This window comes from Mauremys mutica, chromosome 2 (genome assembly GCF_020497125.1).
Source record: "Mauremys mutica isolate MM-2020 ecotype Southern chromosome 2, ASM2049712v1, whole genome shotgun sequence".
In the NCBI taxonomy this organism is placed as follows: domain Eukaryota; kingdom Metazoa; phylum Chordata; order Testudines; family Geoemydidae; genus Mauremys; species Mauremys mutica.
Window position 1 is genome coordinate 48,633,593 of NC_059073.1, and position 144,179 is coordinate 48,777,771.

A 144,179-nucleotide genomic window follows, 5' to 3' on the forward strand; every position below is an offset into this window, starting at 1 on the left:
TTTCTTCCAGGAGTTCCCTAGCAGCTCTGTTTGAAAAGGGCCTAGCATAATGGTGCCTCAACCTTGACTGTAGCCTCTAGACATTACAGAGTACAAAGACACTATTATTAGGTCGTTAAGGATCCCTTTGGGGTGTTTTTTGGGGAGTCGGAGGGGGAAAAGCTAGCTAGGTAACGTAAGTGAACTTGCTCTTCTAGTTCTGCAGTGCAACTCCACTTGGGGCTTGCAGGATATTACAGACATTTCATCCCTGACTTTGCTACAATTGCTGCCTCTTTAACAGTTCTGCCTCACCAACGAGGATCCACTGAACTGAAGCCCATGCCAAAACCTGCTAGGTATTAAAGCCTTCTAGGTGACTGATTCAGGAACCTGTTTTGTTTCACCCTGACTTTCTGAGGCCTTGTATTTTGCCTCTGATCCTGGCTTTGAAACCACACTGTCACAAGAAGTGCAGGGAAAGGAATATCCTGTCCTTTATCTTATCAGGCAGTTGTTCCCCCAGGAATCAGCCTATTTGGTGATCAAGAAGGAGGCCCAAGCAGTAAAGTGGGCTGTAGATGCCCTATGCTCCTACCTATGGGGTCACCTGGTCTGGCTGGTGACTGACCAAACACCCCTACCATGGCTACAGTCCATGGAAAAACACAACACTGAACCTACACTGAGCTGGCAGAGATCATAAAAATGACTGGGGGTGGGGTCTGTTAACACAAGTCCACTTAGTGACTCTGGAGCTCAAGGGGAGGATGTGTGATGTGGTTTTCAGACCCAACACTAAACCAGAGCAAGGCATGGAACAGTACTGGGCCAGGGGGGCCCCATAACAGCTGCAGGGCATGCTCCACAGGGAGGGACAGTTTAAAAGGGCAATGGTAGCCCAGTCAGAAGGGGGAAGGAGTTAGAGGCTGCACCAAAGAGCCAGGCATCAGCCTCAAACTGTGGGCAGAGCAACTGCGGTAAAGCCACCCCAGGAGCAGTGATTCATATTTTCCACATACACCTAGTCCCACTTTGGAGCTGAGAACCCACAAGAGTCCCCAGAGAAGGGGACATTGTGCCCTGGAAGACATAACAGATTCAAATAAGACTGTGACCATGTTCCAAATGGAGGAGCCAAAGCCTGGTAGGAAATGACCCATGAGAGAGTGTAACTTGGGGTGGAACATTGTGCTGTCCACACACTGCAACTCCCCTTTAGGGCCCTGGTTGGAACCTGATGGAGGAGGGGGGCCTGGATCCCCCTCTTCTGCTCCACTCTGTCATGACAGAATCCTGAAGCAGTAAAGAGGGGACACAAAGGGGAGATTGAGGCCTGACATATACAACCTGACAGGATGTGCAGATTGAAAAGAACAGTGAAGCCAGGTTCACCTGCTGGCCCTGTTCATACAAGCCTCAATCCAACAGTTTCTGCTGTCATCCTGGGCAGAAAATTAAATAGCCCTTTCCCCACCAGGGTCTGCCCACTTCTCTTCTCTGTTGCTGCATGGGCTGAAGGGATGCTTCCTCCCTCCCTCTTCAGAAGCTCCAGTCAGGGATTCTAAACAAGAACCACTACCAACACTGGGCCTCCAGCCCACAGTATTGTACTGCCCCAAGCCTTTTCCTTCCATCCTGCCTCTTGACAGACCTTTTCATAGCACCCCGGGCTCAATGCTTTCCAGGTTCACTTGACAGAGAGCCATCACAACAGATCTAAGCTTTCTGAAGAGCTTCCCCTAAAAAGTAGCTGCTACCTCCAGAGCATCTTACAGAATGATGAAAGACTGCGTTATATGCTATTTCATCTCCCATCATGCATTGCAGCCTTGCCTAAAATTTCCAGAAGGATTTGCAATCCCCAAATCCTTGGCCTTAAAGGGCCTTGAAAAAGGAATGGGTAAGGCCCAGCCATGCCCTGAAGGGGGCAGACTTGCATTACATGAAGAAGTTGTGAAAACTGAAGACTTTCACTGTAGTTAGTGATATCTCTTGAAATGCTAGAGGATAATGAGAGCTGAAGTTAAGTTGTGCATCCCTAGAATTGCCATTTACTACACCTTTGAGCAATGCTATACATGTCAGTCTCTCTTACTGTTCAGCCACTGATGTGGCATGTGAGACTGGGTGTCAAGTATCCTACTTCACATTTTTGTGTGAAAAAGCAAATGGTGCTTGTTGTCTTCCACCCCAGGACTTTTTCTGAAAAACTGAATGTGTTTGGGAGCCTAAGTGCTACAGGGAAATGTGATTTTATGTAGCATGAGGAAGTATTCAGAAAGTGGAATGCTCATTACTGAACTGAGAAAGGGCTTTAATCTGAAGCAGGTACAATCTTCTATCCCATAAATTCTCATTTTGTCAAGTTGTAAAAAACAGAGACGTGTCAGGGTAGTATAAAAACGCAAATTTGGCTTGCAATGCTCTGACCCTATTCTGTTCTAGATAGGTTCTTGTACTGTGCTCATCGCCACACTATCCAAGCACCTAGTAGTACATAAGCAAAATGACTAATATATTTCATGTGTTGTTTGTTCTCTTCTGGGGGAGACACATGTGCAGTGGAATGTTTTGTTTTTATATTTAAAAAATATATATATACATGTTGCAATGTATTCATGTTAGAGAAGGAAGGGTCAAAAAAGAGCACCTTACACTGGGAGTGGAAGGTGGTGCAATTTATCTGTTGTGCATATAGATTAAACATACACATAACTCCCTTGCACTTTCCAAAGATCAAATATTATTTATTTAGACAGTTATGCTTAGCTCTAGGTTCTTTACAATAAGTAAAATATACACATTTCAAGGAATAATATCCACAAAGTACATATTAACAAAATAGAGTCAACCGTCCATAGATCTCAGTAATATTGCCTGTCCTCATAACTTCATATCTTATCGCTTACATCCCTCAACCCAGCTCCTGCCAAATATCCTCAAAGAAAAGATAAGCTTCTTTGCAGAATGTCCAGAAATTTAACAAATTCAGGCTCTTACCAGACAATGGGAGGGAAGCAAGTTTTGTAGTTAAGGATCCTTTGCAGGAATCATCCTGCCAAGATGATTTTGCCATCTCCATTGATGAGGTGGTATCTCAGGTATCCAAGTCTCAAACCATGTAGTGCTTCCTTGTGTTTGTATTCCCATAGGGAAACAGTTTATAGGAATCTGCCAGGTAACCACCTCAGACTGCAAATCACTGGTGAAATGTGTTCCGCAAGACATACAGCTTAACGTCAAACATGACATAGCACTCTGTATAGGCAGGGCCTGTCATAATTACAAATGTACCTATTGGTTGTGGCTAAGCCTAGGGTCCAGCTCGAAATGTCTGGGGACTTGGGCTCTCTGTAGGTTACAGATGACCTGTTATAGATGAAGTTAGAGGCACGAACATCATCCTGATGTGTGATAGCAGAGCAGGCCTTTGAGGACACATATTCTAGACTTTGTTTGTGTCATCGTCTACATATCTGGAGATGTTGGGGCACTCTGGGCTGGCTGGACCAAATGATCGAAAAAGGTGTTTACTTCTATTATTATATTTAAATGAATTTAGTAATGTGCAGACTTTAATGCTGCATCTGCTAGGCAGATCAGTATCCACTTCTAACATGTTCTTATTTACCTAAATGTAGTGTATTTTTATTGTCACACCTCTCTGCCCACAGAGAATCAGAGGAGAAAGGAGACTCAGTCACAGATGAAGGCAGGCAGCATTATCGCTGTTGCTCTCCCCTGGAGTTTCAGCTGGGCAAGTGCAGCATTAGCCTCTGCCCTAGGCTCATAGGAGCCCTGTCAGCAAAGGCTGCCAAGGAGTTGCACTAATCAGAATCTACCTGTGGCCTCGGCATAGTGGGGGAGGGTAGAAGTTGAGTGGAATAAGCCACCAGTCACTCCCTTTACACCCTGTGACAGGGTGTTCACAGCACACCAGTCTTGAAAGGGTTAATGAAGTGGGGAAGGGGGCCAATTAACTTGATAGGCCACACCTGAAGGGAATTATGCCGGATAAGCAACCTCTGATTAGGAATAGAGCCCAGCTGAGAAGGAACGGGCAGTGCTATGATAAAGCCCAGAAGTTGGCAGCAGAGGGGGCCTGGGATGGCTGGAGGATTTTCTGGTCCCCAGTGAAATCACTCTGGAAACTGAAGAAGCGCCTGTTAGAGAGGAAGAATGGATACAAAGTAGAGGGAAAAAGAGCAGAAGCAGATGATGATGATGATGATTTCAGCAAAAAAGCAAAGCCAAGGAAGGAAATAAACCAAAATGTTATAATTGTAAGATCCCTAGCCAAAGAAATAAGAGTAGGTGACGTTAACCCTATGAAAATAGCTCACTGGATTAACCACCCCCCACCACCATAGGGGTTATTGTAAGAGTTAGGAGACTGTACGATGGTGGTCTTTTAATTCACTGTAAAAACAAGCTGATAAACTGCTAAAAACTGAAATGCTAGGGAAAGTTAAAATAAGTTGCCAGCTACCCAAGTATTTGACTGAAATAAAGGGGGTAATATGTGCAGTGCCATTGGAGATGCCCAATGGTAAGATAACCAATAGCATAGAAGAAGATCAATTGTTAGTAAGTAAGCCACTAATTAGTAAATGAGGAGGAGAAAACAAGCCATTAACAGCTGTACTGATTACATTTAAGGGACAGACTCTACCTGAGAAAGTAATACTAGGGTCCCACATATTCAGAACCAAGTCATATAGCTCCCTCTCCCCTCAGGTGTAGTGAGTGTGGTGGTAATCACAGTCTGGCATATAGAGGGTGAACTGTGGCTAGGCAAGCTAAAGAGATACAAAAAGACAAAAATTGTTAATAACATATCTTATGTGTAACGAGACTCTCAAAACATCAGGTGGAGAAGGAAGAGACAATCAGCACAGAAAAAGGGAAACTTCGGACAGTCTCATTCTATAATAATATGATAAACATTGTGGAAGGAATAGCCAATGATATACTAGTAATGAAAAAAAGAAAGGCTTGTTTCATGTATGATGATACATTTTACACCACAAACTGGGAAAAAAAATCAGAAACAATGAAAATTATAACAAGGGCAGTGGGGAACTACCTTTATATCAGCAACTTGGCAATGGACCATATTCATACAATTTTGAATGAAATTAATGCTGAAATATGACTAGTGTGGGGATCTCAATATTTTGTTGGAATGCATACAGTCTGATAGCACATAGTCAAGAACTAAAAGAAAACAGTTTGAAAATGTCATATGTATCCAGGACACTTGGTTGGTTGAAAAGCTTACTTTTAAAATTCCAGGGTGTATTGCCTCTTGGCAAAACTGAAAACTAGGAAGAGGAGGAGACATTTATAATTTCATAAGGAAAAAATTTGAACTACACAGCAGTAGAGAATGAAGAAATGAATGAAGAAGTAAGCCTAGAATATAATGCTGGTGAGATCCCAATGCAGAAGAGTAATACTTCTTTAAGGATTTATGATAGCTATAACCCATGTGGGAAACTTGAAAGTCCAGAGTGACAAGAAATAGTGAAGAAAGCTAAACTACCATATATCATATGTGATGACCTAATTAGTCATAATAAATTATGGGGAAGTAAGACAGCTGATAAAAATGGTGCATGTTTAGAAAAGTTCACTGATGAAAACAATCTAGTGGTTTTAAACAATGGCACCCAACTAAATTAAATACAGCAGATGGTAGTTTTTCCTGCTTAGAGCTGGGAATTATAATATATATAGCAGCTATTGCAAAGAAATGCAACTGGGAAATATATAAGGAAGAAGGAATGGGCATTAATCATTTCCCTATACACCTCTACCCTGATATAATGCTGTCCTCAGGAGCCAAAAAAATCTTACCACGTTATAGGTGAAACCGTGTTATATCGAACTTGCTTTGATTCACAGGAATGCGCAACCCTGCCCCCCTGCTCCTCCTCCCCCCCGAGTGCTGCTTTACCGCATTATATCCAAATTCATGTTATATCGGGTCGCGTTATATTGGGGTAGAGGTGTACTTATTACTAAGGCTCTACCTCATTCGTGATATTGCGAAATTGTGGATCCCACAGTATTAGGCTTCCTCTGCAATTTTGATTTAAATTGGCTTACTTTGCACAGTCCACAATTTTGCATACATTTTGAGTATGCAGTTAGTACTGCACTAATATTCAATGCCTGTAAGATGTAAAAGGCTAAAGCGACTGGACTCGATTTCTACAGCAGTTGTGTTAAGACTTTTAGTCTTCTGAATTTTATATTGTACCACTCACTTTTTTTGTTTTAGTGAATAGTTGCAGCAAAAATGTCTGGCTGTATATTAAAAAAATTAGCAAGCATAACATAATATTTGAATGTTTATATTGTTCCAGCAAATGTTTCTTAAACAAATAGGTCTACTTTGGCTTTTCCAAATTACCGCTATTAATAAAGTCCATTATTACTTTTTCCTTGTCTTGTCTGCAACTCAGCACAATTATTTGAAGATCATCCTGCAATTCAAGTAGGGCCTTACTTATTACTTTTCGAGAGCAAGATAACGTTGAAGGTAATGGAAAATTACCTCCTGGAATTTTAAGAAAGCTAACTGGGAGCTGTTTACATGTAAATGTACTGAATTTGTGAGTGATGACATAGACAATTTCAATGGTAATATAATAAAGGGATTAATAGCTACTGCCATATCTAGGATATTGAAGTATCCCAAAACTAAAAACTCATTTCCAGGTGGAATGAGGAGTGCAAAATGTCATTTAAAGGAAGGAACAAAGCCTATTAAAAAAAACCAACAAAAATACAATGAATAGTGAAGATCTAATGAAGTATAAAAGAAGTAAGGCAATAGTACAAATAATTATATATATATCTATAAAAAGAAAGAGTGCAGAAGGAAGTACTGTGGGTAGATAAACAAAGATACCAAGACATCAGAAGTATACAGGCAAATTACAATGAGTGGAATTCAGACTGAGAGTAGCCACATCCCAGGTGTTATGGGGAGTGACAACATAGTTAGAAGTTTTGATAATGGGAAAACAGAAATTCTAACGGAAACTTTCTAAGGGGTGAGTAATGATGAAAACCAAAGTGAAGTTTTCCTCCAGATTAAAAGACAATTCACTGAAGAGAGTCATGATCTATTATGTAAGATAATATTCACATATCTCTCTGAAATCACTTTGAGTGCTATCTTGGAACCAATTATCTCGGAAAAAGGAGTGATACTGGGAGGGTGGAAACATGCAGTAGTAATTCCAATATGAAAACTAGGCAAACTATCCACAAAAGAAAGAGTGCTGAAGGAAGTACTGTGGGTAGATAAACAAAGATACCAAGACATCAGAAGTAGGAGCAGCCCAGGGAAACAGTCGCAGGGTTTGGGACTGTGATGACACAGCAAGTGTGAAAAATTGGGACAAGGGGTTGGGGGGTAATAGGCACCTATATAAGAAAAAGCCCCAAATATAGGGACTATCCCTATAAAACCAGGACATGTGATCACCATACTAGTGACTGATAGGGGAACCTGGGCCCTCCCACTATTCTGGTTTCCAGCCCTACAATCAGCAGCCAAGGTCTTGGCTTTTCTTATATAGGTGCCTACTATCCCCCATCCCCATCCTGATTTTTCACACTTGCTATCCGGTCACCCTAGCCACTGGGGAAGTGGCCCAGCCCAGGCCAGGCACTGGAGCAGAAGACTACATAGAACTGTCATCCAGTGGGTCTTTCGTCCCTGGAAGGGTGAAAGGACTATAGTGACATGGCTGGAGGGCCAAGTCAGGAAGAGAGAGCATCCTGAATTGCAGGGAGAGAGAGATGGCAGGGTATGTAAATGATGACAGAAGAGGATGCCAGACGGGGTGAGAGCTGATCCCCCCAGGGCAGCCACAAAGAGGTGGCACCTGCTGTGAGTAACCCTGCCCCATTACAATCCTATTGCCCCCCCTCCCCACAGCTCTCTCCAAGTAGGCGATAATGAAGGATAATGTAGTACCCCCCCGCAAGCTAAAAGCAAGAGATCAGTTTAGGATCAGACGTCTTAGATTAATTGGAGCTACTGAAAGGAGCACTGATGACACTACAGACAGAATATTATATATATTCCAGTAGCATTATGGAAAGTAAGTGTAACACATCCTACAGGATGACAAAGTATCGTGTATATCAAGAAAGGCTAGAGGAATTGCCTCTGGGGCCTAAGTCCCAGATAGTTCTTTCTGGATGTTTATTTTCTCTTCTACGTTTTCAGGAGATAGATGCTTAGTTCCTTCCTAAATGAAAGTCAGTCAGGATATCTACTATGGTTTATGAGGCCACAATTTTTGATGTTTGTAGGCGAACACAGGCCCACTATAGAAAGGTGATGTGCTTACCCCTGAATGCACATATACGGAAGTAGAACTTGCAGCCTTTTTATCCTATTCCACGGCAAGCTGATCTGCAAGAGATCTAGCATACCTGTGACAACAACTATGTGAACTAATTTGTCATCTGAAATGCCTCTACTGCAAAAAGATGACAATTGTTGTATGTCCTCACATAAGGTTTAGCACAGAGCTTTTATTTTTCTTGTAACTGAATTAAATGTGTCTGCTGGGATCTGCTTAGGGGAAGATGGATTAGATTTTTTTTTGTTCTAGTGATGCATTTGTACCTTGAAAATGTTTGCTTGCCTACTTAAACCTTTTTGCTGAGAAACACATTTTCTAATTGCAATACAATTCTTAAATTTATATTGTGACTTTCTTCTCCCTCTGTATCTTTAGAAATGTGAATCTAATAAGTGGCTGATTTGCATTGTATTCTTTCATTTCTCAAGATTCTGCTTTGCACTGGCTAGATTTATTCCAAAAGGCTTGCAAAAACTAACACTTATGTAACATGAAGACAGGGCCGCCCAAGGGTTCAGGGGGCCTGGAGTTTTCTGTGGTGGGGGTCCCCCGCTGCCGAATTGCTGCCGAAGAACTGGCACTTCGGCGGCGGGTCCCGGAGCGGAAGGACCCCCTGCTGCCGAATTGCTGCTGAAGATGCTCCCGGGGCCTGGGCCCCGCGAGAGTTTTCCGGGGCCCCCAGAGCAAGTGAAGGACCCTGCTCCAGGGGCCCCAAAAAACTCTCGTGGGGGCCCCTGCGGAGCCCGGGGCAAATTGCCCCACTTGCTCCCCACTCTGAGCGGCCCTGCATGAAGAGCTTATTCATACAGTGCTTTATATTTTCAAAGCACTTCCCAATCACCAGCTCATCAATCAGCATTAATAAACAAAATTAGAAAAAAATCCTGTAGAACAGGGATTGGTAAATACCCTTGGCAGTGAAGGGGCTAATAAAATAAGCACAAAAATAATTAACATCAAACTGATGCACAGTGTAATTGTTGGTACTTTCGTGCAACCAACCCTACACAAAGAATTTCAGACACTAAAAATGCTTCAAGTATGCAAATGTCCAGACAACCCTATTCGGCTTTAGCTTCTGTCTGATCCACTTCAGTGTCCAAGTCTGTCAGACAACAGTAGAACAACATCTGAACATATTTTGTGGTTGTGGCTGCAAAATAAAAAAAACACATAGATGAGACAAAGTTACAATAGAACTTTGGTCTTTTATAAACTTTGCATCCAAGGATCTCAAAGCACTTTGCAAACTTTACTTAAGCTTTGCAACATCTCTGTGAGGGGGATTAAATCCATGTTTCCAACAAGTAAATCATTCACAGAGACATCAAAGCCCAGCTTTGAAATTCTTAATTTTTAATCAGCCCTTCACTGATGGAAATGTGTAAGAGCTGGGATCAAACTGAACAAGTTGCTCAGGATTGAGCCTTTCAAGACTAGCCTGTGAGTCAGTAGCAGAGAGATGCATAATCCTCTGCAGCTACTAGTTTCTGAACCTGAGTCCACTAAATTAATGATTTAATAATTTAGAAAACTTTCTGCTGATGTTTACATCAGCTCACATCAGTTTATTTATACAAGTTATGGCATCTGTCCCATCCTACACACAAACACATCCACTTTTTCAATTGTTTTTGGAAGAGAGCATCCAGAAATAAGCATGTGTACAGCCCTACAGGACCACCAATTTTTTCCCCAATGCAAATGTTAGCCCCTTACCAATCTCAAATATCCAACATTATAGCAGAATTCACATTTAAACTGAGTACCAAAATAGGTGGTCTCCTCTAACTCAGACACTACACTAATTGGTCAGTCAGCGAAACAATACAGTGATGTGGTACTTTCAGTCCTCCAGACCAAAAATGAGTGAGTTTAGTCTTTAGAGAAACAAGTTGGGTGAGGTAATATCTTGTTGGACCAACTTCTGTTGGTGGGAGACACAAGCTTTTGAGATTACACAGAGCTCTTCTTCAGTCTTCAACACTAGGAGGACTTTTGACAGAGCCAATGTAAATTATTCCTCCATAATGACTTATAGTTAAGTCATTATAATTAATGTACTGTAGGGTGACCAGACTGCAAGTGTGAAAAATCGGGATGGGGGTGCGGTAATAGGAGCCCATATTAAAAAAAAGCCCCAATATCGGGACTGTCCCTATACAATCGGGACATCTGGTCACCCTGATGTACTGTAATATTTTTACTGAATCTACATGCAGGAAAATTCTGTAAAGTTGCGTAGTTCAGGTTATTTTTTCCTCTAAAACATATAACAAAACACAGCAAATCTTCCTAGACATGTACTGTATTATACATTAAAAATTTCTGAGGGAACAAATTTTACAAAAAATCCAGAAAAAATAGCTATTTTTTTTTATGTTTTCTGAGAAGGTTCTCACAATTTATATTTACAGGTGCCTGCGTGTAGAGGTGTACATAATCACATACTAATGTAAAACTACATTGCTTACCAGAGAGCCACTGAAGACATTTAGGTTTCTTTTCAGATGGTAAATAAACTCCCAAATAATATGCAGGAATTCCAGAGAGGGCTATGCCAATTCCAATGAGGGTATTGATTGTATCGCTGTAGAGAGGAACCATGACCAGGAAAATGGAACATAAACAGTATACTACAGGAAAGAAGAGGCTGAGCTGCAGATACAAAAAGATCAACATGAATTAAAAGAAACAATGAAACATACTGTTGAAAAATGTGAGGCCTTACAAAGTGAAGCACTAATGAGGCCTGCCTGTAAGGCTTGCTCTGCCTGGACGAGGGAGAGGAGCTAAAATAGGGAAAGCTGCTACAGAAAGGAGTGGTGAAGAAGAGGTGGGTTGCTTCACCTCAGAGACTGCTGACAACAGAGACACATCAGCCAAGAGGGAAACACTGTCGTTAACGCCATATTGACCAGCTGTGAAGCAAGATGCCTCAAGATGAGAGGCTGGAGTTAGATCCTAATAAAAGACCATAGACCTATTAATAGGCCAAGTCCAAAGAGCTGAATCTAGAAAGATGGCCTGAGAGACAGGCCACCTTTCCCTTCACTGGAAAGAACCTTTCTTTTGTCTCTTTTCTGGTATAACTTGAGGACCCTTCATATGCTACAAAGTGGGGGGAAGGGCATTATAAATGACTTGAAGAGTCTGGAGGAGAACTGGGGGATTTCCCTCTGCCCCCCAGGTGTAAATACATGTGTGTGTCTGTATCTGTCCATCCTGTTTCCAGGACTGCACAAACTCAGCTCCAACTGACACTTATGGGAGATCCACAAATGCAATAAGAGCAAAGCACTGAAGCTGACCACTACCATGTAGGGAATTTTTTCGCTAAGCTTCTAGTGCAGAATTTTTATCATTTGTATGTCAGAAATTGAATGAACCCAGCTTGACTTTCAAGAGTCTAGCTAAGTGTGCAGAGATGGCAGTTAGAAACACACCATTTTACTTGTAAAATCAGCAAATCTGATATGGAAATAATTGGAAAACAAGTAGGGAAGCCCATAATAAACTTTTTTACAGATTCATTTCTTAAAGTAGAACCACACTTTGATACCTAGCCACTGTTCTCAAGAATGGCCTTTCAAAATGTCATGACATTTTAAGAGCTAGCTGTAACTTATAACAGAGAAAGAGTTTTTGTATAAATATTATTTTTATGTAAGTAAAATATAAATTAAGGAAAACAATCCACTGTGTGTGCACAAAACTCCATGTAAAAATGTGAGGTCAGCTAAGCAGGCAAAGAGTAATAGAAATTCATAAATTGGCACCCACAGACAGCTTATATAAACTCTCTAGGTGCAATCTTGGGTGTACTGAAGTCTATGGCAAAATTCCCATTGATTTTAATAAGGCCAGGATTTCACCCTCTCTCCTCTCTTCTGCCTATTATCTGGAGAGTTTGTAAATGAAGTGTGAAGACAGTAAGTTTTATCAAGGCTATTTGTTGTCAAGCAGGGCTGCATATGGTAAAGCGCGGAATCCAATAGTTCATTTTTACAACTTCAAGATTTGTGGGCTGCAGCAGACCCCTGAACAGCTTGTGTTTCATCGGTCTGATGTCCAACAGAAAGCGGAACTGGCTGGTCAAAAAACAGGAAAAAGATTGAGCAAAATTTCCCTTGTTGGTTGTTGTGATGTGGGTTTTTTGTGGTCTTTTTACATTCAAAATGTGAATGAAAGATCTTGTCAAACTTGAAATTAAAAAAAAATTGATTAGCTTTGGAGAATTAGAAAGTTTACTGGCTTTAGAGAATGTACTTCAATGCTGATTGTACACAGGAGTTCTATTTTTGTGGTAGATGCTGGATAGGAATCAAAACATTTCGCTCTTTAATAACACACAAACAAAAACCGATGCTGGTAAGGATGGTGCAGGAGACTGTGACAAGACAGAGTCAAAAATAAAAAGGTCTTTGGAAAAGCTCATGAAGGGGTATTAATTTATATTTTAAATTCACTTGGCTGACTGAATGTTACTGGGTAACACTCCTTTATTCTTGAAGTGTGTATAGGGTATCATTTCTTGGAGGACCCAAGTAGCATTAATACACGTCACTCTCCCACTACCATGTGTGTCTTGGATGGCAAAATATATATGGATGAAGGGAAGAGGAAGTAAGGTACTAGTCCTACAAACAAAGGAGAGGTGGAACTATTGTCTGGCAGCTCAGAATTTCCCAAACTATAAGAGGTGTAATCACACCTGAATACCAAACTGTGCCAGAGCCCTAGGCACCCTGTAACTATGGCAATGTAAAGATCCACTATGAGAAAAAATGACTAAACAAAAATAAGGGCCTATCCAGCTACACACTATGGACTAAGGAGCCTAGACAATTTCATTTTAAGAACGAAGAGGGTTTTAAGTTGAACAGAAGCAAAAATGAGTCACAAAAATCAATAAATGTCAATTTTCATACTATATATAACAAAAATGCCATAATAGATATCCTTCTGAGAGCTGGGATACATTTGGCTCCTTAACTTGTGACAGTGTGTGTTAAAAGGACTTTCGTGGCTAAAAGAGTAGCATATAAGGGAAGTTCTGACACATCCTTAGTACCAATACTCAGGGCTGGCTCCAGGCACCAGCGAAGGAAGCAGGTGCCTGGGGCAGCCAATAGCAAGGGGCGGCACTCTATACGTTACTGGGGCAGCACATCTTGGCCTGCGGTGGCAATTCGGCGGCGGGTCCTTTGGGTCCCTCTCTTCTTCTTCGGCGGCACTTTGGCAGCAACTCAATCGCTCCACTTGTAGTCAATCGGCTTTTTTATTTTTTTTTCTGCCACTTGGGACGGCAAAAAAGCTGGAGCTGGCCCTGCCAATACTGTAATGTATATACAAACAGATGCATTGACTGTATATTACATTTTATTTCCTTCTGTAATGTACTTACTTTAATAGGCCGTGGCCTATCAGGCTGAGTACGTCTCAGGTATATTAATCCTGCAACAGACAGCCCAACATACAGCCAGTAGTTGAAGCTGTAGTAATTAATGAGGAGAAAGACATCTTCCACAAGGAGGTAGAGCAAAGTCATTAAACCCTACAGACATAAAAGGGGGGGGGGAAGCCTTTTTAAGTAACAGAATAGTTTTCTTATGAAACAAAAACATACTATATATTAAGTACTATATATCAAAGGCCTGATTTTAGTGGTGCCGAGCTCCTAAGTTCCAACCGAAATCACTGTGAGCTGTGTTCTCAGAATCGCTAAGAAATCTGTAAGTGCACTGGTGGACAGTGCTCAGGGAATGGGCAGCTGTTCTATATTTTGTTTTCTCCTCACTGCGCAATGTGTGGCCCCATGCCGTTTTTACCTCACACCAGTCAAATCCTGGTCTGAAGACAGAACCTCATGGGCTTGTCTATGGTGCTCATTAGCATAGTATCTGATTGCTTCACAAACATTAGTTTATCATCACAACACCCATGGGAGGTGAGGGTGTCATATCCCCATCAGGGCCGGCTCCAGGCACCAGCCGACCAAGCACGTGCTTGGGGCGGCACCTTGGGGCAGGTCGGCGCTCGGTTTTTGGTTTTTTTTGGTTCGTCGAGGCAGCACTGGAGGGTTTTTTTTGTTTCAGTGGCGGAGCGCTCGGAGGGGCTGGGCTTCAGGCGGTGCGGTGCTTGGGTGGTGCGGGGCTTGGTGTGGCGCTGGGGGAGCGGGGGCTGGCGCGGCACTCGGAGGGGGGCGGGGGCTTGGGGCAGCGCGGCACTCAGAGGGGGGGGCGCAGCACGGTGCTCAGGGAGGGTGGGGCGTTGGCGCAGTGCTCTGAGGGGGGCGGGGCTTCGGGTGGTGCTCGGGGGGTTGGGCTTTGGGCAGCGTGGCGCTCGGGGGCAGGGCTTCAGGCAGCGTGGTGCTCGCAGGGGGGTATGGCGGGCGGTGCTCTTCTTTTTTGCTTGGGGCAGCAAAAAAGTTAGAGCCGGCCCTGATCCCAATTTTACATATGGGAAACTGAGGCATAGAGGAAATAAGGTCCAAAAATTTCCACCTATGTGGTGTCTAACTTGAGACACCTAGAACCTGTGTTGTCAGAGTTCTGAACATTATATAGCGCTCTCTATAAAGCACAGCTCTCATTGACTTCAGTTGCAGCGGTGAGTGCTCAACACTCCTGCAAATCAGATCCAGGGTCTCAAGTCAGGAACACAGAGCAAGAAGAACAGATAATTAGTGACCACCTGTGGGAAGTGTGGTTTAGGGACTTGCCTAGCATCACAGTGAAAACTCTGGCACAGGCAGGGATAGAATCCAGTTCTCCAGGGTGACATTCAGCTGCCTTAACCATGAGGCCATCTGTTCTCTTCCTGAAATCCCCCGGCTCATTCACAACTCCCCTTCCAACTTCTAAATTAGGCAAGGGCCCAACAAACAACCACCTCATTCAGAACACAGCCCTGATCTATCCCCAGAACAGATCCACTGTGGGCACTGAATGAGGTAGTAGTCCAGTAGTTAAAAATAGTATGTGATCATGCAATTAAAGACTGTATCGTAATGCATACAAAGGGGCACAGGCAGTTTTTCTGGCTTGCCCTAGCTTTTGAATGCTTGACTATGCAACCTTAATAATGTTCTTTTGATGTACTTTGTGTCTAATTTCCTCATTTTTAAAGAAGAAAACTGAAAAAAAATTCCATCATGTGGCATTATACTGACACCCACATGGTTCATCAGCCACATTGGAACCTTTGGACCCATTTCACAGACCTCTGCCACTTGAACTAGCAAAGTAACTGGTAGCAACAGTAGTTTGCCATCTGCTCTGTAGACCAGCACTAGAGGGGGATGAGACATCCACTTTGCCAGTGGATTTTACAGATATGCTGACAGCAGAGGAATGGCGAGACTCAGGAATCTTGGGTTCCATTCTAGGTGATGGAAGGGAGTGTTCTCTAGTGGTCACAGAGCCTTCTGCCTGCCCTCTCCTGCACCGCCAAGCTTGACTCCTGTTTCCCCAGCCCCTCCAATCTGTACCTATTCCAATCCTTGTCTTTCGCTCCTTCTCTTTGCCTACCAAGTCCCAGTCTCCACGCCTCAGACTTCTCGTCCCAGTCTCTCCTTGGCTCCAGCCTCCCCACCCCACTGGCTCACAGTCCAAGTCTCCTGGCCTAGCTAATCCTATTTTCTCTTCCCTCTCCCCTCCTCCACTCTCCAGTCCCAGTCTCATCAGACTCCTTATCCAATCTATTCCTTTCCCCCACCTGCCCTGCTCACAGGCCCACTCCTTGTCCTCTCTGCATTTGAGTCTGGAAGCTTATACCTCCATTCTGCCTGGGTGCCAGCAGGGTGGGGAGGTGGGGTGTCTTTGAGGCAATGTCTACACTGGGATAAAAGATGCTTGGCCTCGGGCTGCAAGAGTGGAGTGTCCTGGAGCTCAGGCTCCAGCCTGACCCTGAACATCTATGCAGCAATTTTGTTTTTTAGCCCCACAGTCTGAGTCCCACAAGCCCAGGTCAGCTGACCAGACAGCCACAGCCATGCCATGGGTCTTTTATCCCTGTGTACATGTACCCTACAAACATAAGAAAGACACTCCCTGCTCTCTGTTCTAGTGCCCAGCCCAGCCACAGCCCAAAACAGCCGGGAGCAGCCACTACAGGGAAAGTTCTGCTTCATCCCTGTTGCTCTGGGCTGGTGGAAGCATGGTCAATTGCTCTATGGGGATGGTCAGTCTGACTAACAGTAGGAGCTGTCTCTCTAAGCATGTATTAATGGAGACTCTGAAAAGGCTTATATCTTGGCCAAATTTGGGCAGATTTTCACATGGTCAGCAAAAGGCACATCCCTGACACAAAGGCCACTCCTCTACCAAATTTCATTTAATTGCTCCAAAGCACGCGAGCACTAGAGCTGTTCAAAATAAAAGTTTTAAAAAGGCACCAGGATTTTTTAAATTGGGCAAAACATTATCATTCCTTAGCCTCAATCTCAGAAATTGCTGGACTGTTTTGATGGAAATTTTCCAAAATATTGATGCCTGAGGCAGACATCTGGCATGTAAAATTTCAACCCAAATGGTTAAATTTTGGCAAAGTTATAAGCAACACTAACCAGAGCCTCATAATGGGGACCGTTAGGCAACCGCAGTAACAGTCGGTGCTACTGGCCCTGGATATATTTTAAGAGCATATTAAAATAGGGTACTCAGGCCTATACAACTTCCTACAATATCTCTCTGTCATGCTCCTTGCTCCCCTTAATGAATGCTTCTCCGAGGAATAGTCTGGGCTTTAAGTGTACCCTAAAGGTCACCAAATCTCTTGGTGAACCAAGAGAGGATGCAGTTCTGCAGACAATATATATATTTGACTAAAACATTAAGTAATTTACCTTTCATTTGTTTTCAAATCTATTAATATTTAAAGAGAAATTCTCTCCCTTGAATCCTATTTTTCTTCTCCTCATCATGCAATGATGTCATAATGATGAATTTGTAACATCACAATCATTTCCATGTTAACTGGCTGATGTCACAAATCCAAGACTATGACAACTTCAGTACAGGACCAAGAAGAAAACACAACATGGAGTTATGAAACAAAAAACCTAACTCTTATTAAGACATAAATATCAGAGAAAGTCACTGGCATAGTAACATGCTTCTTCTATCCAGTAAAATCTGTGTTAGTCACAGGGCTGGCTCCAGGCACCAGCGTTCCAAGCAGGTGCTTGGGGCGGCAATCTGCAAGGGGTGCCGAATTGCCGCCATGGAAGGCGGGGGCCGTCCATGTGCCATTAGGGCAGCACGTGCGTTTCCGCAGGGGCACCAATTTGGCAGCAGCTTCTATGTTCAGCTGCCCGTGGTGGCAATTCGGTGGCTTCTGTCTTCTGGCTGAAGCTGCCCCTGAATTGCCGCCGTCGTGGAAACACGCATGCCGCCCTAACGGCACACGGACTACCCCTGCTGTCTGCGGCGGCAATTCGGCGCGCTGCTTGGGGCAGCAAAAACAGTAGAGCCAGCCCTGGTTAGTGTCCACATTTTACAAGGAAACATCTGACTAAGGGACTACCTTAAAGTATCCCCCAAAATTTTCAAATGCAAACTTACCTTTACCAGGTGAGCAACTCACTAACATTACCAGGAACTGCCTATGTTTAGTCCTAGTCACAGCCAAATCCTCTTCTACAGCAGCGACTGCATTGTCACTAAAGCTCTGTGTGGGGCTAAGGAAGACACCTCACATGCTCATGAAATTAGAGATGTCAAAAAGGGATATTTCCTCCCATCTCCTTTTTAATTTTGAAAAATTTCAACCAGCTCGATATTCCCCATTTGTTTTGAATTTGGAAATTTGATCTGCGGCAAACAGTATCTGTGAACGACAAGTCGCACAAGCTGAACCATCCCATACTAGCCTATTTATATTCAGCATTTAAGAGTCCCAGGAGCTTTGTCATGGAATTGTTCAAGTAAACTGTAAGGCGACCTTTATGAAAAAACGTAGTCAGTCCTCTGGGTGATTACTTACCACAGGGTTCAATGTCATCACTCATTCTTTCTTTCTTTCTTTTTTCTATGGACTGCTAGATTTGTCAACTTTTCAAACTACTCATTTTATCTAATGTACTTTACTGATGTAGGGCTTGATCTTGTCCCACTGAAGTCAATGGGAGTTATGACATGAGCTTCTAGGGATGCAGGCCCTTAAATTTAATAGTAACAATAACAACAAAATATTTATATAATTATTTTGTATTCAAAGCACTTTACAAATATTAATCAGTCTTCACATCTCTCTGGTAAGGTAGGCAAATATGTATGGTTTTCCTCCTTTACAGAGGAGGAAACAGAGGCAGAGATGTTCAAGTGACTTGCCCAAAGCTAGAAGAAGAATCAATATCAGACCCATAATTAGAACTGAGGTGCTCCTAGCTCACAATCCACTGGACAATACTGGACAAGTCCCCTGGACAACACAATACAAGATTTTAACTTTTAAATATCTGCCTTCAAACAAACACTGTACAGTACATTGTATTCCTGTGCACTGAGAACAATTAAGCAAAGATTTCTCCCTCTAGAATTGTAATAGAATGTTCCTCTTTTTGAGCTTTCTACAAACAATTGGACTTCAATGAGAATTATGGTATTTGGCCCCAAAGACTGCAGAACTGAGTCCATATGTGAATGAGCCCTGAAATCTCTGAATCTTAACCACTGATTTATTAAAGAGCACAACTGAAGGAGTGCATTCTTCCCTCAATAAACACAGAAAACTTCTATTCTGATAAATGGGAATTCTGTTCAGATGTTAAGAGAACAAACCCTTCCCACTGATACACGTGTAATTCCCACTAGTGGGAATATTCAGACTCAAATGACTCATTCCTAGATTCCTACATTAAGGCAAAACAGGCTATAGAATTTCACCAAGTGAAATGAATAGTTTAATAATGCTTTATGATGGATTTTCCCCCTTCACTTTAATCTATTTGATTTCTGGATTAATACTTGCAATCATTTGTTCTAATTTTGTATTTTACAGCTCCCTGTCCCTGTGTCCCACAATCTCATTTACAATGAAACGTCACTCTCACTCCATAATATCTCATTTTAATTTGTAAATAAGATTTAAAAAATACCTATAAGTGCCCATCACAAAGAAGATTCCTTTGTGCAATTAGAGAACAAAGTAAATATGGATGTAAAAGTCTAACTTTAGGAACCCAATTTTAAATACTTAGATTCAAGTATTTTAAGTGCTGTGACAAATGTGTGTATATATTGTTTTAACATTCTTATATACTTTAGCACATGACTACATAAAGCATTCTTCATTGGGAAGCTGGTAGTATTTCATTGTGAGTCAATCTTCCTCTTACCCAAAACCAACTAAACTAATTCTCTTTTTAGTGTGTGGTATTCACCTGAGAATTTCAGTATGCGGCTTTGTGAATATGGAAACCCACACAAAGACTTAGGCTCAGGGCCGGCTCCAGACCCCAGCGTGCCAAGCGCGCGCTTGGGGTGGCATTTTGCCGGCAGGGCGGCAGGCAGCTCCGGCGGACGTTCTGCAGTCATGCCTGCGGATGCTCCACTGGAGCCGCGGGACCAGCGGACCTCCCGCAGGCATGACTGCGGAGGGTGTGCTGGTCCCGCGGCTCGGGTGGACCTCCCGCAGGCATGCCTGCGGATGCTCCACTGGAGCCGCGGGACCAGCGCACCCTCCACAGGCATGTCTGCAACAGGTCCCCCAGAGCCGCGGGACCGGCGACCGGCAGCGCACCCCCTGCAGCGTGCCACCCTGCTTGAGGCAGCCAAATTCCTAGAGCCGCCCCTGCTTAGGCTATGTATGCACTACATCTTACGTCGGTATCAGTTTAGTCAGGGGTGTGAATAAGCCACCTCCCTCAGTGGTGTAAGTAACACCGACCTAAGCACTGGTGTGGACAGTGCTATGTCGGCGGAAGAGTTTCTCTCGTCAACATAGCTACCACTGCTTGCGGGGACTGGAGTAATTAAGTTGATGGGAAAGATCTCTCGTGTCGGCATAGAGTGTCTGCACTAGCAGCTGCATTGGTACAGCTGTGCTGCTGTAAACTCCGTGGTTATGCATTTTAAACCTTCTCTTTTTTCTAACCTAGATCAGAACACAGAGACTAATTAATGTTAAATCCTGGCTAAACTGAGAATTTTTGTTGCAATATCCCATAAACCCCTACTGGTGATTTTATAACTAGTTTGGGCTGATTAACCCTACCCTCTGGGCCTGCTTCTCATTCACACTAAGATCACTTTACCTGGGTGCAGGGGCGGCTCTAGAAATTACACCGCCCCAAGCAGGGCGGCGCGCTCGCCGCCCTTCCCCGGTCCCGTGGCCGGGACAGAAGTGTCTGCGGCGGATGCGCTGGTCCCGCGGCTCCAGTGGAGCATCCGCAGGCATGCCTGCGGGAGCTCCGTCCAAGCCGCGGGACCAGCGCAGCCGCCGCAGTCATGCCTGCGGGAGCTCAAGCGGAGCCGCGGGAAGAGTGGACCCTCCGCAGTCATGCCTGCGGGAGGTCCGCTCGTCCCGGGGCTCCGGTGGACCTCCTGCAGGCATGACTGCGGAAGGTCCGCCAGAGCCAAATGCCGCCCTCCCGGGACAATGCCGCCCCACACGCCTGCTTGGCGCACTGGGGTCTGGAGCCGGCCCTGCCTGGGTGGCCTTAGTGTAAATGAGAATCAGGCCGTGTGGCTCCAACTGTTTTAAAAAACAATTTAGTTCAACTAGCCCTTTTGGGGAAACTTCCCCAGTGCAGACAGGCCTGGAGAAATTGAGTGTAAAGGGGATTCATAATACATTACCATTTGCAGATTCCTAAAATAGGGAGGAAAGAAGTGAAGAAGTACTGTTACTTACATTAAAGAAAAGAGCAGGGATTGGTGTGAAACACTTTATATGAATCAAACTCAAACTGTCAGGAAGGTGTCCTTCTCTGGCTCCAACATAAAAAAGCCTAACACAAAAGGAAAGAAAAAAGTCTAATTAGCCAAGCAGAGTCCTTCTGCTTTTCCACAAAGGCAGAACCAATTATATTTGTTGTTGTAGTAAACGTTTACGGAGAAAAATGCTTTTTTGTTGTAAGTACCATTCTTTTGTCCACCTTTGCCTTTCACTGGATAATAGACAGTGCTAGTGTACATGCCAGGGCACAAAAAGTCTCCATCAGTAAGGAATGATTTGACTTAATGTGACAAATGTAGATCAGACTGCTAGGTACTCAGAAGACTGCACTCGCCCCATTTTAAGTAGTCCTTCGTTTGAGAGTTCCTATAATAAAATCTGTGCTACTGAAAATAGTACTTCACTGCAAGCATATGATTATTGTAGAAACATTGCACATTGCATTAAATATTCTTGAAAGAACTTCCTGTAGCCTGAAATATACTGAATACTATTTGCTCATATAATGTCAAAAGTCCTACCGGGACTATCAAAAGCCACCACAATGCTTAGAGAGGGGCAATTTGACAGCAAAAAAGTATATAGTCCAGTCCAATCCTCTGTGCTGAGCATGCTTTCTTTTTAGAGGGGAGCCATATCTGCACCTTTGCATAGGTGAACAAGCTCCATGCAGTCCTTTAGATTGTAAGCTCTTTGGGACAGGGATAGTCATTTACTATATGTTGGCACAGCCCTAGCACAAAGGGGCTTTGACCTGGTTTGCCTCTAGTCACTAGCACAATGTTTAACTAACTAACTAATTAACTAAATAATGCACTGTGAATAGCAGTGGGAGGGAGAATATAAGTTTCAAACAAACAGCATTGGAATGTTCTGGACTGTCTCCTGAATTTGGTTCTTTCATATTTATAGCTGTAGACACAGAAGATAAGACCTACAGTATTATAGCTGCATCTTGGTTTTAAGTGTTTTGGTTTTTTCCAAGTGTCTCAAGTATACACCTGTCCACAGACAATATGCAATTATGCTAAATACTTAGCTATAAAGCATTAAATATTTATTTCAACGCTAATAGTTATTAATCCAAAATATTAAAAACTTAATTTAGATTCAGATTAACTTGCAGCTATATACAGCAAATTCACCACATCTGTTAGGCCAAGGGCAGTGCTGCTCCCCACAAATGAATGATATCTCCACACTAAATTTGCATATTCTGAATTATTTTGCTTTGGCATTACAGAAAGATGACCATGGAACTACATGATATTATTGGACAAAGATGGTGCTAAATGATGTCCCTATATCCTTGGATTGTGGCATTCCTTCAGGTTTGGTACTTCTAATGTATTCATGCACATGGCAACATTAGCAGAATTTCAATTCTGTTGAATAGGATCCGTGTCAAATTTATGAGATTGATGGTAGATATCTATGAAAGTTCAATTCTGGTTTGACTGAAAGGAATTTTTTTTCCTTAGGTGGTCCTTGTTTTTCTGTTTAAAGCAGTTCCAATACTGTTTATTATTTATGAATTATCAGCAGGAACTATTATTGGATCAGTTTCAAATATCACAATATAGCAATATCCAGCATGACAAATGTCTTTGACAGATGAAAAAGGAAGAATACAAATGTTCTTCAATGTAATGCAAATAAATTTGGACTATTAATTGACTCTAAAATAACACCTCTACTCAGTCATGCTATTTCTCACTGGAATCTGGAGGTGTGCTCAGAGACCTTTGATTTATTTATTCAGATTTTACCCCACAAGCTCTCTGAGCCACAGAGATTTGCACCAGACTTTACATATAAATAAAAGAAGAGAGGCGCATGCCCTGAGCGGCTTACAATCATAGGGCCACGCTATGGCAGCTAATTACTGCTTGGCAAAGGAGGCTGTGCTGAGCTGTTCTGCTGCAGCCAGGGCACCTGGAAACATTATGCCAAGACATGAGTGTACCTCATACAATGCTTCCCAAAGGACCCCACCACGGAGGGGTAGTGAATCTGCTGTGTCACTAACTAGAAGGGGCAGTATACACAGAAGGACAATTTTACAAGGCCTTCTCCCTACCATTCCTCATTTCTTATGGGATGGTTCACTCCCCAGTTGGCACTAATAGGGAACATTCTTTGTGCACCAGGAATGCAACTGGTGTCAGCCATGCATGGGAGTCTTACACCCTCCCTCCCTAGACCTGCCCCATCTTTACCCTAAATTTCTTGTAGCAAGTCTGCCAGTCAAGTTAGACCAAAGTGATAGAAAGAAACTCAACAGTCACTCCTGTTAACATTCTACTGCTACCTTTAGACTGCATCCTTAAGATTATAGAGTGCATTACTTTTATCCTACAATACTAAACACCTGAAATGGAGATAGTCACAGATTCTTAACTTCAGCAGGTCCCACTGCAATGTATTGTTAAATGATGCCACTTACTACAAAGTGCTATTGATTGCCCTTTGAGTACTGCCTGCCTTTTATGTGTCTGATGTTTCATACCTGGAAGCTGCAATAGTTGATGAGTTTAATCCACCATAACAGGACATGGCCACTGCAATAGGAATTATCCACTTAGCATAACCAAGGGTTTCATTACCAAATGTCTGCAATAGAAAAGAAAGAGCATGAGGCTAATTACATTAAATATGCAATGACAGCCTTGCAAAACTGTCAGGAAAATTTATCCATCCAAGCACAGAGTCTCCTAGCCCATTCTTTACCATGATGATAATGAAAACTGCTCCTGCTGAGTGGGTGATGGGAGTTTTGAAAGGCTGATCAATGCTAAGATAAATCCTACATTTGCATTAAAACAAAATTGGATTTTTGTTAATTTCTGTGAATTGGATTTGAAACAGTGATTTTCATGCAGATTAGGATGTATAAATCAATTGTTGAATTGTGTGTTAATAACTATAGACTTTCCATAGTGTATAATATGTTGGCTATATTTGTTTGTATTTTGGGGGTGTGAAATGCTAATAAAAGTTTGAGCAGCGCTTAGCAACAATTTGTCTCAAAACTATTTCTGTCAGTGTAGAGTGTTCAGTGACAATATTGGACATCATTGTGGAAGCAGGGAAAGAATTAATAAGGATTTGAAGGGGATCTTAATACATGTCAGTCAGTTAGCAAGAGTTAGCCCAGCTGTAACCCTAATGACGTGAGACTTCTAGAAGCAAGGATAGCGTGAGACATAGGGAAAGAACTGTGTACAACGTTATTACGACCTTGTAACTGATAACCAAATATGCAGGCTTGCTTTTCTTAGGAGTGAGACAAACAAGATAGCAGAATGGCTTATGTATAAACAAAATGTAGTTGTTGCTCTCTATTGTCTGTATTATTGCTAGTTATTGTCTGTAACAAAAGTATAAAGGCTTGCTGTAATTGTTTACCAGTTGAGAGACCTGTCCAGGACTGGGGCGACCCTGTGTCCTATGGCACTTTCTCCCTCCATTGTAATTACTGGAGAAATAATAAAGTATTTGATTTTGCTGCACCCAAACAAAAAAGCGAGAACTGAGTTTTTCTCCGACATCATGAAGTAGAACTATAGTAAAATTGGTTTATTTAAAACAACCGCTACAGCTAGGTCATTGTTAGGATCAGGATTTACAGAGATTATAAAATGGTTTAACAAGCATCAGTTCACAAAGAGATATGCACTATGTCTGAGTCATCACAGTGTACTGGTGTTATTACACAGGAACAAGTAGTTATAGCTATTAAACACACACACATGAAACACCTTAATTGACAGGGTAAGAAATCTGTATAGGGGACCAAATGAGAATCTTCCACAGCATTATACATATTATAAACATTTGCCTTAATAAACTGCACACAACTTACCACTGCCACTGCATCACTTGTTAGGAGAGCTGGCATGTCCAAAACTACATAGTATGCTATGTTAGTCAGCAAGTAAATAATGGTCACAATAGGCATTGAAATTGCAATTGAGAGGGGTAGATTCCTACAAAGAGAGAGAGAAAATGGTATTGCATCATATTAAAATGAGAAATGCTCCTCCCAAATACAAGTGGGTGAGGTAATATCTTTCATTGGCCCAGCTTTTGTTGGTGAGGGGGACAAGCTTTCGTGCTTACACAGAACTTTTCTGCAGGTGTGGGAAACATATTCAGGCTTGCTCCACAGGTTGATATAAGCTGCCAACCTAGCTGCGGAAGTGTCTTCACTTAAATTTGGCTGCTGTCAATGTATGTGCCTTTCCATGCTGATTTAGGCTATGTCTACACTTTCCAAAGTAATCTAGTATCGAATATTACCCCTAAGAATTTGAACCTTTTAACCTTTAGGCGTAGACCAGGCCTTGGAAATGAATGTTTCCAGAACACTAGTATAACTCTTTTGTTGCCCCCGTTTATTATTACAATTGATTTTGGCTCATTTCCTCAAAAGTAAAATACAGCACTGGCTGACCAAAAAAAAGTGGGAATTTCAAAGGGCCTGTGGAAATTAGGCACCCAGATCTTATTCATTTTCAGTGGAAGCTGGGTGCCCTAATTCCTTAGGTGCCTTTGAAAATCCCATCCTAAAAAGTAAAGAAAATAATGTCACATATGGAGCTATTGACTTTTTGATATAATACATCTGAAGAGATGAAGGGAAATCACATAGTGGTATGGTGCTTAGTAGGTCTTTTCAAAAGCTAAGAATTTTTTTATAGATAGTTGTCATAAACAGATAGTTAAGGGTTAAGGTCTCTTTTACCTGTAAAGGGTTAACATGCAGTACCTGATAACCACCTGACCAGAGGACCAATCAGAGACAAGATAATTTCAAATCTCTGTGGAGGGAAGCCTTTGTCTGTGTTCTTTGTTAGAGTTCTCTTTTTGGATCTAAGAGAGGCCAGACATGTCTCCAAGTTCTCCTGGAGTAGTTCCTACTATTCAATAGTGAGTATTAATTAGAAAGGCGGATTAGTCTTATAATTTGATTTCTACATTTGCAATTGTGTGGTTGCTGAAGGAAATTCTTTATTTCTGTTTGCTGTTACTTTGCTTTTACTGAGAAAGAAAGGAGGGGGGATTCTCTCCAGAGATTGATAAGTTTAGACCCTGTAATTTTTGCATCTTGGGTTACAGAGACAAGTTACTTTCTTTTTATTCTTTAATAAATCTTTTCTGTTAAGAACTTGGTTGACCTTTCCTTGGGTGGATTCTCAGAGAAAGGGGAGGAGGGAAGCATCCCTCTGTAGTGGATCCCGGTATCTCTCCTAGAAAAAGGGAGGGGGGAGGAAGCAGGGGAGAATGGTTTATTTCTCCTGGGTGTAAGAACTCCATGGATTTGGGGCTCTTGGGATCCCCAAGGATTTTGGGGAAGGACTGTGTCCCAATCCACGTACCTGATTGGGTGGTGGCAGCTTTTACCAGATCTAAACTAGGATTTTTAGTTTAGAGGGAAACCAGTGCAGGTCCCCATTTTGGAACCCAACAGCTCCAAGTGGGGGTGAGACCTATGACAATAGTAGTTTGATTAATTTCAAAATTAGGACCTCCACCCCACAAAATACACACTGAACTCATCCATTGAGTTATTGAACAATTTATCTTGTCATGGTTTCATAATCTTTGTAACACTCTTTGGGGGATTTGAGAGTATGCACAAACCTTTCAGGATTCCTCATCTCCTCAGTGACATAATTCAGGGTATCCCATCCAGAGTAGGAAAAGAGGGCTGAATACAGGGCAAGTGCTATACATCCTACATCAGTTGTTGAACCTTCAAATGGAGCTTTAAGATTTTCTGTTTCTCCTATGTAAATATTATAAAGCAGTTATAGGTTATGTTTAAATGTTTTTCTATGCTATCTACTTTAAGTATATACACTTCAGCTAAACAAAATAAAACAAAAGCTACTGTTCTCAGACCATAATAAAACCTTTTTAAAATATATAGGAGAGTGTCACCAGTGGATTGGATGGGAATCAGGAGGCTACAGTTCTATTCCTGGCCCCTTCTCTGACTTGCTGTGCGACTCACGTCATGTCACATCTGGGCCTCAATTTCCCCATCTATAAAATGGGGATAATTATAGTTACTTTCTTTTTTAAAGCACTTTGAATTCTATGGATAAAATTGCTATATAAAAGCATAATATCATTTTTAAAAGTTAATTTCTGTAATGCATTTATTAATGTGAAATCTGATATGATGTAATTTTAATTATCTACAGATATCTTTGTAGATTTATCTAAGCATCCAGCAGGGGAAAAACTCCTGGGGTCCAGGTTTTCATTAGCATGCTAAAGAAACTGGTTTGAATAAAAATGTTTACCTCAAATACCCAGGAAAAGTGGAAGTGGAGGAAAAACTTAAAATTACCAAATATGCAGAAGGAAATTGAAAAATCACTTATGAATAGAAATGGAATTATGTATTATGGGTGAGACGAGCATTCAGACACTTTACTCAGTTAGGAGCAAAGGGAAGCCTTCTTTATAAAGTCACCCTGGACACTAAGAAGGTAGTTAAATATGTGGAATTCATGGGTTACACACAAGCAGTAAGCTATGGAGACTGACAGCGTAAAGTTTGCAGCTACTACTGTTTCACCTTTGTAACAAAATCTCATATACAGTTACTGTTAGAATTGGGATAGGTGGGGTTAAATCATAGGATCCATCTACACTCCATGGAGAGGGACTGCAGATGGGGGATCTGTGCTGACAGAGAGACACCTCTGACTTTAGTGGTATCAAAACAGAGTGACAGGGCCAAGAAATTTACCTTCTAAAAACAGCATGGTTTCAAAATCATAAACATTCATGATGTCCAAAAAATAAACACATTTGACTATATCAGGAATACGGAAGCTAGGGAAAAACATAACTGTTCTCAGTAAAATAACTGCTGAGTGAAAGAATGTTGACCTGATCACAAATTCCTCTGAGTTTCCTTCATTGTTCTCCCCAACTTCCTTTTGCTTCCCCATTTGAATAACCTGAATCTATTTAGATATAATATAGATTAGGTTATGCTCATCCCCTACTAGTTTAGGGCTTGTCTACACTTACAACACTGCAGCAGCTGTAGCGATTAGTGAAGATGGACAGTGTCTCCTGTTGGTGTAGGTAATCCACCTCCCTGAGAGGCGGTAGCTATGTCGACAGGAGAAGCTCTCCCATCGACGCCGTGCTGTCTACACTGGGAGTTTGGTCACTATAAAGCATCACTCAGGTGTGTAGATTTTCCATACCCCTGAGCAACGTAGTTATACAGACATAAGTTCATAGCGTAGACTAGGGCTTATCACAAGGATCGGCAACCTTTGGCATGCGGCCCATCAGGGAAATCTACTGGCAGACCGGGATGGTTTATTTACCTACAGCATCCGCAGGTTTGGCCGATTGCAGCTTCCACTGGCCACGGTTCGCCGTTCCAGGCCAATGGGGGCTGTGGGAAGCAGCATGGGCTGAGGGATGTGCTGGCCGCTGCTTCCCACAGCCCCCATTGGCCTGGAACGGTGAACCGCAGCCAGTGGGAGCTGCGATCGGCCAAACCTGCAGACGCTGCAGGTAAACCATCCTGGCCCGCCAGTGGATTTCCCTGATGGGCCATTTGCCAAAGGTTGCCGATCCCTGGCTTATCAGATGACTTGACTCCCACTGAACGCTCTTAGCATTCTTCATTCACAACAATAACATTTGCTACCCTTCCATCTCTGTTTTCCTAGCCAGATTAGAAAATATAGCAGAGAATGACTGTCAGCAATATTCTCCTCCCCCATTCTCACTCCTTGTCCTTAGAGCTATGTTCAGCAGTTTGCTTCTGATCAGAGCTGACAGGTCAGAGACATCTCACATATTCTGACCTACTAAGGCCTGTTTACACACAAAAGCTATACTACTTTTCCTGTGCCGGTATAAATAGTTCAGCTCCCTGAGCATGGAGACAGTAATATCGGTATAAAAGTGTTTGTGCCAGTGTAGCTTATTTCTGAACAGGGACAACAAATTACTTATTTGTTGCTTATCTATTTCTATTAGTCTGTCTTGTCTTTTAGAGTGCTAGCTCTTCAAGAGGTATGTGGTAATACGGTGATGAGCACAATGGAGTTTATAATCCTGGTTGGACCCTGGTTCTCCCAGAATACAGATAATAAAATATCCTAAACCCTGTCTTTATTATAGGCCTCGGTCCAATAACATTTTCTCTTCTATTAAACTGAAACTCCTCAGTCCTATCTACATTATGGTAAAAAAAGTGACCACATAAAATGGTCCCTACATATGCCACAGGACTGCTCCCTGTACGTATTGACTAGGGCTGTCGATTAATCACAGTTAACTCACACAATTAACTCAAAAAAATGAATCACAATTAATTGCCGTTTTAATTGCACTGTTAAACAATAGAATACCAATTGAAATTTATTAAATATTTTGGATGTTTTTCTACATTTTCATATATATTGTATTCTGTGTTGTAATTGAAATCAAAGTGTATATTATTTTTATTACAAATATTTGCATTGTAAAAATGATAAAAGAAATAGTATTTTTCAATTCACCTCATACAAGTACTGTAGTTCACTCTCTTTGTCGTGAAAGTGCAACTTACAAATGTAGATTTTTTTGTTACATAATTGCACTCAAAAACAAAACAATGTAAAACTTCAGAGCCTACAAGTCCACTCAGTCCTACTTCTTGTTCAGCCAATCTCTAAGACAAACAAGTGTGTTTACATTTACAGGAGATAATGTTGCCTGCTTCTTATTTACAATGTCACTTGAAAGTGAGAACAGACATTCACATGGCACTTTTGTAGCCAGCACTGCAAGGTATTTATGTGCCAGATATGCTAAACATTCATATGCCCCTTCATGCTTCGGTCACCATTCCAGAGAACATGCTTCCATGCTGATTATGCTTGTTAATAATATAATGCTAAAAAAAGAATGCATTAATTAAATTTGTGACTGAACTCCTTGGGGGAGAACTGTATGCTCCCTGCTTTTTTACCTGCATCCCGCCATATATTTAATGTTATAGCAGTCTTGGATGATAACCCAGCACCTGTCGTTCATTTTAAGAACACTTTCACTGCAGATTTGACAAAAGAAGGTACCAGTGTGAGATTTCTAAAGATAGCTACAACACTTGATCCAAGGTTTAAGAATGTGAAGTGCCTTCCAAAATCAGAGGGATGAGGTGTGGAGCATTCTTTCAGAAGTGTTAGAAGAGAAACATTCCGATGCGGAAACTACAGAACCCGAACCACCGAAAAAGAAAACCAACCTTCTGCTGGTGGCATCTGACTCAGATAATGAAAGTGAACACATGTCAGTCTGCACTGCTTTGGATTGTTATTGAGCAGAACCCATCATCAGCATGGATGCATGTCCCCTGGAATGGTGGTGGAAACATGAAGGGACATATGAATTTTTAGCGCATCTGGCATGTAACTATCTTGTGACTCTGGCTACAACAGTGCTATGAGAATGCCTGTTCTCACTTTCAGGTGACATTGTAAAAAAGAAGCAGACAGCATTAACTCCTGAAAATGTAAACAAACTTATTTGTCTGAGTGATTGGCTGAACAAGAAGTAGGACTGAGTGAACTTGCAGACACTAAAATTTTACATTGTTTTATTTTTTAATGTATTTTTTGTACACAATTCTAGATTTGTAAGTTCAACTTTCATAATAAAGAGACTGCACTACAGTACTTGTATTAGGTGAATTGAAAAATACTATTTCTTTTGGTTTTTTTACAGTGCAAATACTTGTAATAAAAAATAAATATAAAGTGAGCACTATACACTTTGTATTCTGTGCTGTAATTGAAATAAATATATTTGGAAAATGTAGAAAACATCCAAAATATTTAAATAAATGGTATTCTATTATTGTTTAAAAGTGAGATTAATCACACGATTAATTGCGATTAATTTTTTAAATCACTTGACAGCCCTAATATTGACACATTTATGGCTGCTTACTTTTCTGACAAAAATAATTTTTTACTATTTTTTTTTACATTTGTTAGCATTGCAGAGTTTTATCTGTGTGAGAGCAAGTCTGCAAAATGAACCTGGGATCTGAAATTTGAGCAATCCTCTTTCTGATTCACACATCATCACTAGCAATAAAGATTCTGCAAATGGAATTTAGTTAGCAATTCTGCTGATGATGCACAAGCCAGAAAGCACGTAGTTTGCATTTCATATCCCAGGTTAAGTTTGCAGAGCTGGCATTTATTTTAAAAAAATCTAGTAGTTGGAACCTGAGGAAAATTTGATCTGGAACCATTGACAGCCAACAAATATGCTCTAGAAAGCAGAATAATGTATTAGATTATAACCATGTTGTAATCCCTATTCATCCTCTACAACTAAAAATGGACCAAGGGTAGACCAAGGCAATTTAGGCTAAAGTGTGGTTTCAAGGTTGTATGAAGACTAGGGTTCAGATTTGCTGGCTCTGAAAACTTGTCCTGTTCTCGTGAAAATATTTGGCCCCATATTGCAATCTATTGAGTCACTGGGTCTGAGCCTGGGTTAGCGTGATTTGTGTGTAGATGGAAGGGGGCTAGCCTTGAACCTGAGTTTGAACCCCGGCTTTACATTTTGGTGACCCAAATGTCTACATTGAAATTTTATAGCCCTGCAGACCAAGCCCTGTGAGCCCAGGTGCTGTGGGTCTTTTATCGCAGTGTAGATGGAGCTTAAAGCGTCCTACAGAGCAATATAGCTGTCACCTCTTTTTCAGGAGATTAACAGCTATTTCCCAGTGCATAACATTTTATATTAAAGTGTGGATTCTGATACTACTGTATAGATTTTGACTCTCAGATACTGTTCAGTTTTTTTTAAAAAATGTCTAAAATGAAATATATTCTTACCTTTACTAATTTTATAAAGACCCACCGAGATGATCATGATAAGGGCCATAACTTTTGCATATGTGAACAGATCTTGTACTCTGGTTCCCCACTTTACGTTGACACAGTTAATAAATGTTAAGGTGCCTATTGAGAAAAGGAATACAAATGAGATAGGTGCTTTCTTAAATAATAGACCTTTCAAGAAAATGAAAGTTACAAGTACAGAAAAACTGTTTCAACACTTCAGAATTATCTAGACTTTTACTGAAAGCAATAGAAATTGACAATAATTAATTTTTAAGTCAGTTTTTATTTCTGATTTTTTAAAAAGAAGTAAAACTTACTGCATGGAGGCTGCCATTTCCTGATAATAGGTTGGAAGAAAGAGAAATTAGGAGAGGAAGGAAGACATTCTGCATTGAAATCAGTGGGAAAGCACTGGGTTTTGAATTCTGATTTTAGGACCAACCACTGTTTACTTTATTTGAGTCATCTCATTGATTTCAGTGGGGCTACTCACATGAAGCAGGCAGGATTCTTCTTATTATTTATTTGGATTACAGTAGTGCCTAAAGTCCACGATGGAGATTAAGGCTCCATTGTGTTAGGTTCTGAGAGGACTCAAGGACTTTGCAGTCTAAATAGACAAAGAATGCAAGAAAGGAATCTACATTTCACACCAGGATAACTGAAACTATGTTGCTTTTCCATGGTCACACAGGAAAGTCTGTAGCAGCATTGGGATTTGAATCGACATTATCTGAGTCCCTTCCTTAATCACAAGTCCAATTTTCTTCTCTTGGGCCCTCACTTTGTATTTCTTTGTTGCTAACCAGTAGAGCTGGTTTGAACATTTTCACCCAAATAGACTGTTTTGTCAAAGCCAAAACATTCCTGGGTCCGGGTTTAGGCTGAGCAAAGAGAGAGACTCTGTAGCCTGTTGGTTAGGGTATTAGCCTCGAAAGACGGGGGTTTAAGTCTTTACTCTACCTGTTTGGAGTGATCTGGGATGAAAAACTCTGCTCTAAACAGTGAGTTTGGTCTCCCAGAACAGGGCCTTAACCACCAGCCTACACGTGTAGGTTTTTGTGAAAACATTCAGAAGGTTTTGTTTTCATTCTAATGCAGAACAAAAACAAATTTTTCAAATCTTAAATCTTGCCTGGAAATGGAATTGTCCTCCTGTCAGCTCTACTAGCCAATGCCGAGGAATTCCAAATGGAGAGTGAATGTGCACACACCTCTTTGGGAAACGTCCCCTTGTCCTGCCCTGACAATCCTTCCTCCGACGCTCCAGCTTGACCTCAACACTATGGCCAACCTACCATCTGGGGCAATGATCTAGGAAGGAGGCAGAGATGAGACACACACTATTTGTGAGGTAGGTGGGTGGATGTGCAGTTACCTATTAGGTCACCCATTTAGCTCATCTGCTCAGTGCTTGTCAATGTAGAATTTTCCATTGCAATATGTTCTCCAATTCTTTGCTTGAGACATTTAAAATTAGCTGAACAATGGGACTTCGCTCACTTCCTTTGAGAGAGACTTTCATAATATAACAGATCACACTGTTAGGATGCTTTTCCTAAAGCTCACCTTACATTTACAGAGGGAAGAAAAAAAGAAACTACAACACAGAAATGCTTCTCCTTTGGGGTCAGATTCTATACTGAAATACTTTAGCAACCATGTGGACTGTGCGGGGAGTCTCTGAAGTTGCAAGTCAGCAAAGCCTTTGGCCCTTAGAACTTCAGACTCGATCTCAGGAAGGAGCAACCTGCTGTAGCAATATCCAAAGATCATTTAGAAGCTATTAGCGGCCACGTCCTATTGGAAACTTAGTAACTTACTCCCTTCTCAGAACAAGAAACAGTGTGTGACTCCTTGTGTAACACTTTGTTCCCTGGTCTATTCCTATCCCTGACCCAGTGTAAAGTCACTTTATTGCTAAACCAGATCTCCACCGAGCCCTGTGCTGATGGAAATAGCCATTCAGTTTAGTCAGAAAAGTTAAAACCTAATGAGGTGACAGAATAGTCTATCAGTTGCTACATGTCAGCAGCACTAGAAGCTCAGGTAGTGGAGGGGCACTCTGCCATCATATCCTACACCCAGGCCCCAAGAGAACACACAGACATAGAGGAGGTGACACCGTACAACTCAGCACTGCAAAATGGAGATGAGTAGGGGATGTGGGCACATAGCATGAATCAGCAAAGTTAGAGACGAGCAGCAGGGCTAACTGACTCTTCCCTCAACTCAACAGCAGCTGGCTATGAGGTGTAGAGTACTTTGGAGCACTGGCTAGGGACAAGGATTCCTTTTTCTGTAGCCTTTAGTAGGCCTTTTTTGACACAATTTTCTTTCAGAAAATCTCTCTCATTTGGGCTTTGCTCCAGGGTTTTACCCTTTCATCCACACCTCACTTTTCTTTAGTTTTAAATGGGGGAAAAAAGCTATTACAGCCAATTAAATTATATTGCAACTTAAAAATTATTCTTTACAATGGTGAAAATAGTATCCAATATATAAGACTCCAATCCTGTAAACACGTACACACATGCTTACCTTTATTACTGTGAGTAGTCCCGTTGATTTCAGTGGGACTACTGTGCCCTTTGAGGCTTGATACACCATGGCATTTCTCTTTTTTATACCACTGTGATGCCAATGAAATCAGTGGTGTTACACATTGGCACACAACTGGAGTAATGCAGTGGTAACAGGCTCTTGGTCTAAAAAATATTAGATTTTACAGTGAATTGTTCTAAGACAAACACCTTTTTAATGTCAGAGTAGGGTCTAATTTGAAACATACCTATCGGAGTGATTTTATAAAGCCCACTCTATTAATAAATGTGGTGTGCACATTAAAATAGGATTCTATTCACTATAATCTAAAATCACCATCTAGGCACTGGTAACTTACAGTATTCCTTATTCCTAGAAGGGAACATTTGCTTTGACAGAGTTGTTAGCTAAGACCATGACAATGCCAAGCGTCAAATTATATATTTCAACTGCCAAACCAAACATCTCTTTCAGCTGGCCCATATTTTAGATCCAAATCTAACTCTTTCCCACCTTATGTTCCCCCTCTTTTTATGTCTGTAAAAGGGTATAATCAGGAACTCTACTTGAACAGGGTATGAAAATTTTCATAGGAAGGAACTGAACCCCCAAAGTTTTGCTATTTTAAAAAATGAATTCCTCCTTTCGATCTGATCCAACGTTGAATGAAGTGAATGGATGAACTCCCATTGACTTCAATGGGCATTGCAACGAGGCCTTAGCATCTGGGACATAATTGAAATTCCAGGGTCCTATATTTGCATATGGACAGATGCTGTGAAAAGTCACCTACTCTAACACATCTGTTTTGGGAAAGATCTAGAAAATAAATTTTATTCTTTTACCATCTCCCTTTGTTTCAGCAGAGAAAGCAATTAGAGCAGGGGTGGGCAAACTTTTTGCCCTGAGGGCCACATTGGGTTTCCAAAATTGTACGGAGGGCCGGTTAGCAGAGGCTGTGCCTCCCCATACAGCCAGGTGTGGGCCAGCTCCCACCCCCTATTAGCCCCCCCCTGCTTCTTGCCCCCTGAAACTCCCCGGGACACCTGCCCGATCCAGCCCCCCCCATTCCCCAATCACCACACCCCCTGATCACCACTCCGAACTCCACTGCCCTCTATCCAACCTCCCTCCCACTCCCTGCCCCCTTACTGCACTGCCTGGAGCACTGGTGGTGCTACAGGCAGCCGCGCCACCCAGAGCACCAGGACAGGCAGCTGCGCTGCCCGGCTGGAGCCAGCCATGCCACCATGCAGCACAGAGCACCAGGTCAGGCTGTGGCTCTGCAGCCCTGCCGCCCAGAGCATTGCACCAGCAGCACAGTGAGCTGAGGCCATGGGGGTGGAGGGATAGCGGGGGAGGGACCAGGGGCTAGCCTCCTGGGCCAGGAGCTCAGGAGCCAGGCAGGAGAGTCCCACGGGCCACAGTTTGCCCACCTCTGAATTAGAGCACTCTCATTCTTTTAATATCCTCTAGCACTTAAGAGGCAGAGTTGTAGATTTCTATGAATGTAATTACTCAAAAAGGAGGCTGCTTTAGGTAAAAAATTGTAGCTTTTTGAGTTAGCTCAAGTGAATAAAGAGTCTTTTCGCCCCACTTGAAATTATTTGACCACTGAAAAATATTTGATTTAGGATTGTTGATGTATCCTTTCACTTTCAAGATCTTTATTTCATTTAAAAACCATGCAGATTGTGGTATAGCAGCACATTGTAACTAATGGTGTTACAAAACAGAGCAACTGATCCACATGAGGAATACAGCAAAAATCACTCAGACAGAATCCAAAATGAATGCTTAAAGAAACTGTTGTAATTAAACACCCCGCCCCCCCCAGCCCATTTAGTAGTTTATGGAACAATATCAGGTCAGGTGGGGAGAGAGAGATAGATCCCATGGGTGTCCAAGTATGGAGATGATCAAATCACAGTTAAGCTAATAAAATATATTAGAATAGATCTACTTTTTAGTAAATTAGACGTTTAGAATACTGAAGAATTAGGAGGACAGCAGTGTAAATCATGGTCTCTGTTTTTCAGAAGTTAACTTCCTGTCTGCCTCAATGGGGTGTGTTAAAAGTATAAACAGGATTAATTAAAGAGGAGACATTTTCTCAGAATTCACAGTATACACTACTATGTTATACTCAGTACTCAATATACACTAGCTGCGTCAGATGTCTTTTAGGAATGCTCTGTCTTGCCTCATGGACAATTGATCATGCTGTTGCATATACCAAGAGCAGCACATAGATTATACACAGTTCTGTGGATGTGGGTCAGAAGGTTTTATACCACCATCCACCACTGTAGTATCTGAGCACCTGGAAAGCAGAGGACGGGACTCAATGCTGGTCCCTTCCAGTCCTATGTACCTACATTTACCTTCCAGGCTTCCACCTAAAAAGTGGAACAGCAAAGTCCCTAGTGGACTTCATGGAGTGTCCGGCACTTCTACCTTTTGGGGGTCAAAATTCTGCTTGAGGTAGAGCTTTTGCTTTTGCTTTTATTTTTTAAGATTTTATTACTTTTTCGGTTGGTTGGGAGGGGTTAAGGACGAATGTCCATGTTTCACCAGTTTTCACTCACAAGCAGTTACTGATTTATCTGAGGTTATGTGAAAATTTAAAAGCCCATTGAAGCCAAAGGGAATTTTCCCATGGACTTCAATGCAGGCTTTGGGTCAGGCTCTTGATCCATAGCAAAATGTTTTCTTTTCCATCACCAATCATAGTGTCTCTCAGCCAAAATGTTGGAAACCCTCCCTTCCCACCCCCCAACTTCCACTACCAACCCCTCCTCCCACAAAAATTCAATCCAGAAGAGAGAATACATTCTTGTGAATTTGTCCTAGGTAAAAAATTGTTATTTTCACAGAAAATTAAGGGGGAGGGTAATCTGACAAGGCTTTTATGAGTACCTGCATTAAATTAATTCATTTCTACCAATCACAACTTTACTTACAGATGCAAGCAGCTGCAATCAACCTGACTGCTTCGTATGGTGGCTCACAGGATGGAAAAATTGGTTGAACAATATAATTAGCAAATGTAATTGCTATTACAGCCTGAGTTGTTGGTTCAATAATTAGCAAGGAAGACCACAGTCTGATAAAGGCTGTGAATTCACCAAAAGCTTCTAGTATATAGGCATAGCTAGCTCCTGATTTAACAATGGATGTTCCCAGTTCAGCATAACACAGAGCTCCAAACAACGAAAAGACCCCACCAAGGGCCCAAATGAATAGTGAGAGTCCATAGGAGGCACTATACATCAAAACACCTTTGGGTGACACAAATATCCCAGAACCAATCATGTTCCCTACTATTAAAGAAACACCATTAAGCAAAGTAATTTCTTGTTTCATCTTCATTTTTTCTTGCACATTTTCAGCCATTTTGTCCGTTTCATGTACTCCATTCTTGGATGAGTTTTTTTTATTACAGCATATGATCCAGGAGCCTGACATTACCTGAAAATGAGTAATGAGAAAGAGACAAATTTTTAATGGATATCACATATGTGATTAACTCTGTGATTAACTGGATTAACAGAATCCGCCATCATGATCAGTACTTGTTGGTAGGGCCTTATTGGTAGGCTAATTTTGATTAAAAAACAAAATCTACCTTATTGGTAGGACTCCTACAATTACAACACAGTGAAATTTCAGATTCTGTCTCTCTTCCATCAGCAACACAGTGCCACTTCAATGAACTATTTACTATCCCTAAAGTTTGTCCATTTGAGTACTGGAAATAAAAAGGGAAAAGTTAGAGTGAACTGACTTTGTTGGGCCAATCTGTGAACTCTTAATAACCTATTACCAAAAACAAGTTCCAAATAGGAGTTTTGCACAGCATAATAGGATAAAATGACCAGAGCTTATGATTGCTATCAGAAAATGCAGAGCACCTGGCTTTTTTGAAAGTGCCACCACCAAGATTTAATTATGTACATAAGTGTTATGCTGCTCAAGACTGTGTCAATGTCTATTGACTTGTAAGTTGACAAATATAGGTGGAGAGGGTAGCTCTGCCTATGTTGAATATGCCTAAACACTTTCTGTTATAAGACCCTGTCAGAGTCTGCACCCTCACTTGAAACTGGGGGGTTTCAAAGTGAGGACCCGCATGTCTTCCCCCACCCCAAAATCCTAGGGTAGGTCCCCTTTGCTGCCACCACCGTGGTCAATACGTGGGCCGGGACACCCCTGTTTCCCCCCTGTCTCCCTTCAAAGACACTCCCTGGGAACACAGATCAACTCACAGAGGAGGAACCTTCCCCCTCCCCTCTTTTCCCTCTCTCCAGCCTGCTCCAGAGAGAGAGATACCTTGATTCAAACTCCTTGAATCTCCCACACACAGGGAAGCAGCCCACTTCCCCCCTCCCTCTCTGCTAGCCACTCTGTGAATCACCGAGAGAGAGCGTCTTAGCCCCTTCTGCTATCCACAGTGGAAGGAATTGAATCAAATCTGTATAGAAAGAATTTATTAAAAGAAAACAAGAAAATACAGAATCTCTATGAGTCCAAGCTGGACACTCATAGAGTATAACCTTGCTAAGTTCTGGAGAGAATCCCCTCTCCTTCTCAGTACAACCAGTACAAGCAGAATTAAGAATAATCAATAACAAACACACAGAATTGCAAGCATAGGATTATTAGGTGAGGACACCAAGTATCTTTTTAATACTCACTATCTTGACTAGAAGAAATTAGTTCAGAAAGGTAGAAACTTGTAGACTTGATTAAAACATCTGGACTCTTGTAACTCCAGACGGCTAAGAACAATACACACACACACAGAGGGAAAAAGTTCCCTCCTAGGAATTTCAAATTCTCTTCCCTGATTGGTCCTCAGGTCAGGTGCCCACCAGGTACTATGCTTTAACCCTTTACTAACTATTCATGACAGACCCTATCATCAGTTGCTTATAATTTTGTCAAACTTCAACCATTTGGGCTAAAATTTTCCATCTCAGGTGCCTGACTCACTCTGATTTTTTTATATATATAGTTTCAGCTAAAAAGTACAATTGTTTCTCAGAATGAAATTAGGAAACAAAACAAACCATTGTTAGGCCCTCATTAAAATAAAATCTTACAACCGCTTTGAGATGCTTTAGCACCTCTATGAAGAAGAGTGGGGCTTGAAATTTTGCAGGGGCAAGCCCATGGTATCAAAAAATGTGGCTTTTGCCAATCCCATGAAAACATGGTCCAGTCATAAGCCTCCAAAAAACTGCAATTTGTAAAGACTTCTTAGCATTTGGTAACAAAATTCTGCAAAACTTCATCTGTGCTAAGCTTGCTCCAGCTCTGGGATGAGTAGCTCTGTTTATCCTTGTGAGCTGAATGAAGCAGAGGTCCTGTGAACAAAATAATCCATGATCATTTAATTAAGGATTATCATAGAAACATAGAACTGGAAGGGACCTCGAGAGGTCATCTAGTCCAGTCTCCTGCCTTCAAGGCAGGACTAAGTATTATCTAGACCTCCCCTGACAGGTGTTTGTCCAACCCGCTCTTAAAAATCCCCAATGATGGGGATTCCACAGCCTCCCTAGGCAATTTATTCCAGTGGTTAACCACCCTCACAGGAAGTTTTTCCTAATGTCCAACCTAAACCGCCCTTGCTGCCATTTAAGCCCAATTGCATCTTGTCCTGTGCTCAGAGGTTAAGAAGAACAATTTTTCTCCCTCCTCCTTGTAACAACCTTTTATGTATTTGAAAACTGTTATGTCCCCCTCTCAGTTTTCTCTTCTCCAGACTAAACAAACCCAGTTCTTTCAATCTTCCCTCATAGGTCATGTTTTCTAGACCTTTAATCATTTTTGTTGCTCTTCTCTGGACTTTCTCCAATTTGTCCACATCTTTCCTGAAACGTAGCACCCAGAACTGGACACAATACTCCAGTTGAGGCCTAATCGGTGAGGACTAGAGCGGAAGAATTACTTCTTGTGTCTTGCCTACAATACTCCTGCTAATACATCCCAGAATTATGTTCACTTTTTTTGCAACAGCATTACACTGTTGACTCATATTTAGCTTGTGATCCACTATGACCCCCAGATCGCTTTCCACAGTACTCCTTCCTAGGTAGTCATTTCCCATTTTGCATGTGTGCAACTGATTGTTCCTTCCTAAGTGGAGTACTTTGCATTTGTCCTTATTGAATTTCATCCTATTGACTTCAGACCATTTCTCCAGTTTGTCCAGATCATTTTGAATTTTAATCCGATCCTCTAAAACACTTGCAACCCTCCCAGTTTGGTATCGTCCGCAAACTTTATAAGTGTACTCTCTATGCCATTATCTAAATCATTGATGAAGATATTGAACAGAACCAGACCCAGAAGCGATCCCTGCAGGACCCCACTCGTTATGCCCTTCCAGCATGACTGTGATCCACTGATAACTACTTTCTGGGAACAATTTTCCAATTAGTTATGCACTCACCTTATAGTAGCTCCATCTAGATTGTATTTCCCTAGTTTGTTTATGAGAAGTTAATGCGAGACATTATCAAAATCCTTACTAAAGTCAAGATATACCATCATCTACTGCTTCCCCCCACCCATAAGGCTTGTTAACCTGTCAGAAAAAGCTATCAGGTTGGTTTGACACAATTTGTTCTTGACAAATCCATGCTAACTGTTATTTATCACCTTATTATCTTCTAGGTGTTTGCAAATTGATTGCTTAATTATTTGCTCCATTATCTTTCCAGGTATAGAAGTTAAGCTGTCTGGTCTGTAATTCCCCAGGCTGTCCTTATTTCCCTTTTTATAGATGGGCACTATATTTGCCTTTTTCCAGTCTTCTGGAATGTTTCCCGTCTTCCATGACTTTTCAAAGATAATCGCTAATGGCTCAGATATCTTCTCAGTCAGCTTCTTGAGTATTCTAGGATGCATTTCATCAGGCCCTGATGATTTGAAGACATCTAACTTGTTTAAGTAATTTTTGACTTGTTCTTTCCCTATCTTAGACTCTGATCCTACTTCATTTTCACTGGCATTCACTATGTTAGATGTCCACTCGCCATCAACCTTCTTGGTGAAAACCAAAACAAATAAGTCATTAAGCACCTCTGCCATTTCCACATTTTCTGTTATTGTCTTTCCCCCCGTCTTGAGTAATGGGCCTACTCTGTCCTTGGCCTTCCTCTTGCTTCTAATGTGTTTGTAGAATGTTTTCTTGTTTCTTTTTATGTCCCTAGCTAGTTTGATCTAATTTTGTGCCTTGGCTTTTCTAATTTTGTCCCTACATACTTGTGATATTTGTTTATATTCAACCTTTGTAATTTGATTGAGTTTCCACTTTTTGTAGGACTCCTTTTTGAGTTTTAGATCATTGAAGATCTCCTGGTTAAGCCAGGGTGGTCTCTTGCCATACTTCCTATCTTTCCTACACATGGGGATAGTTTGCTCTTGTGCCCTTAATAACGTCCCTTTGAAAAACTGCCAACTGTCTTCAGTTGTTTTTCCCCTTAGACTTGCTTCCCATGGGATTTTACCTACCAACTCCCTGAATTTGCTAAAGTCTGCCTTCTTGAAATTCATTGCCTTTATTGTGCTGTTCTCCCTCCTACCATTCCTTAGAATCATGAACTCTACCATTTCATGATCACTTTCACCCAGGTTGCCTTCCACTTTCAAATTCTCAGTCAGTTCTTCCCTATTTGTCAAAATCAAATCTAGAACAGCATCTCTCCTAATAGCTTTCTCAGCCTTCTGAAATAAAAAATTGTCTCCAATACATTCCAAGAACTTGTTGGATAATCTGTGCCCTGCTGTGTTATTTTCCTAACAGATGTCTGGGTAATTGAAGTCCCCCAACACCACCAAGTCCTGTGCTTTGGATGATTTTGTTAGTTGTTTAAAAAAAGCTTCATATTATACATGCACAAGAGCACCAAATTGAGGTTGCACAGGCAATCTTAATTCTGGCATCTCCTAACATTTGAATGCTTGACTTTGCAAACTTAATGTTCTTTTACTATAGCTATTATGGATGTTCTATTTATATTAGGTGTATTAAGGGCTAAATATGCATGCCTTCACTGTCTTTACCCTTCTTGCCATGCCTGGTCTAATTTGTTCCAGGACATTTCAGTTTGAGGTGGGACAATTTTCATCTTTGACCAGGTGTGAATGATTCCCCCTTATCTCTAAATGCTGGACACCCCAACGCTAGGGTTATCATCCTACTGACTCTCTCTACAGTGCAATCCAGGAGGTGTAAATCCAGCTCCAGGAGAAATACTCATGCTAGCTTTGACTGAGCTAGAGATCTAAAAATAGCTATGTAGCCTGTGGCAGACCCAGACCAGTGGAGTACAGGAGTCTGGTAGAGGGCAAATATACTGGTCACCGGATGAGTAGTTTTCTGTTCCCTGAGTGACCAGAGCAGGGGCTGCACTAGAGTAATCAGGAATCTGCTAGAACCAATTAAGGCAGACAGACTGATTAGATCACCTGCAGCCAATCAAGGCAGGCTAATCAGGGCACCTGGGTTTAAAAAGGAGCTCACTTCAGTTTGTGGCATGCATGTCAGGAGCTGGGAGCAAGAGGCCCAAGGAGCGGAGAGGGAGAGGGAGAGGGAGAGGGTGAGGGTGTGCTGCTGGAGGACTGAGGAGTACAAGCGTTATCAGACACCAGGAGGAAGGTCCTGTGGTGAGGATAAAGAAGGTGTTTGGAGGAGGCCATGGGGAAGTAGCCCAGGGAGTTGTAGCTGTCATGCAGCTGTTACAGGAGGCACTCTAGACAGCTGCGATCCACAGGGCCCTGGGCTGGAACCCGGAGTAGAGGGCAGGCCTGGGTTCCCCCCAAACCTCCCAACTCCTGATCAGACACAGGACGAGCTGACCCAGACTGTGGGTTCCACCAGAGGGGAAGATCAGTAAGGTGCGCAAATCTGCCAATAAGCGCAGGACCCACCAAGGTAGAGGAGGAACTTTGTCACAAGCCTCAGCTGCACGGGTGGTGGAATGGACTAGCCTGAGTACAATCCCATCTGAAACCCTAGATATACACTTGGAGCAGTCCTCACAGCTATTTTTAATGTATTAGCTTGATCACAGCTAGTACAGCCATGTGTACTTGAGCTGGAAATTACACCTCCAACTCCAGTGTAGACATACCCATGTTGTCTGAGCTAGCTCAATCCAAGGTCACACAGGTATGTCTACATGTGATGCAGTCATACCTCTCATTGTAGTGTAGATTTACCCTATATAACAATAAATTATAACTTGCATCATGGAAACATATTCAACAAGTGCCAAGTGATAGGCAATGCTCAGCCAGGGGTTAAAAGGTGTGAACTTTTCTACTAGGTGATAGTCATTCAGCCTGGAATTTTCAAAGGGCCTTGAAAGTTTGGTTCAATGGGAGTTACTTGCCTAACTCCTTAGGCACCTTTGAAATCCCCAGCCTTTAATGCAGACAATACTAAATAAAGATTAAGGTGCTGAGTACTTCCTATGAGGTGCTGAGAGCCCCCAGCACCTATTGATTTCAGTAAAAATTGAGAGCACTGAGCACCTTGGAAGGTCAGACCTTAATGAAGATGAAATACAGATGAAATGCATCAAATATGCATCAGTTTTATTCTTGTATTTCAGGCCATTTTGGGGGACAATCTCTTAATTGGGATGATCAGCTGCCCACCATCAGAGAGTCCCAGATCAGAGACCTCTGCTACGTCATCATCACTGAATCTAGTGCACATGAACTAGGCTGTAGAATCAAGGTAAACAAGGGCTTTCCAGTTTCACACATAAAGTGAGTGGTGTCAAAGAAAACAAATGCCATTTAAGAATGAAATCTATTTTCACATTTCCACTGTGATTATCAGAACAAATGCAAGTTTAAAAAGCTGTTTTAAAGGCTATAATCCATCACATTGTGTTCTTAAAGCAAACAGAACAGTAACAGCATATTTACAGTAGAGATAATGATTGAAAAAAATAGCAACGCATCTTTAAGGCACACACATTTATATGAATATGCTTGGTTGGATGTGCAAAGAAAAGATGAGCCGAGAGTTACCGCTGTACCTTAGGAAATCCTGCTGTGTGGCTCAAACTTCAGAACACTGACACTGAACATGAACTACAGCAGATTCTAAATAGAGCACTTATGGCATGATCATGCCACTGAACACATTCCAGTGCAAGAACGGGCCAGGCGAACAAAACAAGATTAGACATTGTGAAGAAGCAACAGCAACAAAAACACTTTGCTGTGAAGCAAAACTTTATCTTCTATGATGGGAATACATTATTATTCAATAGGAACTTACCAGCTCCACAGATTGTTGTTCTTACTTTTACGTTCTTAAAAATATGCAGCAAAATAATACCTAGTGTTGTCCTGCTTGGTTACTATGCTCAAAATGTTTGTGGGTTCTTATATTACAGACACACTCAATCCCACAGTTTATCATTACCACCATAAGCATGTCATTATGGATGAAATAAAGGGAGAAGCTACTGTACTCCAAATTTAAGAGTGGTATTAAAAAGAGAAAGTAGAAGCTTACCAGTTGACGCTGCTTCCTTTAGGGGAAAGGCTGCTGTAACTTAAGCAACTGAACAGTGACCCTTTAACTTCCTTCTGTGTCTAAATAAGAAAGCAGCTGATTCACTAGGAGTGGAAAGTGATATGGATATAAGGGGTTCAATTTAGCTTTGCTGTCAGCTGCTATTTTTAGTAGGAATATTAAAACCAGCAGCAGCTACCAAAAAAGAGGATCTGGGGCTTCTATGAAACAGGGTGTCTGCAAACAATCCAAGTGAACCAGAAGAGACAATGCAAAAGTCAGTGGCCCTATTACAATATCTTAGAAAGGCATGTTTATCAAGACCAACGGAAGTTTATTTATTTTAACGCATTTATCCACAGCCACTGTCGAACTCAAAGGTAGTGTCCCAGGTGATAAGTTAACATTTTCAAAATGAATGTAATCTCTCATTCACTGCAATTATCACAACATGAGCCTTTTGACAATGTGATGGTGGAAGAAGTCTGTTTTCAGGAAAGTGTGTGGAAGAGCCAGGCACAAACCTCTGTTTACTGCGCAGAAGGAGGGAGAGGGGAGGTTGTCTGCTAATTTCCCAAACACTTTGTTAACTAAAAAGAACAGGAGTACTTGTGGCACCTTAGAGACTAACAAATTTATTTCAGCATGAGCTTTCGTGAGCTACAGCTCACTTCTTTGTTAACTAGCACAAGACAGCTGGTTAAATGAAAACAATAGATCTCACTTTACTCCAAGTACATTTTCTGAAAATTATCTCTGTAGTCCACCCAGGAATTTATAACACAGTTATTCATTATGTGAAAAGCATGCTGGCAATCTGTGTAAATCTTATTTCAATTGAATGTGCTTTTATTTCAACTAAGATTTAAAAATAAGTAAAGAAGGACTTACCTAGGTGCTTGAATTTGTCTTCTGAAATTATATAGTACCCTCTTTATAAAGTACTCTTGGAATACAAAGGCCAGGCTGAAGCAAGGTACAGTATCAAGCCAAAAAGGCCAAACAAGGAAATAATCTCTGGAGAGCAGAATAATAAGTTAATGAATGCAAGAACACTAACTTAGCACCCTTGTTTTCCATGATCTGCTGGTGAACTGAGAGGCCAGTGTGAGTACAAGAGTTTACATGCAGAAATCAAAGAGCATCTGGAAAGAGCTGATCAAGCAGGTCAAGAGCCTTTGGCCACTGGACTGTGTCAAGACATCTGACAATGGGAATTAATAGGAAAGCAACTAGTAAAAAGATAAAAATATGTTTTATTAATGTGGATGTGTCTCCCATTCCTCCACTGATCCCAGCCCTAAGGAAAGCAAGTTGCAACATAGTATTAAAATGGCTAAAATTAATTGCAAAACAAAAAGCATCTAGAACAGATCTGGTAGTGCTATTTGTTACTTTTCAAATACAAGCTTGTAAACATTTTTTATTACATATTGGGGCATGTTTCTTTAAAAAAAAAAGGACAATACAGGTCTGAGAAAGTCTATACTTAATGTAATATAGTAATGGCTGTGCTTTTTTAAAAGCACTATTAAAGGAAACAAGACTATGCAAGGCATTTTAATTAAACACTCCTCAAGCTATTTTTGCCCATGGATGGCAGGTATTTATGCACTAAGTTTTCTAAGTTTAGTTAGGAATATATATGTTTAATACTTGGATTGTACAACGTTCATTAGCTGGCTGCATCTCTTTAGACTTACACAAATCTGCCATTAGGTAAATTATAATATATCAAGAGGCTTCTTGGCAACAAAATTGTTTCGAAGACATGTTACTCTGTTTAAAAGTATGATAGGCCCTGCCTCGCATGCCTCAATCAGGCAAAGCTCTGTTATATTTAGGGTATATCTACACTGCAGATAAACACCTGAAACTGGCCCATGTCAGGCTGTGGGCCTGTAAAATTGCTGTGTAACCTTTTGGGCTCTGGCTGGAGCCTGAGCTCTGGTACCCTGCAATGGGGGTGAATCCCAGAGCCTGGACTCCAGATATACCCTTACAGTTATTTAAAGGCCTTTCCATGCTGCTGCACTCTGTATTACAAGTGTAAATGGGCCTAAGTGTAACTGAGAAACAGGCCCCCAATCTTGATTTAAAGAACGATTAACTATTATTATTTTTTTAAAAAATTGTGCCTAATTTCCACTTTGAATTTGTCTAACTTTAGCTTGTGGCCACTGGATCTTGTTATGCCTTTGTCTGCTAGGTTAAAGAGCCCTCTATTATCAGATTCTTATTCCTGTGTAGGTACTTTTTGTATATTTATCTGGAAAATATTAAATGCTCATAGCATGAGCCAAATATCCATATAATGAGCCAAATTCTGCCCTCCATTTTGACTCAGTAAAAATGTCTTAAATATTATGCGTACATAGATTTTGCAGTGATTATGATGGGATACTGGCTCTTGGTAGAGACCTGATCCTTTAGTCAATTATTATGCATACATCCAGTCCAGGGGATTTCTGTAAAACTCTGTGCACCTCTGTGCTCTCTGCCAGTTGGCACAAAGAGGTTCTTGAGTCACAGCTGTCTTGAAAATGTAACATTTTAAAAAATAATATTGCTCATGTATTTTAGAGCCTGTGTAACAAAGCCAGCACAGTATAATGTAAGATAGGTGATGGGTTACCTTTTTGTTATATTTTTTGAAAATACTTGGGAGAATAATTTGTATAGCAGGTTTTTAGCTTGGACATTTAGTGTCTTATATTTTTCCTGGCTCTTAAATTAAAAATCCTGAATAACCTGGATGAAGTATTAGGATTTTATTCCCCCTCTTCTTCTTCCTTGGAGCATGCAATCATAATGTTCTAGCGCCAGATAACATTTGGTGACTTTCCTGAATGAAGATCTGAAATCTCTGGTACTAACTAAAACAAACTTCTATTGACGTCTGTGGGTGCTTGCTATGAGATATTGTCGATTCAGTGGGATTGGGATCAAAGGAACAACTTGTTCCTGCACTTTTCATTCAGACCACCACCACCACCACTAATATCCTGGGGAGACAGGCCTTGTCTGCTCAGTTGGGGCTAATCCTGAATGCAGTCGGCACAGCTGCAGGGGTGCTGACCCCAAAGGTAAACAAGGACATATTGATAAATGCAATCCCTGGCTTATTGTTGTCTACACCTTAGAGGTCACCAGTGGTGCAGCTACATCACTTGCACTATAGCTCTGATTCAGCAAATGGACAAGGCCATAGGCACACAAAGAGAGCAATGTGACCTGAGAACTCTTGGCTCCAGGAGCAGAACATAAAGAGAGCCCTCCTGAGCAGTACAAGGAGGAGAATAGAAAATGGGGTAGGGAGGGGCAGTAGTTTTTAATTCAGTCAAGTATTATTCTCTCCCCTCCAAAATCAAATACATATAGCTAAGTGCATTCTTCTGGCATGGGAGAAACGTGTTATATACCGTAACTATTGGTTTATCCATTAAATTCTGCGGACCTATAAATGAATGAGGAAAACATATGTTATGTTCTTAAGGCAAGTAACCAGAAGGTGACACGTCTTGGACAGGTTCCTTTCAAGCAGGAGGTGATAGAAGTTTATTGCTCTGTGATGTGGGCATTGTCTGACTCAGCAGATGCCTGTTTGCATAGTGAGCCAAATACTAACAAAGTGTTTGTGAAATCTTCAAAAGAGGAGATTTACAAGAATAAACAAACTCTAGGAGAGGATCATGCCTTTACAGTAAAGACAATGGATTGTTGGGGTATAGCTGGGGGTTCATGCTCCCCCCGCCAGCTCCTTCACTGAAGCTTTACGTCTTATGAATGGAGGGTCACTGCCAAGCTTGGCTGTCAAACATTGGAGGGACTTTGGGAGAGCATTGCTCTATTAAAACATGAAAGTATCTAGTTAAATAAGTCTACGTTCTAGAATGCATCTTATGATTTTATTTTATATGTAACTGTTTGTTTACAATACTTCTACTTGCTATAACTTGAATCTCTGTACTTTAAAGAAACTTGTAGTTGTTTCACTATAAACCAGGAGTGGGCAAACTTTTTGGCCTGACGGCCACATCTGCATGGGGAAATTGTATGCAGGGCCATGAATGTAGGGCTGGGGCAGAGGATTGGGGTGTGGGAGGGAGTGTGGGTATGGTAGGGGGTGCAGTGTGCAGGAAGGGGCTCAAGGCAAAGGGCTGGGGTGCAGGAGCGGTGTGGGGTGGGGTGCAGCAAGGAGCTCAGGGCAGGAGGTTGGGGTGCAGGAGGGGCGCAGCAGGGGGTTGGGGTGCAGGAGCGGGGTGGGGTGCAGCAAGGAGCTCAGGGCAGGGGGTTGGGGTGTAGGAGGGGCGCAGCAGGGGGTTGGGGAATCAGGGAAGGGGGTTGGGATGCAGGGCCCAGGAGGGGTTTGGGGTGTGGGTTCTGCCCTGGCGCCGCTTACCTCGAGTGGCTGCGGGGTGGCAGTGGCGTGCAGCAGGGCTAAGGCAGGCTCCCTGCCTGCCCTGGCCCTGAGCTGCTCCCAGAAGTGGCCAGCATGACGGCAATGGCTCCTGGGAGTGGGATGGGGTGGGTGGGGTAGGCGGCTCCGCTACATGCTGCCCTCGCCTGTGGGTCCCACCCCCAAAGCTCCCATTGGCCGCGGTTCCACGTTTCCAGCCAAGGGGAGGTGGGGGGGGGGAAGAGTGTGCCTGCAGGCAAAGGCAGTGCACAGAGCCCTCTTCCCCCTCCCTCCCACAGGGGCCGCAGGAAGCCAGATGCTTCCAGGAGTGGCGCGGGGCCAGGAAGCCTGCCTTAGCCCCGCTGCACCACGGGGCTGGAAATCCCGGGGGCCGGACTGAAAGCCCCGTTGGGCCAGATACAGCCCATGGGCCATAGTTTGCCCTCCTTTGCTATAAACATATCTAAGTGCTGTGTGTTAAGGGGAGCAGTGATTTGAGGTGTAACTGGTAAGCTGGGGTGTACAGCTTCTTTGGCAGGAGTGAATCTGTGAACACAGCGGCCCAGGGGCTGGATCCTTCAGGGAGATGATTGGAGGACTTGGGCATTGGAGCATGCCTATTGCTAACTCATAGAGAGAGCAGGACCTGTACAGGCCTAAATGGGAGTGCTTGTGCTGCCTGTGGCCAGGGGTTTGCACCCACAATGCCCCAGGGAAGAAGAATCACCAGCATTAAGCAGAGTTACCACATACCTGTCGCCTGAGGTCCACTTCTCACTGTGCCGAGTCACCTAGTCAGTCCCGGACCCAATTTGCACCGTGAGGAGGCTCCAGACAAGTTGCAAGATATGGTAGAGACCTTTTAAGTCCTCCATATCCCTTACCTGGGACCCGTCTTGGGACGGAGTAAACCCTTTTGGTCATAGTCAGTACAGTTATAGTGTCACCTTTGCCTATTTAATTTACTTACCTCTGTGCTGAATCCTTTATACTATACCCAGTTTACTTACTTTGTTAGTCTAATAAATGTACTGGAGTTTTTCTCCTGCACTTCCTTGTTAGTTTTTATTTTCGGCAATCTTAAACCCCGATGATAGAGGCGGGTAGGGTGACAAATCTCTCGACTGGTCTCCAGCCATTCTAAATCCAGTCAACAGTATAACCTTAATGTTCTCTCATTTTCAACATGCTGAGCAATAGGTGATGCCAGCTGAGAGCTCCTGCCGCAGTTGCGGGACTATCTGCACCTCTGTTCCCTCTCTGAGGGCACCCCCTCGTGTGTCATGCCTTGGGCCTTTACCGCTCCTGGCATTCACAATCCTGCCTCTCTCTGTGCAGCCCCTGGGCTACAGTACCCTGTGTATCAGTCATGCTTACCTAGTAGGTCCAACCGAGTTCAGCACCTGCAATTCTTCCCTTTGGGAGTCTCTGACAGTGGTATCCTGTGACAAAACAGCCTTCTTCAAACCAAAGTATTCTTTATTTTCACAGTTGGAAAAAACATTGAGAGAAAAAAGGACTTCCACACCACACAGAGTTTACACATCTATCTTACCATTAAGGAATGGTAAGTCTTTGGGTAACCTAGACAGGACAGACTTCTTCAGACCCCTCACAATGAGTGCCTGTATCTCAGACTCATTCCTCCAAACAACTGCCCTAACCTTGAGAGGGGTTTCTTTTTACACCTGACAGTTCTCTGCCCATGCTGTTTCCTATCCTGGCATTGTCTCTTAACAATCCTCAAGTGTCTGTGGAGAAATGGCTTATCTTGAGCCATTCTTTCCCCCTTCCTGCTTGTTTTTTCTTATAGGCCCCTATTGAACCAAATCAATATATTCAGACAATAAACATACCAATAACCAGGTCAACATACAGTATTCATACATTTTTTACAGAGCACCTCTAATTCCATCACAGCTCTGGATTTGGTTTATGAGAAAAATCTATTTTACAAACCTCAATTAAAATTATCATTATTTTCAGAGATTGTGGCAGTACTACCCTTGTGCTAGATGCTTTCCAAACTCCTAGGAGCTTTCCCCACAGCCCTCTGTTCTCTTTGTTGTCCTTGAGGCAGACAAGCACTCACCTGAAGAGCTGGTCTTGGTGTTTAAGGGGACGCTTGCAAAACAATTATTTTAAGGGCCTTTATATCCTAGACAACAGATTCCCATTTGCACAAGGCCAGGCCTGGGATTTGGGGAGCATCAGGAAGATGGTTATTTGGATTATTGTTTGGATGGTTAACTGGATTACCAGCTATTTCATCACTGCACAGCTGACAACATGCCCCCAAACTCTTTGCATATTCAATTTTCAGTCAAGAGCTGAAAATTTTGCATTGGTCACTTCTGATGACCCTTAAGTTACCCACCTTCAATTGAAAAGAAACTGACATTTGAAAGAACAGGTCAGCAGCAATAAATGAGTACCTAATTCCCAGTTTGGTATAAGTATAACTTCACAGTAGGACAAGAGCTGTACCTCCATCATCATCATCCTCTCCATGTGTCACATAGTACATCAGACTACTGATTACAAGATCATAGACTCCTAGCTACTCTGTGCAATTCATTTCCTTATATTAAAATATATAGTTAAGAATTAAAAGGGGAAAAAAGTTAAAAAGTTTCCAAGTGGCACACTAGTATACTTTGGCTCTAGAAATGCTGTAGGGTGAAGTTCTTGTCTGTCATGGGGGCCAGGATTAATGCAATTATTTTCCTCTCCACCAAACATGAATGTGTCATCCATATTATCACAGTGAACACTTATATAGTGTTGTAAAAGGTACATTCAGATAAAACAACAAAAATGGAGACTGGTGGAGGTATCACTCCCCTTCTGAGAACAGTCTAGAAGAAAATCAGTCTTTGTTTCAAAAGGAAGGGAAGAAAGGACAAACCTATACCTAACTATGCTAATACTCTTCCTAGGTTTCCCCTTTACCCCTGCTAAAGTTTATTTCTTTCACCGAGACCTAAAAAGATGAAGAAACAAGATATGTAACAATAGTGTGTATAGCTTATTGAAGAACATTGTCATCTGTTATGAATTTAAACTAGCAAAATGAAAATTTCAATCTTGTATTAGTGTACCACAAGAGAACCCAATCCCATAAGCAGATACTGTTTCTACCATATATTTAGCAATGCCCATTCATGAAATGTATTTTATAAAAATCAAGACATCCTGCATCATTTCAGAGGGCAAGACTGAGACAATGAATGGGAAAGAGTTGGGGATGGAAAAATGGAAGCAATATCCAGGCATGCAGGTGACACCTATGGTTACAATATTTCTTTTCTCATTTTACTGTTCCAGTCCACTTCCACTTTACTCACTATCATTTAGCACTGTCTTCAATTTTGCTCTCAAATTTGCAAGCAACATGTCTGGTACAGTCAATTACTGATTTTTCTAGGATATTTGGCACTGCTCATCTCTGCGACTGAAGTGCTGCTGGGCCCTATGACAATTTTATAGTATAGGATGAGCCTAAAGGAAGAGGATTTGCAATTATTTATTGGTACAACAGTCTTGCATTTAAAAAAAGCACATTGTATGGACATTATGTAGGTCTGGCATCACTAGCAAGACTGGCACAGCTCACTATGGCCATATTCCACCAGGTCATCTTCAAATCTATTCTATAAAAAGCACACACACTGGAGCTTCGCACTGTCCCATTATGTGCTGCTGGTGCCCCCGTTAGAACTTTTACATTGGTAACAAGTTTAAATATCTGCACAGAAACAGGGCTGAAATGCAAAATTCCAATTTACTGCAAAAACATTAATTTACCTAGCAAAGTCTGCAAAAGTTTACAGTAAATTATACCTCACATTCTGGTGACTCAGTTCACAAAACAAGTGAAGACAGATACTAAAATATCATTGCCATGTTTAAACACATAGGCAAGCAGTGATGCACAATTTAGACCCTGAACTAGTTTGAAATGGGTCAGTCCCTAGCTCATCCTCCAAGATTTTCAAGTATCAATAATTTGGATTCTTCATTGATTTGGCTTTTATGACAAGGGCAGTAAACTACTAATGCTGATTGTAACCTTCTTGGATGGGGAGGTGGGATTTTCAATTGCAAAATTCTTATTAGTGCCAATGGCATTCAGTGCACAGCATAACTGAACTCAACTTTTTACTGCTGTAAAATGTAGATGGTGTGTATGTGCTGCATCCAAGAAAATTAAAAAGCTATTTATAACCATTCACACTGTATTAATTGTGCTAAAGAGAATTAAAACAAAATCAGATTCCTCCTCTCAGACTTCTCTCTCAACAATGGCCTTCTCTCAAATAAGAAAGGCGGAACACCAAGGGTGTAGTTTGGAGGGAGAGGGGGGGTAGGAAAGGGGCATTGCCCACCAAACTGAAAGCCTCAGGCAAGCACAGAATTCTCCCCCCACCCCCAACCCGTACAGCCCCATTGGCCTGACTGGAGCTGCTCTCTCAGCTATAGAAGTGCTGAACAGCACTATTTTCAGTGCTGATATTTACTCTGTCCAGAGGGGATTGCTACAGATCAGCACACAACACTTTTCCTCCAGGAAGTAAGTACACTAGCTCTGCAGCATTCTTAGTGTTTGTGTGTCAAAGAAGGTCATGTGTGTTTATTGTGTTACTGCTAACCCACCTGGGCAGCATATGCTTGATCATTATACACCACACAAAATCAGTGCTTACCGCAGGTTATGTAGACATTAAAAATGAACTGGAATTAGAAGCTTGAGGAATCAAATGCAACATTCAACATTTCATATGTGATTCTGTGTCAAGCTTGTGGAGGCAAGAGATGAGTTAAGACAGCAACATTCTACCAGATCACATGCTGGTCTGTGGATCCCATCACACTCCCTTTGACTGAAATGGGAGCAGGTGCAGGTCTTGTATCATTAGATTTACCACTACTAACTACTTGAGTGGGGAGAGAAAATTAAAATCTAAATACAGGCATATGGCAGACTTAGTGTTCTTTAGGAAGGAACAAATCTACCCAGAAGGGTAATGTGAAAATAGCTTACAACAGAAATGAACATTGGCAGAACTCTACAGGTTTTGTTGTAGGGTTTTTTCCTTTTATATCAATCCTACCATGACAGTGAGTGAGCAGCATCCCCATCATTTTAAGATAGTTACAACTTAAAGAATATTTATAAATGGAATAACTATGATTATTTAAAATAGAGAATAGGGAACATTTTCTCTTTTTATGTATAAACAAAATACTTTCAAATACTTCATTAGAGTTTATGTCTTTCCAGTTGCTCTTCAAAATGACTAGTCTTAACCTTACAATGTAACTTTAGTTACATCTAATTCTTTCGCTTACCAGACTTATATAAGTGCAATAAAGACCAAAGGAATACATATATAAAGTAACCTTTCAGAAACAGAAACCTACTTGTAAGGAAACATTTACATGGCTTTATACTGATATGATAAATTTAAAGATGCAGTCTTAGAAGCAGATGACAAATCTGGGTAAGGCTGAAGGCCCATCTGTTTATTGTCTTTCAACTTCTGTATTATAACTTTAGCAAACTCCTCTCCTTGGCTGTCAGTAGTATCGAGCAGTTGTCGGACTTTTGATGTCCTCGTAGGTTTGGTGCTAATAAGTTCATAGTCTTCTTTCATGATTAAATCCCTTGATAGGAGGGCATCCAGAGACTGGTTCAGACATGCTTCAGTCATCTGGCTGACAATGTCCTCTCTCCTAATTTGGATCCATTGGTGAGCTACATCCTGTTGCATAGATTCCACAGCAAAACCTAAAATTGAAGAAAGGTTCAGAAATCTAGTGTCAGAGTTACAGTGAATTTATAGTGCTATAAAATGAAGAGTGAGTTGAGAAAGAATGGTCCAAAACTATACCTGTAGTTAAAATGACAGCCTCGTAATACTCTGCCAAAATGTTGCTACATTAATCCAGATTAAATGTTAATTGTTCTAACTGTTAATTAAAATATTTCTTTATTTATTCTAATGCTGGGTCTTTATTTCTTAAGGGAAGTAAAAGTTACGAATACAGCTGCTCTTCCTAAAATGCCACCATTATTCTGAAAGAGAAACTCGATTCTTTCAACCACTCCCACCACCAATGCCTCCCTCTCATACAAACCCACCTCCTCCTGAAACAGCTACAGGGATGGATCACAACAATCTGTGATGATGCCTTTTTTTTCCCCCTGTTAAAAAATGTCATTCCTTTCACCTTTTCTGGCTTTCCTTATTATCCCTTTCTTATGTTTCTTAAAATCAAAGCTGGCTTTGCTTACAATTAACATGGCTATATTAGGATCAAAACTACCACATTACAGACAGAAGAATGATAATTGGTTAAGACCCTGGACTAGGACCCAAGACCAGCGTTCAAACCCTAACTCTACCATAGACTTCCTGTGTAATCTTGGGCAAGACACAACTTCTCACTGCCTCAAGTCCTCATTTGCAGAATAGAAATATAACACTTCCTTTCTCCTACCCTATGTCTGTAGGAGAAAGACAGGATTAGCTATACCTTGACCAACCCTGGTAAGTGTTTGTAATTGTACCATTCTGCATCATAATACCCCTTTAACGAATACCACACTGAAGGAGAACCATCATACACACCTCAGTCACACTGTATGTGCAATCTTCCTTACCCTAAACTGTAAATTCTTTAGAGCTGTATTGCCTGCATATTGTGTTTTGTATTGTTTTGTTAGTGCTTAGTAAATAATAATAGGCCTAGTCTTCCCTTCAGACACATACACACAAATTGGTAGTTGTACATATATCAAGATTGTGAATAAACCTAACAGCAGGCATCTCACTGGCCATTCATTGTTTACCTCTGATATTAGTGGGACTTAAAACTCCATCAGTTTGTGCTGTACCTGAGGTAAGTGCTGATGACTGCAGCATGTGTGTCATAGGATTTGATGTGTCTGAACGATCTGCACCAAATGAGGAAGGGTAGCTGTGGTAGGGCACATACAATTTAGCACTCTGGGCTGGAGAGATATTTTCATCCATGCTAACAAGAGAGCATGGTCCTTCAGAACTGTTGTTTTTACCTTAAATAAAAGATAAAGAATCATATTACTTTTGGGTTCAGGAAAGAAACAAAAACATGTTAGAAATTATTTACAGCACCTTTACAAAAAAATTGTTAGTTGCATGTCTGTTCTCTACAAACAACATTCAGATTTTTCATGAAGCTGAGGTTCACAGAGCTTTTACATTTTTTTCTTATTTTTTGGAGGATTTTTTTTTTGGGGGGCAAAACATGGTTGAGAAAACCAGGTTTGGTCTGTTCCAACTTTAAAAAGCCTTAAGCAGCAGAAAATTCCACAGTGGCTGGACCAAACAGAGCTCTGACTTCCAACTTTCATGTTGTCAATTATTTCTCATCAGATTTATTTTAGTGCCTTTTATTTATTTTAGAACAAGTGCGGAGGGGCTAAACCTTCCTAAAAGAGACTCAAGTAGAATGGTAGCATCTCAAAGACTAATTGTGATCTTTATTGGAAGTCCAATGGAAAATCTGCTTTTTTATCTGTTCTATTAGCAATCTCTTATGAGGATTCCCTATATGCCTTCCTAAAAATGTCATATGAAATCTTCTTATATAATTCATATGGCAATACAGGTTTGAATACTAACTATGTCTAACTTAATTCATGGATAGAAAATTAATTCAACCGGAGAACTGACTGAGTACAAGAACAAATGACATTGTGAAAGAGATGCAGCAGCATGGTAATAGGTTTACCTTAATGCAGGGCCTGATGGACAATAAAATCATAGAATTTATATGGACACATTAACCAGTGTAAGCCTAAAACTGTATGTCACTTAAAGGACCCTTTACGCCAAGTTTGTATCCAGACATATCCAAACAACAGATATGTTTCCATTTTTTAACAAGAGTGTAACTCCAAAATAAACAGTTTTAACACAAACATTCCCTGCAGCATTTGTATTTTATTATCTTTATTACCATAGTGCCTAGGAACTCTAGTTATGGACCAGGGTCTCCTTTTGCTAGGCACTGTTCAAACAGAAAAAAACCCAAATATTTGCAACATTGTGCCAGTGCATGAAAACCCGAGAGTTGAAATTCATCATATACAAAAGGTTAAAACACAATCTGTATTGATTATTCAATCAGGGGAAAGCAGTAAAATAGCTGAATGTTTTATTTGCAACACTTTTAAAAAAAAAACACATTGGTATGAATTACTTGCCTGTGGCAGCCAAGGACTAACAACATCCTTCTGCTGTGCTTCCTAAAATAGGTCAGCCAACATTTAAGGGCAGTTGATGGAAGTCAATTTTTATTTTTGATGTGTTTACAAAATATGTTTGATTGTTTCCCCCTGCCACCTCTACAAATTTCTTGTCTTCTTAGGATTGTCAGATTTTCAGGTCTGACACTGTTCCTACTTCTGTGTTTGCCTGGTACCTAACACAATGGGACTCTGATCCAGACCAGTGCCTCTGGGCACTTTCATAATAAATAATAATTGTTCAAAACTATCTTCTGTGACCTTTCACAAAGAAAGGATCAGAGCCACTTGAGAAATTTCAGACACGCCCCATAGAGAGCACAGGCATGCCAACAATACCTCACAGTCAGCTGTGTGACAGAGTGCTAACAGGGCCAAAAGAATCATTACTGACATTTAATCTTCATACCATGGCTAGATGAAGATCATTGGCCAATGCCAGCAGCAGAGCTTCTGTCCTATAGATGGAAGCCTGAAGTCTGACAGGAGACTCCAGATACCACCACCAATGAACATTCCCCCCAGTGGAGATTCTGTACATGGCAGTACAGTCAATGTCAAGAGGTTTTGAGACACACCAGTGTCTTATCCAATCACATTCATACTCATCCTTCATACTCAGCCTAATTTTCCCCTGTCAGTTTCACCACATACTTCTGGTTAAACTACTTTGTATCACTCTAAACAATCCTTCTCCATCTCTTTTGTTTCTACTCTGAAAGTATTCATAAACGGACTGTCATGGCTCAGTGATCTAGCAGCTACTCCTCATCCTTGCCCATGATCTGGCCATATAGGGGCAATTAGTTGTCCCAATGGGGTGTAATGGAGTTAGAGTGATTTATTCCAGCTGCAGAGGACTACTTAAGTAGAGCTGGTATCTCAGTGTAGGGTGAGTACTCCTGTACAAATGCAGTGTCACAAATAGAGTATAAAGTTGCAGTTCAATAATAACTGAATATCATGAATCAATATTGTGCAGCAAGGTTACATACCCGTTGAGAGGATATTATACTTTGGTATAGACTTGAGTCTTGGTAATTCAGGTGACATGCTCCGGAGGGGGAGTGCACCGCTTTGTAGGAAGGGAGCACACGTTTCCTGAAATGAATTCAGTTATATAGTGAAGATGTACATTTTTGGAATGGTTTAGTAATTTCTAAAGTGCTTTCCTTTTCTTGTCTTCTCCTTGTTATTAAGATGTCCAAGTTACTTCACAATTAAAATATAGTAAGACATTAAAAAGAAGTTGTTAGAAAGCTTATTCCTTCACTCTCCCACTTCCCTGGTCCTTCTCGCATGAACAGAGAGCAACAATACCCAAAGTCCAAAGGTGCAAACAATTCGATGTTTATTGGGTGAACTTTCAGCAAGCTTAAATCCAAGTTCCTTTTTTCTTATTTTCGAATCCCAACTTACTTCCTGTTTGCCCCTAAGTTTATATAGTAATATTCTCAGCTATACCTTAAGCAATCATTCTACTGAAATTTAAAATTAATTATACAGCAGAAACAAACAATCACAGACCCAGACAGAGACCATGCAAATAAACATATCAAAGTGAGAACTATAATGACAAAACAATACAGAAGTGAGGATTTCACAACTACATCTATAAAGACATAAGGGTTTCCCAGCTGTCTCTCTTGATAAGTGAGTTCTTACCAGACAGAAAACGATCAGACTAAATTTCCTTTTACATCTTCTAGGCTCTTCCCTTTCTCTGGAGGTGATAGATGGGATCAACTTTCTAACAGCTCCAGATTGCCTTATTCAATATGACTAGTTTGGAATGTGAGGTTGTGACCATACGCTTCCCAGCTTATGGCTGCCTCTGAAGCTTGGCTAAAGGCATTAGCCTAAAAACAGGGCCTCAGACTGTCACAGTGAAAGAAGGCCCTTATACAGATTCTTTCTTTTATATCTTTATAACTAGTTAAATGATAAACATATACCTAAATTCTTAAAATATAGGCCTTTACAGACAGGCTTGAATATCTATATCCTAACAGAAGTTAAAAACCAAATGCAAATGTTCTTCCACCATCTGACCAAGATTTTACATGCTATTTTAATTATTAGTAGTAAAAATGAAAAGCAGCAGCACTAAGGGACACGATAATTTAAAAACAAATCCACAGTACTTTGCATGAGCAACATCAGTGGAAGTGGGGGATTAAATCCTCTCTTCCTACCCCGAAAGCACCCATTGTGTGGCAAACAACAGGCTGTTGCAGCATCTGTGGTCTGCTACACTCTCTGTACAGGTATGTGTGTGCTCCCTATATTCAGAGGATAATATGGTCATGTCTTCCAGCTCCTTTGGGCCATCCACAACTAACTCCATCCATGCTGTTATGCAAACACTGCACTCTGATGTGCAGAAGATAGAAACAGACTTCCCTGCTGCTGCCTGCCCCACTGACTCTGCTAGTTCATGGTTGTGCAGCTGCAGAAGAGGAGGGGGAGAAAAGCTTTCCTCATACTGAACTAAAAAAACATTTCAAAATGTTTTAGTTACCCCAACACATTTGGGAAAGAACTTGAATTCAAAATTAAGAAGAAAAAGTTTTACCTCCTGTGGACTAAGATTCAGAGGTATATTTACAGATGTCAGCTCCACATCGGCTGTCTTGTGACTGAAGCGAATACAATGAGACTCATATTTTGACTGAAAGAAACATTGGTATTCTTATTAGTTGTGCATTATAAATCTACCAGGCCAGGACAGTACAGACTCAATTATTATGTTAGTTACACTGTGACAAGCACAAGTTGCCATTTCAGTGTATTTTCATATTACATTGTAATAAAAGCTATTTACCTTATCTCTCTTTAAGAGAATTACTGCTTCAAGCATAGATATCTCATCAAATGTTCTCAGCACTGGTTCAAGATCTATTAAGCATTCTAAATAAGAAAAGAATACTCAGTTCAACATTAACTTTTAATAACAGTAATTTTTCTCATGCTCATGAAGAGTGGTAGATTGACATCCCTGGGAGATTAATGCCACCTATTTATCTAGTGATTTTATGTCATTTTAATAATTAGATGACAGGAAGTTCAACTACTCCATCCCAGCATGTGTGTGTTGATGTAAGGCTTACATAGCTGATTTTTAAAACTTCTGGATGACTGTTACTTGTAGGAATGTCTAATTTAAATTGAGCTCAGCTACAAAAAGTGATATATTTAAGCAAACAGAAGGGCATGGGAAACCCCACAACTTCCACTCCCATTTTACAATACACTGCATAATTTTGTAAAGAGAGCTACTAAATACTTGGCATCAGATCCTCAACTGGCATGACTAAGCAAAACCTCATTGACATTGCTGTACTGATTTACACTGATAATCTGGCTCTTTGTCTTTTCTAATTTAGTCTCTATTCTTTTGGTGATACTTGTTGAAAGCTTACAACCAATTTTCCCCTCTAATTATTATGTCTTTTACTTTCCCCCTGGCTTTTCTAGTGGAGACAAAATTTACATTTAAAAAAAAAATTATTTCCTTTTTTGAGCAATGGCATTCTCAAGAATAATGTTCTGCAGTTGACTGCTTCTGAACAGTCACCAGAGGGAGTAAAACATCATGAAGTGCTTTTCTGGTGTAAGGCCAACATAATGTAAATAGTAGCTGGTTTAAACAAAACAACCCTTCACCTCCTTTGCAATAGTGTGGTGAACTCTCTAATCTAGAACAACAAAAGATATTTAGACTTTGGAGATATTCTTTATCAAAAGCTTCAAGGTGGGTCAAATTTTGAGCTTAAATTACTGTATCCCTTCAGGGCAGGTATATATGATATAAAATGTCAAAACTCAGAGTCCATTTGACGGTATTTCAAAACAATTAGAGAACATCAATAGAGATAAATATTTTACAGAAAACTTGCAAAATGATCCATAGTACCATTTAAAGTTAAAATAAGGAAAATAAGCTATTTCTGATCATGCGAACTATGTTTTAAGGCAGGAATTTGTAGAAACAAAGGGATATGTTATTTGATGCACACACAATTCCTATGGACAATAGTGAGCATTACAAGGATGCACTGAGAGGAAAACATACTTGAGTGAACAAAAAAACCATCCCCACATAATACCGATAGATTATGAGCAAAATTGCTTCTCAATTTTCTCTCTTTCAAACTGAAAAGCACTTTCCAGAAACCGAGCACGATACTCTAAAAATGGCGAAGAGGTAGTCAGAGGGAAGGTAGCAGATTTATCTTGGCATCACTACTTCTCCTAATTTACTATCAATGAGTATCACAGAAATATAAAGAGGAAGCAAAAAAGTAGACATTTCAACCCTTACAAGTACCATTGCAAAATGAAGGGAAGTAAAAGTAAACGGAGTAGAAAATTCTGCTTTTACAATAAGAAAGCAGAAAAAGCTTTCCCCTTAAATAAAACCACCTGTTTTCTTCCTTTTATATAAAAAAAAAGTGAGGGTATTTATTGTTGTGAAGTCACATAAGATACATACTACTTTGATTATGTAACCTAGATAAATATAATTAAAAACAATACTTACAGTTCTAACATTGTGCTAACACTACAAACAACATTTTAGCTGATGCAATTCATTACAAAATAAGAATACCCAAGAAGTATAAAAGCACAGAAACATTTTTGTGCTTTTATAAAAGCCTGTGATATGACATGTTCCTTGTTTCGGGTTAAAACAAGAGACAAGGTAAAAAGTTCATAGGCCCCAAACTGGACTCTGTCTTAAAACTGACATTCAATTTCAAAACATCCGCCAATATTAAAAGACTTGTCCATGATCCAAACAAAAGGTTGTAAATCCCAAATACTAGACTGAGTTTCCCATTAAACCAGCCACTAGTATGCTGTGTTGTGTGTTTGGATTAAAGACATCAGTATGCCTCATTTTTCTCTCCTGTCAGCTTCACTGAAGGAACTGAAATTGTCAAAACAGTCTGCTTTCTGAGCTCTTTGGAAAACAACTTTCAAAACACTTTCCAGCTCAAAAGAACAGAACCAGCAACAGTTTTAGAGAAATGAAGCTACTGTGCAACCAAACCACCCTAGAAATTGAGATGTTAAATTTGTTGAAACCCTCAGTTTGAAAGATAAAGGTTTAGTGTTTCATACTGGGGATGTTTTAAAATAGAAAACACTTTTTTTAAAGGGAAACTGCAGGTCTAGGCATATAAACTGTCACAGAGCTTCTAAAATACAGAATTTTGTACCCAGCACAATCTTACCGTCTTCATTTTGCAACACCAATTAGGCGGGGAGAAGAAAAGCACCAAGGCCATTACATTTTGAACTATTAAAGATTGCTACTTTTCTGCTTTTACAAAATAATCTGCCATCTCCCTTGGACATTTAGGATCAGATTTTCCAAAGATGGAAGTTAAAACAGTGCTCTCAGCTTTCACATTCACAAGATGGATAGTCAGTTGATACAAGTACGCATGTAATTACACAACGTGGCTGTAATTAATGTTAGGAATGGGCCAAAAAAAAAAAGTACTCTATGTTGAACTGAGATGGTAATGGATAAAATGGGACCCAGGTATAATTCCCTCTCCTCCCCCGCTCCCCCGGCCACTTTTTTTTGAAAATAGAAGCCTGATAAACAAGGATTTGCAAAATCAAAACCAAACTCCTCCTCCTCCTCGCTTTGTCCCTCTAATATATATAGATTTTTAATGTCATGTTTGCCTTCTGAATTCAGTGTTCCAGGTTGTAGGACTCACTGTAAAAGAGCTAAAAGCATTCATAGTAAAACCTGACAGCATTAAAAGGTGAGAAGTGTAGAAGATATTTATAACTGGAGTGAGTCACCTAGTCAGTATGATAAACATTTAAAATCTGTCAAATGCCACTTTAAGTCTTAAATATACAATTAGTTTCCGATTATCATTGCAACTGGTGATAGGGACCGATCTAGTAAAGACTGCAACATTGTTTACATTATAGTTTCCTATATTTCTCCACACAATATTCACCTTTTAGGCTCATTTGCACTTAGGCTCAGCTCTCTACCTAATGGTGATTTGGAGGGAAAAGTATAAGCAAAATGAGTGAGGGAGGAAAGGGAAACCCAGAAAGCATTGTTCCCAGTGTTTTAAAAATATATAACTCCAGCCACAACTTTTTAAACATTGCTGTAGCAATATGCTGAAAATTGGCATTAGTGTCTTGCATGAAAAGCTAAGACTTTGGGAGTTGTGTACTGAGCCTGCATAATAGACATTTTTAATTCTATGGGTGCACTTAGGGGCAGAGCCAGCTGCCAATTCTACAGCCATGAAATCCCACTGGCAGTGGAACTACTGTGCAATGGAGCTGATGAGCTAGATGTGAAGCAGGCTGAAGGGGCTTGTGCAACAGCAGCCCCTCATTCTGGAAGGTGGGACAGTGTTTTCACACGGCTTCCCCCGAACACAGGTGTGTTCCAGGAACACACACATTTGTTTATGAAAGGGTAAAAGTTTGTTTGTAAAAGGCTGGTTCAGTTTTTTTTAGAGGAATTTATAATCCAGGGTTCACTGTTAGTTCAGCAAGCAAAACACCTCTGACTGCTTACAAGTTCCACTAGCCTTATTTTATCTGTTTTCCTCTAATTATTTTCCTCCTTAAAACTCCCACCCCTTCAAAAACATGCAGTAAATTAAGTGCAAATAAATAAATCATGTTAAAGTTGCACAATTAATCACAAAAAAAAAAAAAGACTGGAAATACAAAATTGAAGATTCCAACTACAATATAAACCTGGCTGCATTGTACATGTTCCATTTTTTATTATTGTTTGACTTCTAGCATGAGTAGCTTAATGTTACTGTATATGCTGTTAAATGTAAAGTGTAAATTATATAAGATATTTGACAAGGCTGAGTTAAAGCTGTTTTGGATGCAGCTGTTTACATTTCCTTTTTGTGACTGCAATTAAGCAATCTCAACATTGTATTAACAATCAGGTATTTTGGGGGATATAGTTTTCCACTTAATCTATACCAAGCAAATAAACTCACTTGAAAAAGAAGGTCTTTCATCTGGATTTTGTGCCCATCCACTTGCCATTAATGTTACTATCAGCACTCGGTGGGGTATGTCCATTGATAAAGTTTCTTCACTAGTGTCTGGTCGCTTTCCTTGTGACACACTATACATAATCTGCAAGGGGTTTATAACTTCTGTCAAAATAGATATCAGGCATTTATTAGAAATATATGTACTATAGATAGTTATTGTTTACTATAGGAGGATAAATTAAAATTGCAGACAATAATTAGGGATGTTGTAATTCTGCCAAAATAATTGTTTTCAGATTACTGTACAGAGGCTTTAGCTAAATGTAAATAAGGCTATAAAAGAAAACTAAAGAACACATCTCACCTTCAAAAGGCTGTTTTCTTGACATCACTTCCCACATAATAATGGCATAGCTGTTAAAGTAAAAATGTGCGTTACTTTAGAACATTTTATTATTTGTGCTGACAATGCACTCAGCATCATACAAAATATTTGATTAAAATAAGCTTGCACAACACCAACTTAAATGGCTGACTATAATAATATCCTCCTTCATACATGTTATGAAAACCAACAACAAGGGTAGTACTGAGTAAAGAACAATGTGCTATAGCTGACTTTATTTATGGTGGCCATATGTGCCTTTGAAAACCTCACTGATTTGACATAAAAAAAATCAGTTTATAAGTAGAGGTTTTTTTCCTAACTGCTAGCCCTTCTCATCCTGGGCTCTCAGTGTTAAGAGGGCTTTCTTTCACAGGCCCGTTCTACACCTCAGAAAAGGTCCACATAAGGCAGCTTACATCAACCTAACTAAGTGTTTATACTACAATGCTCCTCCCCGATTTAACTCATGCGCTAGGCCAGCCTAATAACTCCATCTCCAGGAGAGGCGTAGTGATTAGGTCGATATAGTTAGGTTGATGCAGTGTCCATGTAGACACTGAGTTGCTTACATTGCTTATTGCTGCCTTTGGTAGCTGGAGCCCTGCTGCCCCAGGTGGAGGGGCTCACAGCTTGGGGGGGTCAGCACCGAGGGCGGCGGGACTGGGGCTCCAGCTGTCATTGCCCCACTTAAGTTGTTGCATGCGCTGCTGGCGAGGATGCACACTGACAGAAGGAGCATAGTGTGGACAGGAAGAGCAGATTTAATTACCACAATGGCTGTAGGCTGACCTAACGTAAGTCAACTTAATTTTGTAGCACAGATGTGCCTAAAGCAATATGAGTTCAGCAGGCCACCATCTATCCTTAGTTACACCTGTGCAAAGCCTTTAAACAGTCTGCAAAGGGAAAACAAGTGAAAAAATTTGGTCCTGCAATTGGAACTCAGTTAATAATTCTATTAATTATGGGCTAGTCAAAATAGAATATAGCTCCCTCTCCAGAGCTGTGTTACCTATGCAGTGCTAACAGGAGTGAAAAGTAATTCAATAAATATTTTTGTCCATAAAGTATGCTGTTGGGACTCTGAATATAAACAGTGATCAGTTGGGTTAGGTGTCATACACGCCATATTCATTCTGCAGAGAAGAATCTTCAGAAGACCACCCAGAAATAACTCCAAACTTACTAAGCCTAATCATGTTAATACATAAATCAATGGGACTTTCCCCACTAATCTCCAAGGGAGCAGGAATAGGCTCATAACTACACTTTTAATAAAGGTGGAGCAGAACACTACTTATATGCCGCAACACATTGTTGGTCCCCTGAGTAGTGACTTAAGAGAGAGTTCACTGTCCCTGATATTTGGTAGAAAACAGTGGATTTTAAAGGCAAAAATTCTGCTTTTCAACAAGAGTAACGGAGTCAAACTGGTACAGAAGTCACAAAGACTCATCCTGGACAGGAAGGCCTAAGAGCATTCAGAGAGGTGAATGAACTCTGCCCTCAACATCACTCTCCCATTCAATCTGAGATATGATATAATTAAACATTTTCATCTCTTCTGTGACATTGTATTCTGCAACTTCCTATTTGTTTTCCTTTGGCTCGTGTTCCTCTTTCCCACACCACACCTTTCTCTTTCCTTCCATGGTATAGCTTGATTTGCTTCTGTTCTCTTTTTTAGTATGTAGTGTTGTAGCCGTGTTGGGCCCAGGATATTAGAAACACAAGGCGGGTGAGGTAATATCTTTTATTGGACCAACTTCTGTTGCTGAGAGAGACAAGCATTCAAGCTACACAGAGCTCTTCTTCAGGTCTGGGAAAGGTACTCTGTGCATCATAGTTAAATACAAAGTGGAACAGATTGTTTAACTACTACCCACCTATGCTAAACAATCTGTTCCATCTCGTATTTAGCTGTGACACTCAGAGGATCTTTCCCAGACCCGAAGAAGAGCTCTGTGTAGTTGGAAAGCTTGTCTCTCTCACCAGCAGAAGTTGGTCCAATAAAAGATATTACCTCACCCACCTTGTCTCTCTTCTTCAATGGATGTTCTCCTCCTGTCTTCTTCTCTCTTCCTTTGGTTTGGGTTCTCTCCCTTCTTTCCACCTATGTTCTCAATTTCTTCTTCTTCTCTTTCTGGACAATCTCTCCCCCCTTCCTTGTTCCCTCATTCCAAACCTCTTTTTCAGTCTAGTTTCCCTCTAAACTTACTCTTTCTTTCCCTTTACTCTCCCTCTCTTCTCTCTCTCCTAACCAACCTCTTTAGGCTCTCCCCCACTCTAACCAATACTGTCACATCCTCCTAAAACCATAAGCATAGACAGGGCCTGCTGCAATATTCTCTCCCTCTCCTGCTCCTCCAATGAATTGCCTTGAGCTCCTGATTCTTCTCTCTTGCTCCACCCACCCACACCTCTCAAAAGGTGAGCGTTACAGGGATAGTCTCTCGCCCTGATTTCTTGCTAGGAATGCCAGGTGCTTTCTCTGAATCTCAAGGGGAAGAGCTAATTATGAAAGTTAATGCTCTATCTTCCAGGAAGCCCAGGCTTTGTCTTGGCAGTTAAGTCTCTGAAACTGGTTCATCTCTTATCACTGCATCCACACATCTACATGCAAGAGTCCCAAAGTGTCAGAAGTCCTAGATATTTTTAAAATATACGAAAATTATGGAATCCATGACTCAAGTAGCAAAAATGCAGCCTTAATAGATATTCTTAAAAACTATGCTTGACTGCCATAGGTCATCTGTCAACTGTTAACCATCCACTTCCTCAACTCAATCCCCTCCTTGATTGTTTAGACAGGCTTTGAGGTGTTACCCTTCTGAGATAACTTGTTCAGTATCTCTTACACTTAGAAAGCAACGGCTGTTGTTTCTTTTATAGGTAGCTATTACTCTATATACGCCATTCAAAAGTTTACTGGAGTAGCTCTCCCTGGATTTCTATATGATGTATACTCCTATATGAATTTCTATTAATTGATGTATATTCTGTTTTTGCCTGTCTCTTCTCCTGACCTTTTGTAAGTTAATGCTTTTTCTCTCACCCCGTGTTTGTCTTGCAAATTACATTAATCTCTGCACATAAGCCACAGCGATCTCTTAAGTAGGTCTGCATAGTTTGTTCATCTGGATGCTTGCACTTTCTTTTGCTACTCATTTGCTCTCTCCCCTCATCCATCCTGTTTTCAGCAGGGTAATTCTATTCCCTGCAAACCCTGATTTGTGGGATGTTCAGAAAATTAAACAACATTGGGTTAACTCCAACCAATCCCCTTTTCTAGTTATCCTGGTTTTACCCTAATCTCTAGGGCATTATATTTGTCCTAATGTTTGCTAAGGAAAGAGGTTTTCAAAAATTGTACTTTATCTATTTAGTCTCCCAAAATAACTTGTTCTGCTTCATTATAATCAAGTTCCTTGGACAATTTTTACTTTTCAGTTTGCAGTGCCCACTGTAGGATAACAGGCAGTACCTGTATATATCATGCTTTACACTTGCACGGGTTTTCTGATTGGGATTATAGTCTTCAGGTGGCATGTAGATAATAGTCCCTCCCTCTGGCAGAGATTTGTCACCTCGTGATTGTGATGTGGACACCATGCGCCATTTCGATAAACCAAAATCCGCAATCTGGTAAAAAACAAAAATCTGTCATTCTGAGAGAGCAGCAGGTCCCATCTATGCACTGATGCTAGTGCAAGTTGTCAAAAATAGAACTGAATGAAGAGTTTGTGTAAAAACCTCCATCCCGCTTGAAATGAAAGCAGCTATGGTGTTCTGCTAGCTACAAAACCCACCAACCTTGATTTAGAAAATGTTTCCAAATCAGGGTTCATGTTGTCACCACAATATTATTATTTATTAATGATTTGAATTACCGTAGCACTTAATCACCATAGTTATGGACCAGGACCCCACTGTGCTAGGTGGTGTACAAAATAAATAGAATAAAAAGATGATCCCTCCCATTGCTCCCTGTGGGCAACACCTCCCATGTAGTCCGTGATTTGGCTGTGGAATTCACCCTTGCTAAAAAACTGCATTTCAGAATATCAGCTTTCATTTCCAAAGACCAAACACTTATGTTTCTAGCCCTTATGGTTGGAAAGAAAATCTTGAAAACATCAATCAAGTGTAAAACAATGAAGCACTATCCAAAAACAACTCAGAGAGTGGTGCAGTTCCTATCATCTCAATCAGGCTCCTTGGACCAAGATGCCATAGAATTAATCATTTAGGCTGTGAAATTTGCCATTTTGCTGCAGACAGGAACCCAATATTTTGTTTGCTGTTTCCATGTCTGGCTGGGACATGCTTGAAACCGCTTGTAGGGAAAGATAGAGAACAAGAAGCAAAGAGTTAATTCGTTTGCAATGCATGCACCTGTGGTGGGGTGTCCACCTCACCCCCCCTATTTGCCCTGAAGGGATTAATGGAAGCCAGATGGGCCAATTAACCTTTTAGTCTGAGAGGAAAGTGAACCTGTGTGGGAACAGGCAGGGGTTCTATAAAGCCAGGGAGCTGATAGTAGGAAGGACTGCAGGGAGGGAGTCTGCAGTCACTTTCTGGGAGAAGGGAAGTGTGTTGGGGAGGGGGCTATTGAGACAAGTAGTCCACTATTGCTCCCTGGGAGGAGGGAGTAGAGAGACTGACAAACCCCAGAGAGTGGGGGAGTGCTGGGGTAGGAAGCAGCCCAGGGAACATGCAGCAAGACTGGGGACTGAACTGACTTTGGCTGTATGTTGTAGGGTCTGGAACCCGGAGTAGAGAGTAGGCCCAGGTTCCTCTACCTGACACTGGGAAAGTGGCACTGGCAGGGGAGTGAACTGGAAGACTGCCTTGGCCACTATGGGAGTGACAGAAATTTTGGAAGACTAAACCCCAGAAGGGGGGAATGCTGAGCAACCTGGTCAGAGGCCGAGTCACAGAGAGGACAGCTGTGGCTCCTGAGAGTGAGAAGAGCAGCAGAGGAGAAACTGATGGGGTTTAACCACTAGAATGGGTGTTGCTGTGATTAAGCTAATCCCCAGAGCCGCCAGGAGGTGGCGTCATCCAGCAGTGAGTATAGCAACCTGTCACAGCATCCCACACTGTTCCATTGAACCAGGCAGCAGGGGATCAGGGAGCAAGAGCTGGACTGCAGCTTCCAGCATGGGGGGGAGAGAACCAGAAGTGTAGGCTGTCCAGAGAGGGAAAAAGGGTTCTGAGCAAGGCTGCCTGGACAACATTGCAACAACTAAGATCTATGGATATGAATTTCCTGGAGAATACATGAGGGGAAAAAAAAGTAAAAAATAATTATTGACTGGTGTTATGTCACTGACTGGGCCATAGTTGTGTGTATTTATGTAGGACGGGTGGAAGTGAAGGAAGAATATTTAATTGGAACAGTAAAAATTAAGGTGCTCGTAATGGGCTTGATTTAATTGTGTCAGGGAGTACATGGCCTGTCTACAAGAGCTTTCTACTGACTAGCTTTTGAGGTCATTGGGGGAGGAGGGAATGATTTTAAAACCAATTTGCATAATGCACTTGTGTGTGTCTGGTCTCATTGTAATTCAACAGAAATCTTACTCATTTAGCAGATATCTGATGCAATCAGATGCACTGTGTGACTACATATTTTACATATGTTCAATACTTCCTTTTTTATAATACACAGCAGATGTATCTAATATTACTCCTTCCATTTTCTGCGTTATCAAAATCTTAATTTCACTCCACGCAAAGGCAGCTCAAATAATTAGAGAGCTAGTTAATAAGCAATGAACAATTAACCCCCACATAAAACATCTGTAGAAAAATTCATCTTAAAACATTAATCATCCAAATTTAATGCAAAGCATCTCCCTCAATTACTGTAATACTAAATGTTCCAGATTGTCCATTTCAAATTTTCAAACTGTTGATGAAAGGAAACAAAACTTTATCAAACTTTTTTTATTTCTATTCAAATTATAAAAATGACCAACAGTTTTCTCAACAAATGGATTCTTCATCACCAATACTTCCTTCTCTTTGCCTCTGAATTAAAGGTCCATAATAAACCATTAAAGTTAAGATGGTTGAGAAACAATTTAATGTATGTTTTGTTCTATTTTAAGGTGAATATACAGCCTAACAAGCAACCAAGGCCTTGATCATCCCCTCATCAATTCTCCTTCAGGAAGTATCTGCCAGGTAGGTTTCTCGCTTTCCCATATGATCCAAACCCAGCGTGTGCATATTTGAAGAGATGTTCTAAGGCTACATTAAACACTGCTGAGTGAAGAATGACAATTTGGAAGCAAGACAGTACATCACAGCAATTACACTGCTGCTGGGAATGGGAAACCCACCAGGGCCTACCTGAGCTCTTGACTTCAGAACTTGAGCAGTCCTTCGAAGGAGTTTCTACTCTGAAAGGACCACATTAAGGGTTATCCTCAAGGACTTTCATAAGAAAGTGTTACCACTTCTGAATATTAGCCACTGCTTTTATTTCTTGCACTGCCTAATTACTTCTCTAATTCCTTTCTATTTTGTTAACATGAACTAACATTTTGCTTATCTTAACACTGTCTTATTATAGTACTTCCAACCCCTCTTCTCTGTAACTAAACCTGTGAAATCACGACTACTTTTATGTTAATTTTTCTGAGAATTTGGTTATTTTCCCTAGGTATAATCCCTTCAGATATCCACAGGTTCATCTCAGTTAAATTTCTCATTTACTAACTTTAATTTATTTCATCTGTATGGCATACAGCATAGGCCAACATTATGGAAAGCCAGTGTGCTGCTAAAGGCCAGAAATCTGCAATTGGATTGGTGCAAGTCAACCCGTTTCTGTGTGGAACTTCCCTGAAGATGATGAGGCTCTGCCTTCAAAGACACAACCGCAGGACTGGAGTATAAGTTTGTCTCTTCCTATCCTCATTCCTTGTCTGCAATATTAAACACACTTCAGTTCCATTATGTGTAAGGGGACTGTTGTCCCCTTACTAAAACTCAGTGGAGTGTTTTGGGTGGCTAGCTCCCAGTACTAAAAGTAAGGGGAAGGGTTGATGGGAAATCGGGACCCTGAAACTGACAGCCCCCAGGAACAATGGTGAGAGGCCAATGCTCCAGTGCAGTCTGATTGACAGGGCAGGCAGGCTAATCTGGGAGTTAGGAGGCCAGGGGATCCCGTCCTCCGTGTGAGCTGGAATTGCCTGGATCAGACAGAGTGGGGTTGAGCTAAGGAGAAAGCAGGGGCCCAAGCTGAGCTGGGGAGCAGAGCTGTGCCACTGAGAGGGGCCAGAAAAGCAGCCCAGGAAGCAGGTCAGAGCTGGGAGCAGAGTCACAGATGCAGCCCACAGAGCAGACCTGTGCTGGGAGGAGAGCTGCAGCAACCAGAGTCAGAGAAGCAGCCCAGGGAGCTGGAGGCAGAGCAGCAGCAGCAGCTGTGCTGAGGCAGAGTGGTGGACCTGGAGCTGAGGCAGCAGAGTGGAGCTGTAGCAGTCCAGAGCCGGGTGTGATGAGCAGCTGAGGAGAGTGAGGGGGACCCTGGGCAGCGGGCCCAGCGCAGGGAGACACCCCCAGCCAAGACGCCTAGCAGCCCACATTTGGAGGGGGATTGTAACCCCGAGGGGGCAGGGGTGATGCTGGGAAGAGAAGTCCTGCCACTTAGAGCCTGAGAGTGTGCGGCCACCACCAGAGCAAGTGTCCGACTCGCAGGATCCCTGCAGCACAGCCAGGGCCTGAGGAGGCCTGGGACTTGTGAGGAACAGACTGAACTGCCCTTACATTCCAGAGATGCTGGCTGTGATGTCCCCGTGGCACAGAGTGGGGTGACGGGTTTTCTTTTAATCTTTCCCATTTTTTCCTTATTTTTTCCAATTGTTTGCTGTTTAATAAATTGTATTTTCTTTGAACTGTAGTAATGATCAATGGGTTAGGGAAGCATCCAGTGCAGAGAGAGCACCCTGGAGTGGGGACACCCTAGCCTCTGCCCTAAGTGACCATGACAAGGTTGGGGGTCAAGCCCCCCAGGAATCCGGGGCTCAGCCTTGTTGGGGTTACAAGGACTCTGCCGCACAGGAGAGTGGAAGGGGAGCGCTTGAGGTCAGGCAGGCCTCTGGGTAAAAGAAGTGGGAGCGAGAACTTGGATCCTTTCGCTAGGCCACTTCTCTGGGGTATTGTATAAGCCAGGAAAGTTCCCCACAATACCAGGACCATTCCCCCGCTTACATATGCTCACTGAAGAGGAATATAGGGACTAAAATAACCAGGACCTTACCTTAACATGAAACTCGCTATCCAGTAAAATATTTTGGGTCTTCAAATCATGGTGCAGCAATGGAGGACTCATATTGTGCAGATAATTCACTCCCAAAGCAATTTCATACAGAATACGGAATCGCAGTGACCATGCAATGTCAGGATACGCATTTTTCTACCAAAGAAAAAAGAAAACCAGAAAAATCACAATATGATCATCCATTTAAATATTCTAACAACAATCTTTGAGTTAGAGGAGACATACTTTGAAAAGAGGATCTTTTACATCTTGTATTCACAAATTTAAAAAGTGACAAATCACAGTGATTGGTGTTAATTTATATATGTTTTAACATTATGAACTATTTAATCACTCAATACTATGCTCCCGTTCTTTAGCAATTACACTCTACCAATTCACGATCATTATATATGCTGTTACTAATACACATATTGTATGACCTTGCGATGATAAAGTTCTAGATAAGATTTAGATATAATCATCAATAGACTCAGAGTGCTTTACATAAGTGGGAAAGTATCTTCTTAAACCTCTTTATTCCATTGCAGAACACAGGGTCTTAACCACTGCCTTCTACCTTTGTTGATCTCCTCCTGCAGTCTTAGTTTTCAATTCTGCTTATATTATGTAGTTCAATGTTACTGTTGGTCTACCTCATTGCCTCTTGCCATAGGGGTTCCAATCCAATTCCTGTCTTACGTTATTTAGTTTTCTAACTCTATGTACTAGCTATCTCCATTTTCGTTCCAGAATTTCTTGTCCTAGCAGCTTCTGTTTTATCCTCCTCCAGAATTCTTTATTTGTGACTCTTCTTCCCCCAGCCATCTGATACTGAGGATTATTCTGTCAGCTGTTTATTAAAACTTGGAATTTAGATAGTGAAGTCTTGAATCTCCAAGTTTCAGCACAATATAGTAAGACCAACTTTACAACAGTGTTAAATATTCGAAGTTTTTAGTTTGGAAGCAAGATTTCTGTTTCTCCAGATTGGCTTTGGAGTTACAAAGGCATGTCTGGCTCTTGATACTCTGGTTTTAATGTTTTCATCTGCTCTACTTATTGTGTCACAGATCAGGGCATTTTCCTGTTTCCCCTCAGTGGTCCAGCCAGGGTACCCACTGTCAGGCTTTCAGCTCCCCAGCCAGTGCCTTTCTTGGGTGGAGATCTATATCTCACTTCCTTCTGACTAGGGTATTTCCAGGCTGAGAAGTTCTCGGCTTTCGCTGTGTTATTCCCAGCCCGTGGTTGTAATTTACCACACAGTTCTTTTTAAGCAAGCCTATTTTATTCTTAAGGTAAAAAACATTACTCAGAATATATTAAAAATAATAAAATTACATGCATGCTAATACAATTACCAGAGATCACCCTAACCTTAACATGGGTTCTGGCATTCACTGACCCCCCAAAGGGGTTTCCCTCGTTTCAAGTTCATCATAGCTTCAGCTCAGAACAAGCACACAGTCTTATGGGGCCTCAGTAGGCTAAGTCCTTCCAATCCTTCCTTAAACAATGGACCAGAGATCCTGTCTATTTGCTGGACCAGGAAGAAGGGCCTGGATCAGGATAGTCATCCAAAAGTCTTTTCTTTGTTTATTGGTCCATGGAAAATCCATTTTCAACTAGTATATGCAGACCTCACTAAGGAGTGACTTCAAAGGGGCTCATAACCTGAGGAATTACATTAGCATCCCCCTCCTCCTAGAGGAGTGACCTACAATTCCATAGTAAATATGCACAACTGCATTTTTAATACAATGGACCCCCAAAGTATTAAACATAATTCAATCAAGTTTACAGAATTAAGTTAAACCTTATCCTAATTCCATAAGGTCTGTGCAGGATATTGTCAGTCAGTTGCATGTTGTACTTACAATGCCATCAAGATATGTGAAATATCGGACCTTTTTTGTGTCAGTCCCAGGAAATGTTATTGGTGTTGTGTGTTGATTCTTATGGTTTTAATTTTCTCAGTATTTATTTTCAATCTTATTAATTGTGCGTAAGCCTGGAGATCATTTGTTTTGGCTTGCATGTCTCTATGGGTAAGTGATAACATGTTGATGTCATCCACAACGTCAAGCTGGTCTAACTTCTGTTTGAAAATTCATTGTATGTCCTTTCATTGTTCTGTACTCCCTCTCACTAACCAATCCACTATCAGTAAAAAAAATTCTGGGTCCATAAGACATTCTCGCCTGATGCCCAGAGTGACTTTGAATGGTTTAGTCAGTTTGCTATTATGTAGTACTTGGCATGTCATATTTTCATAGAAGCTCTGAATGAGCCTCACAAATTTTGGAAGGATTCCATAGTGGCGTAGCAATTTCCATAAAACAGTTCTATCCATTATACCAAAAGATTTTTGGAAATCTAAAAAATTCATATAAAGTGGTGACTATCGTACAATCAACAGTTCTATATTGATACATAAGATTATTATTTGATATGTACCTGATTTATCCTGTCTGAACCGTGCCTGTATCTTGAATCTACAGAGGATGTGAGCTTTTTAGGTGACAAATCTGTGGAACTGTCCCAGAAGTCAATAGAGGTGGTTTTGGAATAAGTTGATAAATTAAATAGTAGAGCTGTCAAATAATTTAAAAAAAATCTCAGTTAACCAAGATTTAAAAAAAACTGTGATTAATCGCAGTTTTAATCACACTGTTAAACAATAGAATATCATTTATTTCAATATTTGTGGATGTTTTCTACATTTTCAAATATATTGATTTAAATTACAACACAGACTACAAAGTGTATTGTTGTAGCCAGCATTGCAAGGTATTTGCGTGCCAGCTTTGTTAAACAGTCCTATGCCCCTGCTTCAACTACCATTCCAGAGGACATGTTTCCATGCTGCTGACAGGTTCTGCTTGATAATGATCCAAAGCAGTGCAGACTGACGCACGTTCATTTTCATCATCTGAATCAGATGCCACCAATAGAAGGTTGATTTTTCTTTTTTGGTAGTTCGATTTGGAAACTACAGGAGTGTTGCTCTTTTAAGACTTCCGATAGCATGTTCTACACTTCATCTCTCTCAGATTTTTGGAAGGCATTTCAGATTCTTAAACTTTGGGTTGAGTGCTGTAGTTACCTTTAGAAATCTCATATTGATACCATCTTTGCATTTTGTCAAATCTGCAATGAAAGTGTTCTTAAATCAAACAACTTAGGTTAGGTCATCATCTGAGACTGCCATAACATGAAATATATGGCAGAACGCAGGTAAAATCATGGAGCAGGAGACATACAATTCTCCTCCAAGGAGTTCAGTCACAAATTTAATTAACACATTATTTTTTTAACGAGAGTCATCAGCATGGATGCATGTCCTCTGGAATGGTGGTCAAAACATGAAGGGGCATACAAATGTTTAGCATATCTGACATAAATACCTTGCAACACCAGCTACAAAAGTGCCATGTGAACACCTATTCTCACCTTCAGGTGACATTGTAAATAAAAATCAGGCAGCATTATCTCCCATAAATGTAAACAAACTTGTTTGTCTTAGTGATTGACTGAACAAGAAGCAGGATTGAGTGGACTTGTGGGCTATAAAATTTTAGAGTTTTTGAGTGCAGTTATGTAACAATTCTACATTTGTAAATTGCACATTCATGATAGGGACTGCACTACAGTACTTGTATGAGGTGAATTGAAAAATGCCATTTGTTTCTTTTACAGTGCAAATATTTGTAATCAAATATATAAAATGATCACTGTACACTTTGTATTCTGTGTTGTAACTGAAATCAATATATTTGAAAATGTAGAAAAATATTTATAAAAAAAATTGGCATTTTATTATTGTTTAACAGTGCGATTAATATTTTAATTGAGATAATTTGTTTGGAATTAATTGCTTGAGTTAACTGCGATTAATGGATAGCACTATTAAATAATAAGAAGTCACCAGGACGAGATGGTATTCACCCAAGAATTCTGAAGGAACTGAAACATGAAATTGCAGAACTACTAACTGTGGTATGTAACCTATCATTTAAATCAGTTTCTGTACCAGTTGACAGGAGGATAGTAATGTTACACCAATTTTTAAAAAATGCTCCAGAGGCTATCCTGGCAATTACAGGCCGGTACGCCTAACGTCAGTATCTCACAAATTGAGAGAAACTATAGTAAATAACTGAATTATCAGACACATACATAAATACACTTTGTTGGGGAAGAGTGAACATGACTTTGGTAAAGGGAAGTCATGCCTCACCAATCAATTAGAATTATTTGAGGGGGTCAACAAGCATGTGGACAAGAGGGATCTCGTGGATATAGTGTATTTAGATTTTCAGAAAGCCCTTGACAAGATCCCTCACCAAAGGCTCTTAAGCAAAGTAAGCTGTCATGGGATAAGAGGGAAGGTCCTCTTATGGATCAGTAACTGGCTAAAAGATAGAAAACAAAGGGTAGGAATAAATGGACAGATTTCAGAATGGAGAGAGGTAAATAGAGGTGTCTTCCAGGGATCCAGCGCTGCTCAACATATTCATAAATGATCTGGAAAAGGTGGTAAAATGGTGAGGTGGCAAATTTTGCAGAGGATACAAAATTACTCAAGGTAAGTCCAAAGCAGACTGAAGAGTTACAAAGGGACCTCACAAAACTGGGTGACTGGGCAACAAAATGGCAGATGAAATTCCGCATTGATAAATGCAAAATAATGCACATTGGAAAACAACCCCAAGAATACATACAAAATGGTGGTATCTAAATTAGCTGTTGGACTCAAGAAAGAGATCTTGGAGTCATCATGATTAGTTCTCTGAAAATATCTGCTCAATGGGCAGCCTCAGGCAAAAAACACTAACAGAATGTTAGGGACCATTGCGAAAGGGATAGATAATAAGACACAAAATCATAACACCATTATTTAAATCCATGGTACATCCAGACATTGAATACTGCCTGTAGTTCTGGTCACCCCATCTCAAAAAGATATATTAGAATTGGAAAAGGTACAGAGAAAAGCAACAAAAATGATTAGGGTTATGGAACAGCTTGCATATGAACAGAGCTTAAAAAGACTGGGACTTTTCAGCTTGGAAAAGAGATGACTAAGGGGGGATATGACCAAGGTCTATGAAATCATGACTGTGGAGAGAGTGAATAACGAAATGTTATTTACCCCTTCACATAACACAAGAACCAGCGGTCACCCAATGAAATTGATAAGCAGCAGGTTTAAAGCAAACAAGTACTTCACACAACACAGTGTCAACCTTTGGAACTCCTTGCCAAGGGGTGTTGTGAAGGCTAAAACTATAATGAAGTTCAAAAAAGAACTAGATAAATTCATGGAGGATGGGTCCATCAATGGCTATTAGCCAAGATGGTCAAGGATGCAAGCCCGTGCTCTGGGTATTATTAGCCTCTGATTGCCAGAAGGGGGGAGTGGACGACAGGGGATGAATTATTGCCTGTTCTGTTCATTCCCTCTTAATTATCTGGCATTGGCCATTGTTGGAAAACAGGATATCGGGCTAGATGGATCATTGGTCTAACCCAGTATGACTGTTCTTATGCACTGATTTATTTATTTTACCTAGAATAATACATGTAAATACCTTACCTGTGAGAGACATCCATTCTATGCCCCTCCAGTTTCTACACTGAGGTTTTCTTTCTTTGGCAGCTTCACTATATGACCTCTTTTCCACTGATTTGGTAACTTTTCTTTTTTTCATATATTTTGTAAGAGGCCTATCAAAATGTCTACTGTTTTCCTCAAGTCTGCCTTAAGAACCTCTGTTGGAATGTTACCTGGACCTGGTGCCTTTCCATTTTTAACTGATTGACTGCCCTCTCTACTTCTACGCTGGTGAGAGGTTCTAGTTTGATGTCCAGATCTTCTCCTTCCTCTATATCCGGGAGGAATGCCCACTGGCTCACCATTCAGTAGTTGAATAAAGTACTGCCTCTATACATTGAATTGTTTTGATGTCTTTATCATTATGTTGCCATTGGTTGTCTTGAATTGGTCAGTTGGTATTTGTTTTTCCTCTTGATAACTACTGAATGATATTGTATACTGTCTTCATATCATTTTGTGCTGCAGTGGTCAGTGCATCTGTTGCCACTTTATCTATAAGTTCTCATTTGTCTTTCCTAGCACTCATTTTGGCCCCTGTGCTCTTTCTGGTATATTCCTCCAAGACAGAGAGTGAGAGAGTGTGTATGTATGTGTCTGTTTTCTTGGTCTTGCTTGATTTAGTTTATTTAATTTGGTATCTTTTATTTCCTGTCATATATCCTCAGATAACCATTCACTGTGGTGTTTCTTCCTGAATCCCAGCATTTCTTCAGAAGTTTTAGTGATAGTTTCCTTTACCCATTTCCATTTGCCTTCTACTGTTCCATCATCTTCAAGCACCTGTTAATGGAGTTCTAAACTCTGGTTGCATTGTCATCTGTTTTAGGTTGGTGATGTTATAATGTAGGCATCTCTGTTGTTCAGACATCTTTATTTTTATTCTCAAAATATCTACCACAATTCATGGTCTGTCCCCATATCTGCCCTGTTCCTTCTATGTACATCTTCTAATGTTCTTCTTCATTTGAGCCACATTGTAATGTGATCCATTTGGTTCCCTGTTCAGTGACCTGGTGACCTCCAAGTTACCTTAGTAATACTACAGTGAAGGAAGATATTTCATCCAATGATCAGGCCATTTGTTTCACAAAAATCAGCAAACACTTTGCCACTTTCTTTCCGCTGATGCCTTGTTTCTGTAAAATAGCTTCCCTGACAGTGTTATTGCTCCCTACTTTAGCATTCATGTCTAGGTCAAAGGACAAGAGCCAGACTTAAGCCAGTCCACCGGCCCACTTGCTAGTAAGCCACTACTGTAAGAAACAAAGTTGTTAGAGAAATCTGCGCTACGCCTCAGTTCAATCCAACTCAACCCCATTCAAATAGACTTATGAGAGATGATGGCATGAAATGGCCAAACACACATCTGCTGATGAATTTTCTCTCTCCTAAATTGGTATGCAGAATGTGCGGTGTGAAGGGACGTACCCTTCTACTGGCCGCAAGGAGGCTAACAAGCTTCTCTGGGCCTGTGCTGCTCTAATGAGGTGCACCTGTTCCTGGAGGAGAAGGGGCTTATTAGGAGAAGCCTACCATAGGAAGGGGCAGTGACCAGGAAGAGGCTGTGAGTAACCGAGGCAGGCCGAGTGAGGAACAGACAGTCACAGAACAGAGCCGCTCCGGCTGACAGCCAAGTAACACACCCCAGAAAGAAGGGTGAGGGATATAAACCTTATGTAGACGCAATAAACTTTCAGAAACTGAGCCTGTAAAGACCTATCCAGGGACTGTCTGAGAGGCTGACCACTGTTTCAGCCAGACTCTCCTTTAACAACGGGCGGGGGACAAAGAAGAACCAGCCCTCTGCCAGGGAGCAATTACCCCCAGAAAACTCCCCTAAGGGCAGCCACTGGGGGAGCAGAGAGAGTAAACGAAGGACAGTGGGCCCTGGGGGTGGGGGGAAAATGTGTCTAGGGAGTGCTACCCCTCCTATATGTGGACACTATATAAGCCTAGAAAAGTGGTCCAAATACCAGAAATTGACAGATATAAACTAGATATACTAGGCCTAAGGGAAATGAGACAAATACCTTTTGTCAACTAAATACATCTTACTATATTCTGGGCTTCCAAATGCCAGTGATATACGCAGAGATGGCAAAGGTTTTATATCATCAAAAGAGGGCAACCAAAAGCCTGACAGAATGGGCACAAGTTCTGGAAAGGATTATAACAGTACAATTTACACCAAAAAGTTTCAGAAAGTGCCCATTATTCAATGTTTTGTGCTCCAACAAATCAAGCTAGCCAAGAGGAAAAAGAAAACTTCTACTTGTGGCTACAGAAAATAATACACAATATTCCAAGAAGAGATGTCTTCCGAGTAAAGGCAAGTATAATATCCCCATTTTACAAATGGGAAAGCAGAGGAACAGACAAAATGACATGTCCAAGGTCACCCAGCAGGCCAGTGGTAGTTGCAAAAAGAGACCTGAGATCCTCTAAGTCCCAATCAAATGTCCTGTCCACCAGACAATGCTGCCTCCCAGTGATGCTAGACTACACTAAAACTAAACACAAACACTATCTTTTAAAAATGTTATGATTGAATTTCTCAGCTTTTGTGGGTATGTTTCACAAACTAAATATGAAAGTTCAATCCTTCATTTTAAAAAAGCACAACTGAGTGCCTGAAAGACATGCCAGTTTTAGTTTTGCAATTTCTGATTTACCAGTTTGAGTCATAGTCTTCTTTTAAAAGACTATTCACAGTAAAAAGAAAATGAATGCACATTATTCACATGAATGAATTACTCCTGCCAAAAAAATTAATTAAATTCCACACCAAAAAATTAAACTCTGTCCACAATATTTTAAAATTCTGCAAAATTCTGGATACTTTATTTTGTCAAAATAACACAATATAACCACACCAGTTTCAATTATTTTGGTAATTTATTTCAAAATACCTCTCAGGAAGCATGTATGTAATGATACAGACAACAACAAAAAAATTCAGGAAATGATTTTTTGACAAGTAGATTCTTTACTAGGCATATAAAAACAGAACTTTGAGTAATTCATTTAAACTACACTACAGAAATGTATTTCCCACACTCCTCAGAAGCAGTGCAAAGGCTTAGGGAAGTCGGGGTAATGGAGGAACTGAGAGAGAGGGAAAGAGCCTGGGAGTGAACCTGGAGGGTTGTTGGTGTGGGTGGTAGAAGTATGGAAAGGTTTTTTTGGGGGGAGGGAGGGGGAAGGGAGGATTGTTAAGGAGTTGGGGAGCCTCCCCCATGCAGACCCTGGCTGACTCCTAGCCTCTCCCAATCAGTCAGGCACATCTGCCCCTGTCTCCGTATGTTGCCTATGCCCTGTCCCCATGTGGCCATGCAACCCCCGTGCCCCTGCCTCAAAGCTGTCACTATACTAGCTCCTGAGTCTGCGTCCCAGTCTGTTTCCTACCCCTGCTCCATCAGCCCTTCTGAACCCCAGTCTGTGACCCCCCAGCAACCCTGTGTGCTGTACCCTGTCCCGTCCGTGCCTCCTCACCTGGCGCCGCTGTAAGGAATGCAGCTGCCAGATGACTGCCCTCTCTTCTGGTGCTATAGCAGCCCCGGGCGGCCAAAAGGCGTAACTGCAGAGCCTCTCCAGCAGAATCTATATTCTGCGGAGAAAAAAAATCTGATGGGGGGGAGGGAGGGAAGAGGAGGGCATGAATTCTGCATGTGCGCAGTGGCGCAGGATTCCCCCAGAAGTAATGAATAAATGCATGCATGTATGCACGCACAGGAAAGGCCAGAGATTCTGAAACCAATATAGAAATGAGTACAGCTATGTGAGCTCTCATTGAGTTTCTAATTACTTGCAAATCACAGCTGATTGTTTTTAACTTAGCATTCATTTCCCTGTAATTTCTCTAAAGCCCCAAATACTGCAACTGTCTTAATGGGAGTAGACTGCTGCACCCAGACAAGGCCCCACTGACTTTAAAGGGGCTCTTCATAGATGTAGTCTGCCTGAACAGAGTAAATTGCAGGCTAGAACCCAGTATTTTTTTCCATTAAAAAAATGCTTACTACTTAATTTCCTCACGCATGCAAAACAGACCATTTAACAACAACAACTAGAAGTGACACACAAAAAGCTTTAGAAAAACACCATACACTTACCCCATGTAAAAGTTGGTTTAATGAACCATTTGTCATGTATTCAGTCACTATTCCCAGAAATTCAGGCTCATTGCAAATTCCCAAAATTGGTAGAATGTAACTGAACCTGGCTTTGTGTAAAATCTCCGCTTCTTTTAAGAGATTGGTTCTTTCACTGCAAGAAAATAAATTAAGTGACTAAATCAGTGCTAAGAAACATGCAATTATGATTTAGTTCATTTAAATAAACATAATATACTTTTAAGGTAAGAAAAGAAATACAGAGATGAAAGGTGCTCTGAATTAGTTTTACAAAATTAAGATCTCACTATACGAAAACATTGACAGCACTACAATTTATTTTTTACTGGACAGTTGTATACAATCATCATAAAATGCTTCACAACAGATTACAATCTATAGATACAAATACATGTAAACCAGACGTTTTACTACACAGTAGCACTGATAGATATGCCACAGCAGGAATTAATTTTTTCAGCAAGAATAATTGTGCCTTGCTGTGGCAGGTTGTCTTTCTGGTATTTATACTCTTGGGTGTATTTCTATAATACTTGAAACATGGGTAATACAGTGAGTGCCCTTAACATTTCCAAATTTATCACTCTAGTGACAATTAGTATCTCCTTGTATTTTGGCATATTGTGGTACCACTATAACTACAAATGGGAATTTTCAACTATATTCATTGCTTGTTTAGTATAAAGTGGGGAATTTCCATATTCATCTCATGAGCCAAAGCTAATGGAATTCAAAAGGTTTCTAGCTTCTAGCAGACACCACTGCACTCTAGGAAAATACAAGTTAAGATAAACACATTCCGTGAAAACATAATTATCCAAAGAGGGGAAAAGAGAAATGTTTCAAATTATCTATTCTTGGTTACCAAGAAAATTTTCCAATCTTGCTTATCAAATAAAAAAATATCACCAAAGACTGCTTATGGCCCTGAAAGACATGAAAAGCAACACCACCCACAGGAGATGCTTTTCAGCTGCACGTGAAGATGTGTTGTACAGTTGGAGATATACTGTCTGTGCTGTTTGGAAGAAGGCATTACAGTTTAATATTGGTCTTTAATTCCAGGGAATGATATTAAGAAAACAAAGTTTCTTGCCTTCAAGATTGCAGGGTAAAGCTTGATAATGTGATCTGAGTGAACTACATATTTAAAAAAAAAAAAGAGGTGGAGGGTAAAAACCCCAAAATATGGGAGGAGGTTGTTTTCAATATCATGATATTTAAAACAAATCATTTTTTGGAGGCTGACCTCTTTAAAAAAAGGTATTAAAATATTAAAAATAACTGTGGCAACACTGACTGGGACATAACTTTTACCAATATAAACTGTAGTGTTTACATAGCTTGAGCAATGAAAAGAAACTAAACCCAGACTCTAGGTCAATGGGGCTCTGCACAAGCACAAGGATCTTCCCATGGTATCTGACTGCAGGATTTGGAGCCCTAAAGCAATGGTTCTCAACCAGAGGTACGTGTACCGCTAGGTGTACACAGAGATCTTTCAGGGGATAAATATCTAGATATTTGCCTAGTTTTACAACAGGCTACATAAAAAAGTATTAGCAAAGTTAGTAGAAACTAAATTTCATATAGACAATGACTTGTATACTATATACTGAAATGTAAGTAAAATATTTACATTCCAATTCATTTATTTTATAATTATATGGTAAAAATGAGAAAGTAAGCAATTTTTCAGTAATAGTGTGATGGGACACTTTTGTATTTTTATGTCTGATTTCGTAAGCAACTAGTTTAAGTGTGGTGAAACTTGGGGGTACACAAGACAAATCAGACTCCTGAAAGGGGTACAGTAGTCTGGAAAGGTTGAGAGCCACTGCCCTAAAGGGTAAGAGCCCATTAGGTTCTGGAGGGGAAAGGGAGTGTTTTTGAAACTAAGATTAGATTATTTTATTACAGAGAAGGTTAGAATCTGTAGGCCTGTGAGACAAAATAGGGTATTTAGAAAAGAAGTGTAGCCATCAGATCTTGAAGTTAAATAGGTATAGAGAAGCAGGAGTTGTTCCTGATGTTGCAAGGAGGCAGGATCTTGCTATTAGACACTATAGAAAATGAAAATTAAAAAACAGTTTGAAGTATGGAGAAAAATCCATAAATGACTAAATCTGAGAGAGATATGAGTAGGGGTTTACCCAGCCTAACTCCACAAGGAATATTCATTCTGTACTGGACTCTGATGTAAACAGGAAACCAGTGTAAATTTCTAGAGGGAGGAAGTGATGTATACTTGTTTCTAGGAAAGTTGATAGGATGAGACAGCTCATTTTGGATGATGTGGAATTGAAGGAGACATTAAAAGAAGAGAATTGTAGTGGTCAGGTAGAAAGGATGAAGACATGAATAAGAGGTCTGCCACAAAATTGGTTGAGAATCTGATGCTTCATGGTGGTAAGTTTTCCAAGGCAACAATAAAGCATATTTACACCTGTTTGATGAGAAGCAAAAGAGTTCGAATAACAAGACACTAAACAACTTGTCCTTATATTTTAAAATTTACGATATTACTTAGCAGCATTTGGAGTTCCCTTTTTTGCTAAATTTTGTCTAATTTCAGCAGAATGATTTCTCATATTTTTTAAAGCCTTACACTTACTCTTGGGGATGCCAAGACTAATACCAATAAACACCTTCTCTCAGCAGCTACTACTCTTCAGTAGCTGAAATAGGAAAAACTCAAAAGATCAATATTTTGAATTTGGCAATTCAATTTTAAAAAATAATAAGCCAACTGGCTTTTTTGACATATCTTGGTCAAAGTTTTGTTGTCAAAGATAAAGACAATGATCATTACTCCGATCAACTTCTAATTGAGAGGGCTACACTGAAATATTTGGGGTTGTCACCCTCTGGAATTTGTTTTCCAGTGCTAAAAATCACAACTTCATTGTACATGAAAACACTATCTTAAAAGTTCATGAGGATATACTGTCAGCCAATGAATGCATTTGGAATACAGGGGAGACTAATATGCAAATGAAAATGGATTTGATGACCTCCTATTAGCAAGAAACTGTATCATCATCGGTGATCTTCCAGAAAACACCATCCTGGCCACTATGGATGTAGAAGCTCTCTACACCAACATTCCACACAAAGATGGACTACAAGCCATCAGGAACAGTATCCCCGATAATGTCACGGCAAACCTGGTGGCTGAACTTTGTCCTCACCCACAACTATTTCAGATTTGGGGATAATTTATACCTTCATGTCATTGACACTGCTATGGGTACCCGCATGGCCCCACAGTATGCCAACATTTTTATGGTTGACTTAGAACAACGCTTCCTCAACTCTCGTCCCCTAGCGCCCCTACTCTACTTGCACTACACTGATGACATCTTCATCATCTGGACCTATGGGAAGGAGGCCCTTGAGGCATTCCACCAGAATTTCAACAATTTCCACCCCACCATCAACCTCAGTCTGGACAGTCCACACAAGAGATCCACTTCCTGGACACTGCAGTGCAAATAAGCGATGGTTACATAAACACCACCCTATATTGGACACCTAGTGACCCCTATACTTACCTACATGCCTCCAGCTTTCATCGAGACCGCATCACATGATCCATTGTCTACAGCGAAGCCCTAAGATACAACCGCATTTGCTCCAATCCCTCAGACAGAGACAAACACCTACAGGATCTCTATCAAGCATTCTTAAAACTACAGTACCCACCTGGTGAAGTGAAGAAACAGGTTGACAGAGCCAGAAGGGTACCCAGAAGTCACCTACTACAGGACAGACCCAACAAAGAAAGCAACAGAACACCACTAGCTGTCACCTACAGCCCCCATCTAAAACCTCTCCAGTGCATCATCAAGGATCTACAACCTATCCTGAAGGACGATCCCTCACTCTCACAGACTTTGGGAGACAGGCCAGTCTTCATTTACAGACAACTCCCCAACCTGAAGCAAATACTCACCACCAACTACACACCACACAACAAAAATACTAACCCAGGAAACAATCTCTGCAACAAACCCTGATGCCAACTCTGTCTGCATATCTATTCAAGGCACACCATCACAGGACCTAATCACGTCGGCCACACCATCGGGGGCTCATTCACCTGCACATCTACCAATGTGATATATGCCATCATGTGCTAGCAATGCCCCTCTGCCATGTACATTGGCCAAACTGGACAGTCTCTATGCAAAAGAATAAATGGACACAAATCAGACATCAAGAATTGTAACATTTCAAAACCAGTAAGAGAATACTTCAATCTCCCTGGACGCACAACAACAGACTTAAAAGTGGCAATTCTTCAACAAAAAAACTTCAAAAACAGACTCCAATGAGAAACTGCAGAACTGGAATTAATTTGCAAACTAATATGGCTACCACTCTGAAACCTGTATCATCATAAACTGCACCAAGCAATTCAGTGCAGTCAGCACACTCACTTCTGATTAAACCAGATTGTAAACGATTTGGGGCAGGGCTTTCCTTGCTTCTCACTATGTGTTTGGGCAGTGGCTGGAACAATGGGGAAGATGTGGGCCTCCATGTGCTACTTCTCTATAAATGGTAATTATTAAGAGGAAGTGGAGGGCTGAAATAAGTAGGGGTTCTGTAGGTCACACTGGGCACACTGGCAGGGTCATCTGCTCGCACTATACACACTCCATCTCACCCTGATCCTTGCTCTTGACTTCACTGGGGCCGAAAAGGCACTCAATACCTCACAGCCCTGGGCCCTCGAAAGTAGCCACTAGCTCCCATTACCCTTCATGGGGAACACGGGCAAACAAGCCAGATCTTTGAAGTGGGCCAAAGCCACGGAAAGATTAAGGTAGGATCAGCTCCCAGGGGCGAGTCTGCGAGCAGCCCCCGCTGGTTCCCCGCAGGGAGAAGGATCGGGGCCAGGGGTGGAGGGGGACTGGCGGCCCAGAGGCGCTCCCTGGACCAGACTGGGCGGCAGGGGATCCCTGTGCGGGAGGGAAGGACCCGTTGTGGCGGCTGGAAAAGAGTCAGGAGCCAAACTCCCCGGAGCCGGCCCCGCCCGCGCCCCCCCAGTTACCTGTCTAGCAGCGGCCCCTGCAGGCACTTGACGGCCACCGGGACCCTCCAGTCGGCGTGGCGCGCCGAGGACACGGTGCCGTAGGCGCCCCGGCTGAGGAAGCGCAGGTCGGGCAGCTTGCTGGAGGGGATGGTGGGCAGCGCGCAGTTAATGCTGCGGGGCGAGCCGCCGCCGCCGACCCCGCTGCTCATCCTGGCGCCAGGCCCCGCGGCCGCCGACACGGCCCGGCTGCTTTCCGGCTGACTAGGGCTGGGAGGCGGCTCCGGGAGGCCGCCAGAGGGACTCGCAGGAAGCCGGGTTCCGGGCTGGCTGGCTCCGGCCTCTCCCTACCCCCACGCACCGGCAAAGGGCGCGGGGACGTGCCCAGAGCGCCCCCGGGTCGGCCTCGCCTCTTCCCCCCACACCCACACGCCCCGCGTCGCCAGCCTCGTCAGGGGGTCCCGCTAAAAACCCCGTCTAAGTACCCCCGCCCCCTATTCCCCTCCAGCCACGGGAACCCCCCACGGCCTCCCAGCCCCCTTACCCCTCCCTCCTCCAGCCGCCGGGACCTCCCCACGGCCTCCCAGCTCCCTTACCCCCCCCCTCCAGCCGCTGGGACCTCCCTCCAGCCCCCCCCAGCAACAAAGCGCGGCTGCGGCTTCAGCCGCTTCTCGGCTCCGAGCGTAGCCGCCAGGGGCTAGAACTCGTCCCCCCGCTTCCCCGTCTGCGGGCGCTTCTTCTTGCAGCCAAAAGAGCCCCCCAGAAGCATCATCGCACGCGGGGAGCCGCCTGCCAGCCTGGGCTGAGGGAGGGGGCTAGGCGCGCACCAGCTCGTCGAGGAGCACAAGTAAGGGGAGCCCCACTCGCTGGGGACAGGAGCCTGGGAGAGCGCCGGGGCCCGGGCGCCGCCCCCAGCCGGGGAGCCGCACGCACAGCGACCCTCCAATCTCAGCTGCTCTCGACGGAGACGGCGGCGGCAGCGCTCACCCTTCCCTTCCCGGAAATCGGCGGCTTGTATTCAGGGAAGTCCGAAGCAGAGCGGTGCGTGAAGCCCCGCACGGGCCGGGCGGCTGGGGCTGGGAGCGGGCGCGGGAGGGTGGGCTCGCGGGAGGGCAGGACGCGTGGCTCAGTGTCGGGCGCTGTCTGCTTTCCCACGTCCTTTCTCGGAATACAAGCGCGGCGAGCACTGCAGCTCGAGCGCGTCATTATTGTAGCAACATTTTGGCAACTGTCATAAGTACCCGTGGCCAGGGTGTTACTGTCTTGTGACTGGTTTTGATCACGTGTGAATGCCAAGCAAGGCAGGAGTGCGCTGTTCGGAAGGAAACATTTGAAGCAAAACTTTTAAAGAATCGCAGCTCTTTCCTTAGAACGCTGTTCATAAGGGATGGCAAAGTGAAGGACAGCCGGCGCATAAAGCCTTTGTTCCATTAAATTTATTAAAACGTCGTAATTTGCCGTTTTTCCTTGACAGCCTTTTTTGTTACTCTTGTTGCCTTGCAAGTGGGCTTTAGATCAGGAAAAATCGGGTAAGTGCTTACTTTCAAAGTGACTTTAGAGGTGATGCGTTTGGGAAGTCAGTGGACCCACAAGCGTGAACTCTTCCTTGTCACTTTCAGCGACTTTCTGCATGTTGAGCTGCTGCAAACATAAAGCTCATTAACCTTATTAAGTAACTTGTGCTGAGTGACCTAATACTAAAAGTTCTTCCCTTTGCCCCCTTCAGTTGCTGAGGCATGGTAATGGGTGTGGTATAAGAAATCAACAGAATAAAATCTTCATTTCCACTATGCAAATACCGAGAAATGAAAGCCAGTAATTGAAAGCTGTGGGTTGCTGGGTTTTTCTGAATCTCACTTCCACTTATATTTTCTCTCTGACATAAAGTACTAGGGTAGATGGACCAGATTAAAATGATAATTGCCAATATGGCAGCTCTTGTATTATTTAGATTTGTTTCTTAGCGATTTTTCTATGTATTGCTATTTTAAAAGTAGAAAATAGTTAACTCCCCGTGGCCCCAATTCTGCAAAAATTTATCTACCTGATTCACTTTATACAGATGCTTAATTTGACTCGTGTGTCCATCGTTGCAGGATCAGGACCAGTATTTGCATATTTACCAGTTATAGTTCTTCTATTGTAATGAAGAAGTTTAAAGTAAAAAATATAATTTTTCAAACAGAATTGACAGATACTCAATTAAGTCATGATGGTAGGCCTACCTGTCACATGTTGAAACTGAAGGCCATATGCGACACCATCTGGGGAGTATGGCAGTAGCCTACAATTTAATTCATTTCTCTTGCTGTGGTTTTATTGCCATTAAAGGACCATTATATTTCAATTTTATTTTTAAAAGATCCCTACATAGTGTTGCCAGATGTTCAGTTTTTTACCAGAACACCCAGTCAAAAAGGGACCCAGGAGGCACCAATCAGCAGCGCTGACCAGGCCGTTAAAAGTCCAATTGGCAGTGCAGTGGGGCTGGCAGGCTCCCTGACTGGCTCCGCACAGCTCCCAGGAAGTGGCTGGCATGTGCCTCTGGCTCCTAGGTGGAGGAGCAGCCACAGGGGCTCAGTGTGCTGCCCCCACCCTGAGCGCCAGCTGGGAACTGCGGCCAATGGGAGCTACAGGGATGGTGCCTATGGGCGGGGGCAATGTGCGGAGACCCCTGGCTGCCTCTCTGCCTAGGAACTGGAGGGACATGTCACCACTTCCCAGGAGCCGCCTGAGGTCAGTGCTCCCTGGAGCCTGCACCCCGTATCCCCTTCTGTACCCCCACCCCTGCCCCAGCTTGGCTCCCCTTCCACACCCAAACTCCGGGAGCCTGCACCCCACACCCAAACCCCCTCTCTCAGCCCGGAGTCCCCTCCTGTACTCCAAGCCCCTCATTCCTGGCCCCACCCCAGAGCCCTCACCCGCCCCAGCCTGGAGTGCCCTTCCACACTCTGAACCCCCCAGCTCCGCTTACACGCCAACCCCCCCATCCCTGGCCCCAACCCAGAGCCATCACCCCATCCCGTGCCCCAACCCCCCGCCCCAGTCTGGTGAAAGTGAGGGAGGGTGGGGGAGAGCGAGTGATGGAGGGAGGGGGTATGGAGTGAGCAAGGGCAGGGCCTCGGAGAAGGGGTGGGGTAGGGGGCGGGGCAAGGGTGTTTGGTTTTCTGCAATTAGAAAGTTGGCAACTTATCCCTAAAACTTCAAGAAGCTGGGAAGTTGAGGTAAAGGAAGAGGAGAGAGATTCTAAGTGTCTTCCTATGAAAAGTGGTTTCTAATAAATGGAGGATAAAAAAAGTGCTGTTTCTAATATCTGCTAAATATTTTTCAATTCCCCCCACCCCTGCTCCTCTATTGATCCATTGGATTATTTGTATCTCTTTGTTGTGTTTTTGTGCCCCAAGAAGCTTGGTTGCCCTTTCAGTCACAGTTTGTAATAATTGCTTTCATTTTCTATTAAAAGAAGTAAAGTTGGAATATTTAATAGTCCCCACTATAGTCTTTGAAACAGAAAGTGAGCTAAAAGGGGCTCTAGAGCTACAAACTGCCACTGAAAAGGCAGCGTGTCACTTTGGAGGGAGAGAATCAGTTTAAAAACTATTGCTTTCTTTTCCAGTCCTACAGCCTCAGGTACCTTGCTTCCCTCCCTCCCTCTGGTCTTGTCCACACTACAGAGTTTTGTTGACTAATGATATGTCAACACTAAAAAAAAAGTGCTATAATAAAAATCGGTATTTCATTTTCACACTATGCTCCCTCTGGTGGCAGAGCCCATCCACATTTGGAGCACTAACATTGACAGTGTGAGCAGTGTACAGTCCCACAGTCCAGCTCAACACCTACTGCCACTAGGTCTTGCAGGAAGGTAGAGCAGATTGCAGCACATCTTGGGACTGGATTCAAAGTCCCATGAGGCATTGTTTTCTATCCTAGGATTCCACGGGCTTACAGCTTTCTTTTGTGGCATTTTTCCATTGGTTTGCTGTGCTCCCCGGCATTTCTATGTGAAGGGATGGATCCCTCACTGCTCTCCCATGCTCTGATTATTGTCATTAACACATTGTGAATGGCAGTTCAGTTAATTATGAAGTTGCTAACTGAACAGGACTCCCAGTTGCCTGACCTGCTGTGATATGGATAGAAGCAACTTTAGAATTTCTTTGACATTCAAGGAACAGCTGCACAAGGTTGAACATCGCTTTTGGGCTCAGGAAACAAGCACTGAGTGGTGAGATTGTATTGTCATGCAGGTCTTGGATGACGGGCAGTGGCTACAGAACTTTCGGATGCGGAAAGCCACCTTTCAGGAACTATGTTTGGAGCTCGCCGCAGCAGTGCAGTGCAAGGACACCAAAATGAGAACTACTCTATCGGTAGAGAAATGCATGGTGATCACAGTGTGGAAGTTGGCAACTCCAGACTACTACCGGTCGGTTGTGAATCAGTTTGGAGTTGGGAAGTCAACTGTTGGGACTGCATTAATGCAAGTGTGCAGGGCCATTAATCGCATTCTGCTATGAAGGACCAAGACTCTGGGAAATGTGCGTGAAATAGTGGACAGCTTTGCAGAAATGGGTTTCCCTAAATGTGACGGTGTGATAGATGGCACACACATTCCAATTTTGGTACCAGAGCACCTTGTGACAGAATATATCAATAGGAATGGGTACTTCTTCATTGTGCACAGACAATCCAGGAAGTTTCTGGAAAGTGTAGGGGACAATTTCCTGGTGCAAGTACTGGAGGAACCAACTAGGGGAAAAGCTCTTCTTGACCTGCTGCTCACAAACAGGGAAGAAATAGTAGAGGAAGCAATAGTGGATGGGAACCTGGGAGGCAGTGACCATGAGATGGTCGAGTTCAGGATCCTGACATAAGGAAGAAAGGAGAGCAGTAGAACAGAGACCCTGGACTTCAGAAAAGCAGACTTCGACTCCCTCAGGGAACTGATGGGCAAGGTCCCCTGGGAGAATAACATGACGGGGAAAGGAGTCGAGGAAAGCTGGCTGTATTTTAAAGAATCCTTATTGAGGTTGCAGGAAAAAACTGTAGAAAGAAAAGTAAATGTGGCAGGCAACCAGCTTGGCTTAACAGTAAAATCCTTGCTCGTCTTAAACACAAAAAAACAGCTTACAAGAAGTGGAAGATTGGACAAATAACCAGGGAGGAGTATAAAAGTATTGCTCAGGCATGCAGGAGTGAAATTAGGAAGGCCAAATCACACTTGGAGTTGCAGCTAGCCAGAGATGTTAGGAGTAACAAGAAGGGTTTCTTCAGGTATGTTAGCAACAAGAAGAAAGTCAAGGAAAGTGTGGGCCCCTTGCTGAATGAGGGAGGGAACCTAGTGACAGAGGATGTGGAGAAAGCTAGTGTACTCAATGCTTTTTTTGCCTCTATCTTCACAGACAAGGTCAGCTCCCAGACAGCTGCACTCTGCAGCACGGTATGGGGAGGAGGTGACCAGCTCTCTGTGGAGAAAGAAGTAGTTCGGGACTATTTAGAAAAGCTGGACGAGCACAAGTCCATGGGGCCGGATGCACTGCATCCGAGGGTGCTAAAGGAGTTGGTCGATGAGATTGCAGAGCCATTAGCCATTATCTTTGAAAAATCATGGCAATTGGGGGAGGTCCCGGATGACTGGAAAAAAGCTAATGTAGTGCCCATCTTTAAAAAAGGGAAGAAGGAAGATCCAGGGAACTACAGGCCAGTCAGTCTCACCTCAGTCCCTGGAAAAATCATGAAACAGGTCCTCAAGGAATCAATTCTGAACCACTTAAAGGAGGGGAAAGTGATCAGGAACAGTCAGCATGGATTCACCAAGGGCAAGTCATGCCTGACTAACCTAATTGCCTTCTATGATGAGATAACAGGCTCTGTGGATGAGGGGAAAGCAGTGGATGTGCTATTTCTGGACTTTAGCAAAGCTTTTGATATAGTCTCCCACAGTATTCTTGCCAGCAAGTTAAAGAAGCATGGGCTGGATGAATGGACGGTAAGGTGGATAGAAAACTGGCTAGATGGTCAGGCTCAATGGGTAGTGATCAATGGTTCCATGTCTAGTTGGCAGCCGGTATCAAGTGGAGTGCCCCAAGGGTCGTGCTGGGGCTGGTTTTGTTCAATATCTTCTTTAACGATCTGGAGGATGGTGTGGACTGCACCCTTAGCAAGTTTGCAGATGACACTAAACTGGGAGGAGTGGTTGATACGCTGGAGGCTAGGGATAGGATACAGAGGGACCTAGACAAATTAGAGGATTGGGCCAAAAGAAATATGATGAGGTTCAACAAGGACAAGTGCAGAGTCCTGCACTTAGGATGGAAAAATCCCATGCACTGCTACAGGCTAGGGACCGAATGGCTGGGCAGCAGTTCTGCAGAAAAGGTCCTAGGGGTTACGGTGGACGAAAAGCTGAATATGAGTCAAACAGTGTGTGCCCTTGTTGCCAAGAAGGCTAATTGGCATTTTGGGTTTGTATAAGTAGGGGCCATTTCCAGCAGATCGAGGATGTGATCATTACCCCTCTATTCAGCACTGGTGAGGCCTCATTTGGAGTACTGTGTCCAGTTTTGGGCCCCACACTACAAGAAGGATGTGGATAAATTGGAGAGAGTCCAGCGGAGGGCAACAAAAATGATTAGGGGGCTGGAGCACATGACTTATGAGGAGAGGCTGAGGGAACTGAGATTGTTTAGCCTGCAGAAGAGAAGAATGGGGGGGGGATTTGATAGCTGCTTTCAACTACCTGAAAGGGGGTTCCAAAGAGGATGGATCTCAACTGTTCTCAGTGGTAGAAGATGACAGAACAAGGAGTAATGGTCTCAAGTTGCAGAGGGGGAGGTTTAGGTTGGACATTAGGGAAAACTTTTTCACTAGTAGGGTGGTGAAGAACTGGAATGGGTTACCTAGGGAAGTGGTGGAATCTCTTTCCTTAGAGGTTTTTAAGGTCAGGCTTGACAAAGCCCTGGCTGGGATGATTTAGTTGGGTTTGGTCCTGCTTTGAGCAGGGGATTGGACTAGATGACCTCCTGAGGTCCCTTCCAACCCTGAGATTCTATGATTCTATGTTGCAGGCATTTGTGGATCACCATGGGGTGGTTCCAGAAGATTCATGGTGCATGCATCTTCAGGAACTGCAGCCTGTACAGAAAGCTGCAAGTGGGGATTTTCTTTCCAGACCAGATGATTACAGTGAGGATTGTTGAAATGCCTATAGTGATCCTGGGAGACTCAGCTTACCGCTTACAGCCATGGCTCATGAAACCTTGCACGAGAAACCTTGATAGCAGTAAGGAGCGGTTCAACAACAGGCTGAGCAGATATCAGATGACTGTGGAATGTGCCTTTGGAAGATTAAAGGTGCGCTGATGCTGCTTTTATGGCAGGTTAGACCTCAATAAGGATAATATTTCCATGGTCATAGCCGTGTGTTGTACATTGCATGATATTTGTAAAGCTAAGGGTGAAAGGTTTGCTCGGGGTGGAATGCTGAGGCAAACTGCCTGGTTGCTGATTTTGCGCAGCCAAATACCTGGGTTATCAGAGGGGGGCAGTTTGAATCACAGAGGCTTTGAGGCAACACTTTGAAAATGAGAACCAGTAATGTATATCCCTGCGCTTGGTACTGCAATGTTATGTTACTTTTAGTTATCCTAGGAAGCAATTGTGTATTTTGGGACCTTAAATTCCAGTAAACAAATGATTAAAGTGCGTGTGTGTGTCTGGGTAGTTCCTGCTATCTCAATATGTAGGACACAGATAAAGATTACTTATTGTGCAAAAACTTTGCTCTTATTGCACAAAAAAGAACACACAAACACGCTTGATGGGAAAGGAGGTACCAGGGAAGGGCAGACTTTCAGAGCTGTGTGTAGGTCCAGCAATAATTTTGAAAGTTGTCCGAGGGGGTGGAGTGAATGGGAAACCGAGAAGTCCCCAAAAGTGGAAAGGAATGTCTGGGTGGAGTTTGGGGTTGGGCACGGAAAAGAGTTATGAATGTGCTGCAGGAGACGGTGGGAATGTATCTGCAGCATTATTAAGGACTTCAGCATTTGCATTTGCTCCTCCATGACTTTAATTATCTGCACATTAGCATCCTTAATGAACTCTTGATTTTCTTTTCTGTCCTGCCTTTCAGCTTCCCTCCACTCTCTGTATTCCTTTTCTCTGCATTGGAGCACTGCAGTACCCCCTGAAACAAGTCATCTTTGCTCCATCCTGGGTGCTTTCTTATCTGTCAGACACGCTCTGCCGGTGTGTAGCGGGTGCCCCTGAAGGCCACATCTGTGAAAGCACAATAAACAATACACAGAAGCATGATCGTTAAGTTCACTCACAGCATTGAAACATTTCAGTAAAATATATCTCTGGTAACATAACAAATCACTTTCTCACTGACCTTTGGCAAGCACAAATCTTGGCGAACACCCCAAGCATGGTGAGTGTTGGCTGGGGCAGGGGTGCTCTACCTGGGGAATAGAGCACTCTGGAAGGGTTACAGTGCAGCCAACTATGGACAAAATTCTAAATCTCCCACACTTTTCCACAGGTGGGGGTCATTGTAGCAGATATCTCACTGCAGAGGGAAGCAAGGGTACATCTACTACATCCTTGTGGCTTCCGCCCCGGTCCGTACGCTGCTCGCCTCTTTGATCCCTGCACAAGTGATTGCCACGTGGCATGGGAAAGTTTCCTATGATGGGAGAAGGAATAAATCGGCTCTGCCCAGGAACCTTCGGTGGGGGATTGCCAAGTACCTCCAAGAAAGTTTTCTACAGATCTTGGTGTGCATCAACACCCTGTTCCACCATACTGATTAGGTGCACAGGGAAGTGTCCAGTGCACAGAAACACAGCAAGCCTTGTATATTTCTATACCCTGAACCCAGCTCTGCACTACACAAACCCCTTTCCCGGTGTCTCCTCTCCTGCTTCTTGTTCGCTAGAGAGCAACTGCTGAGACTGGCTAGTCTCCTCTGGAGTGGTGAACAGTTCCTGGCTGCCTTCCCCACTGGATGACCCGCCATGGGCTCAAAATCATTGTCTAACTCCACCTCTTCATTAACAATTTTGTCTTCTGGGTTAGGTCCTCTTTCTGCTGCCGCCTCCAGGCTCGCCGAAGTATCCATGGGATTCTTAGTGGTGGAGGTGGGGTCATCGCCGAGGAAAGCATCCAGCTGCTTATAAAACTGGCAGGTCTTGGGTGCCGCACCAGAGCCACGGTTTTCCTCCCTCACTGCCTGGTACACCTGCCTCAGTTTCTTTATCTTCACTCTGTACTGCACTGTGTGTTGGTCATACCACTTTTTGCACAAATCTCGAGAAATCTGCCTGTAGATATAGAAATTCCTATGGCTGAAGCGCAGCTGGGACTGCACAGCCTCCTCTCCACAAATACTGAGCAGAGCCAACAGCTCCACAGTGGTCCAAGTGAGAGTGTTTGGTGCGTGAGGCTGCCATGGTCACCCAGGAAGATGCGATGAGACTTCTCCATGCCAAGCAAACAGGAAATGGAAATTCAAAAATTCCTGGGGCTTTAAAGCGGGAGGGACGGGTGGTTGTTTACCTGGCTGCAGGGCAGCAGAGTTCAAACTGCTGACCAGAGCGGTCAGGATGGGCATTGTGGGACACTTCCTGGGGGCCAATTAAAGTGGTAAAATCAAGCACAAAGTCTACACTGGCATTTGTTGACAAAACTTTTGTGCATAAAGCCTTATGTTTCTCATTGGGGTGGTTTTATTTTGTCGTCAAAACAGGGCATTTTTGATGCCAAAAGTCACATTGTAGTGTATATTCATCCACTGTTTTGTCGACAAAACTCTGTAGTGTAGATGAGGCCTCCATTTGTACTATCTTTCTTCCCTGGTTAACACTTACTTAACAGATAAAAAGATTTCTTTGTTCTTCAGTAATACCCCAATACTGCACCATTGGGACTTATACAGTTGTAACAGATTCAGAAAGGCTCAACTTGCCAATTAGAATTTGGTTTGAGCAAGTCAGCTTTCACAGATGCTCTTGCTCCTGAGCCCCTTAAGTGCTTTTTTTCCCCAGTCATACTATATTAACCTCATGATCTAGAAAGAATGAACTACTCTATATTTCAGGACAGAAAATCTAGAAGTAGATGGGGACATTGGAGTAAGACTAAAATATCCAGATCAATGATGCTTGACCTGTGGTTCTTATGAATGCAACTCTTCAAAGCTGTACATGTAATTCTTCAGTGCATTCTGTGTCCCACTAGCTCTACTTCATCCTGAACAAAGCAAGTAAACTGGTGTTTGCAAGACTTCATGCAAGTTAATCAAAAAGTGGAGGGCTAAGCAAATGGACATTGTGAATAAAAAAAATGCCTACCCTTCTTTCATGAATGGAGCCTATGGCCAGGAGAAAATAAGGAATGTGGATATCCCTTCTGTCCATCCCTTTACTTCCAGCAGCCAGTGGAGGTCAGAAGATAAGATGAGGATGCTAAATTTTCAGATGCTGACATTGCATCTATACTTGATGATAAATTGCAATAAAATTATACTATTCACTGTTGCAACGTGGTGATGAATGACAATTGTTAGAGGGCTTATTCCTTCACCCTCTCACTTCCCTGGTCCTTCTCGCATGACCAGAGAGCATCAATACCTGAAGTCCAAAGGTGCAAACAATTCAATGTTTATTAGGATGTACTTCCAGTAAGCATGATTCCAGTTTCCTTCCTTAGTGTCCCCCTTCCCAGCTCTGACACCACAGAGCCTTGCCTGTGTCCCTGTTCCTATTCCCTGTTCACATACCCCCCTGAGCAAAACATGATCCCAATTCCCCCAGTCCCTGTTCCCATTCCCCACTTACTTCCTGATTGACTGCAGACTATATAGTAAAACTTGAGTTCTGCTTAGCTATACCTTAACCAATCATTTTACTGAAATTTAACTAACCAATCCTAACATACTGTAACATGGTTAATTAACCAATTATATCCCACCACCTTAATTGGTTCACACCCAACAAAATTAATTATACAGCAGACAGAAACAAGCACAAAACCAGACAGAGATTATACAGACAAACAATAGGGAAGTGGAGACTACAGGGATAGAACAATACAGAAATGAGGATTTCACATCCCAGCTATTGATAAGTGAGTTCTTGCCAGACGGATGCTATCAAACTAAGTTTCCTTTCACGTGTTCTAGGCTCTTCCCTTTCTCTGGAGGTGATAGGAATACAATCCTGTCCTGATATTCCTAACAGCCCAATAGCACCTTATTTCAGTGTGACTAGTTTGGAATGTAAGGATGTGACCTTACGCTTCCCAGCTTATGGCTGCCTCTGCTGCTTAGCTGACGGTCTTAGCCTAAGAACCAGGCCTCAGACTGTCACAGTAAGAGAAGGCCCTTATACCGGCAGACAGTGATTTTGATTCTTTCTTTTATACCTCTATAACTAGCTAAGTGATAAGAATACACCTACATTCTTAAAGTATAGGCTTGTGCAGACAGGCCTGAATAGCTATAGCCTAACAGTAGTTATTTGCACCTCTCTGTTTAGATGCCATCTTAGCGCTATCTCTGTTTACTCTCTGCATTTGCCACCTGCAACCTCTCTGTTCTTGAGTTTCAGAGGGTTCACTTCCTGTGTTTCAATATTATATTGTACATAGTAAACTGTGGAAGTAATAGGGGAAGCTCAGAATTACTCTAATTTCAGCTTTCACTTTCATCTGTCGTTTAAGAACATGGTGGTTTTCCCAGAAGGATGCAATCTGCCATAGGGTGTGCATGTTTTTGCATATACATTCCTCCTTATTTGCATGTTAGTACTGCTGTGCTATTCAAACTTTTTTTTTTTTTTTTTTTAATATTGTTGCCCCTTTACAACCTGACTGGCTAGTCAAAGTTCAGGGCCCTTAGAGTGTTCCAGTTAGAAGGAGAAATTGGGGATAGTCAGGTATTTCCTTAATGCAATCTTGTTTATTTACAAGGAATGTACAAAGTTCTGTGTGTCTGAACACAGAAGAAAAAAAAATCAAGTAGCAGTAAACAGTTTCTATTGCTCACACTACCAGGCACACTCTTTTCATCCTGCGCCCTGACGGAAAAACCTCTCCCTTAATTTTTTTTTTCAGGGTCAGACACCATGCTTTCAGCTGCTCCTTCTGGCTGTTTGTATTTCTCTCTGGTCCTCTGTGTTCTGTCTGTCTTCTCTCTCTCTCTCTCTGCCAGCTAGGGCAGGTTCACATACTCCTTTTGTTCTAGGTGGGCAGTTATCCTTACAGTTATGTTAATTGAAGGGTGTGTTTACGCATCAGTTTTAACTCAACCCATAACAAAGTTTCACCTGGCTCATAACAATATTAACATTTTAATAATGAAAATATAGTGGGAACTATTAAAAATGTGCCTTTACTACACTGCAGTTTTATTGTTATCCTGGTATTTGTTATACTTGTTATACTTAGAATGTGAACTAATTCAAATACTGTGATAAATTTAACCACACTAAGTAGTAAATGTAGTTTTAATGGCACCCATTCTAACTGTTCATCACAAATTATAAATATCACTATTGAAGATTCAAGGAGTCCATACAAAAAAGTATATTATGTATCTTGGTATCTTTTGTCCATTTTTATATTGATATTTTGTGTTATGTAAAATGTAAACTTGCAAAAAGATAGAGATTAAAAGTGGTGAAAGAGCATTACATTTTAAAACAAAACAAAGAAACAGAAGAGTAACAGAAAAATATTTTCACAATGGCTCAGTACTTACTGTACAATATCACTATGATCTGAAGTCTGTTGTTATAGATTATTTTCACAGTTTGTAAAGCTGTGTAAAACATGCTCCACACCTGTTTTATTAACCAGAGATGAAATCTTGGCCAAGTTGAAGCCGATGAGAGTTTTATCCTGGGTATCAAACTCCTATTGACTTCAAAGGAGCCAGGATTTTACTCCAAGAGTACAGTAAATTACACTTAGACCCTGATCCAAAATCCACTGAAGTCAATGATGGCCTTCCCAACTTCTGCCTGTTGGGTGTGAGCAGAATTCGCCCCACTTTGGGGACAATAAATAAAAGGAAAACAAATGGTTGATAGGAAGCAGTAGCCAGTTGCTGCTGACTACACTTTTTTTTTTTTTTAAAGAATGACAACTCAGGGGCTTGAACTGAATAGCACTTCTGCTTGTTAAAATATAAGACAGAAGGAAAGCAGAGTTTTTCCATCTGATTCAAATTCTGTGGCAGTAGCTATATTAATTTATATAGCTATATATTTTATTTGATGAACCGAAACCAACAGTTCAATTCATATTTAAATGTATTTTAAAAAGGAAAAAAAAAGTTTTGTAATCTAGTGGGAATTCCCCAGGCAGGAGTGAGTACATGGATTGTTTAGAAGAATCTACAACTGATACTGGAAAATCCTATTCTTTGGTATTTTATTTGGCATCCTACCAAGTAATTTGAAAGGCTTTGGGTTTCACATCACTGTAAATTTAAGATGTGTGGCATTAACTGCTGCTAGAAAACAAAGTGATAGTTTTGCATCTCAAAAGTTGCAGAATGCTGCAAACTGAAATTTTAAAATATTTTGTTTCAATACACAGTTAATGCTGACATCTATTTTTGCAAAGTCTAATCAGCAAAGATTGAGGATATTTTCTGGGTGGACTGTGATATTAAAAAGACATTGTCAATTTTGTGAGAATCACGATTCAATATAATAGGTGAAATCTTGGCCTCATTAAAATCAATGAGTTTTGCTATTAGCATCAATGGATCCAGGATTTCACCAATTATGCATGAATGTGGCACACTGCTAAATTCTGACTGCAGTTATGCTCATGGAACCCATTCAAATTCAGTAGAATTGCAAAAGTGTATAACAGGACATGTGTCCACCCTAGCATTGTTCCTCAAAATTTTCTAGCACTGCACTACTTGTGATAAAAATAGAGGTAGCACCAGCGTAGACAGTCCCATGTGTTAGCCACCATCCTGTCTAATGCTGCTCAAAGAGGTCTAGACTGTCTGATGATTTCAGCAACTACCGTCAGCCTGCCTTCACTGGTTCTCCCACTATTGCTATCACTGGCTGCACAGGTGACAGTGACTAGAAATGATCTGTTCTTTTGGAATTTTAAAGGCGGAAGAACACCTGCAAAATTGGGTATTCCTGTCCAAAAGTTTGCATGCAAGAATCCATACTTCTGTGATTTTGTTGAACAGCAGCAGTGCAGTCTTTGTTTTCAAACTTGGGTCACACTGTATGGGAATATAAATACCGTATGAGTGGATGATAGTAGACATTAGACTTCCAAAGTTAATGGCTCTAATCAGAAGTGCAAAGTAACCAGCCTGGATTACAAGAGCAAGTGAGTGCTTGAGGTGATAGCTAGTCAAATTCCCATCCCTGGGGTAACTTTGTGCCTATGTGACATTGCTAATAAGAAATTTTGCTTTCCTAGTTAAAACTTATTTGTGTTTCAAGGAACTGGAATTTCCTAATTTTAGGAAACTGTTTTCAGACATCAAAGTGAAGAGTTAAAGTTGCAGGAGGTCTTAAAGCTGCAGATCTAGTAGATACTCACCAGATTACTATGGGGTCTCCAAGTGCACTCTCAGGCAGCAGATCCTCTAACACCCCTTCCTGCGAGCTTAGATCCTATGTGTAGCATCACCTCCTGAGAGCTTAAACTGTGTGGTCCAACTGCCTAGCCTTTGAGACTAGTGCTGACCCCTCAAACTCTCCTGTAGATTAAACACAGCCTCTGGGTTTACATCATGTTCCTGAAGAGGAAACTGTAACACACAAGACACACAAACTTTGCACAGAAATACCCAGCTCTAGACAAAAATAATAAAACCTTACACACATTTATCTACCTCAGTTTTCTCACTGCTTCAGAGAATTCTTTGAACAGGGGTCAGAGACCTCTGGGGGCATCCAGGACCCATCTCCTGCAGCTCATGGCTTGTCTTCTGAACTAGGTTAGCTGGTTTTAAACGTGGTTAGTCTCACAGCTAAACTAGCCCTCTCCCCCGGCTACGAAAGCAAGGTCATTTCTTTCCTCTCTTGTCCAAAGCTTCCTGTTTCTCCTAAAACCTTCCCCATGAGTCCTTTTCAAATACCTGCTTTGTTACTTCTGTCTATATCCTGTGTGAGAATTTTATACTCCCTTCACTCCAACGGTGCCCTGCAGAGACACTTGGTCACATTGGTTTCCCATCCCAGTTATCCTCCTTAGCATACCCATTGTTTGGTGCAGAGCACAGTTGCCAAGTTTAATGACTCTCGGTTGTCCCTAGTCTGATGGGTACATGCTACAGGTCTTGTCAGCAAATCGTGGATTCCACATTCACATAGAAGCATTAAAAATGCAGTATTTCATAACTTCATAAACATCATCCAGAATTCATAAATTGGACAGTTTCCCCAAACCATCACAGAAACAAACTATTCTGAGAAGCACTTTCACCTATGCTGACCACCTGCCTCTTCTGTGATTATTTATAATAAGAACAACTGCCATGAAAACAATGTATAGCGCTGTTCCCACTTATGTCTTAAGCTTGTGAGGTCATACAGGACAGCTATTATATTCTCAGTATGTCATGGTCAACATTCAAAATGGAGTGCACACGTTATGTCTCTCTCTACATGATCATTGATAAATATAACAACAACTAGGGTTTTCAGAAGTTTCCCATTACTGCAGTCACATAAAGTAAGAATTCAGGTCAGTGTCACTCCTGACATCCTTCCCTGTGAGCAATGTGAACTTCAAAGACCTGTTAGGTTTCCCATTTAATTAAGTAACTAACTTATATGGTAAAAAGAGGGCACACAATATGGAAATGTGTAATGTCCTTTTCTGAGCACCTTGCAGTCAGAGACTGATTACACACATGCTTTCAGTCCACTGGTGGCCACTGTATGCTTAGGCATCCACTGACACTTATAGTTTGCCACACTGACATACATATTTCTGGTGATAGCAAGCCTGTCATTTTCTTTTAGTAATTCATGATAAAAGCGTTGCTGATCCATACTTTACTAATAAGCCCACAGAACTGGCAACCTTACTCCTACTCTCAGCAAAAATTTAGTAACTGCAAACTTAAGGTGGTCACATACAAGATTTTATTAATTTTACAGAACACAAGATTGATATTTTTCTATAAAATACACTCTAGTTTCATCAGAAGGTGTGAGCTGCATGAAGTAATCACTTACTGAAGTTTTATGGCCTATGTTATGCAAGAGGTCAAAGCAGATGCTCATAAAGGTCCCTTCTAACCTTAAAAATCTATGAATCTACAAAGATATTATAAATAATTAAAACTAAACTAGAATTATCAAAATAATGAGCAAAATTAGGCTCTCAATACTTTGGCTTTGTCCTGACTCCTCCCACATTTCTTTGAACCACACCTTCTTTTGTGGAGTTTGCAGATGTTTTGGAAGTATTCTGAGTGGAATCATTTTTGTGCTGGACTTTGGTATGACAGTACAATAACTAAGAATTTTTTAGCTTGTGTGTAGAATTTTGTGGCAGACTGTATAGTAAACTGCTACCGTTTTGGCATATAATTCAGTAACTTCATGACTCAGTGATGAAAATCAAATGGTAAAGGTGGTTGTGTTTTGTCAAAATAGTTTACTGCTAAATAAACTTTATATTAAATATGTAAACTCTAGTAATCATTATCACAATTTACTACTTATGACTAACATAAGAATAAACAAATGTTAATCTTAAATGCAGCTAATCTAGCTCACCTAGATAAGACTATTTACAAGAGCATATGAGGCAACACCAAAGCATGTCAAGAACTCAGAACAGAGCCCTCTTCTGTATTAAGCTGCTGATGCTTACTGGTAGATATCTGGAAGACCGACCTGACTCTTATCTATTAAATCTGAAAATATGCCAAGTTCCTGTTAACATTTACACATTTCCATATTCTGTGGCCCTTGCTGCCATACGTGTAGTCAGGGATAGAACAGAGAAAATAGTGTTTTAATAAATAAATTTTGATTTGACCATGACTGCAATTCTTTTGTGTTTGCTCTAAGTGAATTTCTGAGCTTAACTAACACATATCAATGGAAAGAGAATGTTAAGTTAAAGTGTTCAAAGATTTGTGATAAGCAAATTTCAATTTGTATCTTCAGTTATAATCAAAATTCATGTTCTGTTAGATAATTATCCAATCATAGAACATACTTTATATAGCTAATTAACGCAGCATGAATTTCTTCAAGGTTTGAATATTTGCAATGAACTGTTTGCAAGATTATCATATAGGCAAAATGTTAATAAAATTGAAGAATTTCACAATCTGCCTGTTAAGGGAACAGAAAAAGATATGAAATTCAACTAGTTATTGGTCATGTTATGAACTATATGCTCAGTTCCAGAGCAGTCCTCTATATCTTCTCCAACACATCGTCTAAAAGGTTTTCTTTAAAATTTCTTCAGTGGGTGTTTTTAGTCACACCCACTGATTGTTACATTTTGTTCTCATGACTGTATCACATGATACAGATGCAGCTGTTCTCTGCAATATAATTTTGGGGCTCTTTGCCCTTGCTGTATTTTTTTACTACAAAGAGGACCATGTGGCTTTTTGTTTGCTATTCAATTACTTACCTATATGGGGTGGAGTTGGGATTAGACAGCAAGTGAAAGACAAGAACAAGCTTTGTGTGTGCATATACTTCCTCTAGTTTTTATACCACTTCTGCTGGTGTAGGGAATTCCCAGGATTTATACAAACCTCAGATCAGATGAAGTAGCCAGACTGGTTTGGTGAAATGTACATACTGGCATACTCATCTAGATATTATCAGGTTACATCTGAATGAAGGAGAGGTTTGCATTTTGATTTGCAAGACTGTTTAGCTTCATATATTGAATTTTCTAGAGGTAAGACTTGTTTTTCTGTTAAGTTTAAAGTATGAAAGTTTTTTTCTGTTAAATTGAAGGAAGAATATTTGGGAAATCATGATGCCCCCACCCTAAATGTACACTGTGATAAATTAAGGGGGGGGGTAACTCCCTTTTATGGACACTCAGCCAGCCAGCAGCTATAAAATCCCTTTTAGTAGCTTTTCTCTAATTGCTCTACCTGTAAAGGGTTAAAAAGTCTCACTGTTATGCATAGGTAAAAGGAGGTAAGTGGGCACCTGGTCAAAAAAGCCAGTGGGAAGGCTAGAACTTTTTAAAATTGAGAAAAGACTCCCTTTTGTCTGTCTGTTCTTCTGGGGAGAGGCAGACAGGGCAACAGCTATGCTGTAAGAAGCTTGGATCAGATATAAAATAATCATGGTAGTAAAGGTGGGATCATTTTGAACCAGAGGCACAGACCTCAGGATTTTAGAAGGACACATTTTTCCTTTTGGCAGTCTGCAAAGCCAGGGAGGGTTTTTCCCCTCCTTTTTTTTTCTTTGCTGCCTGAGGGGGAACAGGCATGCAAAGGGTTCAGCCTGCAAAGCCAGGGAGTCCAACAAGCAGTTTATTTTTTTTTTGCTAACTTTGTGGCAACGAAATAGCTAGGCTAGAGTAGGGCAGTCCTGTGCATGAGGTTGCAGTCGGGCACTGAAACCCTAGAGCAACCAGTCTTCCCAAAGTGGCACGCCACGGAGAAGATAGACCCAGATCAAGCCCAGACATCCAGCTCCATGACAGAAATGCAGGGAGGGGATGGGGGACCGGAGATTTCCCCAGAGGGAATGGTCAGCCCTTCCCAACCCTGAGATCCAGGTTCCAAGATGGAGGGATGCCCTTAACCCAGACCGAGTTCTAACTGTGGAAGACAGGACTTTCTTCCTACAAATGAAGCGCTTGGAAGCAGAAGCAAAGGAGAAGCACTTGGAGGTGGAAATGGAGCTGAAGCACTTAGAACTGGAAATGATTAAGCTGGATCAACCAGGTAGCCCTAACAGTCCTCCTCCAGGTACTGCTCCCCATTCCAAGAAATTCCCCACATACAAGGTAAGCGATGATACAAAGGCCTTCTTAGAAAATTTTGAAAGGGTCTGCCTTGGGTACAACATCCCTACAGACCAGTATATGGTGGAGCTGAGGCCACTACTCAGTGGACCCTTAGCAGAGGGGGCATCTGAAATGCCTAAAGAACACATGAACAGGTACAAACTTTTTAAACAAAAGGCCAGAATTAGGATGGGGCTAGCACAGGTGTCAGCTATCCACCAATCCCTGGTGGACCCCACAGTCATCAACCCAGAGGTTCAAGTGACAGTGCAACCCTTTAAGGCCAACTCCTTGAACTTGCCTACAGCCAAGTTGCCTGTCCAGTACAAGGGCTGGTCAGGAATATGGACTTTTGCAGTCTATAACAATTATCCCATTCCCATGCTGCTGGGAGAAGACTTAGCCAGCCATGTGAGACTAACAAAAAGGATGGGGATGGTCACCCACAGCCAGGCCTCCACATCTAATTCCATTCCTGAGCCTCCTACAAGGATCCAGTCTGTGTCCCCTGAAACCACAGGCCCGGGGACCCAGCCAGAGGTGGTGGAACCAGACCCCAGACCAGAGTCAATGGCAGCAGTTGTAGATCCAGTTCCTGGGACCCAGCCAGAACCAACCCAAGAATCAGAACTGGCAGAGCAGTCAGCAGCAGAGTCCATGCCTGCAACCCCACCAGTGTCAGAACCACTGGAGAGGCCCATGCACTCTCAGGGGGCAGATTACATCCATCTGTAACATGTCCTTGATCTCCCTTTCTTTCATGGTTTTGGCTTGAGGAGCCATCTGGTAGGGTTGGGCTCTAATTGGGCGAGCATCACCTGTGTCAATCGAGTGGTATGCCCATTCTGTCCGTCCTGGAGTGGCTGAAAACATTGGGCTGAAGCTGGTGCACAGCTCCTGGATTTGCTGTCGCTGCTTACGCCCCAGAGTTATAGAAAGGCTCTCATCTTCTACACCACCGTTGCTTTTCCCTTCATAGTATACTCCTTCAGGCCACTCAGTGTTGTCTCTCTCCTGGGCTGTAAACTGGAGAACCTTGATTTTTCAGGAATAAAAGGGCTTTAGAGAATTAACCTGGTATACTTTAGATTTTAGGGTAGGGTTTGGGAACGCTATGAGGTAATTAACAGCTCCCAGGTGCTCTCGGACCATAAATGACCCCTCCCACGATGCTTCCATCTTATTGGTTTGGAGCGCTTTCAGGACCATGACTTTGTCAGCTACTCTGAAGGAACGCTCTCTGGCATGTTTATCATACCAGGCCTTTTGCTCTTGTTGAGTATTCTGTAGGTTTTCTTGAGCAAGGGCTAGAGAGTTTTTGAGGGTGTTTTGCAGGTTGGTTACAAAGTCCAAAATGTTAGTTTCTGGAGAAAATGTAACCCTCTCCCATTGCTGCTTCACCAACTGTAGTGGCCCCTTAACTACATGGCCATAAATGAGTCCAAAGGGTGAACACCCCAAACTGGGATGTGGTACAGCCCTGTAGGCAACGAGCAACTGCTACAACACTAGGTCCCAATCATTGGAATGCTCATTCACGAATTTACATATCATGGCCCCCAAAGTCCCATTAAACTTCTCCACTAGTCCATTCATTTGATGGTAGTAAGGGGTGGCAATCAAGTGGTTCACCCCATGATCTCCCCAATGACGTTTCATGGTCCCTGCCAGGAAGATAGTTCCCAAATTCATAAGGATGTTGGAGGGACAATCTACTCTGGCAAAAATGTCTGCCAATGCCTGGCTCATGCTTTTAGCCCTGCTTTTCCTTAGAGCTACTGCTTCCGGCCATCAGCTGGCAAAATCCATGACATCCTCTGGGTGTCGTCTTAGGGAAAGGACACAATATCCACAGCTACATGCTGAAATGGAACCTCACTTATGGGGAGTGGCTTGACCTGGTCTTGGGGCTCTCTCATCCTCTGGCACACCTCACAGATATAAACGTCCTTGCCCATTCCCTCCCAATGGAATGACTTCCTCAAATGGTCTTTGGTCCTGTTCACCCCAGCATGGCCACTAGGGTGATCGTGGGCTAAGCTCAAGAGCTTTTCCCTATACTTAGTTGGAACTACCAACTCTGAGAATGCCAGGATGCCTCCTTGTGCCCAACAGAAAGGGTTTCCTTGTATAAGAGTCCTCCTTCTACAACAAACCTGGACCTATTAGAAGAGCTGAGAGGTGGTGGGTCAATCCAAGCTTCCTTGAGGCTCAAATGCACTTTCTGCTCTGCCTGGAACTTCTCCCTTGATGTGGAAACATTAGTTCCTCGCTGGGTTGTGCTGACTTGGCTTGGTCCCACTGGAAGCGATGCAGGTGATGGGAGTGTCTCCGTCGACTGTGAACCACTCTCCACTGGTGCACGAGGTTGTATTTTAGGCTCTGGTTGAGCTTCTTGCGCCGGTTTAGCTGCTGCTGCACATGCAGGTTCTATGGCGCCCGGTGGAGGTTAGCTCTTCAAAACTTTAATTTTGAGATACAACACATTTCAGAAGCCTCTAACAAAGTGGCTGATGCACTCTCCCGGGAAGGTTTCCCAGAATCAGCTGGGTAAAAATGTCCCTGTATTCTAAGTCATTGTAGTCCTTAAAATGTGGAAAATACTGTTTAGTTCTTCATGTACTTAGTAGTAAAATTAAAGGTGCATGTAACTTATTAACTCTGTTTTCCTAAACCTCCAGGAAGAAATCCCACCCGGTGTGGACCCAACCTGAACCAGACTGGCCAACACCATTTGTGATTTGGGGGGCATGTGATATATGAAGGGTGGGAGGTAGCTCCCTTTTATGGACACCCATCCAGCCAGTAGCTATAAAATCCTGTTTAGTAGCTGTTCTCTAATTTCTCTACCTGTAAAGGGTTAAAAAGTCTCAATACTATGCATAGGCAAAAGGAAGTGAGTGAGCACCTGGCCAAAAAAGCCAATGGGAAGGCTAGAACTTTTTAAAATTGAGAAAAGACTCCCTTTTATCTGTCTGTTGTTGTTCTCCCAGGGGGAGGTGGACAGGGCAACAGCCATGCTGTAAGAAGCTTGGTCAGGTATAAATATCATCAGTATCATACCTGGAAACTACTCATTTAAAACCCCAGATATGTAAGTAAATCAGGAACTGTCTAGTAAGACATGGTTAGGTTTATCCCTTTTATTTCTTTATGGCTTGTGGATTCCTCTGTGCTAACCCCAGGTGCTTTTGTTTTGCTTGTAACCTTTAAGCTGGACCTGAATAAAGCTATTTTTGGTGCTTAATCCTTGTTGTTGAGCTTTTAAAATCTAGCAGTAGCCCGAGTTCCCAGATGTCTTTTAAATAAAATTTACCTTTTTTAAGAACAGAATTGCATTTTTATGTCTTAAAAGGTTTGTGCGCGTGTTGTTTAATGATCTGGTGGCAACAGGTAATTTCCTTTTTTCCCCTGTCTCAGCTCTTCCCTGGTGGAGTGGTGGTGAAAGGGCATGAGGGTACCCCACAGGAAGGAATTCCCAAGTGCTCCTTCTTGGGCTATCAGAGGGGTTTTGCACTTGGGTGGTGACAGCATCTACCAATCCAAGGGCAGAGAAAAGCTGTAACCTTGGGAATAATACAAGCCTGAAGTGGCCAGTATTAATTTTTAAAGTCCTTGCGGTCCCCCACCTTCTGCACTCAAACGGCCAGTGTGGGGAATCAGCCTTAACATACACACACCAGCATCATAATCTAGTTCTAATCAGCTCTGGAACAAGCTCCCCAGTCCAACTCCATAGTCCAAAATAGCCCTGTTGACCTGCAGGGCACACTGCGAGGTATAGGGTCACAACAGATAATCCTATTATTTTTTATCATGAATTATTCCAGATATTATTTTTTCAAAACTTTACATCACAAGTACCAACTCTGGTGATTGGTTCTGTAAAGTCTCTTTTGCTTAGGGTACGTCTACACTACCCGCCGGATCAGCGGGTAGTGATTGATCTATTGAGGATCGACTTATCATGTCTAGTGTAACGCGATAAAATCGATCCCCAATCGCTCTGCCATCGACTCCTGAACTCCACCGCGGTGAGAGGCAGAAGCGGAGTCGTCGGGGGAGCGGCAGCAGTTGACTCGCCACCATCCTCACGGCCAGGTAAATCGACCTAAAATACGCCGACCTCAGCTACGCTATTCGCTTAGCTGAAGTTGTGTATCTTAGGTTGCTGCCCGCCCCTCCCTAGTGTAGACCTAGCCTTAGATAATCAAGTTAGCATCAAAGAGAAATTGTCCCCAAATCCTGCTTCATGGAGCAGCTGGTACTGGAACCCACAAGGGGAGAGGCGACTCTAGATTTAATCCTGAGTGGAGCGCAGGAGCTGGTCCAAGAGGTAACTATAGCGGGACCGCTTGGAAATAGTGACCATAATACAATAGCATTCAACATCCCTGTGGTGGGAAGAACATCTCAACTGCCCAACACTGTGGCCTTTAATTTCAAAAGGGGGAACTATACAAAAATGAGGGGGTTAGTTAGACAAAAGTTAAAAGGTACAGTGACTAAAGTGAAATCCCTGCAAGTTGCGTGGGCCCTCTTTAAAGACACCATAATAGAGGCCCAACTTCAATGTATACCCCAAATTAAGAAAAACAGTAAAAGAACTAAAAAAGAGCCACCGTGGCTTAACAACCATGTAAAAGAAGCAGTGAGAGATAAAAAGACTTCCTTTAAAAAGTGGAAGTCAAATCCTAGTGAGGCAAATAGAAAGGAGCACAAACACTGCCAACTTAAGTGCAAGAGTGTAATAAGAAAAGCCAAAGAGGAGTTTGAAGAACGGCTAGCCAAAAACTCCAAAGGTAATAACAAAATGTTTTTTAAGTACATCAGAAGCAGGAAGCCTGCTAAACAACCAGTGGGGCCCCTTGATGATCAAAATTCAAAAGGAGCGCTTAAAGATGATAAAGTCATTGCGGAGAAACTAAATGGATTCTTTGCTTCAGTCTTCACGGCTGAGGATGTTAGGGAGATTCCCAAACCTGAGCTGGCTTTTGTAGGTGACAAATCTGAGGAACTGTCACAGATTGAAGTATCACTAGAGGAGATTTTGGAATTAATTGATAAACTCAACATTAACAAGTCACCGGGAGCAGATGGCATTCACCCAAGAGTTCTGAAAGAACTCAAATGTGAAGTTGCGGAACTATTAACTAAGGTTTGTAACCTGTCCTTTAAATCGGCTTCGGTACCCAATGACTGGAAGTTAGCTAATGTAACGCCAATATTTAAAAAGGGCTCTAGGGGTGATCCCGGCAATTACAGACCGGTAAGTCTAACATCGGTACCGGGCAAATTAGTTGAAACAATAGTAAAGAATAAAATTGTCAGACACATAGAAAAACATAAACTCTTGAGCAATAGTCAACATGGTTTCTGTAAAGGGAAATCGTGTCTTACTAATCTATTAGAGTTCTTTGAAGGGGTCAACAAACATGTGGACAAGGGGGATCCGGTGGACATAGTGTACTTAGATTTCCAGAAAGCCTTTGACAAGGTCCCTCACCAAAGGCTCTTACGTAAATTAAGCTGTCATGGGATAAAAGGAAAGGTCCTTTCATGGATTGAGAACTGGTTAAAGGACAGGGAACAAAGGGTAGGAATTAATGGTAAATTCTCAGAATGGAGAGAGGTAACTAGTGGTGTTCCCCAAGGGTCAGTCCTAGGACCAATCCTATTCAATTTATTCATAAATGATCTGGAGAAAGGGGTAAACAGTGAGGTGGCAAAGTTTGCAGATGATACTAAACTACTCAAGATAGTTAAGACCAAAGCAGATTGTGAAGAACTTCAAAAAGATCTCACAAAACTAAGTGATTGGGCAACAAAATGGCAAATGAAATTTAATGTGGATAAATGTAAAGTAATGCACATTGGAAAAAATAACCCCAACTATACATACAACATGATGGGGGCTAATTTAGCTACAACGAGTCAGGAAAAAGATCTTAGAGTTATCGTGGATAGTTCTCTGAAGATGTCCACGCAGTGTGCAGAGGCGGTCAAAAAAGCAAACAGGATGTTAGGAATCATTAAAAAGGGGATAGAGAATAAGACTGAGAAGATATTATTACCCTTATATAAATCCATGGTACGCCCACATCTCGAATACTGTGTACAGATGTGGTCTCCTCACCTCAAAAAAGATATTCTAGCACTAGAAAAGGTTCAGAAAAGAGCAACTAAAATGATTAGGGGTTTGGAGAGGGTCCCATATGAGGAAAGATTAAAGAGGCTAGGACTCTTCAGTTTGGAAAAGAGAAGACTAAGGGGGGACATGATAGAGGTATATAAAATCATGAGTGATGTTGAGAAAGTGGATAAGGAAAAGTTATTTACTTATTCCCATAATACAAGAACTAGGGGTCACCAAATGAAATTAATAGGCAGCAGGTTTAAAACAAATAAAAGGAAGTTCTTCTTCACGCAGCGCACAGTCAACTTGTGGAACTCCTTACCTGAGGAGGTGGTGAAGGCTAGGACTATAACAATGTTTAAAAGGGGACTGGATAAATTCATGGTGGCTGAGTCCATAAATGGCTATTAGCCAGAATGGGTAAGAATGGTGTCCCTAGCCTCTGTTCGTCAGAGGATGGAGATGGATAGCAGGAGAGAGGTCACTTGATCATTGCCTGTTAGGTTCACTCCCTCAGGGGCACCTGGCATTGGCCACTGTCGGTAGACAGATACTGGGCTAGATGGACCTTTGGTCTGACCCGGTACGGCCTTTCTTATGTTCTTATGCTTTGTTATACCTTTTTTCTTAGGTATTTCTTTATTTTTTTCTATTATTAGCACAAGTTTATGCTCTGAGGGGGTTCCCTGTCCCCTTTTCTTGTTTGCCCATTTTGGACCCTCAGAGTTTTTTTTTCCTTGGGCCTCATCCACAGCATCAAGTGCAGGTTATGCCCAAGATCCTGGGCTTCAAACCCTGCCAGACCTGCCACAGGTCCTTTCCTCTCAGCAACAGACATTCACACTGCCTCCGCTGCTTAGAAGAAACCCATACTCCTTCTAGATGCAAGATCTACTTAGGATTTGAAAGAAGAACTAAAAATCTGAGTTGAACTCCTACTTGTGGAGTGTGCTCTGAGGCCCTTTGGTTCTGCTGACCACCTCTGCTCCCATGGTAAGCAAAGACCCTGGAGGCTCTGAGGTACTCTCCAGCCCCTACAAGAAGAAGAGACCCCATTCTCTGGAATGAGAAAAGAAAAAGGGAAAGTCATCTCCTTGATCTGGGTCTCCGGAGACCTTATGTCCTAATATGGGTACTGCTGAGGGCTCCCATTCCTTTTGGTACCATAACCATGGTACCAACTAAGACGACCATGTTGTGCATGGAGAAGCCAAGTAGAGCCATTTCCATTGCCCCAAGAATCTTTATCTAAAGTTTGGTGAACCACAGCAGTCTATCTTTGCCAGATTGGCATTATCATCTTTCCCTACTTGGATGACTTGCTCCTGCAAGGCTGCTCCCTTCTGAAGCACAACCAGCAAGGCCCTGTCTTTGTTTCACTCTCTGGATCTCCACATCAGTGTGGAGAAGTCTACCCTAAAATGCACACAATGTATAGACTTCATTGGCACCACTCTGGTATTTCTCTTCTGCCACAGCACAGGGACAAATTCACCACAACATCCAGCGCTGTTACAACCACCCAACAGAGTCCACAAACCACTGTAAGGGCTTGCCTACAACATCTGGGCCATATGGCAGCCTGTACGTTAGCGACTTCCTTAGCAAGACTTCACTCTTGGATATCTTCAGAAGGAGAAATCACTCCTCAAAGTGCATGGGAATGGGATAATTGTTCCGTTTGTACATCCTCTTCCCACATCTACCACCACAGATGCCTTTCTAATAGGTTGGGGTGCATGCTTTCAAAACATCATAGCTCAGGGGAAAATGGACACCTTCAGGAGACAACCTTTATATCAACATATTGGAGCTCAGAGCAGACCACTACACTTGCCCACATTTCCTACCACACATCAAGAACTATAAGGATAAGGCCTTTGTCTGCAGACATATTGTAAGGCCTAAAGCCTAAGGCCTTCTCCTGCAGCCAGATTTAAAGAGCAGCCAAGCAGTAGCCATTAGCTGAGAAGCAGGAAGTCACATCCTCACATTCCATCTAAATTACATTAAAACAATGTAATATCAGGCTGTTAAGAAGGAGACCCCATCCTAATGGCACCCACTATGACCAGATAAAGAAACAGATCTTAGTTTGATAGCATTCTGTCAAGAAATCACTTATAAATAATTGTGGTTGTGAAATCCTCATTTTTCATTGTTTTGTCATTATGGTCCCCACTTCCCTATTGTTTATCTATATGGTCTCTGTCTGGTTCTTTAATTGTTTCTGTTACATAATTATTTTTGCTAGGTGTAAATTAATTAAGGTGGTGGGGTAGGATTGGTTAAAGAATTTTGTTACACTATGTTAGGATTGGTTAGTAAAATTTTAGTATAATGATTGGTTAAGGTATAACTAAAAAGGACTCAAATTTCACTGTATAAACTGGGGTCCAAAAAAAGTTATTTGGGAACCCCTCCAGGACACAGCCCCAAAGATCAGACCGGCCAAATCTCAACACTCTGCCACTGTGCAGAAACTGGAGTCCCCCAGATGGACCTGATCCTGACTGGCCATCAAGAAAAGTTAATCTGTCTTATTGGGAGTGGTGAGCACTGTATGTGTAGTGTGTGCATTCTGTTTTTGGTGCTTGTTAATAAATAGAGGTTATGTAGTATATTACTGTGTAACGCTCTTTCACTGGTAAAAGACCCGGTAAACCCACAAAAGATTAAGCCCTGAGTCCACAGGGAAAGGGTATTTGCCCAAAGCCCATGGAGGTGTACAGCCCGGAGCCCACTGAGGGATAAGTTAGGTGCTTTTTGCCTGGAGCCCTAGGAAATGGGAAAGGGTGGGGGTGCCTAAATTAAGAGGGTTACGCCTTGAGCCCTAGGAACCGGGTAAAGGTGGGTGCCCTTGAGTGTGTGAGTAACAGAGAATTTTGTGTGGGTAACAGAACCACTCAATCAAAATAATTCTGGATAACAGAGCAACAATGTATTACATCAATCCGCAAGGAGGCGCAAGATCTTGATCCTTATGAGCTGAAGCCATGAAACTATGGTACTGATGCATATCACACCACATACAGATCTCAGTGGTTTATCTACTTGGACTACAGAACACAGTGGCAGATTCCTTCAGCAGACATTCAGCATTGACCATGAGTGAGAATTGAACAACAAAGTGTTCTAAGAGATATATCTTACCTGGAGCCAGGCACAAGTAGATCTCTTTACAACTCCATCCAGTGCAAAGTACAAGTTTAGGCATGAAATTAGATCAAGGTTTCTAACCATCAGAGTGAAGTTCTGGAACAACTTTCCAAGAGGAGGAGAGGGAGCAAAACCTAACTTGTTTCAAGACTGAGCTTGATAAGTTTATGGAGAGGATGGTATGAGGAGACTGCCTACCATGGCATGTGGCCCATCTGTGACTGCTAGTAGCAAAAATCCCCAACGGCTGTAGATGGGGAACTAGATATGGAGGGCTGAGAATTACCACAGAGAATTATTTCCCAGTGTCTGGCTGGTGGTTCTTGCTGACATGCTTAGAGTTCAGCCAACTACCATATTTGGGTTCAGAAAGGAATTTTCCTCCAGGTCAGATTGGCAGAGAACCTGTTTGGGTTTTTTTCTGCCTTCCTCTGTAGTATGGGCCATGGGTCACTTGCAGGTTTAAACTAGTGTAAATGATGGAATCTCTGTAAGCTGAAGTCTTTAAATCATGATTTTAGGACTTCAGTAACTCAGCCAGAGGCTATGGGTCTATTACAGGAGACAGGGGCGGCTCTAGGAATTTTGCCGCCCCAAGCATGTCAGGCAGGCTGCCTTCCGCGGCTTGCCTGCGGATGGTCCGCTGGTCCCGTGGCTTTGGCGGACCCTCCGAAGGCACGCCTGCGGGAGGTCCGCCAAAGCCGCAGGACCAGCGGATCCTCCCCAGGCACGCCTGCGGGAGGTCCGCCGAAGCCACGGGACCAGCGGACCCTCCGCAGGCAAGCCACCGAGGGCAGCCTGCCTGCTGCCCTTGCAGCACCGGCAGAGCGCCCCCCCGCGGCTTGCCGCCCCAAGCACGCACTTGACGTGCTGGGGCCTGGAGCCGCCCCTGACAGGAGAGGGTGGGTAAGGTTCTATGGTCTGTGATGTGCAGGAAGTCAGACTACATCAGGGATCGGCAGCCTTTGGCACGCAGCCCATCAGGGAAATCCACTTGTGGGCTGGGATGGTTTATTTACTTGCAGTGTCTGCAGGTTCGGCCGATCGCAGCTCCCACTGGCTGCGGTTTGCTGTTCCAGGCCAAAGGGGGCTGCAGGAAGCAGTGTTGGCCGAGGGATATCCTAGCCGCCGCTTCCCGCAGCCCCCATTGGCCTGGAACAGCAGACCGCGGCCAGTGGGAGCTGCATTCGGCTGAACCTGCGGACCCTGTAGGTAAACAAACCGTCCCGGCCCACCAGTGGATTTCCCTGATGGGCCGCATGCCAAAGGTTGCCCGTCCCTGGACTAGATGATCACAACGTTCCCTTCTGGCCTTAAAGTCTGACACTATACATCCACATCCTAAAGTATCTTCTGAATTCCACATTAATCAGGAGAGTCACCTACCAGTATTTTACCCCAAGCCTCCCTTTTCTACAGTAGAAGTGTGAGGCAAACCCACAACCATACCAGGGCTGCTCACTTAGCTGCCATGACTCATCCCCCCCAGCAAAGCCTGCAGTGACTCATCACTCAAACATGCTGCAGCAACTCAGCTGTACTGTACTGAGTGATGAGCCTGCAGTGACTCACTACTCAGTCATGCTGCAGCAGCCTATCCCTGAGCAGGGGCTGCATCAGATTACCCCCAGGTACAGGTATTTCACTGACCCTTCAAGAGTTGCAAATTAGTCTGAGCAACAGCACTGCTTGGCCAGAAACACCCCTTCTGCCCAGGGCCAGATTCAGACCTTTAGAGGCCCTAAGCACTGAAAAGATTATGGTGCCCCCCACCCCATATGTAATTCAAAATAAAAACAATACTATACCGTAAAATAAAATTTAATTTTTTGAAATGACACAAAACTTACATGTATACGGAAATTAAAATAGCTTCTTTCTAGATTTTCTGACTGCAAAATTCTGGATAAGTTCATCGAAGCTGACTCGATGAAGCATGTCTGCTTCCATACACAATAGGGAAAGTGAATCAAGTCTGTCCTGACACATTGTTGTTCTCTGAGGGTTTTTTATTCTTTTCAGCTGAGAAAAAGCGTGTTCTGTGGAGCAGTTGTTAATCATCAATGTTAGAAAAATACATAGTGCGAGCTCTACATTTGGAAATACACATTGTATTCTGTCTTTCAATATGGTGTCGTGAAGATCAATGTGACTACATTTCATTTTTCCTGTTTCACTAAACTTTGCGTGCATATAACAGTGGAACTGCTGAACTTCTCCACCGAGATTCATGTTCAAGTCAACAAGGTATGAGTCAACTAGCTTTTGGGAACCTTGTGAATACTGTTCATCAGATAAGTCCATATCATTTAGAAAAGAAAATCTACTTGATACTTCTTTGTACACTTCACCTTTCCTCTTCATATAAGCTTCAAGTATATCAATTATACCGTAGTAAGTAGATACGCGAAATTTGTCTCTAGGATTCAATGCTGTTTCTGTTGCACTGCTATCATTTGCTTGCAGGACTGAGCTTCTTTGTAGTTAGTATCAGGCAAGATATCTTTTGATATGTCTTCAAATCTTTCAAAATCATTCCTCAAAGTAAGTGGTCTGCTCAGGGCCGGCTCCAGGCACCAGCATTCCAAGCTGGTGCTTGGGGCGGCATTCTGCAAGGGGCGGCAGTCCCTATTGTTTTGCCCCCAAGCAGCGCGCTGAATTGCCGCCGCGGGAGGCGGGGGCAGTCCGTGTGCCCTTAGGGCGGCACGCGCATTTCCACGGTGGCGGCAATTCAGAAGCAGCAACTTCTATGTTTAGCTGTCCAGGGCGGCTTCAGCTAAACATAGAAGCTGCCGCCAAATTGCCGCCGCCGCGGAAACGCGCCTGCCGCCCTAAGGGCACACGGACTGCCCCCGCCGCCCGCGGCGGCAATTCAGTGCGCTGCTTGGGGCGGCGAAAACTGTAGAGCTGGCCCTGGGTCTGCTAATGATTCACAGAGGTCTGCACATGTTTTCAAATCCAATTCTTTTTCTTGGAGAGCTTGACTTGTGTGATAAAAGTGTTGTAAAATTTCATTCCACATGGTCAACATGAATACAAACTCTAGTTCTTGCATCTTGTTTGCAATGTTTTCTGCCTCTCGTATAGTTTCTCCTTTTTGTGATTGGTCTTCAGCTATACTTTCTAATGCATCTACAATCTTTGAGCACTCCAAAATTGCACTTGTTGCCACTGCATGTGCCTCCCAGTGAGTATTAGAAAGAGATTTCCAACACACAATCATTGCCCAAATATGTTTTAAGAACTGCCCATCGGTGTGTTGAGACAGAGAAAAATGTATAAAGTAATTGGACTGTTGAGAAAAACCTTACTGCCACTGGACAACAATCAACAAGACTGAGAGTGTGTGTAGCACATGGTATGAATATGGCATATTTGTTCTGTTCTAAAAGCTTCTTCTGCATTCCTTGATAACACCTGACATGTTGGCAGCGTTGTCATAAGATTGACCTCTGCACTTTGAGAAATCTATTTTGCAAACTTGGCACAGATAATGCAGTACCTGATTTGCCATTTCTTCACCAGTGTGGCTTTTCAAATTGAGGAATGTTATAAATCGTTCAAATGGTTTTCCATCTGTGGGAGACACATATCTTAGTACAATACTCTACCTGATCTTTCACGTATTGATCAATTGAGTCGACAGATAAACGGAAGTACCGAGCAGTACTTATTTCAACCACATGTTCTGGAATGGTGTTTGTTTCACCAATAGAAGAAGGGTCAGTCTCTGAAACACCTACAGGTTTTGGAACGATGTCTGTGCTACTGAGAGAAGATATTGCTTCTGATGGATTGATTTGAAAAATGATGTCAGCTTTGGAAGATTTTGGAAAATTTCACTAATTTTTTGTTTCTTTTCTCCTGCCAGTTCACGTTTCTGTGCTCCACTCAGTTGGTTCGGTTTCATCCTGCCCCTTATCTTAGTTATCTGAACTTAATCCCCCCCAAATTACACAATGTACCCTATTTTTATGTATATATAAGAAATGGGGAAAAAAACGAATCAAGTATGTATAACTGGGAAGAATATATCAATAATAAAACAAATTTATTGCAATACATGACAGGATCTGATTTCCTCGTATTATTTTGATCTACATTAGTAGGACGCCCCCCTGGTTTAGGTGGGGATAAATAATAAAAAGAGAACAGAAAAATGGGGGAAGAGTGTGTAGTGGAGTGTAAGGAAGTCTAATAAAGTTCTGATTTTTCCCATGATGACTACTTCGATGCTTTTCTTGAAATATCAAATATCAATTTTTTTTTAATCTCATTTTTTTGGTTCCCCCTGCTTTGCTGGTGCCCTAAGCACGTGCTTAGCCTGCCTATTGGGTAATCCAGCCCTGCTTCTGCCTCATGGTGTCAGACTCCCTAGGCTTCCAGCCGGCCCTTGATCCATTTCCTGTCCCTGCCCCAGCCTTGCCCAAGCTTGGTTCCAGCCCAATTCAGCCTTGTCTTTGCCCTACCCGGATCCTGCTCTAGCCCTGTTCCTGACCCTCTCTAACTTTGCACCCACCTCTTGACCCCCATGCCTTTGGACTTACGCCAACCCAGCTTTGACCTGATTCTGAATACAATCCTGATTTGGCTTGTCCATGGAGTCTAACCCTGGTTCTGAAATGTAGCCTATCCCTAGACCCCTGGTTTCAGCACTGCCCCCATCTCGACCCAGTCCAACCCTATGTCTGGCTTTGACCACTGATCCAACCACCAGGCCTGACCATCTAGAACCCAGAGCCTGACAGCTAGCCTCAATGTACTGCATATTAAGAGAGCTCTTGATTTTTACCTCAACAGGAGTTTAGGCCATTTGGGGTTTCCCCTAGACTCTTCGTCTCTATTGCAAAACAAATGAAGGGACATCCAATCTCCCACAGACTGTCCAAATGGATTGCAGGTTGTGTCCTGCCATGCTTTGAAGCCTCAGGGCAGGGGTTCAATCCCCTCCAAGAGTTATTGCTTATTCCACCAGGGCTCATATCTCAGTAACACTTCTCAAAAATGTACCCATCTCAAACATCTGCAGGGTAGGCACCTGGTTTTGCTGCACAGGTTTTACCAGCATGATGCTTTCATACTTGCTTCCAGGAGATGCTGTCCTACAATCTGTACTGAATCCACCTCCTGGGCACCCTCTTCTGTAATGGAGGTACTTCTTGGGCATCTCCTAATATGGATCACCCATAGAGTTGCAATGCAAAGAAGGACAGTAACTGGAGTTCTCCAAGGTGTGTCCCCCCATGGGTCCTCCATTACTCACCTTCCTCTCCTCTGCCTCAGAGTCTCTTTCATGGGACTTTTGAGATTGAGAAGGAACTGGAGTGGCAGTGGGTCCGCCCCTCTCTTTATACCGGATATGAAGGTCACAAGGGTGTCTAGGGCACAGGTGCAGACCCATGTGCACTGCTGACAAAAATCTTTGATCAAGATTGCTCAAGTGAGTGCATATCCTGCTCAGGTGGAGCACTTATAGAGGGACTTATCTTGAAGAACTCAAGTTACTGTACAAGGTGAGTAACCTCTCCATGTTTGCCCCATGCATCCCCTGGCTTAAACCCTGGTTCTGTCTACTTCAGCAGTTGTATCATAAGGAAACACACACACAAATCTGGTTGACAATGGCAGCTACAGCAGTGGAATCCGGTGGAAATTGGAACCCTAAGAGGCTGCCTCATTACCCTGTATGCATAAAGTACTCCTTGGTACAGCCTCTTTTTTAATTAGCATGAGATACATAGGAGAAGACTATACTTGTCTCAAATCACTTCATGGGTTTTAAAGACCTAAAATCTTTTAGGAATTACCTGAAGTCTTCATAATGTTTTGGTGAGTGTTTTTTTACATTTGGAACATAGTTAGCAGACATGAGTGAATATATACGTATTCAACTATTGCAACACACTGGCACCACAGAAAGTGCTGCATAAACAAGCCAAAGTTGCCAGGCTCCTATCCAGCAGTGATGAAGTAAGAGGAGGAGAAGGTCATGTGTTTAGCAGACTCTGAGTGATATAATATTCTCAGTACTCATCCTAACATTGGGTTACATTGTTTTACACTGTGATGATGCTAAGTTCTGATGATACATCATAATACAAATATCACAATATAATATCAGGGTAAGGTAGTTGGGCTAGTTGGTGGCTCTCTGAAACTCCAGTAATTGTGTCTGATCACCTGTGATAGTTCATAACAAAGCCATCCTGTGTTTTCATCATTTTGATATCTATGGGCCAGATTGGCCCCCCTTAGATATGTGCACAGAGGCATCCTTCATGCATGGATCTCTCCTCCTTTTGCACACAGGCGGCTCACACACCTGTGTGGTGCCAGTCATCTTCCAACCCCCACCACAAGGACCCAATGGAGCCATCTCCACTGAACTAGTGTAGGGGGCAGGGACTGGGCAGGATTGGATGGAAAGAGGTGTGGACGGGCTGGGGAGAGGGTGTTGGAAAACCTTACCTGGAAAAGACAACACATACGTATGCTGCGTTTCCTCTTTTTCCTCAATCTGCTGCCAGGGAACCTGCGAGGACACATGGCCTACCAAGAGATGGCCCTGGTCCGATGAGCCCCAGCCCTCTGCTAGGTTTAGGGTCAGGCCCCACCCCCTTTTCTGCTTGGGACAATTTCTACATTCCCTGAATGGAAGAAATTGGGGGAATGTCCCCCTCCCAGTGTTCAACCTGGGGTGGGTAATGTGACCCTGTATATTTTAAATCTCTAAAATGCCATTGCTTTTGTAGCACCACATCTGAAGAGGCTGATAAATTGATTTTAATTTAAGCCTGTATTAGCCTGGACAGAAAAATTCCCTTTAGGTATGCGCTAAAACATCTTCATTCTTATAATTTATAATGTCATCAGAAACTAGAGTTTAGTTACCAAAACTTATAGGTCTATGTATCATGAAGTTAAACTCCAATATGACCTACATCTAAATTAACAAGTATGAACTGCAGGGGTAAGTCTACTAGGAACTGATCCTGTGAGGCACTCAATACCCTCAATGCTTGTTGGCTTCTGTGGGAGTTGGAGATACTTAGCACCTTGCAGGACTGAGCTCCGATGAGACTGTGGGTCTCACAAGGGAACTTTGGATTTGTACCCCTTCAAACTTCAAGGAAGTGCAGATCTTCTGGAGTCCAAACTGTGCAACTCAGGGCCATCTCCACCAGAAACTCTCTTATATAGTGGGATATCATTTACTCAATTGCTGCATTATATAAAATAAGGTTTGTGTGTCAAAATTAACTTTTTTAAACATAACTATACCAGTGTTTGCTGTCAACCCCATGCATTAACATATTTTTGATAACCCTGCCTTTCACAATCTCATTAGCAAATTTATCTTTTTACTGTCGTTCATCCTCATTAATTTAGATGTACGTTATTTTGGACTTTAATAATATGTAATAAATCTAAGAATTTTAGCAATTAGCACTTCTCTTTAATGTTAAGGAATTTGCAGTCAACTGACATTGAGCAACCATGTTAATTGTTTTTTTGGTTTTCAAAAGACAAGCATGGTTATCTCTTCTTGTCATCATGGGCGGCAGGTTATATATTTGTGTGGGGCCCGGGCCCCAGCAATATTCAGGGCTGGGCGCCCTGCTCCAGCAATAGTTGGAGCTGGGTCTCTTCCCGCCCCCCCCACCCCCGTCCTGCCTGGATCGGCCCCGGCCACCGCAGGTCTCCCCCCGCCGCCGCGACCCTGCCTGGAGCAGGTCCCAGCCCCCGCCTGCCACCCCCCCTCCGCGTGTTCCCCCCCCTCCGCCGCGTTGTGTTGCGTCCCTGCCTGACAGAACGCAGCGCGCCTCTCCCCTGCCTGCTGCCCGGAGGGCTCCCAGCAGATTTGCTGTCTGCTGCCGCAGGGTCCTAGTGCCTGCCCTCTGCCAGTACTGGCAAGGCAGGCTGCCCTTACCCTGAGCCTCTCCAACCCCAAACCCTCAGCCCCAGCCAGAGCCCTGATTCCCCCCGCACCCTAATTCTCAGCCCCAGCCCTGAGCACCCCCACATCATGAACCCCTCATCCCCCTGCACCCTAATCCTCAGCCCCAGCCAGAGCCCTCATCCCCCTGCACCCTAATCCTCAGCCCCAGCCAGAGCCCTCATCCCCCCGCACCCTAATCCTCTGCCCCAGCCCTGAGCGCCCCCGCATCATGAACCCCTCATCCCCCGCACCCTAATCCTCTGCCCCAGCCCTGAGCGCCCCCACATCATGAACCCCTCATCCACAGCCCTCACCCCACACTCCAAACCTCTGCCCTAGCCCTGAGCCCCCTCCTGCATCATGTACCCCTCATCCTCAGCCCCACAGTCCTCACCCTGCACTCCCTCCTATCCCCAAACTCCCTCCCCCTTCCCACACACCCCTTCCCAACCCCAAACTCCATCCCAAAGCCTGCACCCTTCACCTCCTCCTGCACACCCACCCCCTGCCCCAGCCCAGAGCCTGCACCCAGCACCCTTCCTGCACCCTAATCCCCAGCCCAGGATCTGCACCCCAGACCTCCCCCGCCGAGCCCCCTCCCAGAGCCTTAGGCAGGTGGGGGCGGAGTTGGGGGGGGCGGAGTTGGGGGCGGGTTCTGGGCCCCACCAAAATTTTTACAAACTTGCCACCCATGCTTGTCATATGCAAGTATCATTAATGCCTTGTCATCTGTAGATGATGTTAGGCTTATTTTCAGCATTTACAGCATAACTATTTTGATTAGGGTACATTCAATAAAAGATCCTTGAGAAAAACCAAGTAGAAATGGGTATATTTTTGGTGAATAGTATTGCAGGAAATAGACATAAACCAAGGGACTATCTATATGAGGTTAGATATTTTTTGGACAAGTGGACCCCAACTGGGTCCCAGATTCAGAACATTTGAATAATGCTGCTTTCAGAGATTTAAAGCCCCTGGCCACACATTTTCTACTGTTACCCCAGACCTCTCGCACAACTCAGCGGTGAGATGTCGTAAGGTCTGTGATGGGTATACAAACCCCACGGTACCCAAAGGGGTAAGGGGGCAATACTTGGCCCAGATAGCTCCGCCCATCTGGGCCTGCCAATCATGCTTTGACTGGAGGAGCTGATTAAAGGGGGGCTCAGAAGCCCAGGCAAAGGATGTTGGACAGGTTGCAGCAGAGAGGAAGCCTTCTCCAGGAAGCCAGACAGGAGGCTGATGCCTGAAAGGGGACCACAGGGTGGGTATGCTCTTGGACAGTACCTTCTCTAGCCACCCCACCCCCCTCCTTTGAGAACCTGCAGCACGCTGCTCCTTTGGACTCCCTTTGTTGTTGTTGAGTGACTGTTTGGACTATAGGGACCATGCCCCAAACAGAAAAGATAGGAAGTAGCCCAGAGAAACAAACTTAGATTTGCTGCAGGAAAAACCCTGCCAGTGTTCTTTCCCACAGGTCCCTGGGCTGGGACCTGATGGAGAGGGATGGTCCAGGTCCCCAACAATACCCCCTTGAAGGCGAAGGCCTAGATGCAATTAGAAAGCCAAAGATTCCTGGCCTATGGTCAGGAGTAGGCACCTCTACTACCCTGACAGAAAGCCAAAAGCCTGGAAGTTGTGTGTATTAACCACTAGGCCACCAGCTCCCCAAACCTCCTGTCATAGGGTCATTGAATACTTCATAAAAATAGAGCTCAGCTGTAAGTTAAGCATTCCTGTAACCACCTTCAAATGAAAAAATGCAGAAATATTCAAACTCGCTTTCTCCATGTGTTGTGGTCTTCAGCATGAGTGGGTTCAGGCCTCAGATGCTAGGCAACAACAATCTTGGTAGTCCATCGATCCGATGATGACAAATCTGAGCAAATCATCTATTGTTGGTCTCATGGTGTGCCCTCTGATGGCTATACAAGCCAATTCTAGAGGTGCACATTTGGCTGCAGATGGTGCATGGGAAGTTTGCAGTCAGTGGGTTGTGTGCCGCTGGTGCTCTGACACGTCATTCGCCTGCCTCTTGTAGACGCCAGCAGCGATCTTCCTCAAAAGCGATGCAGGTGTTTCTGACTGTTGCACGCCACAGTGTTCTGTCGCTGGCAGCGTCCTCAAGGTCCCTGGGTTTGATACTGCTATACTGCAGATTGGCTTTGATGGTGTCCTTGTAACGTTTTCATGGACGACCTATATGCCGGATGCCCTGGGAGAGCTGACCATAGAGAAGCTGGCGGGGGATTCTGTTGGCATCCATGCGGCTGACATGACCAGTCCAACGTAGCTGTGACTTCATGATCATCATTTTGATGCTTGTCATCTGGGATCTCTTGAGGACCTCAAGATTGGGCACTTTGTCTTGCCAGTGGATCTTCATGATGTTGCGGAGGCAACGCATATGGAATGCTTCGAGTTGCTTGACGTGATGCCTATATAGTGTCCATGTTTCACACCCGTACAAAAGAGATGAAAGAACAACAGCTCTGTACACAAGCAGTTTTGTTGACATCCAGATGTTGTGGTGGTTTAAAACTTTGACACACAGATAGCCAAGTGCCTGGCTTGCTTTGGATATTCGTGCATTGATCTCATTATCCAGTGATCCATCAGTGGATCTGACACTACCCAGGTATTTAAAGTTCTCCACGACTTTAAGCTGAGTGCCATCAATGGAGATACTTGGGACAGAAGCATTTGATCCAGGTACAGGTTGATGGAGAACTTCTGTCTTTCCGAGGCTGATAGTTAGTCCGAAGAGTTGCGAGGCCTCGGCAAACTTGCTGACAATGAGCTGAAGATCATTATCAGTGTGAGCCATGAGGGCACAGTCGTCGGCAAAGAGTGCCTCAAGAAGGAGTTTCTGCACTGTCTTAGTCTTTGCATTCAGGCAACGGAGGTCAAAAATGGAACCATCGTGCCGGTATTTCAAATATATACCTCGATCCAGATCTTTCATTGCATGGTTGAGGATGCATGCAAAGAACAGGTTAAATAAGACAGGAGCAAGAACACATCCTTGTTTCATGCCGTTGGTGATGTTGAAGGGAGCAGATGTGACTCCATCAGACAATACTTCGCCTGTCATGCTGTCATGAAAAAGGCGTATAATCTGGACAAATTTTCTTGGGCAGCCAAGCCGTGTTAGAATAATCCAAAGGGCTTCCCTGTTGATGGTATCAAACGCCTTTGTCAGATCTATGAAGACAGCATACAGGTGCATGTTCTGTTCAATGCACTTTTCTTGTATTTGTCTGACAGCAAACACCATGTCGACTGTGCTCCGGCCAGGTCGAAAACCACGTAGACTTTCAGGTATTTCTGAGGTAGATTTGCCTCGGAAATACTGGCTATTAGGCGGTTCAAGATGATGCAGGCGATGAATTTCCCTCCAATGGAGAGGAGGGATATGCCTCTATAATTTCCACATTCTGCTTTGCTGCCTTTGTTCTTGAAAAGGGAGACAATAGTAGCGTCGCAGAAGTCCTGTGGTATGTTTTCATCCTCCCAGATGCTGGATGATCATGCTGTGTAACATTGCTAGTGCTGCTGGACCTGCTGCTTTGTATATCTCTGCTGGTATCCCATCTTTTCCAGGAGCTTTTCCTGAACTCATCTGGCTAACAGCTTTCTTAATCTCATCTATAGTGGGCAGAGAGTCAAGTTCTGTCAGAGCAGGTTGTTGTGGAATTTCATTGAGGATGTTATTATTCACGGTTGATGGTCTATTGAGAAGGTTGCTAAAGTGTTCTCGCCATCTTTCGTCGATGCCTTCTTTATCTTTAAACAGCATCGTGTTGTCTGATGAGAGCAGTGGGGTAGTCCTTAGTTTAGAAGGTCCATAGACAGTCTTAACAGCACTGAAGAAAATCTTTGAGTTGTGGGTCTCAGCATAGTGCTCAATTTCTTTGGCTTTGCTCTCCCACCAGTTGTCTTGTATCTGACGGAGGTCTTTCTGTGTTTTGCTCTGAAGGTACTTGAAATGATCCCGTTTGGAGACTGAGGAGGGATCATTCTGCCATTCGATAAAGGCAACAACAATACACACCTGTCATATCACCTACAGTTGTATGAAAAAGAGGAATACTTTAGCTTTAATTTAAAAAGTTTACCCTGGAGATTAGTAGTTTAAACTAAATTGGAGGGTCACCCATCACAGGTGCATATATCATGCAGAGTGAGGCAGCTAAAATTGTTTTTGTTCTGTGGGCCATACAGGAGAAATTTTCTGAGATTTCGATTGACTGTTCTGAACACCATCTATCTGAATAGAACAAATCGCTGTGGCTGGGTTAGAATATGCAAAGAAACATTTTTTATTAAAAGGAAACTTTTAAAAGTTCTAAGTTTGCCACAGGGATTTCCACTACATTCAAACAGCTGCTGTAGAAGCTTGGTTTTTGTTTGAAACAGTTTCTCTGTGTATCTTTTAAAACTTCTGATCTAACTATGGTGATTAAGTGAGTGAGAATATAAAACCATGCTAAGAGGTATCCAGTTCATTTTATTCTTTGTCTTGTTTGAGAAACTAGGACTGGAATAGGCTGACACTCCCAAGATACTTTGATTGACATACTTAGACTCAATATTACAAAATTCTTTAAACTTCCAGTCACTGTAGAGGAAGTACATACCATCGACTATTTCTACTGTGTTCTTCCTGTTAAGTATTTCTATATGTATTGCATGCCACCTTGTGGTTATTATCTAAAATGAGACACATTCCATTTATCAGACTCCGCATACAGGAAAGATTATGCAATAAAAATTACGTCTAGGGACATATGAAATGTGAAAAACTTAAGCATGGTCAGATTTCAGCAAGCTTCTTAAAACCTTAGATGTTTTCCATATCAGATCAGGATTAGTTTATACCTGCAATCTATTCTTATGATACAACATATATTATAGCAATCCCTGTGCTGTTAAAGAAAGGCAAAACATGAAAGGAATAGCACAGGGATCGGCAACCTTTGGCATGCGGCTCGCCAGGGTAAGCACCCTGGTGGGCTGGGCTGGTTTGTTTACCTGCCGCGTCCACAGGTTTGGCCGATTGCAGCTCCCACTGGCTGCAGTTCGCCGCTCCAGGCCAATGGGGGCTGTGGGAAGCAGCAGCCAGCACATCTCTCGGCCCGTGCTGCTTCCCGCAGCCCCCATTGGCCTGGAACAGCGAACCATGGCCAGTGGGAGCGGCAATCGGCCGAACCTGTGGACACAGCAGGTAAACAAACCGGCCCGGCCCACCAGGGTGCTTACCCTGGTGAGCCGCATGCCAAAGGTTGCCGATCCCTGGAATAGCAGATACAATCTGCAGGTATAAATCCCCCCAAATTTAAAAAAAAAAACAACAACAACAAAAAATTCCCTACGACCTGTTTGATCTGGAATAGAATTAAATCCATTGTTCAGATTCAAGGTCAATGGCTTTGATTCAGTGACAATGAAATTCTGTGAGCTGGTCTCATGAGATGTTAGCTTCAAATGATAGATCTTGAAAGACTGCTGATTTCATCATTCATCTTGGAACGATGGAAATCTTATAAAATCAGAAATTCTCATGAGACTTTTTTTGGCAACCTGGGACCCTTTCTGAACTAGAACCAGAAAACAGTTAGCATGTTGACCAAAACCTTAGGAGGCAGATTCAGATCAGACATTTGAAGCTAGCCTCTGCCCTGAAATCTTGGGGTGGGGGGGGGGACTTCAGATTCTATGTTTGTTTTGGTCTCTCTCTACAGCTAATAGTTTTGAAATGTTTCTAAACACTTATTATTCGTAGCATTCAAAGGCTCCAGTTGGACTTACGGACTGATGTACTCAACACAGTACAAAAAACACAGAGAAAGATATGCTCCCTTCCCTCAAGTGCTCTCAGTCTAATTTAAGACAAGAGAGTGACAAAGAATAGGAACAAAAGGAGGAACAAAAGATAAAGGTAACAGCAACATCATGTGCTAGCTCTACGTGCAATTTGATAGTTCAAAACCTTTCTAAAATTCTGTAGCGCTTAGCAAAATGCTGCCTATGCTGATGAGAGAGCTTATTCAGCATAGCTACCACCTCTCGGGGAGGTGGAGTACCTATGTCGATGGGAAAAGCCAGCAACCCCCCCCCACACCCTTGTCGACATAGCTCTGTCTATACCGGGAGTTAGGTCCACACCTCTGAGCAACGCAGCTATACCAGCGTAAGTTTGTAGTGTAGACCAGGGCTGAATCTGCTTGACAGTTCAAGAAGCTATATAAACCTCCCTGATAGTCAGGGATGTGGTACTCATAGGAGTACAGTTCTCACACACATTATATAAAAGTGATTCTTTTCTACATTTTAGAGCAAATTTTACTTTTTTTTATTTTCAAATAAATGTTTCTTAGTAAGTTTCAGCCTATGAGGAGGTAGGGTGCTGTTCTGATGTCCCACAAGGCATAGAAGACCATGAATGGTAGCTACAGAACAGACTAGTTTTTATACAGGGGAATGGCCAGACTCTTAGGAAAACCAAAAAGGAAAGAGCAACAGAACTAAGTAAGAGAAAGGTGCAATACAGGTTTTGGGGTGGTGTTCTTTTACAAGACTGGGCAAATTCTGTGACCCCACTTATGTGGAAGTGCAAGCGTGGTATTTTTGAAATCCTCTTACTGTCATAGAATATCAGGATTGGAAGGGATCTCAGAAGTTCATCTATTCCAACCCCCTGCTCAAAGCAGGACCAATCCCCAGACAGATTTTTACCCCAGTTGTCTAAATGGCCCCCTGAAGGATTGAACTCACAATCCTGGGTTAAGCAGGCCAATGCTCAAAACACTGAGCTATTCCTTCCCTGCAATGTATCAGTCATCCCAGTCAGAGCTCCTTGCAGGTGATACTCCAATTCCACTTCAGATCTATGTAATTAACTAATGTGTTATTAGCATACAGAGCTAGTCTCTATAAAAAAACCCACCAACATTTCTCAGAACAAGCTATTTGGTGGAAGAAACATGGGGAAGGATGTGTAGGCCCTGATTCTGCAGTCTAATTTCTGCAGGTGTAACACTTCCCTTCCCTTCTTTTCTTTAAAGAAAAAAAACAACTTTGAAATTATTTTTTTAATTGAAGAACTTCAGTGAATATTGAGTTCACCAATGCAATACAAAAAACCATGCATGTACTATAACTTAACAGAACAAAACCTTTACATTCCCCAAATGGCACTTCCAACGTGTATTACAGGCTGCTAGCAAAATGCTTTGACAGCTCTCCCTTAGCTGTGTTGGCTGTGCAGTGCTGGCAGGAGCAAAATGCAGTTAAAAACTGACTTTCAGCACTAACGTAAGGAGATATGACTGAATCCACAAGATGTAGGTTGAAGACAATGGCAAGACTCCTATTGACTTCAGTTCAGACAGAATTTCAACCCTGTTGAGAAAGAAGGCACCAAATTTACATATTCAGTTTGCAGAATAGAACCACACTGTCAATATAAGCCATTGTTCCCATGGCCTATGGGCCTCACAATACATATTAACATATATTCCTGTTGTCAGACTATCTTGTGACAACTACATTATTAATGCATCTCACTGCTGTAAAAATGCTGAATAGGCTGTGTTTGTATCAATGTCTTTTAGCTGTTAGTATCATGCACACAATATTCCACACCTATCAGGCAGAAGAGACAGAACTAAATTACTGACAGAATACTCATGCAGGCAACTGTTTCTAAATTATTTATTATGGTATTACATTTTCTGTACTGAGATGCTTTATATGTGTGTAAAAGTTGTTTAAATTATGTAATGCTACTGCTGGATGAGCATCAGAATATCTGTTTGGAGGCCAATTTTTAAAACTAGATTTCCAATTTTTCTGCACATTGCTGTTATGTTGACACACTGTGTTTCCTGAATACCAGCCTAGGAATTAGTAATATGATGAATATCTACTTAACATTTTGGGTGCCATAAACCAGTCTTGACAATGCCAGGCAATACATAGTAACACAGGTGAGGGCTTTTTGTTGTTATAATTACTTGTCTGTAGTGGGCACTGCCATTTTAAATTATGTTGTGAGTGTCACTCTTCTGCCAGAGGGAGCCGGCAGCAACAAGATCTGAGGTCAATATCTAAGGGTTCCTCTGAATAATATAAAACAGAATTGGCTCGAGCCCTCACCCAGTAATCTGGGAAAACTTAACACCTAGGTGCCCTTAAGAGTCAATGCTTCCCTAGGTGCCCTTAAGAGTCAATGCTTCCCTTCTTGCAAACACGGAGTCTGTGCATAGCAAAAGAACTTTTATTAAAAGTAAAGGGAACCAAGCATTAGTTTGGGAGATCACCACAACCACATTCAAAAGCATGTGACCATAAGCTAACCTGACCCCAGTTTGTTGGGCAGTATCCGTTGTGGTGGGAAAATCCAACAAAAGAATGTCCCTTTAACACATCACTCCCCTCTCCCTCTGTTCCACCCCATGCACAGTTGGCTGTTCTTGGTTAATGAATACCCAGAGTTCAGAGGTGGGTTTACTGAGGTCCACTTCCCACCACAGAAAGAACTGGATGTGGGGAGGTGTCAAACAATGTCTCCTTGGTTACTGTGGGTCTCTGCAGCTGGCTATTTGCTGATTCCTCCACTGCTTTTCTCGGTTACTGGTGGTTACTTGCTGCCACTGCGTTACTCTGCTGCTGGATTCTCACTGCCACTTCTGCAATGCCATGTTGAGAGGTTCCAGCCAGGTTGTTAGTGATTTCAGTTCTTAATGATTTCACCAGGTAGCTGGGAGCCTCACTGCCTATACAGCCTCTGCATTATCTTTCATTTCACACCGTCCCTACAGCAGGTCTAGACCTAGACCTGCTCATCACTAATTCAGTTTTGGTAATCACTGAACTGAAACAATGACTCTCAATTGAGTCTAATTAGCTCTGTCTTTAAACACTAGAGAGGGAAGGCCAAATAGTGTCTAGTAGCTTGTCTACACATACAGCGCTGTAGCTATGCCGCTGCAGCACATCTGGTGAAGACATTCTATGCTGACAGGAAGACCTCTCTCGTCGACTTAATAAAAGCACCTCCGTGAGTGGCGGTAGCTATATTGGCTGGAGAAGCGGGTGCTTATATCAGTGTAACTTATGTTGCTCAGGGGGATGGTTTATTCACATCCCTGAGTGACATACGTTATGCCGACATACACTAATAGCCTAAGACTCTTTAGGCAGAGCAACCACCACCAAGTAGGAGCACCTGTGCACTCTCATATCCACTCTCTCTTTTACTGGGATTTGACATCCCTACCCCCCCTGCTTAGTGAGTGAGGTTCAATTTAGGGTCAGCCTTTCAAGCAGGGTAGGCTAAGTATAGTTCTGCTGCCCTTTACTCATACAATAAGGATAAAAACATTTCATTGCCTCTGCTCTCAACACTACAGTGATTTGTAACTCAACATCTGTCAAAAGTGCTCATTTTGGCAAAGCAGTTCTATAATTCTGTGCACCTAGGCAGAGTAGGCACATCTATGCAAACACAGTCTGTGCCTGAAGTCTTTTCCTCCAGCTCATCACTAGGTGAGAATCCTCCCCCTAGGTGAGAATTTGTTGTTCTGGCAAATCGCACACCATATTATACCAAGTCCACTAGTCATCCCCAAAGGGTCTGAGGAAGCCTACTATGCCATAAGTCTGTGATCTAAGTGTACTGGTTCTTCACTGACCACCTCAGGTGCATCATAAGTTAACCTGCTTACTGCCTTATAACTTTGTCATACTGACTGAAAGTGGATGTTGCAGGGGGAGGAAGAACTTACTGGGCTAGGGATGGTGAGGGTTTTTCCTTGAGGGTCCCTCAGCTATTTTCATAGGCCGCCACATCTCTTGTTCTAGTACTGGAGTGTCTCAGGCACCAGGGACACCTTCCACCTGTATGTCCCCACTGTCCAACAACCTAAGTGTGTCATCACAGATTTGTCTTCTTCAAAGAGGCCTGGGAATGCTAGTGGGACAGACTCTTTGTCCCAGGCTGGTTTCATAGGTGTGCCAGTAATGAGCCTAGATGCTTCTACCATGAGGTTTAGGGCCCAAGAAGTGGCGCTCTCATTGTGTCCCGCTGATCGAGGCCACAATCTGACCTCTATTCCAAGATACACTGTGGGAGTGTCCTCCTCTTCACACTCACTCTCAGATTTGCTGAGTAGGGGGTAAGTTAGCCCCAGGTCTGCATCCTTTTACCACCTAGGTGTACCATGTCATAGTCCATTTCATAAGGGGCACCAACTAATTCCCCCACAGGTAATAAGAGGTTTCTATGTCTTGTTTTTATTTTTTCCCTGGCCCTATTTCACATTTAATCTTGTAGACCTGCTGATCTCCCAGCTCTTCCACCACCAGGTAAGTTATTGCCTTCCATCTGTTGGCTATCTTGTGTTAGCCAGCAACATCCAGATTTCACAACAGAACTCTGTCCCCTGGCTGGAGCTCCTGCAAACGAACTCTAGCATCATACCGGTGCTTGTTACTATCTGAGTTGCCCTAGCTGTTCAACACACAAGCTTCCATACCATCAGCTGCACCCTAACCTGAGATCTTAGCACAATAGCCGACTATTTCCAATGCTGGAAATTTAGGCCTAACCCGCTTTCAATCTGAACAATAAACTGGCTAATACCAAACTCGATGTGCAGTTCTGTGGTGAGAGAATCAGCCATAAGGCTAATCCAAAACATCTCAGCATTACACTGGACTGGAGTTTGATATTTCGACAACACTTTGAGAACACCCATGATAAGGTCAGGTCTTGGGTCGCGCTTATCGGGAAATTGGATGGAACATCATGGGGCTCTAATCCATGGATCTTATGAACTGCAGCAAATGCCTTGGTATATTCTGAGGCTGAAGACTATGCGCCAGTGTGGTCTCACAGCAGTCACACTCCTTAATACTCAATAACACCATATGCATAATGTCAGGGACACTCAAATCGACTCCATTCGAGTGGCTCCCAGTTCTATCACACATCCAGCCTCCACAGATCAGAAGAGCTGCCCAGACATTTCACTTTCTCAAACACGAGGATCCCAGTGCACAACGACCTGCAGAATCCGCCAAAGACAACATTAGAATCCCACAGCCCTCTGTTGAACCACATCAAGACCCTTAAACTCAACTTCAACACCAAGGCTCAATGGAGAGCCACATGGAGTGTTTTGATCACTCAAAATAAACAGCTCATCATTGACCCTGCCCAGGAACCACTAGATTTTGATTCATGTCAGAAAGACTGGTTCAGATTGAATTGCATTAGGACATTTCATGGGAGATGTGGACAAACCCTTCTTAAATGGAAAATGAAGCAAACACAGTATGTGACAGTGGGCACCAGGAACAAACGATGGAGCACACCGTATCTGAGTATCCCTTTTGTTCTTTCACTGAGGGCCTGAAGGACATTCAGCAGCTCACTGCTGCAGCAATGTGGTGGCTATCAAATCTAGATATAAATTTGTAATTGTTGCTGCCTACCCAAGCCATATGAAAGAAGAAAATGACTGAGTTCTTGCGGGCTGCATCCCCCAGCTTTTATCTTAATTGGGAGATATATTGCTGATGCATCTCATAGCTATCTCCACCCTCTGATACATCAAAGCACAAGTCTATGGGTAATCTTGGTTCTTGTCCAAACACCAGGAGATCTGGGGTGACTCTCATAGCATCGTTCTTCATGGCATTGTAGTCATACTTCAAAATCACAACATGCTGGATCCAGATTGCCTTCTGTTTTGGACGTAAAGTCCTGAGCTTATTCAACAGAGTTTGATTAAACTGCTCTGGCTGATTGTCACCTTGTGGCTCATAAAACATTGTCCTGGACTTTCTAGTTTCTGCCATCATCAGCACCTCCTTCAGAAGGTGACTCTCAAAGTATCATCCCTGGTTGGAGTGTGTCAGAACTGGGAATCCATACACTGAAAAACATTTCTCCCACAACACTTGAGCAACAGTGGTGGCCTTCTGATCATGTGTGGGATATGCTTGTGTATACTGTGTAAAATGGTCAGTCAGTACTAAAATGTTCCCAACATTCCTTCTGTCCACTTCTAAAGACAAGAAATCAATGCTTACCAGCCCAAAAGATTTTCTGCTAGTGGTATTCTCCAGATACACAACTCTGAAGGGCAGAGTTTTTCTTTGAAGACACCGAGTGCACATCTTGCATTTGCCGCAAATATTGTCAGCTATCCAGGGCCAATAGAACCTACTATGAATAAGTTTCACGGTTCTCTCCATTCCCAAATATCTAAAGTCTTCATGCAGGGCCCTCATGGCCAAGGCTCAGTACTTATTTGGTAGCACTAATTATTTGTGATTATGTAAAGGATCTGCTGTGATTTGGTGCACCACTCCCTCAGTTTTAGTGTGCTCCATTCTCTCATTAGTAGTTTATCCTCAGGTAGAAGGAATAATTGCAGCTGAGTTTCACCGCTCCCTTTTAGCGAGCAGTATGTCACAAATATCAGTATCATGCAGCTGGGCTTTTTGCCAGTCAGCAGCATTGAGCATGGGCAATGGAGAGTGGTTCAACACAATATATCACTGAGGCAGATGACACACTTTCAGGGGACAGGCCCAGAGGTTTTGCTATGCAACCATAAAGACTGTCCTGGGCCTCTGACTATTGATGACTCATACTGCAAATAGCTTTCACTCCATCCATAGGCATCACAGCAATTTCTGATGCCTGTGGACACCAACACAATGTATCTGCATCTATATTACTTCTCCCTGATCGGTACTGAATGCTGAACTCATAACTAGCCAAGGCAGCCTTCCATCTCTGCCCTGTAGCATCCAAAATCACTTATAACTAACTCTTGTTCCAGGGCCTGCCGGGAATGTTAGTTGGTGTCTCCTCCATGGAGTCATGAGCACAGGTGTGTAACCTGCCATTGTTCATGAACTTTTCAAACACCTGTCCCTTTTATAGTGAGAGGGAGACCCTGGGGCAAATCTCTGTAGGGTGCATCAGCTTGCAGCCCCTCTGCTGGCTCCTCTAGAACCTCTTACTGAGGATCTGGCTGCACTTTTCCCCACACCTCCTCCTGACTATTGCCATCCATCACTCCAGGAGGAGAAAGCTGGATGAGGGGGAGGTACTCTGTGACTGTGGTCCCTAGTCTTCACACATCTCCAGGCAGAGTTCCTCTGGATGGTGTCCACTGACTCCTTAGGCACCTCTGAGGAGCAGTGGGCAGTGTTCAGGGTTCTCTGCTCAGTGTCTTCCTCTGGATCCCCAATTTTCAACTTTTCCCCTCACTTCTTTCCCTGCTTTTTCCTTCGTTGTCCCTTGTAGCCTGGGTTTAGTTGTTCCTCCCCCTTTAGTTGAGGGCCCCAGCATTTAGTTTTGGGCAGTCCTAGTCCTGCCTCTACCAGATCTGCAAATAGCACACACCTTCCAAGTTCTGCAATAAATGAGGCAAGGGCCCTATAGACAGTTTCATTCACTATGGAACCATGATTCCTCCCCAATTACATCATCATATCATACTTTTCCCACAGAATTCCCAGTCCATGGCTCCTTGCCCAACTAGCCCCAGTCTCATCTGGCTCCTAGTCCCAGTTTCTTTCTTCTCCTCTATGTTTCATTTCCCAATTTAGTCCTTTCTGTCACCTCAGTCAGCTATTGCCCCCTCTGCATTTGAGTTAGGCATTCTCTCCTCCATGCTGCCAGCAGGGAGGTCATTAAGAACATAGTCTCTCTGCTCTCAGTTCGTGTGTCCAGCCCCACCCAGGTAGGTGTCCAACCTGATCTTAAAAATCTCCAATGATGGAGATTCCACAACCTTCCCTTGGAAGCCTATTCTGGAGCTTAACTACCCACAGTTAGAAAGTTTTTCCTAATATCTAACCTAAATGTCCCTTGCTGCAGATAAAGCCCTTTACTTCTTGTCCTACCTTCAGTGGACATGGAGAACAATCAATCACAGTCCTTTTTATAATAGCTGTGAACATATTTGAAGATTTATCAGGTCCCCTTTCAGTCTTCTTCTCTCAAGACTAAACATGCCCAGGTTTTCTAACCTTTTTATAATTTGTGTTGGTCTCCTCTAATTTGTCCACATCTTCCTAAAGTGTGGCACCCAGAATTGGACACAGTACTCCAGCTGAGGCCTCACCTGTGCCAAGTAGAGAGGGACAATTACTTCCCGTATCTTACAGATGACACTCCTGTTAATATGCCACAAAATGCTATTAGCCTTTTTTGCAACTGCATCACATTGTTGACTCATTCACTTTGTCATCCACCCAGATTCTTTTCAGCATTACTACTGCCTAGCCAGTTATTCCCTATTTTGTAGCTGTGCATTTGATTTTTCTTCCCTAAGTGAAGTACTTTGCACTGCTCTTTATTGAATTTCATCTTTTTTAATTCAGGTCAATTCTCCAGTTGCTCAAGGTAATTTTGAATACTAATCCTGTCCTCCATAGTGCTTGCAACCACTCCCAGCTTGGTGCCATATGAAAAATTTTATAAGCACACTCTCCACTCCATTATCCAAATCATTAATGAAAATATTGACTAATGATCTTGAGGTTTATTAAACAAAACACTGAATGAGAAAGGAATACATTTTTTTTTAAAAAACAGAGCACAACCATGGTAAACTGCTGAACACAGCTATCCTTTGTTCTCCACTCCCCTGCTTCCAGGGCATATCTGAGAATTCCTAATTTCATGATACTATCTCTTGTGAGGGAGCCTTTCTACATTATAATCTTTCACAAACATTTATTTACCTCTTCTCTCCTAAAAAAGATCATGTAACAAGTATCTAATAACATATATATTAAATTCTCAACTCAACTAGTAAGTTTCCATAAACTAGAATCAATATACCCGTCAACTACCTAGAAAGGAAAGATTACCAGAAGATCATTCTGGAGTGAGTCTTTATCACTCACTCCTTCTCCAGGCAGATTAGCAAGTCACTATTAGTTTATCAGGCTGTTTGATCTCCCTTTATGAACTTCTCAGTATGAGCCTTTCATTAGTGTCTGAATTGCTCTCTCGTTCCTTGCCAGTTTCTCCTTTGCCTGTTGATGATAAATGATCAGTTGGTTGATAAATGCCAGAGTCCACATCCACTATCAACGTTTTGACATTTATGGGATTACTCTGAGCTCTCTTCGATTACACCAAAATGTGTCCCCTTGGTCTGCCTGGGCTACACAAGGTCTTGGATGCAGCAGTTCTTTATGGTACTCCTTTGGCTGACATATTAGCAGTGTGATCCATCATGCACATTCTATCACCTGGGTGAATAGATGGGAAATCATCCGTCCTTTTGTCAGTGTTTAGTAAATTAGATCTGATTCTTCTTCCCATTAACAGCTTAGCTGGAGAAAAGCTATTCTCCAGAGGTGTACTTTGATAAACTAATAAAGCTTTATGCAGAACACCCCCACTGTTTAAAGTTTTTTCATAAAGTTCTTTAGTGTCTGTATAGACCTTTACACATGTCCATTCAACTGGGGGTAATTTGGATTTGATATTTTGTGACAAAATCCCAATTATGGCAAATTGCTTAATCTGTGCTGGAAAACTGTGACTAAATTATGCTAAAGACTTGATCTGGAATTCCATGTCTGGAAAATATTCCCTTAATGCCAGTTGTCACTGACTTACTACTAGTACTCTGAACTATGCAAATTTCTGGTGCCGAGAATAATAATCTGTGACTATTAAATAATCCCCTGATTGCCAGGTAAATGTCAGTTCCTACCCTCTCATAAATCCTGTGTGGACCTGGGTGAGATCTCAACGGCTGATTGTTGAAATGGCTTGTATTTCAAGGCTGAGAAGCAGTTTCCTATCACATTAGTAATGTTGTGATTGATCTGTGGTCAATACATCATCTCTCATGCTTATTGTTTGCACTTCTCAATTCCTAAATGACCCTTGTGGGTCTGCTGTAGCATTTCTTTTCAGAGGCTCATTGGTATTACGACCTTGCTACCCTTGAAAATCACCCCATCTATCAAAGTAAGTTCATGTCTGCAATTCCAATAGTCTCTTAGACTTGGATAGCAACTGCTTATTTCTTCAGGCCACCTTGTAATGACCACTTCTTTAAGGATCCCCAATGATTCATCATTCTCCATTTCCCATCGTATTTGTTGAAGTTTTTGGCTAGTGAGGGCAATTGATTTTACAATCAGATTTACATATGCTTGCATCTCTTTCTCTGAGGCCTTTTCTGGTTTCATAGTGGGAGTCACCACTCGGGAAAGTGCATCCTCACTCAGTAAATGTGAATTTACTGGGCATGTAGGTCACAACCAAATCTTATTTTTGCAGCTTTATCATCATTCTTTGAATCCTAAAGATACAGTCATTTAGCAATTTGCTAAATAATGCTCTCAAGTGGTCCATTTCAACATTCACTTTCTGACCGTAAATATGCTGATTGAATCAGTCACAGGCAAACAGTATTCCTAAAAGCTCCTCCTCAATTTGTGCATATCTGGTTTCTGCATCAGTCAGTGAGCTGGATGCGTACTCCACTAGTTGCTAACAATCATTGTGTTTCTGTAAAATCACTGCACCTAACCCAGACTGTGAAGCATCACCTGACATTTTAATACGCATGCCTGGTGTGTAGAAGTTCAACACTGGCTCTTGCATCAATTGTTGTTTCAAACCTTCCCATGATTCCTCCTGTTTTTATTTTCTAGGAGTTTCCTCAAAGCTTCTGCTTTTATAAATAGATTAGGTATGAACTTTCTAAGATCATTAACATTTCCAGGAACCATTGGAGATCTTTCTTTGGCAGGGAATCGAGCATCATTTCAATGGCCGAAACCTTATTCTTATTTTACATTTTCAAAGGAAATAATATCTCCAACAAAAATCAATTTTGTAACCTCTAAAACACATTCCTCCTGATTTAGTTGCAGGTCTAACTGAATCTCAAACTTCCCAAAGTCTACAATTATGCTTCTCTTTAGTTGAGCCCCAGATGATGATATCATCCATTGAGGTGTCGACACAGTTAATATGTTCATATATCATATGTATGGTTTTGTGGTACACTGCTGGTGCATAAGCGATGCCAAAGGGTAGGCATAAGTATCTGTAGCTTACAAATTGGGTATTAAATGTGCATAGTTTTGAGCTTTCTTCAGTTAATTTTAGCTGCCAAAATCCTGAAGATGTCCAGTTTACTGAAATATTATGCATTCACAAATTGAGCCATAATCTCTTCTCTAGTTGGCAATTTGACATGTTCTCTTTTTATAGCCTTGTTGAGGTCTCTCAAATCTAAGCATATATGTGTACCTGGCTTTTATTTTTCTCCACAATGACTAAGAAGCTCACCCATTCTGTTGGCTTCTCAGAGCAGGTCTACACTAAGGGCGGGGGTCGAATTAGGGTACGCAAATTCAGCTACGTGAATAGCGTAGCTGAATTCGAAGTACCCTAATTCGAACAACTCACCCGTCCAGACGCAGCGGGGTCGAACTCCGCGGCTCCCCCGTCGACTCCGCCAACTCCTTTTGCCGAGGTGGAGTACCGGAGTCGACCGCGGCACTTCCGGAGTTCGAACTATCGCGTCTAGATCAGACGCGATAGTTCGAACTCCGAAAAGTCGAACTCTCCGCGTCGAACCGGCAGGTAAGTGTAGACGTACCCTCAATTTTTTGCATTACTTGCATTGTTTCCATCCTTGTGAGCTCAGCATTGAGTTTAACACGGAGTGCATATGCCACCTTTCTACATGGATGGACAACTGGAGGGACCTGCTTGTTTATCTGGATTGTATGTTTACTCTGCAAGCAACCCAACCCTTGAAATAGTCTTTATTCCAATGTATGGGATGATCACATAGGCCAAGTGGCACTAATAAGGATCAGGTAGACTACAGATTTTCTGCAACTTCTTCTGCAACCTTTAACTTCTATATAGCCATGTGCTAGTGGCAAATGTAATAGCACTGACATGAATAGACTTGCTTTGCAAAGCTCTTCCACCCTACACTATGAAATGGTTCCATTTTACTACCTGCTACATCTTTCCCTGTTAAATTCTTTCTAGAGAAATCACTCAGCTAAGTTGTCTGTAGTAACCTGGCATAATCAAAAGTAGTGGAGTTAGTCTCTGGAGTACACAGTCACATATTTGGTCAAGCCCCATCCAGAATTATTAAACAGATATGTTCAGTGACTTCCATGCAAAAATGGAAGCAGAGAGGTTGCAGGGATTTAATTGGGATATTATGGGATTTTAGGTAACTCCTGTTAAATTTCAAAGGGAAACTTACAGGATGAGTAGAAACTGCATAGGTTTCTCCACATCTACCAATGTATGCTTCACAGATGGCCCTACATATTTAATTAACTTTATGCCAAATGCTTCCTGCTATATAGGACTATTGTATACATACATTAGATATACCTTTTGATATATCACTTATAAAAATAAAGCTATTAAGATGTTTTATGTACAATTATATTAAAATATTTTTACATTATCATTTAGTAAAATATTCTACTGTAAAATTGAAAAAGGGAACACAACTAAAATATGAGTTAAAATATATTACCTACTGTAGCATAATAATATACTCCAAAATAGACATTTATTATTAGAAGATAAAGCAATACCAATATATAAACTCAAAAATCCTTATGGAAGATGGTATGTTCTTAATCAACATATTAATATATGCACACATACAAGTCAGAGGAAAAGATTTCAGGTGGAATTACTGAAGGGCCTAACCCTCATCATAATTAACAGGTACCAGGCAAGAGAGCAGATAATTACTTCTTTAGGCCACAATCTTGCAATAGGACTGCTAGTGCTGACTTCTGCACCTACATGGAACCCCAATGGCTTCAATAAGACTCCACAGTTGCAGGGCTCCAAGCAAGTAGATTCAGCACAGGATTGGGATTTTAATAGCCACTTGAGAAATCTATGGATTATTAAAATGGAAAAATGCCTCATGCTGCCTGTTCTGGTTTTTTTTCATTTTAACTTGCTTTCTTAGATTACACTGTCTTCAACGTTGATTTAAAATACTAACATCTTCTATACTAAAATATTGACCAACGTTGACTTTATGCATATCTTTCAGATTTTATATAAAATATTTTGAACCCCATCACAAATATAATTTTCCTAGCCTTTATAGGTTTTAATTTGTTTTAGCTTAGTATAATACTTCATACCACAGTTTTAACATTAACCCTGCTGATCTTCTCCTTACCTTTCCAAATGCTGCAATTAATTACAGAGTTTTATTATTGCACAGTAAATTCCTCTAATTTATATTCTGTGGGTTTAGCTTTGTATTTTGTGTTTGAGTCAGCTCTTTCAATCGTTTCTCTGACATGTGGCCATAGTTTGAGAGTAGGTCACATTTCCTTTAATTATTTCAGTGTCCTTTTCAAAGCCTTTGCACTTTAGTTTAAATACATTAGTTTGTTCTTAATTATTTTGTCCAATGTGTTTTTTCATTTGTAAATATAACATTT

At 42.4% G+C, this 144,179-nt stretch overlaps 2 protein-coding genes across 3 annotated transcripts; both read right to left on the reverse strand.

Moving 5' to 3' along the window:
- Positions 1 to 9,211: 9,211 nt before the first annotated feature.
- Positions 9,212 to 46,302, reverse strand: LOC123364254 (Y+L amino acid transporter 2-like). The gene is made up of 11 exons (XM_045006199.1): positions 46,155 to 46,302; positions 45,264 to 45,343; positions 37,678 to 38,185; positions 32,162 to 32,287; positions 26,925 to 27,069; positions 25,144 to 25,267; positions 23,788 to 23,891; positions 21,234 to 21,330; positions 13,783 to 13,932; positions 10,850 to 11,033; positions 9,212 to 9,528 (listed from the first exon to the last, which is right to left on the reverse strand). Exons 3-11 carry the CDS (start codon positions 38,180 to 38,182, stop codon positions 9,437 to 9,439), a joined length of 1,527 nt encoding a protein of 508 aa, XP_044862134.1. The 5' UTR covers positions 38,183 to 38,185; positions 45,264 to 45,343; positions 46,155 to 46,302; the 3' UTR covers positions 9,212 to 9,436.
- Positions 46,303 to 52,377: 6,075 nt separating this feature from the next.
- Positions 52,378 to 88,837, reverse strand: RIPK2 (receptor interacting serine/threonine kinase 2). 2 transcript variants are annotated; one of them, XM_045006197.1, is made up of 11 exons: positions 88,447 to 88,837; positions 83,367 to 83,520; positions 73,635 to 73,790; positions 68,847 to 69,004; positions 65,339 to 65,388; positions 64,975 to 65,136; positions 60,783 to 60,868; positions 60,534 to 60,629; positions 58,954 to 59,059; positions 56,564 to 56,743; positions 52,378 to 55,453 (listed from the first exon to the last, which is right to left on the reverse strand). In XM_045006197.1, exons 1-11 carry the CDS (start codon positions 88,635 to 88,637, stop codon positions 55,101 to 55,103), a joined length of 1,692 nt encoding a protein of 563 aa, XP_044862132.1. In that variant the 5' UTR covers positions 88,638 to 88,837; the 3' UTR covers positions 52,378 to 55,100. The 2 variants fall into 2 exon arrangements, with proteins under 2 accessions (XP_044862132.1, XP_044862133.1); XM_045006198.1 differs by lacking the exons at positions 83,367 to 83,520; positions 88,447 to 88,837 and adding an exon at positions 76,092 to 76,198.
- Positions 88,838 to 144,179: the final 55,342 nt, after the last annotated feature.

Bases quoted from the DNA above. Each gene is read 5' to 3' on its own strand.
- LOC123364254 (XM_045006199.1), bottom strand. From the start codon at position 38,182: ATGTCAGGCTCCTGGATCATATGCTGTAATAAAAAAAACTCATCCAAG. The intron at 13,933-21,233 runs GTAAGTAACAGT...TTATGTCTGTAG, and splicing joins TCCCTGCTCTTTTCTTTAAT to GGTTTAATGACTTTGCTCTA. The intron at 11,034-13,782 runs GTAAGTACATTA...TTGTATCTGCAG, and splicing joins ATAGGCCACGGCCTATTAAA to CTCAGCCTCTTCTTTCCTGT.
- RIPK2 (XM_045006197.1), bottom strand. From the start codon at position 88,637: ATGAGCAGCGGGGTCGGCGGCGGCGGCTCGCCCCGCAGCATTAACTGC. The intron at 65,137-65,338 runs GTGAGATGTGTT...CTATTTTGACAG, and splicing joins AAGAAAACAGCCTTTTGAAG to AAGTTATAAACCCCTTGCAG. The intron at 60,630-60,782 runs GTAAATAGCTTT...TGTTTCTTTCAG, and splicing joins TTCTCTTAAAGAGAGATAAG to TCAAAATATGAGTCTCATTG.